This window comes from Choristoneura fumiferana, chromosome 13 (assembly GCF_025370935.1).
Source record: "Choristoneura fumiferana chromosome 13, NRCan_CFum_1, whole genome shotgun sequence".
In the NCBI taxonomy this organism is placed as follows: domain Eukaryota; kingdom Metazoa; phylum Arthropoda; class Insecta; order Lepidoptera; family Tortricidae; genus Choristoneura; species Choristoneura fumiferana.
In genome coordinates, this window is record NC_133484.1 from 9,381,684 (window position 1) to 9,525,862 (window position 144,179).

Consider the following 144,179-nt stretch of genomic DNA (forward strand, 5'->3'; position numbering starts at 1 on the left):
TTGAAATAATTACACACCTTATAAATAAATATTAATAGATAAACAATCAAAAATGAGGTAAAGTTTGCACGGCTTTTAAACAGTTTTTGGTCCATTTTTCAAATTCTAGTCCGTAATCAGGCACAGATCCGCGTTGTGAACATGTGTGAGCGATTTAAACACTGAGTCGCGTCAAGTGGCTTTATCGTCTTTGCGGAAGAAACGTAATAGTATTTTTTTACTCCCTTTGGATTATACAATGCGTTCTATTCTCGCTTTACGAGACTATATTGGCGTACTTTTAGAGCATGAGAATTGAAAAAAAAAATTGTATTTGTTACTAATGACAGTACTTGTCTTCAAACATAATAATGAAATATGTATTTAATGTTCAGTTTTGGTTTCCTAAGGTAGGATCAATTTAATAGGTTACATTGACCATATCATTCTTAGCGTCATAACTTCTTTTGTCGTTACTACGAAGTGTTTTAACTGAAAAATAATAAGAAATTATGTTTAGTTCTAAGTTAGAAAATTTTAATAATGCTCGTAATGTGTGCCCTTCTTTAAAAAGTTATGTTGTTGAATTTTGATAAAGTTTCAATGTGACCTATGAAACCCTTGGCCATGCTTAAAGTATGATAAACTTAAAGTTATATTTTTTTTTTAGTAATTTTCCTTCAAAATATGTGTATATGTTTATTTGGGCAAAAAACGGTACAACATATAAGAAAATAAAACTTAAATTTAACCTTAACCAGCAAATATGCCACTATTAATATCCCGATTACCGATCATCGACCTTTTTACTATCCCGATACACATTAAATTTTATTTTAAGCGAATGAATACCTTTACAAATAAGAACGGAATATCCTTGTAAAGCGGCCGATTTGCCTTGGAATCCGGTCTATTCTGCTAAAGGTTAGTCCGTAATCACGCTCCTCAAGATCCAACACAACCTATATTGTAACCGTATCTACTTCGTATGCGATCGAGATGTACGGAACTCAAACTGCAGAAACAGTTAAGCTCCCAACCCCCGAGACTAACGCAAATGCCTCGGGACATCGGAATAAAAGATTAAACAAGGAAATAAATGAAAACAACTACTATTGAGTAATTATTTTTATAAATCTTTTTGTATTTCATTCTATTTTAAATTCAAATATTTTACTACTTTTTCGTATGGTCATTACACCGTTTTTAAAACTGCACTAAATTCGAAAATTCGTAATACTGTTAAATTAGTATGCATATTGTTGGATGAAAGATTGGACTCCGGTCCGAGTAAAAATTATAAGACTCTTTTATCGGACATGATTGGACATCCAGACGTCCGGGTTTATTTCCAACCGCTGTCCTATTACACCACTGCATGTTGATGCCACCGTAGTTGTATCATTACTCTTGTGTTTAGTTTTTTAAATATTTGTGTTAATTATTAACTAAATTTACTGTTATATTACTGACTTATTTAAATTAAATGTAACTTTATTTGTGTGATCCGGTGTGCGATTTCTTTTTTTCGCGATTTTTTTTCTATTGGTATGAGAAGCCCTTTCTCTTTCTATTTCCCTTTTTGCATAATGCACAATTATTTCATATCTAATCTTTTTGAAGTAATGTGACGTAATAATTTCGTATAATGCGCAATAATCCGAGATATTTGTTGTTACAGAGAGTTATGTATAGCGCCCGTAGCCGTGTGAGGCTATTTATTACTGTTACCACTGCACCCATCTGATTTAAAGCCTTCTCCCCGAGATTTGTTGTTTGGGTAATTTTAACTGATATTACCCAGCCATAAATGTCTTATTCACGTTAGTAAGGTATGTTTTGTCTTATCCTGGTCTTAAATTGCAGTCTTCGTAAACTGAAGCACAAAGTAAAATAAACTATAAACTGGCGTTTAACTTTTGAAAAATGAGTAGATTTTTCTGTTCTGTGATGTCGCTGATTGCGTTGGTATGGCTATTGGAAACGGCAACTAGAAAGGAAGATTCTACGTAAAGTATATAAAACGCGTTTACCCGAGACGTTTATATCCACCAGAGCCGCATGTTAGGATCGATAATTAAGTCGATAGTAAAATGGGTTATAGTAATGAATTTTTCGTTTCGGTTGCGAAGAAATGACATAGCAACATTGCAAAAATATGCTTTTGCTTTACATGCATTGTAAATTATTTATGTATTAGATAATTACTTTTGCCTAGTTTTTTTTTAAAAGTAATGGAAAATAAGTATTATAAAAAAAACTTAAAAAATATATATTTCTATTGTTCGTTGCTGTTAGCGCCTGATTGTCATAGTCTGGCTTACATTTAACTTTATGCACTATGGTCAACGGCCGTTATGAAGTAAATCCTGACACATCGCAAAACTATGAAGTTTCTGAATATAAACAATATGAATCGTTGTCAAAAATGCAATGCTTACTTATTGCGTGCGACAGAGTAGTAAGTAGGTATAGCATTTTTTTTTAATGGTTGACAATTAACATTAATCAGGAACTTCATAGTTGTGCAATGTGTCAGGATTGACTTCTTAGCGGCCGGGCACAATAGAACTATAAAAAAACCCCGACTTAAATGGCGGTTAGGACGCGTCTGCTGTCTACATCCTGGCAAAGACGGAGTCAACAGGGTGGCTGATGTAACGACTTCAAAAGGCGTTATTCGAAGGGCTGTTAACAAGATGTGCCTTTTACCTACTGATGAACCCCAGGACGATGACCAGGAGAATTAAGAAAGCCGCTAGCAGGCTTGCTACTCACATGAAAGCTATGCTTTCAACGCCCCCGAGGGTGTTTACGTTTTTGCAAGAAACGAGCCGGCCGCCGCCGCCCTTCACTTACCAACAGACGCCGAGGACGTAGGACGTTTCTCTTGTGCTTGATCTGTTCCTTTTAGTAATTGTTCAAAGCAAGTTGCATTTTATTTTACTGAAGCATATCTTCAACACTAAGAACCGTGTTTACTTTAGAATTCAAATGGTCTTACAGCCAGATTATTGCAACATGGTAAAAAAATATTTACTAAAATTATTGCAAAAAAAAACGATATAAATTTAAAATATAAAAATAACAAAGTTTAATGAAGCGTGGCAAATTCTTACGGTGTAAAGTTAGTTTAAGTCTAAGTTTTAAAGATGTAAATAAAACGTTGGCTGACTTGAAACCTCTTTAGTCTGAAATGACGTACCTACTAACTTTTTAAAACTAAAGTCATAACTCCCTTGGGGAGAAAAAACTATACGTAAATCCATAATTCCCGCGGGAGCAATTGAGGCCATTGTCTTTGAGTATACAGGCATGGAATAACGTCATTGACGAGCAAGTGTAATGAAAAAGTTTTTATCTACACCCTATGTACTCGTAGTAAATCCTCCATTATGAGTTCAAAAACCATAGATAATGACCAGCATTACGACATTGGATTCTATTATATTGTGTTGTGTACTGGATTGTAGTCCATTCTGGCTAATAGATAAATGCTCTGTTGTAAAATAATTTTACAGCAGGTAATAATTATGAATTCATCCACTGCAAGCTTTTTTCATCCGGGAAGATTTCAATCTCACATAGAATTTTTAATTTAGTCTCCCTTTTTGTAACAAAATCTAATCGTAGTACTTCAACTAAGTTTAAGCTTTCTTTATTTTGTTTGGTACAAAATTACATTTCAATAGTTTACATCTAGAGATTAACAACGCATGGATACAATAAGTAGTACTCAACTTTTATATATACTTTTTTATATACTGTTTGCAGATTTGCATAATTACAAATATTAAAAAATAATATTATTGGAAAGCAATTAATTTGAGGCTTGGCCGGCCCATGAGCGGGGCGGCAACGTGCGTGAAATTCCCGACAAATGGCCCACGTCATTTAATTCTGCTGATCTCATGTTTGTGCTCTGTGCCATTTTTAAATTGAATTTTGGAGTTACGTTGACTTGCAAACGTAGCGGTTAATTACACAGACAATTCGACCCTTGCCTCGGTCCCGTTGGGCTAAAGGGACAATCTAGCTGTGGCTGGCCCATGAACTGTTTTTATTTACTAAATATTTTCTTTTTATTAAATATTTTTGTGTACAAAAAAATAAGCATGATTCATTATTTCATACTCTCCTAACCTACTTCAGCTTTAAGTTTTGTAACGGTCATCCAATGTGCAATGAAATTCTAATTACCTACTACCTACTTCTACATACTTCTGAAATCGATCTTGGTAAATTTTCTAAGTCCCGAACAAAAAAAAGTTATTGTAATTGGTTCATAGTATACGAAGACATAGACAAAAATGTACGCAAATAATCTCCACCTTCTTTGAAGTAAGTAAAAAATTATATAGGTATGTAGATTTATTAACTTTATGCTTAGTATCTATATTATTATTCATTCAATATATTTAATTTCAAGTTTCAAAAAATTGTCTTCACTTCATACTCAGCTTTTTTCACTTGTTTCATCTAACATCCTTAAACTACGAGTAGAACAAGGTAAGTTTTCAGTCATTTACTTGATTATAAATGAAGCCTTAGTTAGTATTCGTATTTTAGAATTGATAAATTTACTGTTTTTTTACACATTGTGATTCCATTGTACTGTAATGTAATTATATTCATAATAAACTTATTGTAGTAGGTATACGTAGTTATTCGTATAACACGGGTGGCTCTTCACCGAAGCACATCCTACATCCTGTTTGTCATTAAATTGAATTTCAAATGTTACAATACGCCGTATATTAGGTACGTAAATTATTAACGTACTCTCGTGACAACACAAGTAGGGAAATTAAATTTGTAGTTTACTTCGTAGAATTATTAACACAAATTACTTAAGTACATTACTAGCGATTCCTTCCATCGAAATCGCATGTTTTGTGATCTTTTGAAGCCTGATCTTTTGTCATGTTGAAATAGTGTGTACCTACCTACCTATTTTCTTGGTTTTGCTAATGCTTTATGTTGAGATTTATTAAAAAAATAAAAATAAAAATGCTTTGTGTTTTTAAAGATATTACTTTGTTTATTTATACTTTTATATATAGTTTATTTATTTTTTTATTCGACTGGATGGCAAACGAGCAAGTGGTTCTCCTGATGGTAAGAGATCACCACCACCCCAGGGGTGGGGGTGGTGGTTAAGTACATAAATTAAATTTCTTACAAATATTTATACAGAGTGTATTTTTGATACTACCTCAAACTTTAAAGGTAGTTAGTGAAGGCCCTAATAATCACATTTTATTATGTTTTAGTAAAAAATGTGACTTATTATATTCCTTACAAAATTAATTAGCACGCAATGTATCACTACGTGATACTGCTTTGTTTTTATTCAAAACGTCGCACTTGTTGACGTGACAGCTGTCACAGAACGCTTCTCTCTCGTATCAAATTTTTGTACGCATTACATTGCTGCTCGAAAATATTTCAAAAATTAATTTATTACGCTCTGGTAGTTAATTTAAAATTATCAATTTGTTTTGATATCGGTTCACAGCACTTAAATCTTCGTCTGGTTACAGTTTGAGGTAGTATCAAAAATACACGCTGTATAAAAAACCCGGGAAAGTGCGAGTCGGGGGTATTGCAGATACGTTGCCAACCTAGAGGCCTAAGATAGGATACCTGAAGTGCCAGTAATTTCACCGGCTGTCTTACTTTCCACGCCGAAACACAACAGTGCAAGCATTGCTGCTTCACGGCAGGATTAGCGAGCAAGATAAACGGGAATCGTGTCTTGAAGATATTTCTCGCTCCATTGTAGCGTAGGTATTTATCTCAAAAAATATGCCTAGCTTCCATACTGCTTTAGCTTATTTATACACTGTGGCGCAGCCTTGACTTAACAAAACTTACTCCTCCTTAAATTATCAGTGCGTGCGTGCGGCGGGTGCGTGTGTACCGGCACAGAATAAGTAATAGTACAAGTACAGAAGGTACTCTCTTTTGATGTTGTCGAAAGCCGCCATTTTATAATGCCTACGTAATTTTTATTAGCAAAATCACCGCGCACCACCAAGCAACATTGAACTTTAGTGCTGCGCGCGAAGGTCGTTATTATTCTGCACCTACGTTTTGGTTTAGGATAGGGTTGTAAATCAATAAAAAATAATACTCACATAATATAACTTAAGAGTTAATTCGGACAAATACTTAGTTTTCTAGCATTTTTAAATTGACGTGCCTACGATCTCCGACGGTCACAAAATTGATAATTGTATACAAGGTCGCGTGCCGAATGCGTCGTCGGCTGCCTCAAAGGTTTTGTACACCCGCATTGGTAAATCGCAAATTACCATCTTTTCTTTTGTCGCACTCGCACTTAATATGGTTTCAAACAGAATTGGGTTAGTTAGCGTAATGTTATGTACAGTGCCTCTAGTGTGGCGTTTTCACAAAACATTCGTTAACTATTCGAAGACATAAATCGAGCGTTCGATCGTCGATACGTAGCCGCCACATGTCCACGGTGCGGCGTCATCACCCGTTTTCGTTACGATACGCGGACGAAATAGTTTAGGTACGTAGCAAACCTACACTCACAAAAGTTGATGTGCAAAGTTTCCGCTAGATCGAGACGTATTTTGTGAACGGGAAAATACACTAAGCGTACAGAATAGAGAGTAGTAAGAATTTTAGTGTTGCAATGAATGAAATTTTCATGAATTTCCAAAAAAAAAAAAAACATGTTCAGATAACATTATGTAGTTTCCATACTGTTTAGTAAGGCTATACATATACTGTTTCAGCGCTCAAACTGTACAATTTAAATATATACGAGTACCTACTCATTCCAAAAATCAAAACACCACGCTATTTCATGATAGATATTCTAATATCCTCACGAAAATCACACAGCTACACGTAGCGATACGCGGCGCGACTAGTTCCAGCGAGACCGCGAGCGTGCATGCCGGGCGGTGCTCATAGCCCTAGTGAGTTAACCCACGCCGGCGTGGGGTGTATTGATACTTACAGAATCGTACCTATATTGCGGAGTGCGCCGCGCCTGGTACCGGCGCCAACCGGCGCGCACACATTTAAGCCGCGCGATGTACTTTTGTTCGTAGTGAGCTTACTTAACTGTGATTGTACCCATGACGTTGCCCCGCTGCACTGCAAGGCTCAGTCTTTCTCTTCTCAGGCGAAGAAAAAGCCTGCTTTATGTTGGTCTTCTTAGTTGTATACCTACTACTCTAGATGGAGTAGAACTTACGTATGTGCGGGGGGTCAATGGGAGTGTTTGACCCCCTTGACTCATGATCATGAAAGAAGCATCTTTATTTAGACCATTTTTTTTACCTTATATTCACGCCTCGAGTGACGACATTGATTTTGCGACGTAAAGTTTGAAAGAAAATATTTATACCTACACGACAACATTGCCCATTTCTCTTATTATTAGTAGGCAATGTGCGTATAAAAAAAATACATATGTAAATGCAGAGCTTCGCACATTTTATTCTATGATTTGATATTTATGAATTACCAGGCGTCACATTACCTGCAGCATGTCGTCCCGTTAACGAGCTACAAGCAAATAACTCCTCATATGCTGAGGCTGGGCAGACCATAATATTATAAAGGTCTGTTTGCAGTCGGAATAGTACTGTCGCGAGTCTGTAATTTTAAAGTCACTTTGAAACTAATAAATAGCCAATAAATTGGCAAATAAATATCTAAGCGGAGTCACAACTCACTATTGTCATATAAAAGAATATGTCAAATTAGTTGATGGTATTCAAATTAAATGTTTTTGGATCAAAAAAATTTGGTAAATTTTGCCTAGTCTGGGCCCACACACAACACTTTCATTCATTTTGGTGCCTAAATATTGAATAATACCTGTAATAGTTTTATGGGCAGTTTAACGAGTGTTATATCTTTTCGAATTACCTCTTCAATAAAGTCAAAATTGATTTGATAAATATTGGCATGTTTATTACGAGTAGGTACAATGTGTGCAATTCCAGTCACTTTTAGTAACATAATAAAAACCACATGTTTGTTCTTGGCTGTATTCATGTTGCGTAAGTTACTCTAAGTAGGTAAATTTAACAAAATGATTTTTCTTCCGTTACATCTACGTTAGAATGCTCTCAAACTATTCCAAGTACTCTAAATGGCGGATGAATGAGCTTTCAAAGACGTGTAAATTCAATATTTAACACGTTATAGTTGTCCGAGAAACGACCTACCAGCGAAAGCTTTAAATTTTACGTCATACTGGCAAAATTAAATAGGTACTAGTTTATTTTATTATTGTGTAGGGCTGCTGACGCGGTCTAGAGACAACTAAGTTATACCTATTCGTAGTTAACCATCTGATAATTTAGGATTAATTTAGTGTTGAAATGTATGGAACTATATTGACACTTGACAGTTACTACTAAGGTGGTTATTATTACATTTTAACCCATTCTCGTCCGCTGTCCCTATATGAGGACAATTACTTCAATACCCTCATCATCATCATCCCAGCCTATATACGTCCCACTGCTGGGCACAGGCCTCCTCTCAGAACAAGAGGGCTTGGACCGTAGTTCCCACGCGGGCCCAGTGCGGATTGGGAACTTCACACGCACCATTGAATTGCTTCGCAGGTTAGTACAGGTTTCCTCACGATGTTTTCCTTCACCGCAAAGCTCGTGGTAAATTTCAAATGTAATTCCGCACATGAATTTCGAAAAACTCAGAGGTGCGAGCCGGGGTGAACCACGACCTTCTGTTTGAGAGGCGATAGGTCAAACCACTAGGCCACCACGCCCATACCCTCATTCAAAAAAATATTTTAGCTACTTGATGGTCGGACGTATATTACTACTTCTAAAGTGTGGGGCTTTGCAATATTGATTGTAGTTTTGTTTGTTATTGGCTACTTTTACATAACCTAACATTGTGTAGGTACGTTATTGGCCGAAAGAGTGATCAGAAAACGGTAAGTGATATTTGTTTATGTTTGCGCCTGAATTTATTGCATTATTTTATGTTTTTTACTTGGTTCTGGTTATTAGTATTTATTTATGCCATAATATCAACTAGGTATATTACAAGATCTTATCATAAATGGATGTGTTCACACATGATGACCCCAAATAGGCACAATGGGCTGATGGCTATTTTATGGTGTCCCTGAATGGGTCCAATGGGCACATGCTAACATATTTTTTTGTTTTATATTTGCAGGCCTATTCTTGGTGTAAACAATGTCTAGATGATCATTAAATATTACAAATAAGTATCGAGGACTTGAGGAAGCCATCGAAAGTATTTAATACGAAGAGGATGATCTTGACATTAGTTACGATATAGTGGCTATTCCTCCAGAGCCGAGTGTTCTCACGGATAATGAAGAAGGCGATGAAAATGATATACAGCAAAACATTCTTCCACGTGATATTCCAGGCAGAGTTGAAATATTTGAGTCCAGACACGACGATGAGTGGAATAGCAGTGACGATGAGCCGTTACAGAGATATAAGAGAGTTGAAGTTCAGGAACCACGTTGGCGTAAATGTGACGGTTTATGTCGAAATGCCTCCTGTGGTAAGTAATGTTCAGCAAAGAAAAGATTTTTAGTAAATGAGCTCAAAAATGAAATGCCAGTCAGCATTTTTGAAAAAATATTTGATGCGGAGGTTTTTGAAATGATCGTCACGAACACGAAGTTATACGCAGCTCAACATAACAACCATGACTTTCAAATAACTACTGACGATCTCAATACATGTGGGTTCTATTTACCTATATGCTTGATTTAGCTTTAGCTAACGCTTGGCGTCTCCATGTCTTGGCCGCAGAAAACCAACTAGACCAGTTTCAGTTTCGGAGAAGTGTTACCCGACTGTATTTGAGGACTGTAGGCACTGAAAGGCCCGATGGAAGGCGTTGTAAACCCTCTTCAGTAGTGCCAATTAAGAGCTAAGATGGTACTGGCCACTTCCCTCAAAAGCTTCCGAGCCAGTTAAGATGCTTCGAATGCCACTAAGGCCATTCTTCCCATCCAAAAGCTTCCGTTAAGATGCTTCGAATGCCACAATAAGGCACGTTGGCGTTGTAAAAAATGTCTCAAAACATTATGCATCGAGTAGGGTTGCTTTGAAAAACACCACGAATAGGCCCATTGGCCCCAATTGAGGACGGTTTTTTTTTCAGGCATATGAAAGTTTTTTTCAGCATTTGTATAATAAAGTTTTTTGTTGATCTCTAATAGTTACGTTAATAAAGTTTTTTTCAGAATATAACTGCTAGTTTGTATTTGGGTCCAAATGGGTTAAGACAGCGCACAAGTGGTCCGTAAAAACTTAAGAGACCAATTAGATTGAGACTCAAATAAAGTCTAGTCGAGAAATAGTTAAGTCAACGACAGCTCAACTTTTCAATTTCTAAGACCTAAAGAACCCAGAGAACTTACTTTTATGATAACACTCCCACGAACACACACACACACACACACACACACACACACACACACACACACACACACACACACACACACACACACACACACACACACACACACACACACACACACACACTCACTCACTCACTCACTCACTCACAAACCTTTGCATTAGAATATTGTAATTAAGTAGTTAGCATAGCTTTTCATGATTTTCTTTAACATTTAAATAGTTTAATAGGTAATCTTTGTAAAGGTGTCATCCTACGGGACAGCCCTAGCCTAGTGTAGGTGACACGGGTAACCTCTATCTGCAAAAACAAGTACGGTGAAACTTTCCTGTGCAAAACTTAATTTTATGTAATCTGTAATGTCACTGTTTCCAATAAAATATTATTATTTATTATTATTATTAAAGAAATTGTTTTCACCTCAACATGTTCGAGATTTTACCTACCTACTTTAAAAATAAAAACTGAAAACATGTATATTGCCTGTAAAGTTTTCATTTACACAATTACTTCGAATTTGTATACATGCAAAGGAATTTAGGTAATTATTTTAACTCCTTCTATTAACTGGAAGATGTAAAGAGGTCTTCGCTGTCATAGCATGCGGCTTCCGCGCATATTTGCCAGGAGCTCGGTGCTTCTGTTATTAATAAAGCTACTTAGATTAAAAACTACTTTCATGTACGTTAGTTAATGGGCGACGCTGTAATCATGGTAATTTGAAGCTTTAATGAACATTGCGGTTTGCTTTAAAACATAAATTCTGTGCAAACGCGTTAAAAGAACCATTAAGAATTTAAAACAGATCGATGTAGATTGCTTTAGCTAAGTATAACTTGCTTAAAACACCAACAGTCTTAACAAACATCGTGCAATGAAATTAAATTAACATCGAACTGAACGATTCAAATGCTGACTTGTCTGGGAGTGATAATTGACAAACGTACGGTCTGCGAGAGTTCGTCATTGTTTAAGTGCTTTTAAATTAAACTGAAGAGTAGGCAATTATTATGCATAACTGTACCGTGTCTTCAGTCGTTCCCACTGAGTTAATAATGCATCCATTAATTGACTTCCATTGGTTTTGCTTTGTTCGGTTTTATTGTAATTAACTAACGACTCACTCCAACTTGAGCTGTCCGTGGCATGGCGCTTTTGGATGTTATATTTTCTTATAGTTCATTATTGAATATTTAGGAATGGTTTGCTCATCATCATCATCATCATCGTCTTAGCCTATATAGGTACGTCCCACTGCTGGGCACAAGCCTTAGGCGTGATTTATGGGAATAGTTTGTTGATAAGTTGCTATTGCAGCCTACCCAATATATAAGATCAGGGTGTAAGCATGTATTTTTAGACCAGAAGAGTTAGTGTGGTATTTTTTTTTACCTTTTATTGCACGATCGGCGTATCATACAATGTCCAAAAGGTGCAGACAATTTTTTTATCAATATCGTGCGTAACACTAGCAGCATTTTTTCAGCAGACAGTTTTCAGAGCAATAGATGAAACAGGTTTGGAGACGAACACTTACTATATTTAAGCGACAGACCAATCTCCGCGAAATGATTTATGGCCGTTCCAAGCTTACAAAAAACTGGTCAAGCTTTTCTGCAGATGGTGCCTTTATACAAATACTACATGCTTGAGTTCAGTAGTATGCGAGTCTTAATAAGATTTACGTCCATAAAATTTTAAATTTGCCATTAAAGCTGCACACAACTGCGAAGCAATTCCATGATGTCTGTGAAGTCTCAATCTCCAATGGGCCCGCATGGGAACTACAGCCCAAGTCTTCTCATTTTGAGAGGAAACCTTATCCAACAGGACGTATACGAGTATAAGCTAGATATTTGATGACTTTAATACAAGTACTATGAAGAAATCAAGTTTAGTTTCAAGCACAAAGTACTCATATCCTGTCTCGAAGCACCCCGTTCATATTTTAATATTTATAAAGCCCCGGTGAAGCTCAAAGTTGTGCAACTGTCTACACTTTTTGTGTAAGTGAACCCCTAACTTAGCGTTTTCTTAACTCTTTTTTCGTCGTAGATACTTCACAAGTTTCATGCTGACGTAAATAAACCTGACGGGTATAAACGATTTATAATAACCGTCGTTTAATATAAAAGTTAGTGTAAGTCGTGTTGGGTGTCTCGTGAGTTAAATGGTACTAATTTATTACTTACTTTACAAACAAGGTTACTATTACGACCAGATGGCCTAGTGGTTAGAGAACCTGACTACGAAGCTTGAGATCCCGGGTTCGATTCTCGTGTCGGGGCAGATATTTGTATGAAAAATACGAATGTTTGTTCTCGGGTCTTCAGTGTTTAATATGTATTTAAGTATGTATCTATACCTATATAATTATATTTATCCGTTGCTTAGTACCCTTAACACAAGCTTTGCTAAGCTTAATTTAGGACTAGGTCAATTGGTGTGAATTGTCCCGTGATATTTATTTATTATTATTTATCAAATACAGCCGCTTTGAGTCTGAGTATATTTAGATTTACTAAGATTGTTTCAGAAATTGTGTCCAATATTTCCTTTAATATGTTAATTAAACATTAATAAGAGCAAAGACATAAATATACATCATATAGGTACCTATAAGAGGTACTTATAAAAAAACACAAAAGGGCCAATATAAAACAATCCTCGGTCTTTTATGAAACCAGACGTTGTTGTGTAAAAGTTTATCACAATGACAGGCGAAATGCTGTAAAGAAAGAAACGTTTCAAAGGAATACTGCCAAGTAAATAGGTCTAGCATTGTAAAACCTTGTCGGTGACAGTCGACAAACAAAATTATATTAAGATCCGAGTATGAAGTCGTTATCTGGGGTTGAACTTGTGAGTGTGACAAAGTGACATCTATAAAGGCGGTTCAAGCGGCAAAACACTTGATGTCGGCCGCGAGGAGCCACGAAAGTCATTAAACTGGAATTCCATCAAGTACCTAACACAAACTGTGGACGCCCTCACATGAGAAACTGGGGTCCCTGTGTCTCTTTAATTAATTGTGGCATATTAAATCTGTACTAACAAAACAGATTTATGTTTTAATTATTCGTTCATCAAAACGACACCCATACCATACCGCAAACAAAGATCTTAACAGATAATTACAGCGTGATTAGCTGTGCGTGCATTGTTTTTTATTCGATTCTCCTCTCAGATTTTGTTTCTTTAAGCTGTATCAAAAATATATATTGATTTAGTTTCAGCCAGTGCCAATGTTCCAAAAGGATTGTGCCGTCTCCAAGCGAGTCTCTCTTCCCACATCGGCGAGAGGGGTGTATTGTTCGTGAGTTTGGGTACTTCGAAACAAACTTCCACGCTCAAGTGTTTGCGCTCCCGGCTCTTTGGTAAATTGTTATTCATAGCTTTGTATAAACGACGCTCGCTCCGAAAGAGTGCTTCACTCATACTCTTTATCTCGCTTTTAATATCATCTCTAGTCGTAAGGTTATTATTTTCCTTCCCTTATTCGTCTTTAGCTAGTTGGAGCCGGAAAACATTTTCTTGTATTAAAGGAGCAATTTGATTTGTTCGGACTTCTAAATTTGTTTGTAAATATAATATTAAGTATACTTTTACCAGTAGTTAAAAAACAAAGCTACAAGCATAATGTATTGTGCATTGTTTTCCTTCTTGAAACAGTAAAAAACAATTACAAGAACAAATTGTACCGACTCCAAAATAAATTGGAAATTATTTTCTACCAGTTTGAAGTCGGTACCTCAGCACAAGTCAGCAGAAGTGATAAAAGCCCAATAAAGAGTAACTATATAGGTAAGAACTGTGGTGGCCGAGTGGTTTGACCTATGGCCTCTCAAGCAGAGGATCGTGGATTCAAACCCCGGCTCGCACCTCTGAGTTTTTCAAAATTCATGTGCGGAATTACATTTGAAATTTACCACGAGCTTTACGGTGAAGGAAAACATCGTGAGGAAACCTGCACAACAAACCTGCGAAGCAATTCAACGGTGCGCGTGAAGTTCCCAATCCGCACTGGGCCCGCGTGGGAACTACTGACTGCCCAAGCCCTTTCATTCCGAGAGGAGGCCTGTAGCCAGCAGTGGGACGTATATAGGCTGGGATGATGATGATGATGATATAGATAAAGTAGGTAAACTAGGTCCACTCCTGCGGGCTCGTGCTGCGGCGCAACTTCAAATTGGTAGAATTTTCGGAAATAGTTATTTTGTTTTTTAGGTAAAATTCTTTGTTATAATTTTTTTGCTCGCTTTTTAGTGTATTATCATGCCAACTGCTCGTCACCTTTTATAAAAGATTGCTTTTTCGATACAAAGATATTGATTGTTGAGGAGTCTTCGTTGTGCTTCCTAACCTAACCTAACCAACCGAACCTCACCCGTGAAATACTCTTCTTTATCAACTCTATTTTACCAAATAATCATTTACAAGAGCAAATGCGCGAATTATTACTACCTACTTAGATATATTCAAATCATCATAATATACAATATTAGCAGAGTTTAATTATAAGAGTTAACTCACGTCATTATTTAAAAAAAACTGAAGGAAGTTTTTAAAAAGGTCAAATAAAATTCAATGGATTATGTCCCTTGAGCTACTGTTTGCAACTTCATCTGTGTCGCTTGAAAGTTAATAGGGGTTAACCTGGGATGAAATATAGCATAAATTACTAGCTGATGATACACAGCTGACTACTTACTTATCGTGGAAGCTCAGAATTTTTTAAATCGGTTAGTACTTTTTATCTGTTTGTAATGAATAAAAATAAATTATTTGTCTTCAATGAACTAAAAGAATTTCCTTGCTCACCCGCGACCTTACGATAGCTAAGCTTATGCAAAATATGCGTGTTCATGCATGAATTCTTTTAGTTCATTGATATGGACCTCCGCAAAGTAACGCCTGATTCAATAAATTATTTGTCTTCATTTAAAATATTACTACACTTTATATCCTTATCTATGCGATAAATGGAAAGAAAAAGATAAAACTATAGTAGCTACTACAGAGACATCACTGAAGACACAACTAGCAAAGACAAGTTAAACAAAAATGTTGGCAATATTACTTATGATATGAAACACGAAATATAACAACAAAACTCAAAGAATAATAAGGACAGCAATAGTTTTCGTAGTTCCAGAAGTGTAAGACTGATAACAGTCATGCGCAATGCGGTCCTTGCGCTGTCTCTGAATGAACTTAAGTTTTCAAACTGTGTTGAATCAAAATCAACCTTGTAGTGTTACAGTACGTTACAAAATAAGTTTATTCAGGCTCTACGGTGTGCAGCAGAGGCATCACTTACCATGAAGATGCGTCTGATTTTCCACCACTCACACAACCGCAATTTATGGACACACAAGCACAAAATACAGAATTACATCTACTCCAAGTGCCGTTCATATGTGTACGTACGGTTTTCTATGTATATAAATTTTCGTTAAAGCAAGAAAAGCGTTGGTAGTAAAGCGAGCAAAATGCCGGCCGGGTGCTGGGTGACAGTTGTCAGTATATTGTGGAGCACGGGGAGGGATGGTTGTCTCAGGGGAGGCCGGTTTTGGCGGTAAATTTTCCGATATCCCGCTCTCGCAACTTCCACGTGGTCCGGCTTAAAAACAAATAAACTGTGACTTTTATAAATGAACAAGACTTGATGCCGTAATTGGACGTTGTCTGTGTACAAGTTAGACATCTGTGACAGAATGAAAGCGTGCAATTTCAAGATAAAAGTAACTTTGAACTAATGATTGTGTCGTGTTACCGTCTTCGTTTTTATGGTAAAGTAAGTGGCTGCTCCATTAAGTATTAGTTTTAGCTGAACAATTTATGTGAATGGTCGCTTCTTAAGTACTATCTGGGGAATTGAGGCGGTGCTATTTTATCAGATTGAATTTGGGCGAAAGTCAGCAAGTTGGAAACGTTCGGAATTTCGCAGTCAGTTGCCCGTTTAAGATAGCTACGCTGATCTTTTGTGTCGATAACTTGACACTTCTCCGGAACATTCATTAGTTAAGGAGAATTGAAAACTTCTAGACTTTAAGGCATCAAATTTAAATAAATATCTTCTAACTTTTTTTAATTCTTTTGGCATTATACTTGGAGGAAAGGCAGGTAATATTAAAAAGTTTGACATTATGAACATGTAGGTAATGATCCGATTTTGCTAAACGAAGAATTATAATAAGCTAAAACAATGTCTTTTCTTGCTTTTTGTCACAATTAAGGACATTGTTTCATTTCCTCAAGTTCCGAATTAATAATTGATCAATGTTACAAAGTATATCTCGAAATTTGACATGTCACTCGTTATTTGTGTTATTTTCGTGGACTTTTGCTGGTACGTTACTTTGTCGAGTTAAAAAGCCTATTTGTTTTGGTACAAAGGATAATGAATCTAACGTACTTTAAAATTTTAATGAGGCACGAATAACGAGTTTGTGTTCAGTTGCGAAACTTCTCCCTTATTTACGCCTAAAGTGGGTAATACTTAACTCAGCATTATTATTGGCCAATTAAAGTATTCGATTAAGTATTAAGATTAAATTTTGCAACATGAGGGGCAAAAAATTGTAAAAGTTCCAGGGTTGGTTGCATTTCAATATTACTTAATTCTAATTATATTTGTGTTAAAAAACCTTTTTTGTGTTTATTTCGCTTATGTTTTTTAAGTGCCTAGTATAACAAGATTTTAGTAACCAAGATTTTCTGAAGAAGTACTTTAACATTTAATGCAGAATTTAACAATAATATAGCAATAATTATTGATGCTATAATCCTTTCTGGTCAGAAATGATATTTTTTTTACAAGCTTTTATTTAGCTTGCAATTATGTATGTCTGAATGTAGCTATTTATGTGCGGGTCAAATCTTGCAACCGAATTTTGACCCACATAAAGAGGTTAGATTGACTTCAAATTAAGCATGCAAGTCCGGTAACAATATATTAATCTGGTACTTACTGAAATTCTGGTGTTCAGGCCAAGACCGTCTCCGCAGGATGGAACTCTTCAATGGTTAATGGCATCGAATTGAAATTTGGTACGCAAATGTAATTGGAATAACAATGCAAGTACAGTCAACAAAAAATAGAGGAAGCAGAAAAAGCTTGCATTAAAAATGAAATTATTAACAAAAACTTATTTTCTCTGGTCTCTCAATAAATACAAAATACATACATTAAACTTAGAGGTATGTCAATAAAATATATATATACATATATCTGCTACAGCGCGGCGCGTGTAAACATATCTGGCACGTCCTAGGTACTGGCCCTAGAAATTGAGTCATATCAGATATTTATGCACGTTTTGTTTTGTCAGATATTGGTGCTGGTGACTGTACTCATTATCCCAAGACATGTTTTCCTGGCTGGGACGAGGAAGAAGGATTTTGACGTTTTCTTTTTTTATTTACAATATTATATAGGTATGTGCCGGGAGACCAGTCTGTAGGTAGGCCTCGTACAAGATGGAGTTACCTGGTCGACCTGGTTAAGATCGCGGGATCGCGGTGGATGCGGAAGGCACAAGACCGGCCTGAGTGGAAAGCTTTGGGGAAGGCCTATATCCTATATATATGATGTACGCACATCATCAGCTTCATCATGTCAGCCGAGAGACGTCCACTGCTGGATATAGGCCTCCCCCATATAGACACCAATAGATGTCATAATGTCTATTAGCACTAATTAACCTAATCCAAAACTAAGTATTATTTGTGAATTTCGATACCAAATTCACTAGTATTAATTTGCTTGTACTATATACTCGTATTCCGATTCAGCCCAGCTTCCTATAGGTACATCGTAAAATTCCGTGCAAGAAGGATGCGCTTTTCAATCGAGATGGGAATGAGATAACTGAACAAAATACCGGCATAAAAGTATTCTATCGTAGCCGGGTGTTCATAGGTGGTGGTGTTCCCTTACCACCAAGTGGCTAAGTCCCACCAGCTTGTTAGCCACACGGTGTCATAAAAAAATTGATTGGACCGCTCCCTCTGTCTCAATGAAAGCGTAGTATAAACCAACCACGGCAATAGTAAAAACGTGCGGGGTTCCGTACTAATATGCGGCAAATATTCAATATTAAGGTCTGATCGACTGTTATTCGTCACATCGAAGAGCTTACTTGATGATTTTCCTTTTAAATTCGTTTTATAACCTACGATCATGTTTTTTTTGTGGGTGTTTTATTATAAAATAAATAAAAAATAGTCAAATACCATTTTGGGTATCGTGTTACTCTACGAGTACATTTACTGCCTTTGAGTTTATTGAGTTACAGTCATCGTCGTAGCACAGTGCGCTATGCTACAGATCACCGTAGCAACGGCTACGACCGGTGCGCGGCGTAACGTTGCCGAACAATAGCGTAGAGATTTGCAGGCTACGGAGATACAGGCTTCGCCTAGTTCGGAGTCTGAAGGACAATACCTATAACTATGTAAAAAGTGTTTCGAGAAATAAATCATTATTATTATTATTATAAGATATTAAGTATTTTAATTTTGTTAAAAATAAAGAAATATTCCAAGACTTTTTTCCTGGCTATACGTTTTGTTTATTATACTCGGATTAAATTGTATTATTACAAAAATGATTGCTAAGATTACTTCGATGTTTGACACACTGCAGCGGCGTGGTCACAAATAGAAGCATCACGCCGGGTACTGCAATATGATGGAAAAGTCGACATAATTTTAGTAATAATTTCGCTCATTTTAGTCCTAGCTGTAATAATAACTATGATTGTAAATCACAAAAATATAATACAATACATTGTACTTGCATTGTCGTCCAAATCATATCTGCACCAAGTTTCAAGTCAATGCCATTAGCTGTTGAAGAGTTCCGTCCTACGGAGACGACCTTGCATAGCCAGACTAGAATTCAACTACGGGCCTATTGCATAATTAGACTAATAATATAAGAAAATAGTACAAGTTACTAATTACCAATTTACAAGTTGTGTTATTTAGTGTTGCATAATTATTTTCTGTTTTCACTAATTAAATTAGAAAATTGTGTTGCATAAATTACTAATAATATTTTGAAAGTTACAAGCGAATTCATCAATATTTAAATTTTTTTTGATAACTTGTAATAAGCATACTAATAACTTCAACTTCAACTTTTTTGTTTAGTGGCAATCGGTCATACTAATATTATTAGCAAACACACAAAATTAAAGTTGGCTGAGTGAGGGAAACCTTTGGTCATCTGTGGACTTTGCAATCCCTACTAATATTATAAATGCGAAAGTAACTCTGTCTGTCTGTCTGTCTGTCTGTTACGCTTTCACGTCGAAACTACTGAACTCATTTTGATGAAATTTGGTATATAGGTATTTTGAACCCCAAGGATCAACATAGGATACCTTTTATCCCGGTAGAGGGCGCCACCGCGCGATAACCTAGATCCGCGCAGACGAAGTCGCGGGCTTAAGCTAGTGAAAATATAAATCTTGGTGGGAACAGTAACGTCAACGTAAAACTATTTTCGTAATTTCTAACTGCGAAAATGGTTTGGGAAGTAATTTGGATCAATTTACACTAGCTGTGTTTGTTCCAGAAACTACATCCGATAATCAAAATAATACGGATACCGCGTATGCAGATCAGGAATAATCAGAATGTTGATGATTCTAATAATTGATTTAAATTTACATTAGTAGTAACCACAAAGAATTTCATGAAATTGTTAAAATTTCTGTATTAATAAAAGTAAAAAAAAAAAAAGTTTTTTCCGAAAGTTGATACTGTCCTTTAAACCTTTTGGTGACGGGTTATTCGGCCTTAACCAAATCACTTGTAATTCAAAACTACCATGGTCCTTGGATACGTAGTAATAAATAGAAGTTACAACTAATAATTTGAATTTTTAGACTCGTATTGCAACAAAAACTAATAAAATGCACTTATAATATTAGTTATTAGGACTCATATTTTTTCACTTGTATGTTATAACTCGTATTTTATCATGCAACAATAATTTACAAGTTACAACCAAAATCACTAATATTATTAGCTTGTACTTATTCACCTGTATTTTTATCACTCATATTTTGTTATGCAACAGAAAAGTACAAGTTACAACCAAAATCACTAATAGTATTAGCTTGTACTTTATTATACAATAGGCCCCTAGTGTTATACATAGGCTTAGGTACACGATAAATTTTGCTAACGCCAAACTGTTACCAGTTTGTTGGTAATGAAGAATTTTAAATTAATTTATTTATATTACGCGCTTGCGCATTTTGTCACAGGGAATATTATGTAAAAATCTATAAATTCTATTCTTTTTAAATAGACCATTTCATGAAGCCTTGGTGATGATCCGTTTTATTTTGAACTCGGTCAAAAATCGAACTAGCATTATAAAATATTTGAATCCTTTCCATCTATCCCTACTAGGCTGACTGTCCTGGAATGTTTCAATCTCACTTTTAAATTATTCATGAAATACATTAGTATGATACCTACCGAAGGCTTTGTGCACGTTCCTTAACTTCCCGCTAACTTAGTTTACGTATTAATAAAGTCTATCAATTATCTGCGGCAAAGTTTTAGTTTAGCGGACGCTTATTAAAGCAATTAACAAGTTAATTCTCCCTCAAGTAATATTTCAGTAGGACAGCTTCATATAATTAAGTGAGCGACACGCAGTTGAAATATTAAACTGTTGAGAAATATTTCAGTATACTGACTTCTAAGTCGTGAAAAACAAGACCTTTTTTCAAAGCAAATTGCAATAGGCACATACATCATTTTTTAAACAATATTTTAATTGTACTATAAAAAGCGGAAATGAGCAATAATGGATATAATTGACAGTATGTATAAACTTTTTTACATATTTTTTTAGCAATTTCCAGCCAGTATGTAGTGAGACGTTGTATTATAAATCCTAATCTAATCACATTTGAATGACAGCTTAATTTTATTTAACATAAATAAAGGAAAGGTATGATTTTTGTTTAACTTTTAAAATCAGACAAGTACGAGTCGGACTCTTACGTGAATGGTTTCGCACCTTTATACATTAATGTTCTAAAAACAGTTTGCTAAAAAGTTTATGTTAAAAATTCTATAACAAGCATTTTTTTGGCTATACTTTTTGTCCCTAGTTACCAAAGTTCTCGTCAAGACGAATCAACCTTGCTGTCATCTTGCCCGCCTAGCAATCAAAAAACGCTACAAAAACAATATTCTGGCATGACGACACCTAGTGTCTAGCTGTTACGGCTCAAGAGATAGAGCCCTGTGACGGACGGATACGCAGACAGACAGACAGACAGCGCAGTCTCAGTAAGTGGGTCCCGTTGGCACCCTTTGGATATGGAACCCTAAAAACGAATTGAGTTAACTAAAACAAATAAAGTTTTTATAGCACTTATTTACGTCTCTACCCACATTTTTTTATTAAACATTCTGAACTAGGGATTTCACTGGGCGTGTGTAAAATGTGTGTGTTAGCGTGATAAATACCGTACACACCGTATTGTACCGTTTTGACTGTGTGTATCGTGGTTAGTAAAACCTGTAATTAATTACTTTATTTATATGCATTTTATTTTGACAGCGATGTCGCCAAAGAAAACAATTATAACTTGTCTACCAAAATTTCTTGAACGTTGAAAACTTTTTAACGCTTGTCTCTAAATCGAAGCGTTATTTGATTTTTCATCATCAGATAAAGAATTTAGTACCTTAATATGAAGATATTGCTTTCCCCGGTAGCTAAATTCCACAGCGAGAGGTTTATTTTTAAAAAAAAAAAACTTAAACCTTATCCAGTACGCAGGTAGTCATCATAAAAAGTTATAGCTCGTAGTGCGCGGTCACGGCAAATATTACTATGTTCAGTGCATTACGGACCATGAGTAATTAACAATTTAATTATTTGTTCATTTTGATGGACTAAGTGCAATAAAAGTGAATAAAACACTTAAATGAAAATATACTCGTAATTTATAGTCAATTTTTAAATGCGACACAATATATAATTAAATCACAAATAAAACTTTAAATAAAAATGAACTAAATGCCTACTTGAAAACCTAATACTAGATCTAAAATTATCGACCAGTTGACAAGATTAATATTATGATATATGCCTTGATACAACAATATGATAGAAAACAAAACAAATAAAAACTACATAAATATACCTAACTATAAAAAGAAAAATCTAAGAGACCCTCCTGCGGCATACACCCCAACACACTGGCTGCATTACCACTCTCTACCTACAGTCAGAGAAATTCGCTGTGAGAGGTAAGCGCCAGCTATGGGGTCCTCCTGAGGTCTCTATCAGCCGGGACGACAAAGTTTATAGTACAATTTATAAAACCGTATTTTATTTTATTTTAATTAAAAGTGAATATTTGTTCAATAAGGTAATAAAAGCACTTAAGTACTAGAAATGTAACAAAATCTAATAATTGGTTAGGTAAAACCTCTGTTCAAAAGAATTCGGCAAGAAATTCAACAAGGTATATTTTTGAAAACATCTGCAATGTTTTTTATTTAGTTATATCAAAAGTATGTATTTACTTTAATACAAGTAGGTATATTTTTTAAAGGTTTTAAATAATTTGAGCAACTTAATAAAGTTAAAAAACGACGACTCTGTAATTTCAAAGTTTAATATCTCAGAAACGTCTTAATCAATTTGATTTACACTTAGCTAAAATACTGTGAGGAAACTTGCTGTTATGTTAAAAAAAACCGCATCGAAACCGGTTCATCCGTTTGACAGTTACGATGCCACTACAGACAGACAACTTTAGCGTAGAACTTATAAAAAGCCCTTTTTTGCACCGGCGGTCCTCTTGAAGCTGAAAGTAGTATTTGTTTAAACTATGTTTTACTTTAAAGTCTACCAACTTACATACTATACTGCACCAACTTCATCTCAAGGCTCATATAGATATTGGGTGACTATGGATTACAATTTAGCTATACATCTTTGCTATAATGTTCCACGATGCAGATTGCCATATATCGTGGGCCACGTCAACACGGCAGCGCATAGCGGGCGCGTGTCATATAAATAACCTTTATCGTTCATCTTAATAACTTCCGACTTCAAAGTCGGTTAACAAGTAAGCTGATGCATTTTAATACTAACAATAAATTACGTATGTCGTTTAATTCAACACATTTCTTTAAAATTAGAGCTTCATCGATGATTCCGCCAATGTTTAAATTGAAAAGATACTATTACTTTTCATTTATATCCATCGTTCGGTGCCGTTATATATACTTTATTCGACACTGATCTTATGAATAACTATATCCAACTGCAGGGCACAGTCCTACTGTTAAAATAAGAGGGCTTGGGCCAGTTCCCAGCGCAGGCCCAGTACGGATTGGGAACTCGACACTCATCATTGAATTTCTTCGAAGAAATTTCGTCACGATGTTACCAATAAGTTCAAAATTATTATAATTTACTAGCTCGAATCCACCATTTCACTTGCGAGTGAATAGTTAGACCTGCCAGTCCAAATGAAATTCCGAAACTAAATTTTGAATATCTATATAAATTACATGATAAAAAATCATCATCATCATCATCCCAGCCTTTATACGTCCCACTGCTGGGCGCAGGCCTCCTCTCAGAACAAGAGGGCTTGGGCCATAGTTCCCACGCGGGCCCAGTGCGGAATGGGAACTTCACACGCACCATTGAATTGCTTCGCAGATTTGTGCAGGTTTCCTCACGATGTTTTCCTTCACCGCAAAGCTCGTGGTAAATTTCAAATGTAATTCCGCACATGAATTTCGAAAAACTCAGAGGTGCGAGCCGGGGTTTGAACCCACGACCGTCTGCCTGAGAGGCGATAGGTCAAACCACTAGGCCACCACGGCTTTTACTAGGCCACCACGGCTTTTTAAAAAATATCAGTGCCAAATTTACTTTTTATGGTCTACCCGAATATGATTCACGAACAAAAAAAAATCGACTACCTGTAAGCAATTGACTAACTGTAAGCAATATACATAAAGAACAAAAGTGTAGAAAGCTAAAGTTAGAAACCGGGCAACTCATGGTGGTTGTCTGGCTCATTTAATACAATTCACTATTCACTACCGTACCTGTCTATTACGACGTACGTTGAATTCTCTTGACTGTTGAAATGGCAATGTAAGCGTTTACCGTAACGTTTGTACATTTGTTTCATTTTCAGACGCCTGGGTAACTAAAATGCCAAACGCATTTCAGTGAATTACTGCAGTCACGAGGCTTTTGTTGTACCCGAGCAGTTGAACAAAGAAAATAACACATTGCGCTACCTAGTTATGCGAGTACCTACTACGTTTTGTTTGTTAAAGGTACTAAAGCCAAACTAGGAACTCTCAGGTCTCCAACATTTACCGGAAAAGAAACTCAACATCAAATCTTATTTGAAATTTAAGATCTACTGAATTACGCCAGAGATAAGTTAGTTCCTGGAATAAAGTAAAGAAGATGTAACGATATCTACTTTCTGAAGAAGAAATCGCAATCAGCTGTGAGATAAAGTTCGGCCGGAGACGTAGCACCCAATCTAAAATTGTAGAACTGTTTGGAAACTGACTTCAGCTTCAAAAGCACTTCAGCAGACAGATGATGCGTATTTCTGCATGGGGCAAACCAGTCCACAAGTCCACCAAGTGCTTTTAAGCTTTATTTAGTTTTATTTATAGCGAGTTTTTTTTTAACATAAAGTGCTCGCTTAATCCATTAGATCTGACCTGACAGTCGTCAAAAATTATCATTGTATCAAAAACACTTATGCATAATTTCGTGTTTCTAGACTAAGCGGTTTATGTTTTAGGAATATACTTGATGAATACCAGGATAAAAAAGTCTTATCCACATACTAAATTACATCCAAATCTGTAAAGCCGTTTTAGCGTGAAGGAGTAATAAACACACGGATGCATTCATGAACTTTTACATTTATGATATTACTAGCTGTTGCCCGCGGCTCCGTCCGTGTAGAATTTTTTTATCGCTATATATATATATTCCGGGATAAAACTATTCTATGTCCTTCACTAAGACTCTAACTATCTGTATACCGAATTTCATCTAAATCAGTTCAGCGGTTTAAAACAGATGAGGTAGCAACCAAGCAGACTTACAAACTTTTAAATTTATAATAATTAGTTAGAGGGATTCGAAAAATTTCGTTAAATTAATGTGGGTATAATTACTATTGTTGTATTTTCTTCAACTATAATGAAGACTTCACGTGATCATTAAATCTACATAATTTTAACAAAGATTTTATTTATTCCTTGAATAATTTAATCCGATCCAATTTCAATCGCAATTAATGTACCCGAATACTTCAGCCGCGAGTCAAATTTACTTGACTGCATTTTATCCAGAAACTCATTATCTAACGCCATTTTATTAGTGGTAAAAGTTGATCAGGATTGAGAGAGTTGCTAAACTCGCTTCGTTTGTTTTAGGACTGATTTCACGGCGGGCTCTCAGCATGATTTGATCGTTGACACGCTGTTCAAGTTACTTTATTATGACCCCGGATTTAGTCGTAAACGTAAAACTCTTTTGACGAAACAATTTTACTGTCTCTTCAACTTTGGAGTGGAAAACTTCAAAGTATTAAATTGTTCTAAACAACGTAATGGCAATTAATATAGGAAGTATCTGACCATGACCATGGGGCTTTAAACGAAAGGTTCGATGCTACTCGCGTAACTAAGCGACTTTGATTTCGTTATATTTTCAAATAACATGAACATAGGTAATTTATTGATTCAGGAATTAATTGCATGCGTTAAAAATTACATTTAATGTCTATGAATAAAATGAAATTAAAGGCGGTCATATTTTTAGTAGTGTCCGACCGAAACACGATTTTTAGCCGAAACCGAAACTGAAACCGAATATTCGTTTTTTTCTGATTTCGGCCGAAACCGAAACCGAAATTTTTGAAGACGTATACAAATATTCAAAATTACTGTACAAATCGCAAGGAAAAGGTTATTGCAAGGATTTCTTATATGAGAACAGTTACTTATTTTGTTAAACAAAATAAACAACCTTTATTTTTAATGAAAATAGATATAATTAGAGGTAAATTATGACATTTTGAACCAAATAAAATCAAATCTTTAAACTTTTAAATAAAGTTTCCTAATTAATATAATACCTGGACAAAGTCAATTGCAAGATAAATCACAGCTTAAACATAAATCAACTTTTACATAAATTATAGAATTATCACTGTATTTTGAGATCTTTAAACAAAGTTTTAGAATAATACCTCGTGTGACAAAGTTAAACATTGCAAGAGAAATCACAGCATTCATGCTACTTTTACATAAATCACTAATGCACTAATTCGCGGCATAGGTATTATATTATTTGAAACAAACAACCTATTCTTATCACGTCTAAACTATATTCACAATCCTAATATCAAACTTATTGTTCATTAATCACAGCATAAAATGCAGTAACAGATTCTAAAAAGTAAATAATAATTTAATAAATAAACAACACATCATATTTTGTCGCGCGCCACGTGGTTCACAAACAAACGTCACAAACTGCATGTATACTACTGTCCAATATATTCAATGTACTCTGTGCTACTGTCGCTGGTCCCGGCATTACCTATACCTACCCGGCCGAGCGCGCTCGAATTAAGCCGAGCGCTCATGATGCGAGAGCCGCGAGAGGCCGCGAAGTAATTTCGGCCCAGCCGAAGGTTTCGGCCGGATTCTGGCCGAAACCGAAACCGAAACCGAAACTTCGGTCGGACACTAATTTTTAGAAAGTTGCAGAACATAACTAGCTCAGTTATGCCAAGTTGGATTTAAAGCAAATTTGAAGCCAAAATAATGCTGTAGTCGTTATTCATTTGTATTTACTAACGGGCGTCAACCTATTCACGGTTAATTTATACGGTGCTTAATACGTCTATGGGCCTAGCTTGGGCTGCAGCAGCACAGAATAACTAATATTACTACCGTACCAGCAGTCAATAATTATGTCCAAATTAGTTATGGGCGTGAATTTCGCGCGAGCCGTGACGGGATGAGACTGAACTTTGAAGCTGCTAACTTTGTTTTGACTCGGTCCCACAAGCAACATCCCGAAGGAAGCTTACTGTGCCGGATTTCGTGTGTATTCGAATGCAATCCTATTTATCTAGAGCGATACTGATGAGATTCTATGTGTGTGTGTCCTAAATAAAAATAAATTGGAACTATTCGATTGGTGTGGGAGGTAAAATGGAAAACATATATTATCTACTGGCTGTGCTACTGTTATGACTTATGAAGGTTCTTAATTGGTCAATTACAGTAATCTGATGATCTGAAATGATGTTATCGTATCGTAAAATAAGCGTAACGAGCCAAGTTATTGTAAGCGCGGTAGTCTACGAATAATAATTATTATTCTTAGGCGGTAGTATTTGAATTGAAAAGACTAAACTTGTTCAATTATGCGCAGATTGTTTCAAATTATTTAAAAAGTCTTTGGCTAACTTTGTCTCTACATAACATAACTGAGTTAACATTAAAGTCTCGCAAAAGAAGATAAGTGGTATAATGATGCTTAAATGAAATGCTTTTAGCCTTTATTTCGCAAAAAATATATTATTGCGCAAAATTTTTTATTTCGCTTTAGAGCTCTTTCTAGGCCAGTGGTGGATTTTTATCGTGTATTATATTTTTTATAGTGCATAATAAAGCCTTCATTAGATAACGATAAACTTAGACATTTTTAGAAATAACCCAACTTATTAGAACAGAATGAAATAATATATTTTTTGGGTTCAGGGGTCCTAATCCTACTAATATTATAATAGGAATGTTTGTGACTGTACTTGTATGTGTATGTCACTTCTTTACGCTAAAAGGGCTGGACGAATTTAGATGAAATTTGGTATGTAGATAGGGGAATGTCTGGAACAAAACATAGGCTACTTTTGTTTCGACATTCCCACGGGATTGGGATAAAATGGACATCAAATTTGGCATTGTGCATCAAACTTGGTGCATCAAACTTGGTGTCTTATATTCAAAGTTTTCTTACGAGAAATTTTGCAAAATCCTGGAATTTCATCTAGACCTTCAATAATTTACACGAAGCCGTGGGTAAAGACTAGTTTAATATGTAAATTTACATACATATTATAAAAAAGTTTAGTTGTCAGTTGGATTGGCGTCCATAATTGAAGCCATTTTGAGCCCAAACCGAGCTCAGAGCTATCACTGTTTGCACAGAAATATTGACTTATTTTAATTGGTTCCGGCCATGAATAATAATTATGCCGAACAATATTACCCTCGCTAACTATTCATAAAAAAGCCTGATTCAATGAATACATTATAAGTACGTTTTCATCTTTAGCTTCAAGGGCTGACAAACCATTGTACTGAAGTCTTATCTCCCGATCCCGAGCAGAATTTTTCTATTTTAAAGATTATTGAATAAAGAATTGAAATGGTTTCATTAAATAAGTTATTCTTCTGACAGTTCGCTTTGTTATTTCTGTTTGATGAAATTTCTATGAAAGATTTGTTTGCGCATCTCAATGAATCAAGAAAATAGATTAAAATATTGTCTTTATTTGATTAAAAAACAATAAACATTTAATAACTACGAGGGTTTACATTCTAGATTCGACGTGGTCCCGCTATCGCGTGATAAATCATTTTTATGACTATTTCATGCGCTTTCAATGCGTCGCAACCAAAAGCAATATGTTAAGGATCCTCTAAAATAGATTTTGGACGTAAAAATACTGCATGGTTGGTTGGCGGGTGATAAACGACTATCTGTGTTAAATGTTACTACTTATATTACAAACCAGCAACTCGCCTCAGCTTCGTTAGGCTAGCGTTAGCTTCGATAGGTAGGTACAATTTTCAAAAAAGGTAAGTACTTCATGTTTTTCAGCTCCATTTCATAAAAAAAAAACTGTACCCGGCCGAAGCAGGAACTCGTTCCTAGTATATACTACCATATACCAAATATCTTCAGTGAAAAACTATTTAGGTCACTGATGTTCAACACCGCATTTAAATCCGTCGACTAGTTTAAAATACCTAAGCGTACAGACGGCGGAAAGTGATTTTATTTTATATTATATAAAGATTTGAAAGTTTGTAAACATTTTTTTTTCGATAATTCCAATTAGAATTAAATTAAAAACTTGAATTTTAATTCAATTGCCAGATCTGAGGGCCGCTATAGACGGACTGCACTCCAACTGCAACCAATCGTTTATAAATTTCCTATAACAGTTCCGTTACAATCCGCAAAACTGCACGCAACTGTACACTAACAGCGGCAGTGGCGGTTACGCTGCGGTCGAAATGCAGTCCGTCTCCAACGGCCCTAATGGCTTACACGTTCGAAACCACGAGTGAAAGCTAGTTCTATGTAACATTCCTCTGCAATATCACCTACCTACTATGCAATTATTCGAACAAACGTGGGAACCTTGTCACTGCTAAATCGGGTGACAAGCAAAAAAGTGGATAAAGTTCACTTTGGAATACGGGTTTAATTAATTTTCAGTTAGATTTAGCTTTTGATAGGCGGAGCAAAACTATTTGACGGGTCTCCTACTGTTCGTCGGCTATTGAAAACTCCTCTTCGCTTCTGACTTGTGAGTAAATATTATAGTAGGCATCGAATCAATCGAATGCCATACTTTCGTTTCCCATAACAATCCTGAACAGAATCATCATAAATCACCGAATTACTTTTTGCATATATTTTTTCGCATTCATTTTTCATTTCATTTCTCGTAATTTTGTAAAGCACAATATTTACACGACATAATATCGATGAGAATAATATTTAAATGATCGAAATAGTTATTACATATAAAGATTATATCTCATAGTATTTGAGCGTTAAAAACACCACAGTAATAATAATAATATAGTATTTGTAGTTCTGTATATACTTAACATTTATTGGCAGCAGTAAGATTCTGGCGCTGTTGTGGCCGCAGTTCTAACCTAACCCAACCTACTTATGTAGCTGCTATTCTGTTCTGCTCCAGCACTTCGCCTGCTGCTGTCATAGCATGCTTACTTTGCTGGCCTTAATTTAACCTTAACCCATTCTTATGGTAGCTGCTCGTTCCTTTAACTATGGCATTATGCCATGTTAAGGTTATCACAAGTTAAAGTTCCGTGAAAAAACAATAGTCTAAACTAGTATTTTGCTATGCCATTATGCTATATAAAAATCGGCGATACTAATTTTCTGCTATTTAATATTCTGGGAAATGAAATAACTATTATTCAAACTAATAATTATGCAAAGTATATGATTATGCAAAGTATCATTCGGCTATAAAAAAATATGTAATACCGGTTATGCGAAGTGTATTTCGGAGAATCGATATTATGCAAGATAAAGGGAACCCATTATGATATTATGTATTTGGTATTTGTTTTTAGTTTGGTAGAGAAACTGTGTACCTAATGTAACTAAATATTAAATACTGAGATTAAATTAGTCTTTACAATTGCCAACAAAAGAAAATTACGTAAATTTTCGGTCATGCTTGGCACATGCCTCCTCTCAAAAAGGAAGGGTTTGGACCATCAAATTACTTAACAAGTGTATGCAGCTTCCCTTACGATGTTTTCTTTTGCCGTTATTATCATCTTTATCATATCAGCCGGAGGCCGTAGGACGTTCACTGTTGGACTTAGGCTTCCCCTCTTTTACATAGGCCTCCCCCATTTGCGTCAAGCTCATGATAAATTTCAAATTTAATTTCAGGATTAAATTCCGAAAAGCTCGGAAGTTCTGGGCTCGAAGCACGATCCTCTGCTTGAGAGGCAATCAAACTTATCCGTTATAATTATATAATAAATAAATATCATGGGACAATTTACACCAATTGAATTGACCTAATCCCAAACTAAGCAAAGCTTGTTTGTACTATGGTTACTAGACAACGGGTGAACATACTTATACACATAAATACAGTCATTATATACTTTCTAATATATAAAATTCTCGTGTCAGAGTGTTTGTGACCAAACTCCTCCGAAACGGCTTAACCGATTTTTATGATATTTTTTGTGTACATTCGGTAGATCTGAGAATAGGACGTAAACTATTTTTCATACTTCGACGCGCACGGAGTCGCATGTAACATCTATTAAATACCTATCAATATAATAGAATGAAATAAAATATTTAGTAGGTACTAAAATGTCTGCCCTTTTGCAACAATATCTACCTTTCCACAGCCTAAACTCGTCCGTTGCAGAGGAGCAATCACGCGCCGTGTAATGTCGCAATCAGCGCAGCCCACATTGTTGCACCTCGAACGCACATTGTTGCACCTGCGACTGGCTCCCATTTCTGTTGTCCGCAACTGCGACGGCACACAGCCGTCTTTTCACTGCAATTGTACTGCGCCCCATTGTCTAGTTTCATTTATTCTCCCCATACAGACACGCGACAGCTTTCTCTTCTAACTTTATTTGTAAACAAGTTTGCTTTCGTTCTTTCTGCGTTGCTCCAATTAAGTTGCTATAGGAATCAGAGCAAATACTCTGACTATTGACAAGTTCGTATCAAACACTTGGTAGAACCTTGTCGCTGGGAGCTTCTGCTGCCCTTATCTAGTTTTTTTGATAAGTGCGGCAAATGTTGACTGCAACAGGGTTCCGCCGACTGTCACGCACAAACTTGTCAAGGCATAATTACATAAGTGGTTAAAATATTTAACATGAAAAAGTTAATTTACCTACCTAGTGGCTTGACCAATGGTCTCTCAATCAAAAGTGCCATGGGTTTGGGCCCTGGCTCCGAATGTTGAAAACCTTTTTTCAGAATTTATGTGCGAACTTTAAAATTTACTATGATCTTTACGATGAAAGACATGGTGAGGTCCTGGACACACTATATAATCCGTATAATGTGTATAAGAACATAACACTTCAGGTATTTTGGGTATACAAAAGTAACTCTTTATTTACCATCTAGTGAATATGTAGTAAGTATCACAAAAAATATAAAATTGTGTTAAAAATGTAGTTGTGTAAAGTAATTGTGATGTAGGTACCTAAGTCATTAAATAGCGATAATATAGATATAGCAGATTTACAATACTATATATATATATATATATCCGAATCCGAATCCGGCAAGAAACTCTAAGATATAAAATATATATATATATATCTTAGAGTTTCTTGCCGGATTCACAACACAGGTTTTTCCGAACCGGTGGTAAATTTTATGCTGACATTATGTGCTTGTTATTGCCTAGATTGAAATTTTGATATTGACTTTGGCAATATATTACAGCACAGTACGCAAGTAATAGGTACCTGATAGATCTGCATCAATGAAACCTTACAAAAACACGTCATCAGTGACCAATTTTTTTCCGTCATGCATTCCACGGGAAATTGTTTGAAATGTTGATGTTCATGCTGTCATACGGTAGGTACTGGCGGTCATCTATCACGCCGATACTGCGTGACATATCTGATCCACCATTTGGTTTTAGCCGTCACACATGTTCGGAATTACGGGGCGAATTAGGACAAAAATGGAAAAATATTAAGAGAGTTACGGATTTAATAAGGATTGTGTGAAAAAATGTGCGTGCTTTTAACCTCCATCACGTGAAACGTTAACATATACTACGCAGAACGTTATTTTTTTTCGTTATTATCATTTGTAATTATTTTTTATTGTTATTTTCCTTTGTGTTTATTATACTTACAGAGCATTGATATAAACAGTAATGCTGTAAATTTTCATTAGTTAAAAAAATAATCATGTACTTAACATCTGTTTGTATTTGTAGCATCATTTACTAAATCTATCGAACGCGGTTTTTCTTTTTAAAAAAAGCTAGTTTCATAGTGACATCTTTTGGTAAAATTTCGTTAAAATTGTTTCATTTTCATTCGTTTTTACGATGTTGGATTGTGGTCAGGGTTTTAATTTTTTCTAAGTTGTACTAATAGTTATACGCACACATATTTGGTTAGCTACACTAATGTTAGCATAAGCAACAAATGTGCCTATTGCCAGCAATAAAATGCTCATAAAATTTTAGTACTGTAGGTAGGTTTCAGTAGCGTGGAGCGAATATTTGGTTAGGCAATACAGAGAGTGAAAGAAGCGCACTCGAATTAGATATGTCTTCGAATGTAACACCTCGCAATCCATTTAACTTCCTTTGCAATAGTTTGTCGATACTGACATCACGTTTATTGTATTGTGTTGTAACTATGTATTGTACATAAAACATATGAAAATTACAATTAACAAGAGAAGAGATGTACAAAGGCGAACTTATCCCTTAAAGGGAATTGTTACGGCGCCACGCCACTCTAGTAGGCTAGGCTATAATATTTCAATTACTGGTTATGAGGGTATTTTTCAGCAGTTTTTTATCTTATAATAACCTAGCTTTGTATGTAAATCCCTGCTGAGTTTGTTTTCTTGGAATTTTACTTGGACACTTAAAGTTGAATTTAAAATAAGAAACAGGCGAACGCTGCTTTATCTTAATGAGTTATGTGAAATCCGGCCTGCTAGAAACTTTACCCTTTTATGGTAAATGAATATCTTTGACTTAGCTTTGATTTCATATTACTGTCTTTTACTTTTTTACGGTTAATTTAAAGAAAATAATGATCGCAAGCCGTGGTGGCCGAGTGGTTTGACCTATGGCCTCTCAAGCAGAGGATCGTGGGTTCAAACTCCGGCTTGCACCTCTGAGTTTTTCGAAATTCATGTTCGGAATTACATTTGAAATTTACCACGAGCTTTACGGTGAAGGAAAACATCGTGAGGAAACCTGCACATACCAGCGAAGCAATTCAATGGTGTGTGTGAAATTCCCAATCCACACTGGGCCCGCGTGGGAACTAATGCCCAAGCTCTCACATCTGAGAGGAGGCCTGTGCCCAGCAGTGGGACCTATATAGGCTGCGATGATGATGATGAAAAATCGCAACGGACTGCTGAAATATATATTTGTGCATGTTTTATTTATAAGTTACAATACTGTCCCTACTGTCATGACATATTGTAAATGCTTAAATCAATTCTATAAAGTCGTCAATGAAGACACAAATTCTTGCAATTTCAGTAGCTTTTTGACGAACTGTGTAACGTTGAAAAGTTTGGGAAACATAGCCTAACTATTATTTCATTTTGTCTGTTTCTACGGGTAAAGAAAAGAAAGAAGAAGAAGTGGGTATGTCTCCCACTTTCGCGAGCAGCTTCGCTGGCTGCCGATTAGACGGCGGAGACATTCACATTCTGTGTCTCCTTTTTAATGTATTGTTTAATCCTTCCTCTCCCTCGTACCTATCTGAAAGGTTTAGCTACTTGGCCGCTGGAAGCGGGCACCGCTTGCGGTCCAGCTCCTAGCTTGAATAGATCCCTTTTAGGGATTAGTTCGCTTTTGTACTCTTTTGTTTTGTTGTTTTCTTTTTGTGTTTTATGTACAATAAAGTATTTACATACATACATACATAAAGCAACACGCTAAGAAAATACAAAAAATTAGCTTTGATAAAAGTGGCACTAGAATAGAATATAGCTTTGAAATTCATATGAAATCAATATTGCAGCTACGAGGCGAGCTTTTGACACGTAGATGAAAAGAGAATCGATGAAGACATAAATTAACTAGCGTTGCAAACGTGAAGAAAAACGGGTGAGCTCATGGACAAACTAATTTTTAGTTTCTTCGGCAGCATTTGGTACTAAAAAAAAATCTCATCAATGCATTAACGATCATCTTATGTGCGTAATTAGAGATGTAGTTGAAAGAAAGGAAGAAAGAAAAAACAATTATTGCCCTACATATTCGTAGGGCGATGCGATTTTTAAAGGGGTCCTTAATAATAATATCTCATAGGGTTCATGTCGGAAAACGTTAGGAAAGGCCGTTTTAAACCCACGAATGCCCTAAGTAAAGATTCATCGTCACTGCACGCCCTAAAGCACTTATGAGAGGAGATGACAAGCGGCAATTTTCCCTGTTAACTTTTTTTTGTTGTTAATTACCTGAAAGTAAGTGCAGATGAGACCGAAGATGTAGCTTACTAGTTAAAAAATAACCTAATGTTTTGGCGTTGAATATTTTTTATTATACTTACTATCTGGATAAATAAACGATAGAGCCAAATTCAAATTCGTGTTTTGCATTTATGGGAGAGTTTTGGTTTGCATTTGCAGAAATGAAATAAAGTTTGACATGAGTGTCAAGTATGCTATTCCTCGCCCACTTCAAAAAGCGAAGCAGAAAAAACTATAGTAAACATAAGCTTAAGGTAACTCCCGTCACAGTGCTTTGTGCACGCACAAAGTTGTGGTCATCTGTGAACGTAGGACATCAATCACTGTGATATTGCGTGACACATCAACTTGCGACGACGGACACTTCTGTTTATGCTTATCGGGATTACGGGCAGTGTAAGTAAAGTTTGTAAAGACCTTAATTCATAAACGCACAGCATAATATGTTAGTTATAAAATGTTTTAACATTTGCTTTTACAAGAAACAGAGACGCAGTTAAAAACGTTGTCACATTATCATTTGTGTCTAATAATGTAATAATAATGCACTAAACACACAGCAACTGTCGCTGTTTTTTGTTTTTCATCACACGCCAGGTGATGTTGTGTGTAATTTATGTTTTTGAAGTTTCTCTGTACAAGTAAGTACTTGTTCAAAGAGTTCGTGGAATTGCCCTTAATCAATCCTTCTGTTAATCCATTTTCAATATTCATGGAACAACCTGTGTGGGTAGAATAATTATTAAACGAATTCCGTTCAATATTGCATTTATCTAAGATATAAACTATCTATAAGCGTGTGACATCAGAACAACTCGATTCCCTTCGGCTTGCCTATTTTTTTTGCATTGACATTTTTTGAAATTGACAAGTGGCAAAGTTTATGTGGAATTTCATTGGAGAACATACTTAACTCACACTTCTCTCGCTCTTCGGGTTGACTTACAACAATGTTTACTCCATGCTACCTGTTATTTACACAAAGTAGGATCTATCCATATCGATATAAAAGATGTTTGACTAAGATTAAAATCGCTTCCCAGAATAAATAATGAGTCGATTGATGTTTTAAAAGTGTTATTCAATTTAGGCTATAAAAAGCACAAATGTCAAAAAATCTACCTATCACCGGTTTGGAAAAACTTCTGTGAGATAATCATTAGTGATAAGATTATCCCATTCTTTTTATTCTAGACGGAGTTACACATATGACGCGGTACCAACGTAGCTACGTAGATGACATTTTATCTATACGAATTTATTTATCTCAAATAAAGATTTTTGAAACACTCTCATATTTGCTTGCCGTATGATTTTTGTTACTTCTTTTATTTACATAATAATTACTGCACTTTGACCAAACCAATCGGGTCGTACGAGCTTTACCAAAAAAATTACCCGACCATCTATGAAAATATTTCGGGTAATTTTTATAACACTAAAACGATATCATTACTCAATTTCATTGCGCACATTCCCTCTAATAAATACTTTATTACTCAGATACAATGTTACATTAGTACCTAAGTAATCTATTCATTACGTACTCCTACTGTGTAACGCAAGGAATAAAATTGTACAAATAATTATTTTTTTACGTAGTTACCGTACCAGGACAGTTTAAATTGCAATGTTCTTTTCCGTTGCTGTCTAAACTAAGAGCCAACGATGGCCCATCCAGTACTGTCGGAGACGTAGACGGTCAATATTTGCTTCACTACAAATAGAATATCAAGCGGAGAACTCCGAGGAAACGTTTTAAGGACTTCGTTGGGATTGAAATACACTAAACTTATTTATAAACTAAAGAAAAAGCTTTGATAGTAGTTCCAGAAAATAGCATTTTCATCTCTCCTGTTCGAAAAGTTTAATTTTCATGGGTAGATAGCCGGGTGGAAAATTGCGTTTTCATCTCTAGGGTGGAAAATATATATTTTTTTTAATTTTTCGATTAGCCACGGAGTGAAAGATAATTGAGTTACGTCAAAGATACTCTCTACTCTCGTGATCTACATGCACGTCGTGACCAATAAGCTTAGGCATATACAACACTGTAAGTTGAACGCCGAACATCCGTTTGAAACAAGAAATTTGATCTTTATTACGTCACGAACATATTCCACCTATTTCTTTAGTTAGGTTAAGAAAGAGATGGAAGTCATTCGTGAAATGTGAAAGAAAGAGATGGAATATATAAATAAGTAATCAAGATTAAACTTCTTATTTCGGCGTTCAACCTTCAGTTTTGTATATAAGCTAAAGTGACCATCTGGATTTTTTTTATAGTCGGCCGTGGCAAGTGGCCAGGTCGAAAAGGTACCGTTGGAGGTTGGATATAAGTAAATTCAATTTATTATTTTTCTCATTTTTTGTAGTATTTTACTTTCCTCACAGTCGAAATGAAAAGTAGAGTGTCTAACTCGGGTGAAATGGGTCACTTTCCACCCTTGGTTATCAATCTACTATTCATGTTATTAAATTTCGTTTTCCAAACTTAACACTCAACTTTCAGTGTTCTGAGTTCTTTCAAGACAGTTATTTCATTCTATTTCACTCTAGAAAAAACTAATATTTTTTACTTGAACCTAAAATATTTATTACAAGAAATTCAGCTTCACTGTTTTCAAAGACACTTTTTATCTATAAGTTATATACGTTTTTAAATATGGACGTAGGTATGCGAAAATGTTCCAAAGCATTTTTCATGTTATTCTTTAAATTCGCTTTTGATGTTACTGAAACTAGTTGCAAAATAAATAAATAAAATTGTTGAGGTTTGGCACATTTTCGCATAACTACGTCCTACGTCGTATAGCTCTTTAATAATTTATTATTTATATAGTTTTTTTTTAACTTATTTTTTACTAATCTAGCTTAAAGTAGGTAAACCAAACAACCCTCCTACAAGGCAAAATTTTAAATTGTTTTAAAACCTAGGAGCCACTCCGGCTTCGTGTGGGTGCAATTTATTCAAAAAAAGGTTGGTTAGCATCAAAGGATCCTTAGCTTTATTTCTATAATACTACACCCACGCGATGGCAGGACGCCTTGCTAGTATATACCTACCTATATCACAATAAAAATATAACTGATAATGAATACCGCATTTTAACCCGTTATTTATTTATTAATTATTATTATTACTGTAATGAGCTAAAACTATTACTTTGCAAAGTAATTGTTTCAGTTCATTGATATGGACCTCCGCAAAGTAACACCTAATTCAATTAATTATTTAAACTACTTAGGTACTTTTGTATATGCAAGAAAAATCGTAAAGGAAGCAGTGCATTGCGGGGCTTCCAAATTTAATAATATGGTTTTAGTCTTCGATTGATTCCTCCAATTTTAACTAAAATTGTTTTTTTCCGTTTGTAAGAATGGCTAAATAGCAATGATTTTACGCGAGTATCATCAAGCCTTAGATCAAATATTGACCCAGATACTAACCCGTTCCACATAAATCTACAATTATAGAAAGCATTAGCAGCACCAGCTACACAATAAAGCTGCACTTGACATTAAGTGCCCGTACTTATATTTTTACCTCTGACAAAATCGCGAGTAAAAGGCGAACATAAAAGGGGGAAAGTGAACAGAGATTCAATATTTGCTTCTCGTCAGGAGAAATTGTGGGCGAATGGTTGACGGACGGACTAGTGAAATTCAAATAAACCGTATTTACCCACGGCCGGGGAAAAACTTAGCTGGTTACAGCTCGCCGGGAACCTTATTAGCCGTTGCTTCCGGACCCGTTGATTACATTAATTATTTACAAAATTTTACATTTCTAAGCAGCTACTGCACTTTCATTGTTAATAGATATAGTTTACTTTAATGTCAAAGTCAAAGTCAAAATATCTTTATTCAATTTAGGCTATAACAAGCACTTATGAATGTCAAAAAAATCTACCACCGGTTCAGATTTAGAGAGAGACCACATATTCAATACACATAAAAATACATTAGATGGAGAGAGAAAAATAATAATAATAACATCTAATAGTATAAAATGGACCCCACAGCATACTGTTACGGCAAGCCGCAACGCTGTTTATGGTTATGTTGATTTACAATATTATGTCAAAATTCTTTATTCAATTTAGGCAATTTTAACGACATTTAGTATATTAATAATAAACATCCTAATAAATATAAATAATAAAAATTATAAACATCATTTTGTATCCATTTCATTTGTAATATTATTAAATGATATCTATACATCACAAGTATTTAACACAACTTTATTTTTAAACAGTAGGTTCGCTATTTGAAGGGATCTCTAATGCGGATCGAAATTATTTCCAAATATCCCTGTCCATGATATAATCATTAACTTTATAATACGCCTTAGATATTAATGTCTTCTTGACAATAGATCTGAATTTTGTATCCGTTTCATTTGTAATATTTTTTGGAATTTCATCATAAAAACGTATGCAATTTCCCAGAAACGACTTTTTGGTTTTAGCCAGTCTGTAAGATGGAACTTTAAGCATCCCTGTGTTTCTAGTAGCCTATGGCTTATCGACGTTAGTGGGAAAATCACATATGTTGTTCCTAACTTATACATGATTATTTCAAAAACATAAAGCGACGGCAGGGTTAGGAGACCTGTTTCCTTAAAAAATGATCTTAAAGATTCACGCGTCTTCAAATTATAAATTGCTCTAATTGCTCTCTTTTCTAAAATAAAAATTGACTCAATGTCGAAAAATTGACTCAATCTCAATGGCGATTGCTGTGACGTAAGGTACCACTATAGTTTAGAATCGAGCGTTATTCCTAAAAATATTGTTGATTTTACAAATTCAATAGTTTGACCATTTAATGTGTCGTAATTTGACTAATTATTTCATTTAAAAAATCTTACTTTAACAAATAATTTACATTAGTAGTTTCAGGAATAGACATTTTCTTAACAAGGATTCGTTTGCAAAATAATAATTATAATATGTCATAAATGATAGCTTTCAGTCATTGAGTTCAGAAGCTATAATTCTTAAAATCTTATTTGCACATACTGCAATCACAGTGAACACAAACAAAATGTATTATAAAAATGGATTATTCGTTTTAAAACTAATTAATTATTCGCTTTATACCGTAATGAACATAGTTGGCAACGCAATTCGATTAATAAAATTTAAAAGACGGGTTTTAATGCATACAACTATAATGAATGATGATGATAAATCCCCTTTCGCGCGTCAGCCAATTATCCGATTTTGTTTATAGAGTACACATCATTTCCGGAAGCCGGATAGTCTGCTCAAAATTGTAATGGTGTTTTTTTAATTCTAGCACAGTGTATTAATTATCGTTTAAATACATAATAGTCGGATATATTATTGATTCCTTTAATCCACTTATGCCGCAGCTCTAGACAAGACTCTAGTGAAAACGCTACACGCAGTGAGCAAAATTCTAGGCCCCTAGCGGTTTTTTTTTTGACAATTGGTAATATATCTAGTGGCACGTATTGACAACTTACTGTTCTTATAATATTTGACACACGAACGTGCGTTCGAGAACTCTGTTACAACAACTTATAAATATAGGCTCTGAGCCGTTATAAGCACTGTCAATTTACCCACTTGGCGCAGTCATTTTACGATGATCCTTGCATAGACAGCTTTTATAAATTATGTAGTCAAAAAGTCAGCAGTTTTTTTTTATCAAGAGAGTGCTAATCACGAGCGAAGCGTTTCTGTTTCGGCTTGAGTAAAAATTCTTTCGACCGGCTTCACGTCCGGCTGTCTGTTTTCATCAACAGATCCCATTTCTCAACCGATTCTGGTGAAATTTTGCCTCATTTTTTTTTCTGCCACATATTTCGTCGGGTGACACGCAAAAGTCACGAAGTACCAAATATCTACTTACAACAATGCTCGTATCTCAGTATAAAATTACTAACTAGATACGACTTTTTGAACATCAGTAACAGAAATTTTAGTGAGTTTTGCTTTTCATCCGGCGATTTGCTAGTTTTATTAAAAATAAAATGACAATGTTTCTATAGACATATTTCAGATAGCCGATTGAAATCATTTGATAAATAAAACAGGTCAAGAGCGTGTCGGACACGCCCGAAATAGGGTTCCGTAGCCATTGCGAAAAAATAAGTAATATTTTTCTAAGGATTTCGTATTTTGTATGAAATATTCCAAGTTTGGGTATATTTTATACCTTAGGCTGCTATTTACTCTTAAACTACTAATAATTTTCAAGAAAACTTAACCGTTAAAGTTTTCCTTTTAAGTTTGATTACTTACTACCATCCTGAATTTTTTCAAAATTTTCACCCACCGGTTTAGATTTTAGAGGGGGGACGGGGGACGCTCAATTTGTTGAACATTTTGCAAACGAATCACTGAATCGAAAAATCGTTAAAAAACCTATCCAACGATACCCCACACTACAAGGTTGGATGAGAAAAAAAAATCACTTTCACTTTACGTCTATGGAAGGCACTCTAAAAAAAATGTTGTTTGAATTTTTTAATGTACCATTTTGTCGGCATAGTTTACATATTTGTTTCTCCTACCATCAGGAGACCCACTTGCTCGTTTGCCATCCAGTCGAATAAAAAAAAAATTACAGCTTTCTAGCATTGATAGTCTCTGAGCAAAACCGCGGACGGACAGACAGACAGACAGAAATGGCGAAACTATAAGGGTTCCGTTTTTGCCAGGCTATCTATCTTAGGTAACACATTTATTATAGTTCCATAGTCGCCGTGGAACCAAATATATCTAGTGTAAATGTGAGGCATACGAGTGGCCTTAACGCGGCATGACAGACGGGATGGCTGCCGTAAAGCGACACGATACGGCACGGCCATGCGGGGCGACGGCCGGATCCGTTACAAGCGAAGATATAAACCGGAGGAAATTCAAATAAACGCTGCAGAAACGAATTGCAAAAGGATTTAGATTTAGATTTGTTCTGAACAAAAATTGTTTAGTATTCCAAAGAAATGCAAATGCGATTTGATTTATTAATAGCAATAGTTTCCATGGCGAGTTAGAATAATGTCGTGGTTTGATAATATTTTATATTGCGCTGACAAGTTTATGGCAGTTTGTGATACCCGTTGAGTTGTTAGCGAGGCCTGATGATGGAGTGTTATGGTGAATAGCTCTTGTGCGGCTTTTCGCGTAGAGCTATGAAATTATAGGTACTTGCTCTTACCTGCGGCTTTTGTTCGTGTGTACCATTAAGTTTTGCAGTTCAAATATTTTGGGACTTTACTAAATTCTCACGGGAAATTCTGAAAGTTGCAGTGAATATCATTTTTTACGTGCGTAAATCTCAGTATAATATAACTACATCTCGATCCCTTAGGGTCCCACACACGCACGAATATAAATATAATATTAGTTTTGTGTATACAAGTATTGTATTGTATAACTCTTTATTTTACATAAAACATATAAAATAACAGTTTACAAAAGAAAGAGATGAACAAAGGCGAACTTCTTCCTTAAAAGGATCTCTTCCAGTTAACCTTTGAACAATTAAAAGGACATCAGCAACAAGAGTACACTACAATGGAAAGATAAAAGAACTGAAAATATTAAATTTACCGAATCAATACATCTAGTATGTAAAGTCAGCAGCGTATCTACAAAGACAATAACTAAATATCAGCATTTTGCATGTCAATAGACGCAACTGTATTACTCGAGATATCATAGTTATTTTTTTAATACATACATAGATGTATAGCGGCGTTATTGATTTGATCACGATGCGGTAACATCATCTCGAAGTGCCACAGGCAGACACCGCCATTTCATTTTACTATTCAGTTATTGGAGCATGTACCAACGCCACGATAAATCTATATAATTATGTCATAGAATTGAAATTTTCTTGCGGTGCACAGAAATTAAAACCATGTAACTTTATACCAATACAATCAATTTTTTAAGTACATTATGGGCATCACTAAAATCAGTTCATTTGTGTATTATTCAATTATTATTATACTTAACTATAATTATTTGTTATGGTTATTACTTATTATTATTTGTTATAAGAAATTGAAGTGGCTAACAAGATGTCTTTATTTAAAAAGAAAGTAGGTGTTTTTATTCTTGTAAGCGTGCTTACTTTTACGCAAAAGTTTCAATATGGTTCGAGATTACCTACTTCAAAACTTTTTGATACTTTATAAAGAAATCCTGAACTGAATATAAAAGTTCATTCTTTGTCTACTTAAAAAGATTTCGACGTTGTTCTAACTTCAGTTTTATTTGTTATAAACGAAATTGGCTAAAATGCTAGTAAACAATTGACTGGAGCACAAAATTATGTGATAATAAGTAGTTCCTTTTAATAAAAGTTAGATTATAAGGCAGGTTATTACTGGAAGTCCGTATAAAATGTTTCAGTGCTATTTTACGTCATAATTGTCATTATTCATAACTAGTATTAGATAGTTACCTACTATAAAGAGTCATTGTATTGTATTGTATTGTTACTAACGATCGCAAAACAGAATTATTTAAATTCATACTTAACTTCAATAATCATACATCTTTGTTTTGTGTATTTTATTAATAAGTAATGGGTGTTGTTCGTGCAACCGAACTAATTGTCTGGCGATGAAAATAAAAACAGGTAAACTTTCAGCTTAAATGAAATACCTAATATATATTAAAACCAGATTTATTACGTGATTGCTTGAACATATTATATGAGTTGGAATTTGAAAAAGTATTATTATAACTTGGGTAAAACATACGAAGTTACTACTAAAGTCATAAATTCCTTGAAAACATTACATCCAATATGATCTACGATTGTATGCAGTGAGTCAGCTGCCCCTGTAACAGAGGTATCCATACTTACCGCTGTTACAGGAGGGTACCCTTTCTCTGCAGCTGACTAACTAATAGACCAAATTGGACACAAAAATAGCAATTCACGAAAAATAAATGTTTGTAAGTGGACATTTACAAGTTGCTGTTTGATTTCCTTGCAATGAAGTTGAAAAACTCATTCACAAAACCCATTTTACCTTCGACTTTAACCCTTGCCTCCGGCTTAGATATAATCGTCTCGGCAAAAACGGCTCGTTTCATGCACTTGTAAATTGTAACGTTTGTATCACTTACATTTTAGGTGACGATAGTTTCAGAGCTCACTGCTACTAATAATCCAGAACAAGTGAACACCAATGAATGGAAAAAAAAATTATGATACCACAATCGCGTAATTAGGTACTGACGGTGCGGTGTGGTTGAGTTGCGGTCACAAGCGCCCACAATGTAATCAACTCTCGTTATTCCAAATTGCTTTCCAAATGCTAAATACTGATAATAGTTTTCCATAAATTAGGTAACACGAGGTTATTCTGAATATAGGAATATCTAATTTATAAATTTGGATATGGAACAAGATAAATATTTAACGACACTGAAATAATGTATGTATAATATAAAAGTTTCTGATTTTATTCGATTTTATTCGCATTAAAATCTTAATTTGTATGGAAACACGAACATCGCAAACGTTCCGCTAGAGGCGCTGTTCGTGTAAATTGAGATTTTAACGCGAACGCGATAGAGACGTATTTTGTAACCGAAAACTTACACTAAGGGTACTGGTGTTGCTTTGCAATGGATGCTAATTTTTTTTAACCAATTTTCGGTTATGAAACTACATAATAAAAATACAATCATAATAAAATACCTCTATAGAGCGTCTGTGAGTTTTAGCTTTATGTATTTCACTGTGCCTAAATTACTTTGAACAGCATTTTTTGATAATCTTCACTCGTTTCCAACTTCTTGGGGGAGTCGGGGAAAATTTCTTATCCAAGTACCAGAAGTAGTTTTATATGGGAGGTATTTTTCTGTCAAAAAGGAAAATTCAACAAAATTAATAAAACACTTCCAAAATACCTCAATCGGAAGTAGATTCGAAAAATGCTAGCTTTGTGAAAAGACAATGTAATAAGCTATAAAGTAGAATGTCCAATTTAAGAAATATATATATTTTTTACATAAACACCTAGCAAAGACCGTCAGAAGACGTTGTTCAACATAATTAAGGCACAGTGAAATACATAAAGCTAAAACGCACAGACGCTCTAACATTTTAATATGATTGTATTTGTATTATGTAGGTAGTTTTATAACCTGTAATTACTAAAAAAAACCGGCCAAGAGCGTGTCGGACATGCCCAAAATAGGGTTTCGTAGCCATTACAAAAAAATTAAGTTATAATTTTCTAAGGATTTCGTATTTTATACGGAATCTTCCAAGTTTAGGTATATTTTCTACCTTAGGCTGCTATATTCATTCATAAACAACTAATAACTCTCAAGCAAACTTAGCCGTTATAGTTTTCCTTAAAAGTTTGATATACTTACTACCATCCTGAATTTTTTCAAATTTTTCTACCCACCGGTTTTTGATTTTAGAAAGGGGGGGGACGCTCGATTTTAATGAAAATTTGCACTTTAAAGTTGAATATTTCGCAAACAAATCACTGAATCGAAAAATATCCAATCCAAAAGACCTATCCAACAATACTCCACTCTATAGGGTTGGATGAGAAAAAAAAATCACCCCCACTTTACGTCTATGGGAGGTACCCTAAAAAAATTGTTTTTTTATTTTATTTTTAACTGTACCATTTTGTCGGCATAGTTTACTTATATATCCGTGCAAAATTACAGCTTTCTAGCATTGATAGTCTCTGAGCAAAGCCGCGGACGGACAGACCATTTTTGCCATTTAGGCTCCGGTACCCTAAAAAAGCGGTGCTTGAAAATTTGCATTCATTGCGAAGTAACGCCAGATCATGCATGGCCAGATTTTATCGTGTACACACTTTAAGTATATACCTAAAATTTCACACACTTAAAAATACTATTTACTACGTGCTAGCTACATCTATTAATTCATCATCATCAATAACCAGGGAGCAAAACTTTGATGCCGGTGACAGCCGTATGACGTCAAGCTTTATACAGTGTTTTTATCTCTAGATTATAGATAATCACTAACAACTTATGGGCCTCTTTAGTTTACGGATATTTTATTGACACTTGAGACGGCCAGTACTTATAAATGTCACTATTTTAATATGTGGTGTGGGAATCACGAAAGTTTAAAACGTTATGTTGTGTATATTTTATAAATTCATCCTATATGACAATTTGCGTCGTAATGACGTCACCGGCATCAAAGTTTCGCTGCCTGTCAATAACCCTTAGCTTAGATCTAAAACAATGTCACCAAAGTGAAAATAAGTCATTTTATATTCGTCGTCATTTGAACTGCACTTCGTAATACTGCGTGTTCGTAAGGAAAATGCATTCAAACGTACATCTTTTAGGTGTAATCTGAAAAAAGCTTTATCCTATTTCGTTTGAAGATGTATTTCAAATGCAACATTTTTATAGCGCAACATCGGCTTCCGCTCTTTCGTTCGTATTTATTATAGTTTGAGCTGCACCCTGAATTAAAGTTGGATTAAGTATAATTACAGAGTTTTTTTTTAATACTCGCCTTTTGGTATTAAATTACGTTGGTATACTTGCCCACGATTTTGTCAATTTTCAATCTGTGGATTTAGTTTGTAAGAGTAAGAGTTAAAAGTATCCATGCAAGGTTTTGAATCTTGCTTATTTATACAAAATAACTGACTAATTATATTTGATTTTGCTACATTCATAAATGCTAATCTGAGATCAGAGAGGCACATGGGATAAAGAAGAAGAATAAGTTTTTGAACATGATGATATTTAAACCAGAAAAGTATTTGATTGCGTCTCAAGTGAGTAAATAGTATTCGCATTAGCTATCGGTGTACATACTTTACAACTACTAAGTTTTGCATTTCGTCAAATGAAATTGGCACGAGGCTGTTGATATGCGGCAAAATACTAGTTTACGTCGTAGAAATAACAAGTCCTGATTATTAAATTCAAATCAAATTTTGAAAAAAATAATAGATGTGCCATCTATTTTTAGAGACCACAGAAATAATAAACCGATTTGCTAAATCGATTAACCTTACGCCTACTAAAAACTTTTTGTCTAAACATAGGTCCGTAAACTATGTTTATTAATGAAAAACCATTTATTTTGATTTGTCACTGCCGTCTAAAATCACACAAATTTACAAGCGAAAATTTGTTTATGATTTATAGTAAACTGCCTACGACACGTGGAAGATTGCCATGAATAATGGTGGCTGGTGACAGGTTGTCAGTGGCCGCGGGCGGGCCGTGGGGACGCGGTGTGAACTTTATTTTCAACGGTCAGTACGCTGTTTGTACAATGTGTACTTATTTACAACACAACTGTACCTAGACCTTGGAGAATTAAGAGGTTACAAAACAAAAATAGATGTATAAAAGCGAAATTAGTAAAAGGATCTCTATTAAGAAAGAAAGAAAGAGAGAAAATACATTTATTTAACGCCCTAAAAACAAACATAGAACAAATACAAGACATACATGATTTGACTTTTTAAGTAACTGCTTGACGGTCCATGAAAACAAAATTAGACGTAACTACAAGATTGTAAGGTGAGTTAGTTTTGCCTGCCAATAAAAGTATTTGGTAGGTATTTTAATCATGACTCATGACATAAACAAAAAAAAAACATTTCAAAATTCAGTGTGTTCAATTTTTATAGGTAACCCCGACTTGCAGTAGAACCTTTTCACGATAAATCTTCCAGTGACTTCCCTAATTTAAACAACAATGACTTACTGAGACAAGGTTGTACTGCAGGTCATGCTTACAGCGGTTTACCTATAGGTATGTATACAGATTTAAAACTCTTAATACGGTTATTAATTCTTGAGTGATAGTTGTTAGGAATGAACTAAGTAAGTACTTATAAACAGTTACGCACATAGATCCAATTCATTTACGAATGTGGGATAAAAAAAACATCACGATAAAACAATTAAGTACAGATAACTCAATTAAGTATTTTTCGGACGAACGAAATAATTCACTCACGACCAACATTTAAAGATATACAGAGAAAACAATTAAAACTTTGTCATTCCGCTTTCCCAGCGAAAGAAATTAATCTAATTAATTGTTTACAAATTGAAGAACGAGTACATACACGCGACGAGAGGTATACTGTTTTCGACCGATTTATTTAACAATTTATGGAGGCTTTCGAATTTGAGCTCGAAAGGATTTATTAGGGCAGATCAACTTCAGAGAAATTTATTGGAGCCACTCTTTGTGCAGGCGCTGAAAGAAACCGGCATCTGTTACTCGTTAAGAGATATTATAAATTTGTGAATGAGTGTCTCACTTACCGATCTTCTCTGTTGGTTGACAAAATTGGAACGAGCTATAAATAGAGAACATTAAATTTTCTACAATAACTTATTACGACCTGGTACCAATTGCATAATACAGTATAGGGAACAGCACAGTACAGTTTACTCATCATCATTATCATCACCAGCCGGAAGACGTCCAAAGTTGAACAAAGGCCTCCTCCTTAGAACCCCACAATGAACAATAACTCGCCACTTGCATCCACCGGTTTCCCGCAACTCTCACGATGTCATCGTCGTCGTTCCATCGTATTTTATCGGTAAAGTTCGTATTTACCATGCTTTCTCAATTAGATTCAGTACCCATCGTACTAACAGCCGTTTTGACATTTGGCACAAATAATAAACTTACATATTAATTTTAATATAAACAATTGATTGAGAATTCGGTTGGCGTGTGTCATATTCCGAAATCCGACTTTTTCCGGTGGATATACATCACACATCTGTAGTAGATAGTACCTGGCAATTTCGTGTTGAAATCCTTGCTTATTCTTTATTTTGTATCAGCCATGATCACATGATTTAGACGTTATACGTTGGGAATACCAACTATAGAATTTATAAAGCTGGTTTAGCTAGGATAAGCTCTTTAGTCCATCACAGATTTAAGGCAGTATGAATTATGGGGTGACAAAACTTTAAACTATGATATGATAACTATTTAAAAAAGACATACTTACATTTTAAACTACTTACTTGAAAGGTTATTCAAAATTATGTTCTCATCATAAGAATGGTCATTCATGATCCTTTATAGTTCGTCGCACTTAAGTAGGTATGTATTCGCCCTTCCCAAAAACAACAAATGAAAAAATAATTTATTAGTGTACACTTAAGCCCTGTTGATTAATTACACTTCATTAAATAAGTAAACCTTAGTCAATATTAATATCTCGAATACTTCTAATATTGTTTATGAGTTTCTACTACAAATTGTACTAGACTATTGTCAAAATTAAAGGGTTTATATTAAATAGTGATTGGCAACTATTTAAATTAATTAGAATAAGTTTCGGCTACGGAACGTTTCAAACCCTATTAAAACTAAACTATGTGAAAACAACTTAAAGTTCACTACTTTTAGTTTTCATACTGTTATAAAAAATCTGACGTTTATTCATTCGTGGTTGTAGTTTTGGGTAAGAGATTCATATAGTAAGTCGGAAGCACCTGATAAAATAAACACAAAATTCTATCAAATTACACGCAAACGCAAGTGATATACGATAATCGCGTTCCGTGGATTGGGATGGGATAATTTACATTGATCCCGGTGTTGGTAGTGTGCCATCAATACAGCTAGGGCAGCAATTAGTTCCCGAGATGCCCTCTCACAGGATATTTATCCCTTACCCATGTTTACTGATTGCGTTGAAATCAAATAAAACTATAGTTAAGCACCACGATTTGCGGTCGCCATAATCGGTTTAGACAGTGCAGTTAAATTGATGCTGACAACCGCAGACATTGGTTTTAAGGTCTGCGTAGTTAATTAATAACTTATATAGTTATTTTTTATAAAGATAAGTCGGAGATACAATATTTTAATTGTAACGTAGTGTAGTATAACATTGAAGAAGAAGAAGCATAACGTTGAAATCTCGTTAGTGGTTACAGATGTACTGAATAATGTTTTGCCATCGTATTTTGTCGAAAAAGTGCACATCTATCTTGCTATCTCAACTAGCTTACTGAAGATTACTGAAGATAATTGAGAAAGCAAGATAAATGCGAACTTATCCGACAAAATACAATGTTAAAACATTATTCGCTAAACATGGTTTGGATAGGTATTTAACTAAATGTAAACAAACTTCAGCTGCCAGATTTGGTACATTCAAGGATTTTAAATATTTTAACTTATCTATCATTGTAATACAAACTAGACTAGTGTATTTCAATTCAAAATGTAAATGTTTAGATAGTTTAAAGGGGGAATTCCAATATTTAAGACACCAATTGACGTTGTTTTGTTTACATTTAGTTAAATACCTATCCAAGCCAAGTATAGATCTGTAATTGTTATGAACCGTCGCAAAGTAAAACCTGAACCATTATGAATTCTTTGAAACAGCCTTTGAAATATAAAGTCGATAAAATTATAAAAAATATTTAATCTATTAAACCCTTTTACAATCATTTGAATACATAACAAAATCTATGAATTCTGACCTTATTTCAAGCAGCATAAATTACCCAATTATGATGTTTTATGATTTGAATTTAAATAAATGTGCCATAAATTCTCGTTAATGTAACAAGACTAGCTATCTAATGAAAATCTAGAGAACCGGCTTTCGAGAATATTCGACTCCATTGCCAATTTAATCACTTTGGTAACGTTTAATTAGCATAATACCGGATAAATCGCGGCTGCTGGCAACGTCAGATGGAGTGCATGAATTTAAAAAATCAGACCAAAACATTTGCATCCTTGGACTTTTAAATAAATGTGGTTAGGAGTGCGGCAACGCCACCGTCAAAACATAATTATATTAAGACTTGTTAGCTAGGTATTCTGAATAATTACAAAGCTCTCCCAGTTGGTTTCTCGTAAAATGTTCCGGCGACATGAAATTATTTTGTGCCAGTGTAGAGGTACTTGTGCATATTTAATTTTCCTATTAGGTACACGTACGTATTACCTCCATGCGTTATGCTGTATTATGGCATGGAAGATTTTTTCTGCCAATGAGCACGTAAATAACTTGGCTGTTTCATAACAACGTTGACAATCAGTAACTTACCTACCTACTCCCACCGCTTTAATATCTTTATCATAAGTCCACGGGAGTGTCTGTGCTACGACCTGTGAAAAACACCAAAAAAAGAAAACAAAAAGAGTGTCTTGTTTTTAAATAGAATATTTGTAATGATCGCGTTTTTTTTTGCCAGCAGACTTTTGGAAGATTTCAGAATCTGTTTTGTCTCTTTATTTCCGTAACAACATTTACCTAATATTCTTTGTCCGCCAGCGCATTGAAATCTTAAGTACAGTATTGTTTGGTATTTATTTTACATAGCATTTTTCACGAGCTTATTCAAGTTTATCCTTACTAATATTATGAGTTATTATGTGCGTTACTCTTTCACTTAAACTACTCAACTGATAATGATGTAATTTGGCGTGGAGATAGTTTGAGATCCTGATAAGAACATAGGATAGTTTTTACGCCGGAAAATTGTATTCCGCGTCGTGAGGTACGGCTACTTTTATTTACTTCCTTATTAACATTTGCATTTACAATATTAGTTAGGATAACATTAAATGAAATATTATAATGAAGTCGATTTTAACAGCTTTCGTAATTGCGACAGCATCGTATTAAATAAAATCAGCTTTTTGTTGCGTTCATTGCAAGCGGTTAAGATTTTTGCTGTTGTTTTTCCAATTATATTTTACGATTTATACCAAAAAATTCTAGCGCGCCTTTTATTATATCCACATAAATATACTTTTTTAGTACCTAATCACTGCTTCTTATTTTTGAATTATCTGAAAAATGTACACACTTGTTTTAAATTTCAGCGTCGAAATAAATGTGGTTAGGAGTGCGATAACACCACTGTCAAAACATTATTATACCTATTAAGGATCGTTAGCTTCATATTCTAAATAATTACACGGCAAAGCTCTCCCAGTTTGTTTCTCGTAAAATGTTGTGGCGACATAAAATAATCATGTGACAGTGTAGTTATTTCATTTTCTTTTCACGCTTATTTCCTATACATATACGCCATAAAGTAACTATTACACATGTAACAAATTTTATGCCAATGGGCATCTTGAGAGAATAATTTTATTGAGCTCATGACATACAAAGTATTAATCAATATACTGAAAACTTTACACAACTAACTTTCTTTATTACCTATATGAGTTATAAGTAGGGAGCGGATTTGAAGTATCGATTACAAGTTTACCTAATGTGGATATGACTAGTGCGATTGGTTAGATAGATAGATAGATTTATTCATCAGATATCATGTTGTTTATTGGTCTTACAGTTATCTTATTACTTACTTACTTACTTACCGCAATGCAGTCTTATAGATAATTAAATGCAATAAATGTTATTCTTGCAACAAACTTTATATAAAGAAAAATATTCTATTCTAATTAAAGGAGTTTTATACAGCTCAAACATAAGAGATCCTATTCATTACGCACCTTTTTGACAAAAATAAATACTAACTTGTACTAGTCTTATCCATATTAAAATTGTAATCGCTACTACAAATCCGCTCTCTAGTTATAAATCAACGCCCGTTATGAAGTAAATCCTGACACATTGCAAAACTATGAAGTTTCTGAATATACACAATATGAATCATAGACAAAAATGCAATGCTTACTTGTTGCGTGCGACAGAGTAGTAAGTATAGCATTTTTTTTTCAATGGTTGATACTAACAATAATCAGGAACTTCATAGTTGTGCAATGTGTCAGGATTGACTTTTTAGCGGCCGGGCACTATAGTTTACTATAGTTTGTAATGCTTACCTACGAGTATAGTGAAATGAAATAAAAAAAGCAATAATTATCTTACTTGAAAAATATTTAACGACTCCTTTTTTATAACCAAAGACATAATTTCAATAAAAGCCTTCGGATTCTCCTTTTTTCGCAAAACTTCTATCAATACTTTCACGCGGGAGCGGGTTCCTCGTTAAATAGTTTTGTGTCCGAATAACCAGGTCTACAATCACATTTAACCTTAAGTTTAACCGTTTTCCATCCGTCTTGGCACATCTTTCAAATAAGTCTTCGATCCACACGTAATTTTAACAACCAACGAACGGGCGCTGGCTAAAGTTCTGACGCGTCAGCGGGCAGTAATTGAATCTCGTGGGTCTGGCACTCGGGCTGCTCCGCGATTGCTTATGAGCAGTGCTCGCTTGGGCTTCATTCACAAAATAGATGATTGGGAATAGAGCTAAGATATCGAAATATTTTTCTTCCAACTATGGTTTAATTTCATCATAACCGCACTAAATACCAAGCACAAAGCGGGACTGTATGAAAATCCTTTATTGCATTGTTTTATATATTTTTTTAATTGCACCACCAAAGAGGTAACACAAGTATTTTTGCTATAAAATTAGCCTGCATAGTGTAAAAAATCTAGTGTTTGGTTGGCCAACCTGGCGGCCATCCGAAATTTGACAGATCGCAGGTAAAAATATCTGCTACTGGCTACTAACTCTGGCCAAAAAAAGTAAAAAATACAAAATACAAATTGGCGGGAACCTTGCGAATTTTCCGTGGTCATTATTTGAGATTGCGAATGTAGACTTACAAAAATGTAATCATCGAGTGCTAGTGACATTTCTTTCCTATTAATTGTTTAGCATGAGTTTTTTTTCGTCTACTATTCCAGTAATAGTTGAAAGAAAAGCAGATTATGCACCTCGCATTACGTAATTTATCCTCGCTGACGCTCGGACTCCAAATCGTCACTCGGTGCAATAATAAATAACTTTCTGCTTGGTGCAACAATCTACTTTTACTGCACTTTAATAAAACTATGGTATATTTTGAAATTAAAGAATGAAAAAACGTTGCATATTACAAGCTTTTAATTTCGAAGAAGGTGCGTCAGAACTACACGGTCTTATTCCATCAGCTCCTTTCTTTCACAGGTCGACCAGTGCCCTGTTTATCAAAACTCACAAGCGTTGTATTACAAGCAATTTTCCTGTAAAAAAAAATCATTATTACAAATATGTGTCCATCAAAACTACACGTGTAAATTATGAGTTACAAGTGTCATTATTTATTTCACAAGTATATTTTTACACTTGAATTCGTGATTTCGTTCATCAAAAAATCCCTTGTAAGTTACAATTTGTAGAAAATCATAGCAAATTCTGAGAGTGTTCAGCGACTCTCCATTCAGTCTTACAAGTTTACAAGTGTCGTGCTTAGTACTACAATAAAAAAACCGGCCAAGAGCGTGTCAGACACGCCCAAAATAGGGTTCCGTAGCCATTACGAAAAAATTAAGTAATATTTTTCTAAGGATTTCGTATTTTATACGGAATCTTCCAAGTTTAGGTATATTTTATACCTTAGGCTGCTATTTACTCATAAACTACTAATAATTCTCAAGTAAACTTAGTCGTTATAGTTTTCCTTGAAAGTTAGATATACTTACTACCATCCTGATTTTTTTTCAAATTTTTCCACTCACCGGTTTAGATTTTAGAGGGCTGGGGGGGCGCTCGATTTTTATGAAAATTTGCACTTTAAAGTTGAATATTTCGCAAACATATCACTGAATCGAAAAATCGTCTGAGCAACCCCCTAATAGATTTAAAAGACGTATCCAACGATACCCCACACTATAGGGTTGGATGAGAAAAAAAATCACCCCCACTTTACGTCTATGAGAGAGGTACCCTAAAAAAATTGATACAAAAATAAATATATTTTAACCAAACAAAACGGCTTGAATGAAGTTTTTTTGGGTATTATTTTTTCTTACACACACTTTCTACACTTCGAATTTCGAATAATGTATGACCAGTCAATCACGGTTAAAAAGTCCTGAAAAACATTTACAGAGGTTTTCAGTCAAATGAATCTGACCACCAGTTGGAATATTCCAAATTATTTACGACTCAAGTACAATTTCCTACTTCTACTACCCTTGCACTAAAAAACCGTTACGATTATTCAAAAACAGACAATACATTTAAACCGTTCCGTTCCAATAAAATTCAAATTATGAACATTGCGATCAAGCCTCATTTCCTCCGAGGAAACTCCTTTGTCGATCTGTTTCTTTTTATTTTGGGGAAGGCAGATAATATTATGGGTGACTGTTAAGAGTTTTAGGAAATTTATAACGAGCCTTCGTTTCTTTTTCTTTGAGGTTTGTACATTTTATTTCCTTTTTGTGGATTATTTTTGATATAGTTGGGTGGCCAGCTTAATCAGGCAAATCGTTTAGCACTGGGCTAACATTATTATAAGGCTAAGTAAATTGATTTTCAAAGATGTTTTTAATATTGTTACAGAGTCATCACGGAGAGACACATGTTTTCACCGTCGACAAGAGCGGCCTGGTGGCTGGGAACATTTCTCAGTGTTTTCGTAACAGGTAATAAAAAAATAACGAATAGTGATATTGTCGTTTCTCTGAAAGCTATTTTGATAGTGTTCCAAAATGAGTTCATAATGCAAAAAAAATAATAAGCTAGTCTATTTATATATTGCTTTTTGACTAATTGACTATCTCTGTTCTAAATGAGTACTGTACGAGTACTTATGTATAGTTGGTTTTACATATATATTTTTGTTATTGATCTGTCATAAATTGCACCACCTGCTGAGATCTATTCCTTGCTTCTTTCTATTGTCAATGTATTCTGAAAGAGATAGCTTTGCGGCAATAAGGCCACCAATTGCTTATTTTGTATTTTTTGTCTATTTACCTCAATTTTATTTTCCGCTTACTATTTTGTGGTGTTCAAAGAAGAGTCATTATATTGTATTAAGTATATTGCAAAAAATACCACATAATAGTTTAATTACTTTGTTTTAATGTGAGTTAGCCATGTACATTATGGATTTTAAGCTTTTATGTATGAGAGTACCTTATTGTATATGAAAAAGATAGAAACAACAAGGTACCTGTATAAAGGTAAATAATAATTTATAATAACTGTACTTATAATCATGCTAATATCAAGACATAATTGTTTGCCCAAAATATTAAACGAAAACACGAAGTTTCGATATTAACTTGCTTTCAGTAAATACCCTTCGCGAGGTGAAATTTAAATATTGATGGTACTCAATTCACAAATTGACAACTTAACATCTAACTCTATCGAAGAGAACGTATATTAACATTCAAATCATTATAAAATAGCTCGAAGTGGATTTTGTTGTTGCAGAGTTTGCTTTAAAATTATTTAATTGACAGTTATGTTGGGTTCGCGAGGGCACGAAATGCTGTACCGGCCAGTGTCATCCTCGAGGCATATTCTATTTGCAAAACTATGGCAAAACTGAAACTTCATTACATCTTCTACTTAGCGTCTCACTTTTAAATGGATGAAATCGTCTTGGCTGCAAAAACTGCGCGCAATAGTATCGTTAATGAACTGGTGAGAAGACGGAATCAGGATTGTAGATTTATTTCCATCATTTAATTTTCGCTCAGACTTGAGCAATGCTTTAAATAGTCTGTTGACGAACATTATAGAAGCAGTAATTTAATGTTCTCATTAGTACCTGACGAGAGCATTATCATACAACTACTTGACCTGAAATGTATATTTCAGAATCAAATTATTATTATTTTTTTAATATATGATGGTGGAAGCATTCTACACTTCCACTGAACGCAGATATAGTTAGTGTTTAGTTTTGTAACTAAGGGACCCCATACATCCCTGTTTTTTTTTGTAAATTTTTTCTTTAATTTAATACTGTAGTTTTTAAGTAGGTATTTTATTTGTAATTATTTTATTTTGAAACAATGAATTTCTGCCAAGTTTCTTGCGGCGCATTTTTCTTGGCAATGATGGTCTTCCCGAAAGCGCTGTAGTTCAAAAAATGACGCGTAAAAGTGCCCATTGCGGCCTATTTATTTACTGAATAAATGATTTGAATTTTGAATACGTTCAATACTAGGTACTTAGTAAATACGAGAGTAGTAAGTTCCAAAAACGGACAGATAAATTGAAAACGGTGTTCCAGATAAAAGAAAAAAGTTTGTTAGGTAGACATACGTATTATATTTATTGTCTGCTGAAAAATAAATTATAAACACTAACAAAATATCACTAAAGTAATCACTATAGTTCCGTCATGGCACCATCAATGATGAAGTTTTTTATAAAGGCCCTGTCGTCCCTGTTGGTCGACACTTCTGGGGACCCAAGAGCTGGCGCGTACTTATCCCAGCGGATCTCACTTGCGGTCCAAAGGGGTAATGCGGCCAGCGTCACGGGAACCCTGCCACAGGCAGATCTTTTAGACGGGGTATTCTTTTTTATAATAATTTTTATTGTTATAATTAGTTAGATATCTTAGGTTAGTTCTTTTTATGTAAGTATTTTTTGTCCTTCATAGGTGAAATACCAATTCAAGCAGAGGTGGAGCCGGAGTTCCTGGCCCCTTTGGAGAACCACACGGTCACACAGGGCAGGGACGTACACTTCACGTGTGTTGTGAATCACCTCTCTAATTACAGGGTAAGTACGTTTATAGATGTAGTAAAAAAAGTTTTTACACATGTCAAGTTAAAAGTCAGTTTGCACTATTGTGTTTCGGCGTGGAGAGTAAGACAGCCGGTGAAATTACTGGCACTTGAGGTATCCCATCTTAGGTCTCTAGGTTGGCAACGCATCTGCAATACCCCTGGTGTTGCAGATGTTTATGGGCGGTGGTGATCTCTGACCATCAGGAGACCCATTTTTTGTTTTGAGACACGTACGAAAGCCTAGATTGTTTTTTTTTGTGCTGACCACTGTCGCCTAGTTTGACACAAAAAAAAACAATTTTTTATTCCTTACAATTTTATTTTTTGTATATAGAAACAACATGGTGTACGCTATTTGGCCAGCCAAGTCATGCAATAATAGTTTGTAATTAAAATGGAATTAAAAATTGTTTGCAAACTTTTTTTTTATCGTGTTCATTTTTTTATTCAAATGTACTTCGAAGACAAACATTACTTTGCTGAATTTTTCTCCAGTCTTTTTTTTAAATTTCTAGCTTCTTTCCCCGCTATCGGCGTTTTATGTTTAGGTTAGCAAAACCTTACCTTTAAATTTGACCAATATAATAAAGTGGACGCTATAAGGACATCATCATCATCATCATCATACATACATCATCATCATCATGGGTCATCTTTTATACATAAAATATAGTGCAAGGATGTCTGCCACCAACATCCGATTTCAGTTAAGAATAGAAAAATAATAGCTAGGTGTAATATTCGGAAAGACTCAAGCCTTTTAGACTGAAATATAAAGCTGTGAAGTCCTTTTTAGAGGCAGTAAGCAGCTGGGCTGATGGAAATGGAGTCATGTAAATATCACTGAAAAAAAAAGAATAGCTTGACGTTAAGCCAAAAATTACTAATTAGTAACCAAAAGCCAATATTACAAAACTGATTTTGGAAGACATCACGTAACTTTGTGTGTGTGTGTGTGTGTGTGTGTGTGTGTGTGTGTGTGTGTGTGTGCGTGTGCGTGTTTGTGTGTCGAATTTATAATACTACAGTTTACCCGTGGCTTCGCACGCTTAAACTATTTGATCTGGTAGTTACAATTGAAATTCCGGGGTTTTAAAAAATTCCTCTGGGAATTCCCAAACTGTAGAGATCGTAGTCTTCATTGAGGTTGTGTTAAGAACAACTGTCCAAAATTTTGTTACTCTAAACCCAGTAGTTGAAATTTCAAGATTTTATCCCTATCCCGTGCGAATATCGGGATAAAATGTACCCTATGTGTTATTCCAGACGTCCAGCTATCTACGTACCAAATTTCATCCAAATGCGTCCAGCCGTTTTAGCGTGAAGAAGTAACAAACATATACACACACACACACACACACACACACACAAACTTTCGCATTTATAATTATAACGTAGGATAAGTAGGATTTACAAAAATATTAAACCTGTCTCTAAAATAGTTTCCATAATTATGAGGGTTATACCGGATATGTTCAAATTCAAATTCAAAATTCAAATAATTTATTCAGTAAATAGGCCGCAATGGGCACTTTTACACGTCATTTTTTAAACTACCAGCGCTTTCGGAAAGACCATCATTGCCAAGAAGAATGCGCCGCAAGAAACGAGGGTTCATACCTACCGACTGAAATTGGTTTCTTGCTGGTATCAGATGGGTATATTTAGGGTTTCTGATGGTCACCTTTGAGAGCGTCTGCCAAGCACTTCCGGCAAAAAAAATACTGACATATTTCGCTTTTCTGTATCTACAGTAAATTTCTAACTGATGCCATGACTTTTATTTTAGTATCAGATGGGTTAAATATTAAATAACACCCCTTTTTTAGCATGGGAAATGTTTTTTTTATACATTCGGCAAGTTCCGTGGTGGCTGACATAGCTGACAATCAAATTCGGACTTAGCATCACTTTTATGGGAAACCATTGTGCATTTCATCGCGGTATCAAGTAGATATGAAATTTTGCAGTCCGCTCTCCAACTAATTGCTATTAAATCTTGTCCATGGATTATTACAAACATAATAAACAGAGTGGTTTAGAAAAAAATGTTGTAACCTTCTAAATAGAAACTACTAGCTTTTGCCGGCGACTTGGTCCGCGTGGAATAGTAACTTTAGGAAGTATTTAATTTATTTAGCATACCTATTCTGCCAATAATAGCACAAAGAAACTGCTACGGTTTACTGAAAATAACCTATTTCTTTATACATTACTATAAATATAAACTATTTTTTTGTTCTTCCATTCTTTGGTAAAACATACATATTTTGCGGGTAGCCACATTTTAGCAATACGACGTGTATTCTACCCCGCCTACACAAAAGGTTTTCTCAATTTCAATTTTTGGGATTATAATGGCTCCATCGAACGATGCGATGATTCCGCCAGTGTCGAGGTTGGATAAGACACTGCCAGACGACTTCAGGTCGAGTACGGTAGAGCTGAAAAGGTTTTCTCATTCTTCATAGTGAACTCTTGACACCTTACGTCCATTATTGTAAGTTAGGAGGGTAGGATTATAATAAAGATGGCATTTTTATTAAGCATAGCTACACACACATATTTTCGATAAATATACTTACAGTAAATTTGTTTGGAATTCCTTACGAACTTCCTTCCCCACATTTGAAAGGCGCCGGATCAAATGTTTTTTAGGGTTCCGTACCTCAAAAGGAAAAAATGGAACTCTTATAGGATCACTTTTCTGTCCGTCCATCCGTCTGTCTGCCAAGACCCTTTATCTCATAAAAGCGCGGATAATATCGGTATCGAGTTGAAACTAAAACCCTAAACAGGTCAATAGTCCCGAAAGCTGTGAAAAATCAAACTTCTAAGTCAAGGCATAGGAAGTCAAGGCAGTTCCATATAAACTTTCATCCCCTATTTTATCCCCTCGCGAGTAAAATTTTCAAAGATGCTTGAACAAATATCTATTTATTTCTAATAAGTGCCCAAATGCCAAGTTTCATAAAGAACCATCGATTTGTCTTCGACAATGACGATCTTCCATATAAACTTTCATCCCCTATTTCACCCCCTCACAGGAAGACTTTTTAAAAACGCGCGAACAAATATCTATTTATCTCTTATCACTTGCCCAAATGCCAAGTTTCATAAAGAAACATCGATTTATCTTCGAAAATAACGATCTTCCATATAAAATTTCATCCCCTATTTCACCCCCTCACAGGCAGAATTTTAAAAAACGCGTGAACAAATGTCGATTTAGTTCTTAAGTGCATAAATGCCAAGTTTCATGGTTTTATCATCGACAGCAGCGAACTTCCACCATATAAACTTTCATCCGCTATTTCAACCCCTTAAAGCCCCTTTTTCGCAATAAAATATAGCCTATGTTCTTTCCCAAGGTCTATTCTATCTCTGTACCAAATTTCATCAAAATCGGTTAAGCGGTTTAGGCGTGAAAGCGTAACAGACAGACAGACAGACAGTTACTTTCGCATTTATAATATTAAATAGTAAAAAGTAAATAGTAATAGTAATTAATAGTAATAATAATATAGTTTATAAATAGTATATAATAGTATATAATATGGAAGTATGGATGGATTTACGACTACATACGTTATAAGTAAGTGAAAAATCTTGACAATATTACTTGCACTGACTGTTCACAGAAATTAATTGGATGAAACGAAAATATGTGAAACGTTGTTATCAAACTGATATCCGATTAAACGTTTATCTCGATTCAATGGTAAACCGAAGAAAAACAACCAACATTATTTTTTACATACCTACATATTTTATTAATTTCTGCAAAGCTCAAATTAGCTGTAGGACTACTTCAGATTTCATTAATTAGACTAATATCTATTAAACTAAAAAGGCACACTCTATAAACTTTTTGCATAATCATCGAGTTTTACAAGTTCTTGCCCTTTCTCTGAATTATCCTTAAAACAATTCTCTATTTCTTGAAGAGTTTTGTCTTTAGTTTCAGGAAGGAACGCGTAAAACAAGTAAATACAAATGGAAAACGAAATTCCAAAGAAAAGAAAAGTTCCATGCATGTCACAGGTTTTAAATATAAATGGCGATATTTTTAAAATAGTCGAGTGAACTATTCCAGCGCTCAGTACCGTTATTATAATAGATAAAGTTTTGAACCTTAAAGGTATCAACTCGGCGTATACGGAACCACACATAATCAAAGGACCACAAGTTACGGATACCGAAAAAAATACAAGAAGGATTAACGACATAATTACATTTTCCTTGATTACAGAAAGCTTTATAAGGTACAAGTAAAAACTTAAAGCGTACAAAAATAAAGCAGCTAATATTGACGCATTCAAAAGCAAAGTCCGTCTATTTAAGATTTTTGAAAGAAAACAGCCAAAGTACATTGCGAAAATAGTAATAACATCTAGGATAAGCATCCCAACATAGGCTGCTGTTTCACTGTTAGAAATTTTCTTGATCATCTGATTGGCATAAACAATACATACCATTTTACCAGAAGAAAAATAAACTGACACCATGAGCATGGAAAGGAGTGTGGGTTTGTAAAACTTTTTGTTGGTAATATATTTAAAAAATCTTTTAAACAAAATACTTTTTAAGAGTACGTGTTGGTTTGTATGGCTTTCTTGATATTCTATTTGTGCTTGAATGAGATCTTTAAGTTCTTTCTCGGCCTCATCACCCGTCCCCTTCAACCAGCGATGTGATGCCATGCATTCAGCAAACCTTCCCTTTGAAGCCAGCCAGTATGGTGACTCAGGCCAAAATATGGCACTAAAGGAATAAACCGCACAAACTGTTCCTAAAATAGGAATCTTTTTCCAATGAAAGAAAGTTCCTATTGCATTTGCGATACATATTGCAATGTTCATCGAAGCTGCTTTTAGAGTTAAGAACAGTCCTCTATGGCGTGGAGAGGTATATTCTGTTATAACCAACATTGAAACAGTAGAGTTGCTTGCAAAAATGACACCTTCAATAATTTCGGCCGCTAAGATTTGAATCGCAGTACTGCTGCTGCAGTATACAATGAAACTTGTTAAGGCACAGGCACTGGCGAAAATAAATGGAAATTTTCTACCGTAGCGTCGCATGCAGAGAGGAAAGATCACAGCCCAAGGTAAACCAGCGTAGCCGACCACCGATGCTGTGGAAATACGATTTAAATCAAAATTATTATAATCATGGGTACTTTATTTCTTTATTTTTAATCTTACACAGCCATGATTCCATTTCGTCGCTCACTACGGCGGTCGTGTTTGCCTCTCTCCTCAATTGCGGTATGACCACTGTTGGTGATCCAAGCCAAAGACCGAATGTAAAGAAATTCACCCACACGCTAGTAGCGATGAACAACTGAAATTTTATTGACAACACTGACATTAAGTCGTTAAGTTTTCATATTTCAGCATAAGTTTTTGCTTTTGACAAGGAATATGCTTACCTGTCTGAAAAATGGTCTCGCTGTAAAATTCATCGAATGTGTGCATGTTTCAGAGTTAACTGGCTCATATTGACATGTATCCATATTTAGCCGACGTAACGTACCCCACTAAGGGTACCGGTTCAATAGATTTTATATTTTATATTTCTTCTGCATGTCAATTTTGCGAAGCAACTGCAAGTGGGCTAAGCAATTAAATTTAATATCTATGAAATCACTATTTAGGTTGAGTAACTTTATGGAACTAAAGTTATAAAATATTGAAATGTATTTATGTATTATTACGTGGGTACCTACATCGTGAACTCACATTGAGCGTGCTGGACATAAACCAAAACAAAATAAATAATCTTACTAATATTACAAACGCGAGTTTGTATGGATGGATGTATCATGTTCGTTACTCTTTCACGTAAAAACTACTGAACAGATTTAAATGAAATTTGGCACACAGGTAATATATACCCTGAATTAACATATGGGTTACTTTTTATCCGGGATAGGGACAAACTCTCGAAATTATATCCGCTGGGCTTTGAGTCATGACATTTGGGATGTAGGTAGCTAGACGTCTGGAATAACACATAAGCTACTTTTTATCCCCATATTCCTACGGAATAGGGATAAAATCTTGAAATTTCAACCGCTGAATTTAGAGTAAGTATTGAAATTTTGGATAGTTGTTCTTGACACAACCTCAATGAAGACCACGATCTAAATTTTAAGGATTCCCAGAAGAATTTTGTAAAATCCCGGAATTTCAATTGTAATTACTAATCGAATAGTTTAGGCGTGCGAAGCCGCGGGTAAACTATGAATAATATTTGTTTCGAAGCTTACGTGGCAAGGGGCCTAATATTTGCTATGTCATTAACAGCAGTCTTACCCTTTCTCTTCATGAAATTGCACTTTCTGTAGCTAAATGTATGCGTATCTGAAAAAGAAGAATGCCAAATAAAGAAGTAAGTTAATAGTCTTACGAAATTTTAATTGAATAAGGCAGGGCCGGATTTAGAGGTCTGGACGCCTTGGGGGAACAAGGGAGTGAATGATCATAATTTCAATGTTTTACTGTTAATAACTGCTTTGAACTGCGATATTTTAAAAATGGCCATAACTACGATTAAATAATAGTTATCATTCAAAACACGAAGATTGTCGATAACTTGTGATGTGGCTATTGTAGATGTAAATACATGATAATTGCTTTTAATAATTCAATTTGTATCGTAATATTTACGTCAAACGTCAACAGTTTAGTAGTACCTGTACTGTTATCAGTAATATCTTATCAAATTCGTGACACTAAAATAGGTACTAAAATAAATATATAAAAAATATGGAAGTAATTACTTCCTAGAATTGAATACAAATAGTACTTATTTTTTATATACTTGAACATATGTTTGCATGTACATAAAAACATGCCTAATAATTGAAGAGATTTATTTTAGTGAACAAATCATTGAGGACTGTGTCAAGCAATAAAATTAATAATTACCAATCAATTTACTCGCCTATGTTTCCTTTTTTTAGCGTTTCCTTCAATATAATGGTTTTACTACCGTTTCTTATCCGCAATTCAGTATAAGAAGTTTCACCGCCATTCGTAGAGAATAAATTCTCGCAAAACAGTAGAATTGTTACTAATTTGTTTCCCAACCGCAACAAAGCGAGATGTCACATGAAAAATGCGCCGGAGCGGCGCGCGCGAGACACCCTGCATTCCTCGAATGAAACTCTACAATTTTATGTGTCGTTCTCTCAGTTTTACATTCGCTACAGCGTTTAAGTCACATTAAGTTTCGTCTCCGTGGTGAACAATACAAGCGATTTAAAACTTGGAGGAACGCCGGCAAATGGGAGCGATTTATGACATTAATCCTAGATATAAAATGAAATTTCACGCTCGTATGCAATGCCGCCGGAGGGAAGCGTTTTGTTTTGTACACACGCTGATTGCATTGTTAAAGTTCCGTAATTTATTGTCTTACTTCACAGGCATGTTTATTGTGTCATTATTTAGTACCCTTTCATTTATTAGTGTAAGTGTTAAGCACCCGATGAATAAGTGATGATTAGTAACATTTTCTATGTGGTATAGACCTCGATTACCTATAACAATGAGCTGCGTATATCTTATAATAAATAAATTATAATATAATCCTTCCTACTTATAGTATTATAAATGCGAAAGTTTGTAGTCTAAGTCTGTTTGTTTGTTTGTTACTTCATCACGTCTAAACCACTGAACCGATTTAGATGAAATTCGGTATACAGTGAAGGACATGGGATAGTTTTTATCCCGAAAAATTGCATAGTGCCCGCGTAAACTATTTTTGCGCAGACGGAGTCGCGGGTAACGGCTAGTAAAAGATAAATTCTTAAAGCGATAAAAATCGTAAGTAAATATATAATATTGCTGCATTTCGAAAACCATGATGATTTTGATGTTCATAAGGACATTTTATTCTTAAAACGTTTCAAAATGCAATAATATTTAGACACTTACGACTCTTATCGCATTAGGAATTTTTGACCGATATTCGTCACTTAGGCGAAGACGCTTGTTCGCGATGGACGTCTAAGGGCCTGATGCTGATCTTGCATCATCATCTCAGCCGTAGGACGTCCACTATTGGTCATATGCCTTTAACCAGGATCTTGCATGATTTCATTAAAACAATTAAGAGATTTTTTTCCGCCGTGGTGGCCTAGTGGTTTGACCTATCGCCTCTCAAACAGAGGGTCGTGGGTTCAAACCCCGGCTCGCACCTCTGAGTTTTTCGAAATTCATGTGCGGAATTAAATTTACCACGAGCTTTGCGGTGAAGGAAAACATCGTGAGGAAACCTGCACAAACCTGCGAAGCAATTCAACGGTGCGTGTGAAGTTCCCAATCCGCACTGGGCCCGCGTGGGAACTATGGCCCAAGCCCTCTTGTTCTGAGAGGAGGCCTGTGCCCAGCAGTGGGACGTATATAGGCTGGGATGATGATGATGAATTAAGAGATTTTTTTCCAGATAAGGTTACCATTAAAAAATAAGGAGAGTCCTCGTTTGGATTTTAAAACATTATTTACTTCAATTGTTTCAGGTCGCGTGGATAAAGTCAGACTCGAAGGCGATCCTAGCGATCCACAAAAATATGGTGGCACTAAACTCGCGGTTGTCCGTCACCTACAACAACCACAACACATGGAAGCTGCACGTCAGTAACGTGCAAGCTAACGACTCCGGCACTTACATGTGCCAAGTCAACACAGATCCCATGAAGAGTCAGGTGAGTGTATGTCATCTGTATACAGAATAACCCGCTCGGAGACGTAATTTCACTTCAAACCCTCGTAAGCGGGAACTAAAAAAATACTAGATTCAAATCTCATGTATTTTAATAAGCACAAATTCTGATGATTTAAATAAAAAAGAAAGTCTTTAATTTGGCACGGATCCGCGTCCTAGGGTTAATGGAACTCACTCCAATTAAAAGGTTTATCCACACCTAGTTACACTATTAGTTGTTAGTATCTAAAGAATCCTGCGAACGGCAAAGTAAGGCTGGTGAAATACGGTTGCGCGCACACAGGTGCAACCAAATCATATAGAGATTTTGGATCCCTGTCATTCAAAAACGGTGTGCGCTCTAAAAAGTCCCAAAGTTAAAAAAAAACCGTGTCGCATACCGGATAGCCTAATAGTTAGATAACCTAACTATGAAGCTTTGAGGACCCAGGAGGGTTCGATCCCCGTGTTTATTTTTTATTTAGATTGTATTGTGTCCATCTGCTGGGCAAAAGCCTCACCTTTTTTCCACTTGCCTCTACTTTTGGCCAAATCTCGCCAGTCTGACTGGAATTGGTCCAAATCGTCAGGCTCTTTAGAAGGAGGGGTCTTAGGGGTTTGCCTCTGCTCCGGAGCCCATCGCATGGAACCCAATCGGTGATAGATAGCTTTGGCCCAGCGATCCAGATGTACGCCTGTGATATTTGTTTATTTTTATTTATTTAATCAATATTTGTTTACAGATGGGTCACTTAGCTGTAGTGATCCCCCCGGACATCGTGGACACGGTGTCAGAAGGCAGCTCGGCTCGGGAAGGCGGCAGCGTCCGGCTGGCCTGCAGTGCGACCGGCGTGCCGCCCCCGACCGTGATGTGGCGCCGGGAACACAACCGGCCCATCGTGTTCCGGCACGATGGTGGGAGGGAGAAGAAAGGTATTTCATTATAAGCCTTAATTTTCAAGAAACCCCCTGACAGCCGACTTTTTTCGTACAGCGGCCCGTGGCAATGAACTAACGCCAATCAGCTACTGACTATCAAACTGCATGAAATATCATCTCTATTCAAAATAGTTGCACAAAATCATCATCATCATCATCATCAGCCGGAAGACGTCCACTGCTGAACAAAGGCCTCCCCCTTAGACCGCTACAATGAACGACAACTCGCCACTTGCATCCACCGGTTTCCCGCAACTCTCACGATGTGGTCAGTCCACCTGGTAGGAGGCCTGCCAACGCCTCGTCTTCCGGTTCGTGGTTGACCCAAATTGCATTAGGCTAAATCAAAAAACCAGCCAAGAGCGTGTCGGATACGCCCAGGTTAGGGTTCCGTAGCCATTACGAAAAAAAACAAATAATATTTTTCTAAGGATTTCGTATTGTGTAACTTTCAACTTTAGGTATGTTTTATACCTTAGGCTGCTATTTACTGTTAAACTACTAATAATCCTTAAGCAATCATAGCCGTTATAAATTTCCTTGTAAATTTGATATACACTACCCTTCTGAATATTTCTCAAAATTTTCCACCCAACAGTTTAGATTTTAGAAGGCAGGGGACGCTCGATTTTATTGAAAATTTGCACTTTAATGTTGAATACTCGTATTACGCAAACAGGCCACTAAATCGAAAAATCATCTTGGCACCTCCCCAATGGTTTTTAAAGACCTATACAACGATATCCTACACTATATGTTGGGTTCGTCGAGAAAAAAAATCTTCCCCACTTTACGTCTATGGGAGAAAACCTAAAAAAAAAATTATGTTACCACTTTGTCAGCGTAACTGATATGTTTATTCATGCCAAATTTCAGCTTTCTAGTATTAACGGTCTCTAAGCTTAGCCGCGGACAGACAGACAGACAGACGGATAGACATGGCGAAAATAATAAGGGTTCCAAGTTGACTACGGAACCCTAAAAATTAAAGGAATAATTTTAACTGCATACTGTTCGAAGATATATATCACCCAAAAAATCGCTAATATTTAGTTCGATAGAAATAATTTACTTGCAAATTATAAACACAGTAAGTATACTTGTGCAAGCCCAAATTTACGCAACTAAAATGCTACATCTATGCCTGCCATAATCTAAGTTCACACGGCCTAAACCGCGGGTATAGGCAAAATAGTCCTACCAATATTATAGATGCGATACTTTGTGAATGTGTATATGCGTGTGTTGTGTTTATTACTTTGTTGAAAAAAATTGTATTATTGTTCTTAATTTTTTTTATTATTTCACTGGATGGCAAACGAGCAAGTGGGTCTCCTGATGGTAAGAGATGACCACCGCCCATAGACACCTGCAACACCAGGGGGATTGCAGATGCGTTGCCAACCTAGACGCCTAAGATGGGATACCTCAAGTGCCAGTAATTTCACCGGCTGTCTTACTCTCCACACCGAAACACAACAGTGCAAGCACTGCTGCTTCACGGCAGGATTAGCGAGCAAGATGGTGGTAGCAATCCGGGCGGACGAGGTCCTACCACCGGCAAAACTTAATTACTCCTTCACGCTAAATTGACAGAACAAATGTGGTTGAAATTTGGTATGTAGGTAGTTCCCATGAGATCTATGTAAAATTCCAAAATCTTAGCCTTAGGCTTAACTTTAAAAAAGCTGTGTTTTAATTATAAACAAATGATCAATCAGCCGCCATCGTCAATAACAAACTTTCTCTCATTCAATACCAATACTTTTTTACAGAATTTTAAACAATAGTACCATGAAAGCAATAACGAAAGAATAAAGTTCCATCTTTAGTCCTCCAGAGATATTTTTAAAGCCGAAGTTTCAATAATGACGGCAATGACGTCAAGTTTAACTTTCCCGAAAATCGCTCAGTAAGTAAATGTACTTATTTCACTTGTAATGTGCAATTTGTAATTTTTTTCTACTTCACATGATAAAGTTTAAACATGAACATCGAATCAATATTACCTACCTTCGTCAGCCGGAACGTAAATCATCCCCTGCTTGACATGTGACTAGTTCATAAGTTCCTTTTACTCCGAGGTTCTCAAGCAGAGGATCGTGTGTTCTAGTTCAGGTTCTCATCTTCGAGTTTTTCCAAATTTATGCGCGATTCATTAGAAATTTTATTATGATGTTTTCGGCGAAGAAAACATCGTGAAGGCAACCTGCGAAGCGTGCGTGCGTGATGGTGTGTGCGAAGTTTCCAATCAACACTGAGCCCGCGTGGGAACTACATCTCAAGTCTCAAGTAATTCTGGGAGGAGGCCTGTGCCTAATAGTGCGGCGTGTATAGACTGGAGATGATGATGATGATTATTATTATTCTGGGGTTGTAAAAGTGTCAAAGCTTCGCTTTCTACTAAACACGTAGCTCTGTCTTAATTTTTCGTTCAAATTCTTCGGGCTGCTCCTATGCCACGTAAATAACCAGTTAAAAATTAATAAAAACTTACTATTTCCTACTCGCCTGGACGTGCATTACCGGTGCCTTTTCTCCAAGACGTTGGGAGTTCATCCTGTTAGCAGGAGCAGGTAATGGTTCGGAAAATGCATAGTAGGTAAACGATGCTTGCCTGCAAGATCGATAAGAACGATGCTCTTGTGTCCACACTCGTTATTTATGTTATTCAATAGTTAAGCTAAGTTTCGGGGACTATATACTTAGTTCAATGGGGTTTTTTCGCTCTTGTGTCACCTAAGTTTACAATTTTGCCTGAAAAAAACACGAGCGAAAAAGCTCGCTGAGCTTAAAGCATACTGAAGCCCGGTTTAGATCTGCAATCAAAACCGTGCAAGTTGCATTACATTGAACATCATCCTCATCATCATTTCAGCCGTAGGACGTCCACTGTTGGACATTTAATAATAATAATAATTTATTTCACATTTCTCAGATCCATAGATTGTTAGTTACAAAGCACTTATAAGACTAAAACAAAATTAAATTAAGTAAAAATTAAAACAAAATAAAATACCTACATCAAAATGACCATTATAAAATTTAATTTAATTAACCTATGAATGCTGCCCCTAGATTCCATATGCACAGAGTTCCAATGCCTACTCATTGCACAGGCCGGGTCAGTCCAGACGAGCTGTAGGAGACTGTTGGGACTGTCGCGCACCCGATACATCAGGCAGTATATCCTCTTGCGAAGTATCGCGCTAAAACTGTCAACCCTAGCCTCCGCGAGTATTCCTGAAGCAGTACACCAGCGCGGCAGTCCCATCAGCATCCTAAAACCATTGTTATATTGGACCCGCAAGGCACTTAGCGCCCTTTTAGTACATTTTGCCCACAAGCTGCACATGTAAAAAATCTGACAGAACGCCCTAAATAAGAGAGAGAGAAAGAGAGAGAGAGAAACATTTGCATCTACCGTGAACCTGCGGCTATCTAGCAATTTCGGACCGTTACAGACGGTCTGCATTCTAACCGGAACATTACTGCAACTGCTGACTTTACATACATCAATCGCAGCTAGCGTGCAGTTTGCGTGGAGTTTTTCTGACTGCTTTTAAACTGCAATGGGAAATGTTTTGAATAATTAATTATGTTTGGAATGCTGTCTGAATGGCCATTATGAGTAAAATACAAGCGCGCAAGGCAACTAAACGCGATTAATTTTTCAAACTGTTTAGAAAGTAGTTGAAACTCTGAATTACAATACAATACAAAGACTTTTTATTGTACACCAGACATAAGCGATACAGAAAACAGATACACAGAGAAAAAATTACAAGGTGAGCAATAGGCGGCCTTATCGCTTAAGAGCGATCTCTTCCAGGCAACCTTTTTTACAGAAAGAAGGAAGGACTACTTTACAACAGGTACAGGTAATTACATTTTTTTTAACTTTTTCCTAGTCAAAGTGAATTGCAAAAGGCTAGAGGAGTAAATATATAATTATATGCTCCACCTTAAGCCTCATAATTGTTCTTTAAAGTCAAAATGAACACGCGTGGACTAAAAGTGGTTTTAATTACTAACCAACCTTCTTAAGTCTGTTCAAGTCATAATTCTCGACATGTAAAGATATAACTGCTCAACTTTGTTATTTTTATGATATAATCATACTTTTGAAACAGCGTAGCGAGCGTAGGTAACTAAGATTTAACAACGTTTTGCATTGTTTTATAGAAATTACCCACAATGTTGCGATTCATGGCCATTTAAATCAAGATTAAGCCACGTAAGAATGTATTTCTTATATCAGGAATTCTCAAACTTATGGCTCCACGTACCCCTGTTAAAGTTTCTAGACGATAGCGAACCCCCCCCCCCCCCCCCAAAGAAAGTAATAAAATTGACTGTTGGGGAAACTAAAAATAATAAAAAAAAAGACTCCAAAAACAAATCTTAATCATCTTGCTAGTCTTGCAGCCTGGTGGTTTTTGGAGTCACGTAAACCTTGTCGCGAACCCCCTACCGTCGAATAGCGACCCCCTAGGGGTTCGCGTGCCCCACTTTGAGTAGGTAATCCTGTCTTATATCATTATTTCTTCAACAATAAAGGAGGCAATTTGCTTTAAATATCTATCTATCTGTCTATCTGTCTGTGGCACCGTAGCTCTTAAACGGGTGGACCGATTTGAATGAGGGTTTTTTATTTGAAAGAAGGTTTTCTAGCTATGGTTCTTAAACATGTTTTATCAAAATTGGTTTAGCCGTTTTTGAGATATTGAACTTTGAAGTGACAAAGTCAGGGGTGTTCCCACTTTTTGTTGTAAAGATTTAGAGGCGCTGTTGTTTTTAGTGCAACGTTAATGAAAGGCCGCGACAATTTACTTAAATCCCAAATTATAATTTCAACTGCTGGATCTATGGTTAACGCACGTCGTAATTAAAAAAAAACTATGGAAATTGCTGCTTTTATTCACGATACCACAACAAAATCAATCGACACAAATGAATTGAATAACAACATTGCATTCTACCCGGCCTCCCTTTTAAACATAAACCGTCTGTATTGAAACAAAATAAAACCTCGTACAATGCTACAGATTCGTTTGGTTCTGTGGACAGTGTTCATTGTTACCCTTATGAGTCGAGTCTCCCTCCCTGGGCGCCGAAAGCTGCCATTCCGCTCAAGTCTTTTTTTCCAATTCAATCTACTTTACATTGTCCCCGACACTCGCATGAGGCATTACACCTAGGACCCATCGCCCCCACGGGCCCCTTGCACTTGCTTCCAAGCACTTCTCTCTCCAATGGATTTTATTTACGCAAGAGAAAGCAAGGTTTAATACATATACCGCTGAAGACAATAAGGCGCCTCGCTACGAGATATAAAAGCTTTGAGTTAGTCTCGCCTCCCTTTTAGTAGGATTCCTTTGAAATGAATCGAATAATTTGCGGACTTTATTCTCACGGATTTTTATGTATGAATACTTTGTTTAGAGCTTGTTTTAATAATGAGAAGAGCTTCCGGCTCCATATTTCATTTTAACAAAGTCTTTACTCTTCGACGGCAAAATGCATTGCGATATCTATGCACTTGGAATCTCATGTTTAGAATCTGCATCATGAATAAAACACCAGCTAACTGACTATTCATTTTTATACGACAGCTTTGAAGTGGCACTTTGAGAACCATTAAACATTTTCAGAATTAGCCAAGTCCATTAGGGCTGCCTTAAATGGAAGCTAAAATTTTCTTTACAGCAATGGATACTGAGCAATCCAGACTCCATCCTGTTTAACAGTGCACGGATGCGGTAATAAGATTCGATAGATGAATAAAAACTCGATGAACCTTTAACGAAATTGGTTTATGATTGTGGTTTAACAAGGTACTTATCCTCTTTTCGTAACTTAAATCGACTTCTTTGAACAACTTTCCGTGAATGCGACTCTCTTACGTCGGCCCGTTGGCGGCGGCAACCAAAAAAGGACAACCGTCGCTTTCCACGGAATTTTTATGAACTTTTTTGTTCGCCTTTTTAAGACGAAATGTAAAGTTAGAAAAAACTGTCTAGCCCTACTCGTTTTTAAATTTGCATTCTTTTGACATCGTTGTAGTTCAAATAATAGTTTGCTCGAAACGTTGATGCTATTTTCTTTTCAGATTTAAAAAAAATGTATTTAAAAACTTTGTAACAAAAATATTGTAACCAATATGCGTGCTTCAATTTATTTTACACACCTTAGCAGCATCAGGCAGGCGCGGACTCACGTTTTCAATGTGACATAATTTCATTTACCCTTTACACCAAAGCCCCCACCTTACGTTTGTGACGTCATGGTGTAATCCTTAAACTAGGAGAAACCGCACCCTCTGGTTTCTCGACCATTTTGTGCCTCGACTAACAAACATATGCGAGACTTGTCATCAAAGCGCTTAGGTAAAACGAAAATGGAAACGTATGTTATTTTAAGATCAGTGTGGTACCTTGTATGTAGAAGACTAAAATATTCAGTGATATTGCTTCGCATTTTTCTGTCGCTTTTTAAATTATTACTAAAAATATATACTTGGTATTTTAATTTGGCGCTTTACCTTCATGTAAAACTAAACAAAAGACTGGCTCCCTATGTCGTGGGAGTATTAAAATTTCCTTCCGAATACACCTCTGTGATCCACATGGCAGTCTGCGAAATTTGAAGTTTCTATAGTCCGTCATTCAGTCAATCTCGTAACTCTTTTAAGACACGTAATATAGGTTTTATAGGTTAAAAAGGCCATGTGGCCTACATCATCGGTTAGGCCTCACCTCTCATAAATCTCATTATAGTGCATACAAACTGCGTTGTTTAGATAATAGTATGTTAACCAAACATCAACTAATTTTGCTGAGCAAACTGGCACATACTAAATGGAAATTTCGCGTAACACTAACTCCGAAGCTATTGGCTCTCTTAATGTGAATGTGGTGTTTTGCGATGTATATGTTCGAGCTACGTAGGTGCACGCATATGTAAATTGTATATCTTCCTTTCGATTGCCGTGGAACATTATGGCTCTACTAGAATATCGAATGGCAACAGGCAAGTAGGGTTAAATGTTCATTGCCAAATTCCATTTTGGCCAAGCAACCTACAAAACATGTCATATACTATTATTATTTTCACTATATTGCATTGAAATGCATAACCAACGTAGTGTAACCCTATACAGTAACATTTCATCTTGTCCCGTTTTTAACCAGCAAAGGGAAAACGTTTAGACTTTGTAAATAATAATCAAAAATACCTAATACGTTTCTTGTGTGGAGAACCACCTAAATATATTTTTCTTATTTATTATTGTGTTAATTCCTTATGTCTATATCTAATACGGTTCTATACAGCTTTGTGACAGACAGATAGAGAGACAGCGATGCGATACTAATAGGGTTCCGTTTATCACCTTTCGGATACGGAACCATGAATGGAACAAAGAGTCCAAAAGACGCGAAATAATCCTTAATCTGTTGTAATATTTTATTGAATATCCCGCGTAGGGATGATATTTGCGAGGAGGATTAGGTACCAATTTTATAAGTTAGGTATCCGTGCGAATGTCACCGCAGTAACCATAACCTTTTAGTGGCCGTTTGCCCCTCGTCGGAACACTCCGTATTTTTAATAAAAAACGCAATATAGTTTTTCATGGGCTAGACGCAGAGAGAAAGCGGGAAGACTTGGAATTTTCAATTTTAAAATATTAAATTGCTCTAAACAATTGTTGTTAACGGTTGTTTCTAAAGATTCAGTAGCTGGTAGAAGTTGCTTCTAAGTACGAAATAAGAAAAGTTGTGCGAGAAAGGATATTATTACACGGATATTATCATACGAAATTCTTGCTGATCTTGCATAATTTAAAAAAATACTGTCCAATATCAGTCTGCAATGTTGACATTTGTTATAACTAAACAAAACCAATACCTATTTACATACATGATTCATCTTAGCAATACGTATCATTTCTTTTTTATGAGGCTTTAATGAGAAAAATAATTACTCAGGAATTTGAATTCAACTTTCTTGGGTACCTACTTATCTTTTTAATTAAAGTTTTAGTTATTTTAATTTAATAGTAGTTTTAATCCTATGAATATTTTGTATTTTATTATATGTAATTAAACTATATATACTTATCTTGATGTTTACTACCTATTTAATTTAAAATAGAATTTAACAATTTGTGGGCATATTGTAGGTGCCAAGCGTCTAATGTATAATCTATTATGAGGCGTGTCACATACCGTGATTGTAACTACTGCGAACGAGGAGTGTAAAACGAGACATAAACTGGCTCATATAACAATAAAAATAAATTAGAGAAAAGCTCGCAATGAAACTTTACCCATTACTTTGCAGCCGTAAAACACACAATTTCATGAGTTTGTAGGATTTAATTATTACAAAATACTTGCACAAATCGTCGACCGTTTTAATTTTGAGACTAACTTCCGTATATTAACTGTTTTAATTAAGAATTTGTTGTACATTTAGATTCAAACAAAATAACCTTTTTTTACTAGAATCGAATTCGGACGACAAATTGTTCATCTATAAAATATTGTTAGTACAGTCACCAGCACCAATATGTGACACAACAAGCGTGCATAATATATATCTGATACGACTCTATTTCTAGGGCCGAAAGGACGTGTCAGATATTTTTGCACGCTCCGCTGAGGCTGATATTAATGCTGGTGACTGTACCATAAACATCATAATAGCCTTGTTGTTTTCAAACTGTAATCGAAAAATAATGCACTTTCAGAAAAAAAAACGAGTGGCTGTCCAAATAAATAGCTTGGTGCACGTTGAAAGTTTTAAACGTAAAGCGCTATTCATTACTGGGGGTAGTTTCGCTCGCGCGACCGCCGCCGCCGTTTCCAAATTACCCCAATAATGGTAATTGCAATTTGCACTGAAAATACCCACTGTCTTCATTCAGCCACACTCTAATGTTGATAAACTATCATTGCTATGATGTTTCGGAGTAGTTTTATATGAAAAATTCACACGCTGTGTTTTTAATAGGTTAACATAAACCAAACTGAATTTTAGAGATGGTAGCAATATATTATACCAAATGATACATATTGTTACTCCTTTTTCTGCGGTAACGAATAACTATTACACTCTTTCCAGTAATGTAATAATACAGAAAATAATACACGTAATAGAGAAAAATACTCTGTATAAATAGGGCGAAGTCTCCTACAATAATAGGTAACAATATAGTCCAGACAGCTCACATGTCTCGTCATATCGCGTAATGAAAAAAGACTGGCCGAGTATCGCAATAATTGCGGGAACATCGTGTAAGCTAACTGACACAGGTTTCTATTAAGAACAACAGAAATTATTGCTGGTCATTAAAGTAAAGACTGCTGAAGCGAGCTCTCACAGAGGACAGTGAAAGTCGATGATATTTATCGGTAGCACGTTGTTATAAGAAAACAAAAATTTACTTTGACTTTGATGCGAATACATATTCAACCAGTACAAGCAAAACTACACAAACGTATCATACCCTGCTTTACAGATAAAAAGGATGTATTGTTGTATTGACCATCGCCATTTAAGCCGGAATACGTTAACTTCTTTAAATAATCCTCAGATTTCCAGTATAATCGGTGTTGTGCTACTCGTAGCAACTATCCTCTCGCGATCTTTATCAAATCGTTTATTCTGTTATCCTGAGGCTTACCAACACTTTGTCTTCCAAAACCTACGCGGTCACTTCTCTAAATTGCATTTTTAATTACATATATAGGATAATTGGTAATTTTTGGTTAACATTTAGCAAGTCTCGGTTGTAGTGAACTGAACAGACATCGTAGTTCAGCACATATTCGAAGCATCGATAACTCTTTCGTCAAAAAGTTTACTCTATCTCCCTTTAATAGTGATTTTATAAATAAACTATTTTAAACCAAAAGTTATTTGGTCTTCTTTAACATTATCATCGCACCGACTTGTAACCACATCATATGTAGGTCGTATCCCGTCATATACATAGGGGGTGGACATTTTATTTTATTTAAGCGTATCAGATATAACGGTATCAAATATCAAAGTAACCTTTCACAGATTTCCGTGTCTTTAATAGGTAATACAAGCTAAGAAACTGTGCAGATGTATCAAACCTTCTAAAAATGCATCCTATCTTTGTTGTTAATACTTCTCAATTTTAAATATAAATTTCATCGTGAAATTTCAAAACGTTGGCCACGAGCACTGCACTATTAAGTTTGACCGGGCCCATAAGCTTCAACAAGTACAAATAGAGAGTAGTGGCTGCAATAATGGCGAGAAGGTAACTACACTCCAGCAGAGCGATAAATTTATATTAAAAACGACCACAAAGAGACAGGGTAAGCAATGCATCGCTGCTTACTTAAACACTGGTATACACATGCAAGTACGTTTACTTTGTCGTATTTGTGAAACATACGTGTGTTGCATTTTACAACAAACGACTGAAATAAATATTCTGAATTATCTTTTGAATTTGAAAAAGGACATGAACAAATCAACAAACCATAAAAAAGACACATACTAGTAAATACCCCCATGTGAACGCTTGTTAAATTTATGTTAATATTACTTTTCATTAATAAGTCATATTTTAATGCAAAAAACGAAGTTTTTCAAGTTAAAAAAAAAACCTTAAAGTCTGTTTAACAACACATGGGAAATCGTTTTCATTTTAGAGGCCATTACAATTATATATTTATTGTGATAGGGTTATTTTGATCTTTGATTGAGCCATTAACTTGATTGCTGTACTTTAGAAATTGAGTACTAAAAGTTGGGCAAAGTGTTTTAATTAACGTCTTAACTCGGTGCCAGCGAGCGAATACTATGAAGTTTACGAATTAACTAAAGTACCCGTTTCAAACGCTACACTGCTGATTTTATAATAATTTTATGCTTTTATAATCCAATTTTTAATACCTTACTGGCCTTCTTTGAAGTAATGTAAAAACGCTACACTCCCTAAATATGGAAGTTGCAGGCGAAGAGTCCAAAAACCCAATAAAATGGAATTAATTTACTTAATATATAAAAATTACATTAAAAAAACATGCCTTGACAGTAAATAAATAAAAAATCAAGGTAGTTTTGAAGGACGGTTAAAAAAATTATTAATAAATTGTGGGTAGTTTTGTTTTGTTTCATAAAATATATGTGGGTACTTGGGGAGTTACAGTGACAAATTAAAACGGTGGTTGTGGTTCTTTAGTCTAACAACTGGTAGCATGGTGTATGGTTGTGTCACTCTGAAGATGAGCTCTGGTTGAGTTTGAAACGCGTCAGTGTAGTGTGGTGGTGGTGATAGATGGGCTTGTGTGATTTGTGTGTGTTCTTACAGTGTGGAGGTGGAGGAACTGCATGAATACGCATATTTTGCAAAAGCTTAGCTATCGTAAGTTCGCGGGTGAGCAAGGAAATTATTTTAGTTCATTGATATGGACCTCCGCAAAGTAACGCCTGATTCAATAAATTATAGTCACCTTGTTCATTGTAAATTCACAGAATATGGCCTTTTGTGACGCTTATGCTTGCAAGCTCAAAAGCAAAGGGAATAATTAATTAAAACCCCTGATGACGTCATAATATTAAGGTATTAATAGTAGATTATTGTCGTGGCCTGAAGTAGGCAATTGCTGGCTGAGTATGAGTATTAAACGGACGAGCTTGCGAGTCCGTTTAACTAATACGAAGCCAGCAATTGCTATTCCAGCCGAGACTAATATAAAGCTTTTCTCAAAAATGGTGAATAATTCTGAAATAGAATAAACTTTTCTCAAAATATATTGTAAAATTAATTTTATTCCAATATTTTTCTTATGCTTTCCCGCCTTTTTTCATTAAAAAATAAACTGCAGGTGTATTTTTCCACCGAAAACACCACAAGCTATTTCAGACCCAATAGAAAAAGTCCGGAGTTCCAACAAATATCTGATACCGGCCATTAGACTTGGCTGTATGTATACGACTTGTGCCAATATTGCCATGGCCTTTAAACTTTAAAAAAAATGTGACTGATTGCAGGCGCGCTAATTCATTATTGTCGAGCTAGCGCGCCTGCAATCGTTTTAACTTTTAATTTTCGCTGACCATAAACTATGCACTTCACCTTCTGATATGTAAAGAATAATGTCAACTTACGGTCATTTTTGAGAAAAAACTTTTACCTAGGTAAGGAAAGATAAAATGGCTCTGTTACGTAGGCTTAAAGTTTCTAAATATTTAAAAGTTTGTGTCTTTGTACTAAGCATCCTTGAAATAACCTAGTCTTGCCAAACACAGAAATTCAATGAATTCACGTGTCAAGAAACTGTGTAGTACTCATATTATTTGCGAAGCATGTAATGTGACAGGAATGTAATAACGTTAAATGCGCGTCAATCATGGCTACACGTTTAATATGTAAGCTGCGATTGTAACCCGCGTGTCACATACGATATCCATACTAATATTATAAATGCGAAAGTTTGTATGTTTGTCCGTCTTTCACGTCGAAAGGGAGCGACGGATTGACGTGATTTTTGGCATAGTTTATGGGCCAGAGAGTGACATGGGCTACTTTTTATCCCGGAAAAATGCACAGTTCCCGAGATTAACAGCGCGCGATAACCGAATTCCACGCGGGCGAAGCTACGTGCAAAAGCTGGTACTAATATACCATCACATTATTTTTGAAAACATTAAAACATTTTTATGACTTATCAGTTTTATTTTGTACTTAATTGCTGTTGCTGGCAATTAATCTGCGTCACGCAGAAACTTAGCACTTTTGCGGAATAAAAGAAATGTAAAGTTTATCTGGAAAATTTTACTTTCTATTGATAAAAGATTCCCAGTGTTGGTCTTATTTTTCTGGTTTTTCTGTGCATCTATATTTCAGTTTGTATTTTCAATTTAGGTAAAAATTTGGAATTGAAATAAAAAATACAAAAATATTCCAAAAAAACAATCTTAATTTTACAATCGTTTTAGTAGTTCCAAAGATTGCCTGTATATACAAATATATTACAGTTCAGGCATGCGTGCTCCGTAAAAAAAGGCTCGACAGTCACAAAGTTTGATGTTATCATTAATTTGTTTATTATTAGGAGGAGGACTGAGGTCAAATGGAAACCGATTGCCACTAAGTAGAGTACAAACGTAAACGTATCGAGCTGTATTCGAAAACCCTCATCAGATATATAGTTATAAAAATATTTTAACTGTAGGTACCTACAATTTCTGTTTAAGTTTCATACGTAGGATATTAAATAACTCAATTATTTTGAATAATATTTTTTGCAACTAACAACCTGTGGTGGTTTTCATCTCTGCCAAGTGTATGTAATGCCGCACTTGAACTACAGTAATGTAGGAGCTATAATTGTATTGCTGCATTATTTCAAATAATGATATCCTTGTTACATAGATTTGCTGTAGTCTTTTGTTTCGAGTGCACCAAGAGGATAAACAGCGCTCTACTTGGCCGCACCTTGCGCAAACGTGTTCATTTCATCTTATTAATTTTCATGATAACAGCGTAAGGCTTTCAGAAAGCCTCAGGAAAGGTGAATCGCGCGTTCCTACCAGCCACTATGTGGTAGTAAACTCATGGTGTATCTTCGTACTTAGTTATAGGTTATTACCTATGGTAATTTTCAAGGAAGCGCTTGAACACGATCGGGTGAATAAACGAATGCGCTTCCAAACTGTTCATTAACATAATTTATTCACGCCTGTCAGTACCGGCCCTAAATTTGTGGCGGGTGGTTTTTCAACGCGGAAAAATAATTGTGTAAAGCGGTCACGTCTTTTTTAGCGGCAGTGGAATCGTACGGTCTAGTTTAATCATGTCATAACCAGCGCTCGGAGAGCTGATAAGATCGCAGATACATCGCCCACGCTCGGATTTACCAAATAATTTATTTTATGCGTAAAGCTTCGGTTACGGTGAAATGTTTTATGCAGAGGCTTCGAATGAATATGAAAATTTTACCGACGCCCTTACTACACTACTTGAACCCCGGGCATGCCCCGCGTGAAGAGGTTCGAAAGGTTTGAATAAAAATAACACTACAATATTAGCAAATCACGCAGTTCTAAGATTTTTTTTATACGGCAAGCTTATAAACTTAGTTGATAAGTTTTAATGCCTATTTGTTCACATGTACATATTGGTACGTACCTTTTAGGCAATTTTGGACACAGTAGGTACAATCAGTGCCCAAACAGAGGCAACCACTTTGCTATGCAACTAGTAGGTATGAAAAAGTAAGTATATAAGTTAGTGAACCGACTGGTACCCAATAGTTTACATATACCAATAGCGCTGCCACCAATTATCATAATCATAAACATGAAAATGAATGAGGAAACATTAGTTTTCTGGCCAAAAGTACAAAATTAAACAATTATGGACGACGGATTGTGAAGTAATCTAAACATAATATTATTAGGTATCCAAAGTTAATGATGATGTAAGCAGTCACTTATGTATTTAACTTTGACGCTTGCAAAGCTTCTGTCAACATAAAGTTCGTTAGTCTTTATCTTCTTTTTGATATTTTAGAGCTAGTAACTTTTAAGAATGAAAATGAAATCTTAATTTACTTATAGGTCGAAAACATAAGTTGATGTTTATAAATAAAACAAAGCAATATTATTATCCTCTCCGCATGTATACATTTAAAACCAACCACCAACAAAAAAAGTTTTAAAGGGAACGATAAAAATGGAAAAGCATTTAACCTTTTTCAAAGGAAAGGAAATTTTGTGTTGAAATAAACAATATCAGCGTACCAATATAGATTCATGCTTGTAAGACAATTTTCTTATTTACTAATCAAATTACTCTTGGAAAACTGAAAACAGGTATAAATCAAATAGGTACATTGTCTATAAATACTGAAGGATCATCATCATCATCATCCCAGCCTATATACGTCCCACTGCTGGGCACAGGCCTCCTCTCAGAACAAGAGGGCTTGGGCCATAGTTCCCACGCAGGCCCAGTGCGGATTGGGAACTTCACACGCACCATTGAATTGCTTCGCAGGTTTGTGCAGGTTTCCTCACGATGTTTTCCTTCACCGCATAGGTCGTGGTAAATTTCAAATGTAATTCCGCACATGAATTTCGAAAAACTCAGAGGTGCGAGCCGGGGTTTGAACCCACGACCCTCTGCTTGAGAGGCGATAGGTCAAACCATTAGGCCACCACGGCGATTACTGAAGGATGTTCCTACTTAAAACCAACGCTAAAACTGAGAGGAACAACTTGAAACTGCAAGAGCTCGGATCAGGCGCTTAAAAGAGATACAAAAACAAGAGTGTCATACATCTCAGATTATGATGTCTTGGGACTAATCCCCTGGGTTGCGCGTGTCGGCGTGAGTCACGGAGTCTCGCATTTGTTCTGCACGGTTACAGTAAGATGCCTGTCTTGTATGACGTTATCTTCGCTAGGACTTCCCTCTGTAGGTAAGCTCGTGATGTTATCTTACTTACCTGCTGCTGAGTTACGCACCTTATTTTTTACGTGAGCTAGCTTAATGTTTTTATTAAAACAGCCTTCGAATAGTCAATGATTTTCATTGTTTTAACACAGACTGCACATTGTGTTATTTCGGTGATTTGTTTTTAAAATTAGCATAAAAATCGAAAGTTTGTAAAGAAAGAAATTATAGCTAATTCTAGATTATAAAAATTTAATTTTTATTTGCGTGTCTACTCAGATGAGTTTGCCACTGTACATCTGTTTTTAGTTATCTGTTAATTTCATGTGTTTATGTGTACAATAAAAGTTTACACATACAAACATACACTATACAATGGAAAAAAGTTAACTTCTTCCCCACTTACTTTTTTTTGCAGTCTTTTTGTTAACTTTAGCTCGTACATTTATGTAACCTATGTGCTCGTTTCAAATCATGCAAGTTAATTTTGATCCTTAGTTTTGATCCATTCAAGTGCTTTTATTGACGTAAAATTTGATATATATTTTTTAGCTTGGATGACAATGCAAGTCAACAAAAAGTACAGGCAGCAAAAAGCCTGTATGAAAAATTAAATTAACTTATTTCTTTAGTTCGGCTCGCGAGTCTGACTTGCAATAGCCTTGTTTGAATAAGACTGTTTGTGTTTACTTTCTTCGTCTTGAATTTATTAATTTACGTTACCGCATAGTCTGAATACATGTGTCGTAGCCATTGAATGCTGCGAGCAATTAATTTTACAGTTTTCCGGGATAAAACCTGTCCTGTGCCCTTTTCAGGGTCTCAAGCTATAGATATAAAAAATAATTAATTACTCTATCGAAAATAAATAAAACTAATTAAACATCACTTTCAACATTTTATCAGCTAAGTTTTCTTACTTTTTTAAGCTGACAGCTTAACTTTCCGCTTAAAATTTTGACTGTGCAGCCATTTCGAGTCATTTAATGTAACAGGAAGAGACCTTGATTACGTTTTTGTTTGAACTTCAGAAGAAGTACGAGGGTCTTATTAAAAAACGAGACAAGAAAGTAAATTGAAAGAGTGCCCTCCGTTTGTTTAATAGAATTGATTTAAGAGCCACTGGCAGAAATCTCTTTACTAAAAATTGTAAAGTTTTCTTTAAACCCATCAAAACTCGTTGCCGAAGAATAATTCTGGGAGTAGTCCAATGACTTGTAACAACACTTTTTCTGTGTCTTGGTTTTTACGTTTTGGAAATTCGAAATGAAAAGCTCTAATCCGTACTTTTTTATTTCAATATTTTCATTTCAGTCACGTACGGCTTTATAGTCGGCAAAGCCGGCCTCCTTTTTCGGATTAAAATGTCAGTAACAGAAAAATATCAAGAAAGACTGAACTCCAAAGTAGAAGACGCTGTAATATGCAAATTTGGTGTAGCTAAAGATAAGCGCGTAATTATTTTGTATAAACTTTCCCAATTACTGCTTGATCATTCGATCCTTGTCGAAGAAGAAGATAATTATAATTTTACAAATACTTTCCTTCGCAACATCTTAGAGAACTGTCCTAAATTTTAAGGTTGCCCTAGAGCAAAATTGCTCCCGTTGAAAATTATATAAATTCCGAGGTAAGTATTTATATAATTTTCGAAGCCGAATAAGACAGAGGTCGAATTTGGTGAACGTATTACACGAGCCTATACATAGTATACATCTTATATACAAAATAGTAATGATAACATGACCGCGACATTGAATAAAACAGAGTTCATAAATATTGGGGGCAATGAGGTTTGAGACTGCATTAGCTAGCTAAAAATTTAAAATAATGTCTTGAGTAAGCTTCATGTAAATAGGCAGTTAATATCTCGTCTCATCATCAGCCGGAAGATATTTACTGTTAAACAAAGGCTGTTCTAACAGAATAATGAACGACAGCTTGCCAAATAAACAAATGTGATACCCTCTACACTTCACCCTAGAGGCTCGTGACCACGGCCACTGTAATGTGGCTGAAACGTCGAGGTAAATTTTACTCGTTTGTTAGCGTGATAAGTCCCGGGTGTTGAAATAGTTATGAGCTTGCCACCTGCATCCAATTTACCCAGTACTCTTACGATGACATCGGTACCTATAAATGCCAAAAGACTAATAGTAAAACCAAATTAATATTAATTAACTGTAAAATTAAATAGATTTTTAGTTACTTGAATTAAGTAGGTAACACTTACAAATTATTTCCATACAAAATCTAGAAATTTTGTTTTGTCAGCTCTAGAAAACGTACGTTAATAGACTGGTGATATCAAATGCTCAATTTATGGTATCGCTAAGTCACAACATTTTGTAGGTAGAATAGTAAAAGCTAAGCTTGAGGTTTTTTTACCAAACAACAACATGTTCCAAATGAATACTGTTAACATTAGTATCGACGGGGCTGTTAAAACGCCATTCCGTTCCACGCTCCAACCGTGACTAATTTACACAACCCGATTGCTGTCTCGTTAAACAAAGCGCACTGTCTATTTAGGACCGCTTTTCCAGATAAATCCTTTGATTATGCAATCGATGCGCTACGCGTATACGATTAGTACCTACTACGGTTACAATGACTCATTGCAACGGCCGTCTAAGTACACGTGCTAGTAAAATTGGGTCTTAAGGGTAGTAAGTAAGGAATTATGAAAGACTTTTAGAAACTTGATATCGAAAAGCGATTTTTTCGAGAGATCCCATACCTCCCGTGAAATATTATTATAAACTTACGTCACTTCTTAAAGCGGGGATGAATAAAATAGCTCATCTGAAATACCTTTGAAGCAGTGAAAAAATCAAACTTCTTAGTTCACGCATTCTAAAAGTTACAGTCATTAAAAAAGGTGTTTCGACACGTTTCACATAGGCGTAGCTGTCTTGTATGTAAGGCCGCGGAGAGCAAGGTAATTTGATTTTTTAATTTCATGCTCCTTATTAATATGCATAATATACTTACCATATTGCTATTTCGCTAGTTATTGCTATTATGTTTTCCGATAGAGAAGCTATAGCAATGACCAATGTTTGTTCGTCTAGGGAATAAAGCCCGGGGCCGGCAATGACTGACGTATGACAGAAAATCACTGCCGCATGGTCAGCATTCATTCACAGAAATATATGATTCCAGTAAACTGTATGTAGGTAGTATGTAGACGTCTAGTGTTAAGTTCAATAAATAGCAAAAAAGTTTGAATATAATTTACATAACTGTACATAACACATTTGAAGATTTTGACTACTGAAAACGGGTGAAATCGTCAGGGTTAATGCAAACCCGCTTATCTACCTTATGCCATAACGCGTATTTATTTGCACTAACATGTAGTTTTACAGGTGATGCATTTACAGGTTAAAACTTCATAAATAAGTATTTGATTTATCTCGTCAAATTTGAAGTAGGTAAACATTAAAAATCGTTCAAATTTGTCAGATTTAAAATTTGATTAAAACGGACACTTGTCTTAATTTATTTACACATGAACATTATAGTGAAAAATTTATGTCACATACAAATTTGTAACAATATCGTATTCAGTTTAGGCTAGATTTTATGAACAGTACCTATATAAAGTTGACATTTGGAGCGCCCTATGATTGTCGTTGCGATAATTGTTTTCTTCTAAAATATTCTGGGACACGGCAGCGAGCGTAAGGCAAGCTGCCGTATCATCTATTCTCGAGCGGCATTGCGGCATATTTTCATCGTGCAGCACCGGGCTTTATGCTTCTGCCCATTTGATAAGCTGACGGTACTTCTTACAAGAAGCGTACAATTCAAGATGATAGCTTCATTTGTTTAGAAGTTATAGGGTTGCAAATTCACACAAGTTTGATATTGACTGACTGACTGATTGAATCATCCAAAGTGAACTAGTACTTGGAAGTACTAGAACTAAAGAGCTGAAAATTTAGCACAAAGATAGTGCTCAGTACTAACTATTCACGTAAAAGATCTGAAGTACCTCCCTGGTGACCTCGATGTGAAACCCAAGAACCCAGCAGTATAGAGATATTCATGTGCCTGTCTTGTGTTTTCTTACACATGTCTAAAAAAAAAGTTGCTTTAATGCCGTGTTAGTATAAATTATTTTATTTAATAAATCATTTCTTATGGGCTATGGCACTTAAAAATATTTATTTTTAGTTATGTTATTTTAGGTATTTATTTATTATTTGCGTCCCATGTCCATAATAGGCGTTATGATTCTGTGCACTGTCAGCCTGTTATTGTACCAATTATTTTGAATAAACAAATAAATAAGGTCTGAAGTACCTGATATTGAGCCTTGGTATACTATAAGAGCTATCGAGATTCCGCTTTGATCAAAGTTATTCAATCTAATGCGAGCTTTCTAATGGAATCAAAGATAAAAATTAGAAAGATAATTGTGTACCCAAAACCGTTGTTCAAGAAATAAGAATTAATGTAACATCTTTGGTCAACGACAAATATCAGTAACTTACTACTGGTTTTATAGGCATTTGTAGTTGACCACAAGATTGTAATTTAACAATGCGAGTAGTTCCGCCGCGCGCCGAGCACATGTGTAATCAAAATACAATTTGAGCGTCGGATAAATATGTATCGTACTAAGAAAGAGTGGGTGGGAGTACCTTAGCTTTTGTTATGTACCGTATCCAATTTGTCATTAAATTGTTATTAAGTTACGCTCGTTAAGTTCGGCTAAACGGAACTAAAGTGAACCTCCCACTGCATCATTTCCCCCCTCACTTGTCTTTACGTATTTCACAGCTCTTTTACCCGTTCATTTTTAAAATACGTTGTTCGACAAATTCACTTAATGCCGCGTTAAATGAACCGTGTTCGCATAATAAAAGATTTTATACTCAAAAGCGATTTCAGAATGGACGATATTTCCGTGAAACGAGAAAATGCCGTACTCCACGACGCTTCATCTCGACTCAGGCAGCGTCGGAATATTTTTTCACGCTCGAATGACTCAGAATTCTCTAAAAACAGTAAAAAAACCTTCCTGCCTATAAACAACCGTGAGGTTTCTCAACTAGCATCGTACTTAACCCTTATATTTATATAGCGCTACGGAAAAAGGGTGCCCACTTTAGAGTTTTGTTAAACTTTTTTCGAAGTCCTCTCTATATACCTAATAATATGATGATAAATAGAAAAATAATCATCATCATCATCATCAGCCTACAGCAGTCCACTGCTGGACATAGGCCTCTTCCATGGCGCGCCACAACACACTGTCTTCAGCCCCTCGCATCCATCCGCCGCCAGCGATCCTCTTAAGGTCATCCGTCCACCGTGCCTCAGGACGCCCTATACTACGTTTTCCCATCCGTGGTCTCCATTCGAGAACTCGTCTGCTCCACAGTTCATCGGTCCTGCGATAGACGTGGCCAGTCCAACGCCACTTCAACGAACTAATTCTCTGAGCAACGTCGGTGACTTTCGTTCTTTGTCGAATAATGTGATTTCGGATTTTATCCTTCAAAGAAACCCCTAGCGACCTTGAATTTGTGGATTAGTCCCGCAGTCAAGGTCGGTCCACGTTTCGGCTCTGTAGGTTAAAACTGGTAAGACGCACTGGTTGAAGACTTTCGTTTTTAGGCACTGAGAAAAATAATAAACTATTTTAAATATTTTTTTATGCAGAATAAATCAAGAATCAGTAATAATATTTGGTAAAAAACTAAAATACTATAAATACTAAAAATACTACAAGTAAATAATAATACTATAAATAATTCAATCTTTTTTTAGTGTAACAAACCTTAAATTTGGGGTAAAACACCTCGGATTGACTTAATTCATCCCTCTCTACACTGATTTAAAAATAAAACATTTTAAGTGGATTCACCTGTTTCCCGAATGTTCGTAACCCTTTTACCACATTAAATATGCTGGCGCTAAACAGGTGCTACTTTTTTCAGCCACACAGTAAACGTTTTAAAACAGCTAACGTATATATTGTCTTGTCTGATAAATTTAAACAGGTAACTAATATAATAACGTAATATATTTGGTGCCTTAATATGTACCTCGATACACTTGGCTGGTAGGTAGGTACGCAGTTTTCAAAACATAATATTTTTCTTACTATATAGAAATAAGATATATTTGGAGTCTGCAACCAATCTTACCCTTTTGCATGATCAAATCAGGCTCGTGAATATACTAGCAACGTGACAATAACCATGAACCATACGTATGTATGTGCTCTATATATAAGAGTGAGTGGCTATATCGTATAGACATGCTTTTCACATAACTAGATGGCGTATGGTGACAAAAGATTCGAAAATCCAAGTATCAACCTGTCACTAGAACATATCGATGACAAAAAGCGGACCGCCTGGTAATTTTTTTTATTGCATATTCGGAATCAGCAAATTTTTCTGCGTCGTGTCATAGCTCTGCGACACTTAGAAAAACTGAACACCAATTCAAAACAAATGTATTTTTTTGACCATTGCTGCATCTATTAATCTTTTAATCAAGTAAGCTTACGCTAATTTCGATTTTGCATATTTCAACGAGTACGGTGGTTGCAGCGTTGCCGAAATTCTGTTCAGTGGAGGATACAGCGTTTATGCATGTAGTGAAAAAATGAATCAGGACACTTAGGTACTGCATTCTACCGTACCTATAATATATTTCCATGATCGATGCTTACTGCATTTAACGTAAAAGTGATTTAATAAACAAGTCATTGTAACAGCATTTGAAACACGTGATCGTGAAGTAGGCACGACTTCACTTTACCGCAATTAAAATATGCGCTCGCGGGGGTTTAGTGGTCGCTTACTGCCTACGAATCGGTCCGTTAGTGATCGCCGAGCAATAGGTCGTGCGTGAGTGCATTTGGTGCTAATGTGTTGTTGTTTAGTGTTGTTTTTAGTGTTTGTGTGTGTGTGTGGTGTGTGTGTGTGTGTGTGTGTGTGTGTGTGTGTGTGTGTGTGTGTGTGTGTGTGTGTGTGTGTGTGTGGGTGTGTGTGTGTGTGTGTGTGTGTGTGTGTGTGTGTGTGTGTGTGTGGTTATATTCCATTGAGGCTGAACTCTGGTTGAGTCCGAAACGCGTAAGGTAAGCAACATTGGTCTAATCGGATCACCTGCTGATACGTATTATTCTAACTAAAACCTTATTTCAAGCGTAACGCCAAAAAATATTCTTACACGGTTTAACGTAGAATAAACGTTATGTTTTCGTTGTACCACACTAAACCGTCCGTAGTGTTTCGTTATGTGTCGTATTTACGACCGGGGCTGTAAATTATTCACGCCGTAGTATGCACGTCCCTCACTCTGCCATTTACCAAAGATCACATTGAGAGTATTTTTGTTTTAGTGGTCGAGATACACAAGGGGGAGAGTTTGGAAATGTCGCACGTCCAGCGGAGTGACATGGGGGCCTACTATTGTATCGCGAGCAACGGGATTCCACCCACTGTGAGCCGGCGCTACCACGTGCAAGTGCATTGTAAGTGCATATAGCGTTGTTAGAAACATTTTGGTGTTTTATACTGTGTTAAAAAAATCATGTACGATAATTTACTCCATATCAAGGCTACTGATTACTAATACGATACAAGTGAACAAATATTTTAATTCGAAAAAAAAGTTTTGTATAGTAGTCGAGCCACAAAAAGACCTCCATACAAAACATTTTTTATTTTATGTTCGAATTTCAATGTTTTTCCACTTGTAGATATCGTATTAGTAATCAGTACCCTTAATGTGGGTTAAGTTATCGTACAGGATTTTTTAACACCATGTATATTTATTAATAATAAGCAACGTGCTATTCGTTACTTTCGCATAAGTAATTATAAGCTTTTTTGTTGACGGTGCTTGATTATTGCATTGTCGTTGGGGTTGGATACATATACCACATTTAGGGGCTGTTTCACCACCCATTGATTAGTGTTAACTGAAGGTTAAATATGATGCCGTCTCCGTCTATTCGAACGAAACAAATAGAGACGGCATCACATTTAACCATCAGTTAACACTAATCAATGGGTGGTGAAACAGCCCCTTAATGTTAATTTTACAACTAGATACAACTGGATATACTAGTTATAATCTCTCTGTATTTATTTTTGTGAATGTAAATACTCTTCTGTGGCCCGGCGGAAGACCAGCGCTGGTTTTCAACCAGCGACATGCTGAGCCGGGACCTTTTTATAGCGGCAACACTTCTTATTGTTATTTTTCCTAACCTTAATGTGTCATTGCTGATATAAATTATTTTCTTTCTTTCTTTAAATCGTAGGTAATTAGACATTGTGTATTTATTTTAGTTGCAATTATATTTTTTCTTTACCCTGACAGGGTTTATATTTTGGACTTTTAATATACTTTATTATTTAGCAAAATACCATAATATGCAATTAATTATTTTTGATTTCATTTGGTTATGATCAAAATTCACTTGCAAGATTTGAAACGAAAATCTTATTTAAGCATATACTTGTTTATTTATACGTGCTATTTTTGATTGCTGATAACTTTAATGGAACATATAACAGGTTAAAAGAAGTTAATTTAACCAAGACACTAAAGGGCTAACTCTTACTGTTTAAAAAATCATCAAGAATGAAGATAATTAAGTATGCGCCGTAAAATTAATAGATAATTAATGACTTTTAATTTGTTAAAAGTCGGTTAAGTACTAAAGTGTATTGTGTGGATTATTTATTAAAAGTAAATTCCGAAAACTCAGAGGGCTCGAACCCACGACCCTCTACTTGAGAAACCATAGGGTAAACCGCTAGGTTACTGCGACTTAATAACATTACATAACATTGTTATGTATTTTTATAATAAATATAACAATAACTAGTCTTTCACGTCACTAGAATGAACTAGGATCACCGATCGTCAGCTTTAAAGAAAAGTAGCTCTTACAGTACAGAAAACGATTTTCATTTTCAACTCGCTACTTCACTAAGATCCAAAAGTTTTCTCGCCAGCAATATTATATTTTTAATTTAAACGTCATCACTCAAGAAGAAAAACTGGGTGTGCCGCAAATCGGTTTCTATTGTGAAACTTTGCGTTGGAACTCATTTTCTGGTACAATAAGTTTATTATTTCAAATCAACTGAAATATTAAAAATTATACGTTCTCGTCCCTGTGCAATAAAAAAAAATAACTGTTTGATTATGTTCATGTGTATTATCGTCTAATAAGTTAAGTCATAAAAAACAAAACCCTTAAATGAGTATCTTAATAGTTATTATTCGTTTATCTTTACATGTATGTCACTTCACCAGACATATAAAAAGTATATTTTTCTGTAATAGTTTGTAAGTTTTTATTGAATCTACCGACTTATTTATAAAGGCATAAGATGGTTTATTGTGAAATTTCATAAGTTACCTCTGGTTTATTTTACAAGCTTTTGTTTAACTTGCACTGTATGAATGTCCGAATTAAATCCTGCAAGTCAAATTTCACCCATTTCTTGGATGTCAATGCAAGTACAGTCAGCAAAAAAGCTTGTTTTAATAAAAAAAACTTATTAATTTCTACTATGACTAATTTTTCTTTATTTTGTAACAGTTATACCACAAGTCAAAGTGACAAACCAGCTAGTAGGAGCACCTCTAGGCAGTGAAGTAGCCTTGCAGTGCTACATTGAAGCCTCTCCCAAAGCTATGAACTCCTGGTACCGGGAAGATGGTAAATTTGTGATATGGTTCTAGTTTCTTAAACGATATTGTGATAACAATTTTATTTATTACCATAAACATATCCTTATACATTACATAAAAAAATAAGTTGAGTTTGTTATGCAGGTAGTACTAAGTACTTGTCAAGAGTTGAAGGATCACTCATACTCGAACCAAAAAAAAAGATTGTGTTGCTAAAATTCTGTGTAATATTTCTAGTTGTAGAAAACTACATTGATTCCCAAAGTTTACTAATTATTCTGTATAGAAAAGTTTTGCCAGCTTTTCAACTGCTAATGAGCCTGGGAACCTTTAATAACAACAAAATTATAAGTCTAATCTGTACTAATATTCTTACTCATATTATATTATAAAGGCGAAGGTAAAGTCTGTCTTTCTGTTATCTCTTCACGCTTTTTTTTTTATTCCACTGGATGGCAAACGAGCAAGTGGGTCTCCTGATGGTAAGAGATCACCACCACCCATAAACATCTGCAATACCTAGGTATTGCAGATGCGTTGCCAACCTAGGGGCCTAAGATGGGATACCTCAAGTGCCAGTAATTTCACCGGCTGTCTTACTCTCCACGCCGAAACACAATAGTGCAAGCACTGCTGCTTCACGCCAGGATTAGCGAGCAAGATGGTGGTAGCAATCCGGGCGGACCTTGCTCAAGGTCCTATCACCTGCAAAACGCTTAAACCACTGAACTGATTTCTATGAAATTTGGTATGGAGATAGTTTGAGACCCTTGGAAGGACATAGGTTTTTATTACGGAAAATTTCATAGTTCCTTCGGGATAGCAGTATACAAATTCTTTCCAGACGGTGTCGCGGGCAATAGCCAGTATCGTATATTTTATGATCTCGTCAAACATTACTGAATAAATTTCTAAGAGTTAATAATAAGAACTAATTTTTAGTAGGACGCTAATCCTAATTTATAACATTACCTAAAACCTAAAACACCTAAATTTGCTAAAAGTGGCTCCGAAACGGTAACGTTTCGTGTGCTCTGCCTACCCCATTACGGAATACAGGCGTGATGTTTGTGTGTTTGTAGGTAGGTGTGTGTGTAACATTACCCGAACAGACTTAATAGGTAATTTCAATCTTTTCCTCAGCTTTGGTGAGCGACAAACTTCTCGAGAATCCAAAATTCCGTGTAACAGAAACCAGAGTGAACGAGTATTCTTTATGGATGAATTTAACAATAAAGTCATTGGCGCCAAGCGATTTTGGAACGTACGTGTGTGCGTCCGTGAACGCTTTGGGAAAGATGGAGAGCCAAGTCAGCTTACATAGTAAGTGCGGCATTAAACCTTTTTAATCGTGAAATAAAACTTTTATATTGGGTATTTTCAGCTCGGACCTACGTCATCATTCTTTAGCAACCCTTTTTTACTAAAGTCTCCAAGTTTCGTAAAAGCAAAACGTTTTTCACTCGTGAATATTTTAATTATGCGTGCGACAAATGAAAGAAAAAGAAAATAAGTAAAAACAAATATATATGTTACAAATTTTACCCAAACAAAAAATTCAGATACATCGTATATTCAACTCCAACACGGCTAGCATAAGTGCTACGTCCCGTTTTGTCGCAAGTTAACTCATTAACACAGTTAAAGACACCGCGCGCTAAATTATGATAGCGCGTGAGACAGAAATAGGGTTTCACGAGCAGCGGTAAATTAAATGGACGATCTCAATGGAGTAGTAGTTTCCAAAATAAAAAAGGGTACTTACCATTTTTATCTTTATCGATCAAACAAAAAATCACAAGGATGAAACGCGTCAAAGTTCAGGAGTGAAGACACGTGACGCCACGCCATGTCATGACGTGACAGGTAACTATAACTGGCTAATTTTTGTCTTTTTACCCGACTTGCGAAGAAGGAGGGTTATGTGTTTGACGCGTATGTATGTATGTATGTCTATTCCTATGTCCTCTCGTAACTACTCAACGACTGAACCGATTTTGATAAATGATACGTCATTGTATTCCTCTTAATGACGCGAGTGACACTGGGTACATAAAATTCTTAAAAAATCAAAATGGCGGATTTTTGGCGCCAAATTGTAAGTTTTCAAAAAATGTTTTTAATTCAAACCTAGCGAGTGGGGTTTTAAATGAAAGCTAATAATTAGCCCATTCTAAAAATACAACAGTCGGGGCCCATTTAAATCGTGACGCTCAAAAATTCTTACCTAATGGGTCCCGACTGTTGAACTTTAAGTTAGCTACTTAACAAAGTTCTAGCCCACTAGACTTGTTTTCTTCCTTTTAGTATTTTATAAGGCAGTCGGGTTTTTTGATTCTTTTAATTTATTGTTTTATTTTTTTCTTTAATTGAATAAAGAAGAAATGCGTGTCCAATATTTTCTGATAATCTCACTGACGAAATTGTAGTACCTAGTACAATTTTATTTTTTTAAGACACGACCCTATTAGCTTGTATCGACCCTAGTATCTGGGTGATCACAATAGTTCAGCTACTGGCCGAAAGATGGCACTGCATATTAGCCTAGTGTAGAGTCTTTATAACCCACCGTTATGACATTCCATATATGAACTTAACTCATTATTCACTCTTTTTTCTAGGGCTAGAACTTAACGGCTACCCCGACGAGCCGCTAGTGTCTGGCGCGGCGTGGCAGCGCGCACGCAACTTGCCGACGCGCGCGCACCCAGCTTCCTCCCACGCGCAGTACTCGCTCGCGCAGCGCCTTCCGCCACAACTATACGCAATACTACTCACTGCGCTGAGATATGTAAATACTTTCTAAGTGGTCAAGTTGCTTGACATGATCGGTATTTGCTACGAGATGTAGACCGCGATTACTTTTAATGGCATCTGATTTTTGACACATCTACACTAGCGTCACGACCACGGGTAGACTGAAAAAGTTACAAGTACCTATTGGTGTTAAGTAGACGGTGCTCGGTCTACCTTCATTTTTGCGCGTTATCATAAAGGAGACATTTAAAAAAACGTCAATTACGAAATGAAATGACTATGATTATGTATTGATTGATAGTGATTTTAATTTTTAACTTAAATTGTATGGGTTCAAAAATGCCTAAATAAAGAAATTTATTATATTATTATTGTAAATTACATATTTATTATAGAAGTATAAATAAGGGTTTCTGTGACAACTAATAAAATTGGCGCTAGTAGGTATTGTGACATTCGTTTCACAACTTTGACAAAACTTGTGTCATGTTTGCGATGATTAGTTAACTATCTAAATTGACAAGATTAAATTTTTAAAACACCTATAAAGTACTACAGGAATCGAAAGAGTTTTGCCTCGTGAACATGGGATAATATTTATTATCATTTGTTTCCCCATATTTAAAAAAATACAAAAAAATTAAAAATATAGCTGAATTTGCCAACACTTACCACAGAATGAGTAGATATGATTCCTTTGCCTTTTTCACCAGAAAAAGGAGTTCTCATAATTTTGCCAACTTCTACGTCAGATCTATCTACGTGATCTTTTTTTTACTAGAGACTAGACAAAATCTAAAGTCTATTGTGTGGTAGTTTTGGAGTTATGCCCTTTTAGAATAAGTGAATCTTAAAAAAAAAAAAAAAAAAAAATATTAGCAAAATTTTTAAAATATCAGCGTCTTTCTCTTTCCAGCCAGAATACAGAGAACGAATACAAATTATAGGTAGTCTTAGAAATATGAAATCTTGTCAATTACTCAATCTCAAGTATGACTGTAACTAACGCCCTCTAGAATTTTTTCTCCTGAATTCTTGCGTGCTTGAGATTCTTGTTTCTACCCTCATTAGCTCATGACTCAGGTAGATTCTTCGAAATATTGGGAGAACGTTGAAGGTAATCGCGGTCTTCCTCCAGTAGCAAATATCTGATGTAAAATAGAATTCGATGCAATTAAACAATCGTGTAAACAAAGCAATTTTTCACTATTACTCCATAGCTACTTACATTTGAACGCCAATCCCGACCATATTCACATCTCAATGAACCCATCATTGTTTTTAACAATCATTGCACCATTAAATAATTGTCTAAATATTTTTATTTTATAGAATTCATTGGAAGACGAAAATTCGTTAATTTTTTTAAATTGAAATGATCATTTTTCCTTACCGAAGTCTGTCTAGTCTCTGGAAATTTACCTACCGATAATTATGGCTGGCTCTGAAAATTGGGAAATTTTATTGGCTCAGGTCGTAGAATTATGCATACCTATTAATTTGTATTGTATTGTAAAACTCGTTATCTATATTAATTTATATCTATACTAATATTATAAAGAGGAAAGCTTTGGATTTTTGGATGTTTGTTACGAATTAACTCAAAACTACTGGGCCGATTTTAAAAATTCTTTCACTATTAGAATGCTAAATTATTTCAAAGTGCCATAGGCTATATTTATTAACAGAAAAAAAATAGGGTTCCGTACTAAAACTACAATAATGTAACTCAAAGTGTGTCCGACACGCTCTTGGCCGGTTTTTGAAAATTCTACCCTTAAAGGGGTATAAAGAGGAGTGAAAGTTTGTATGAAAAAAAAACGTTAGGTATATTTGAAGATATAATTCTAAAACTTCGTGAAAAATGCTATTAAACATTTTAAGTTAAAAGGGACATGTGAACAGAACTTTTAAAAATTTCAACCTAAAGGAGGCTATAAGTTTGGTGGAAATTCGTATAAGAAAAACGTAAGTTAGGATTGTGAAACTTAGGGAAAACATTAAGTAATGAAATATGAATAAATTCAAAATAATTATTTACTGCTGATTGAAGTATCGTAAAGAGCATTCACATCACTAGAGCCAAAGTCAGTCATCAGTCAGCCAGTCGTCAGTCAAGTGTCAATGTCAGTCGCCACATTTGTTTACCAGATTGCTTGATTCCATTGAATTCGAATATAGTTTACGGTGAATCGTTAAAAACTCTTTGACATGATGTTGCACGTCATTTTGCTTGTGCTTGCCTGAAACCACTTTCTAGGCAGGCAAGCGACCGTGTTTTGATTTTTCAGATAGATATTCCATCTTTTCTAAAGATTTTGTATTGGTACTCAGGATAAAGACGAATAAAGATGATTGTTGCCGTGTATTTGCATTTCTAGTAAACTATAGTCCCAATTAAATGTAGGGTTTAGTAAAAGTTTTTAATGAATGAATGCCGAAATTATCAATCTACGAGAATTACTGTAGATATTGTCACCTTTGATCACTCTTATCTAGGGTCAACAAGTATGAGTACCTACCATGTTTTTACACGAGACATCGTTCGAAAATGCCCTTTTGTTTGGTTATTTCTCAGAAAAAGGCGTGCAATATTTTGAATTGTAAAAAAAGTTGATAATGGAATGGAAAGTTGTAAAGACGAAAAGTACAGGAATGTAATTTGAAACATTATAAGTAAGGCGGACTTCTAAAATCTCCGAAATAAAATGCTTCAGCATGAAAACCCCGCTAATCTAATTTTGGTATTTCGGAGAGAAACGTAAATATATTTCAGACGATAAAAAATTCGTGAAACAAAGTTGCAAAGAAACCTTGTCATTGCTTTACATATTCAAAATTTCATTCCTATGCTCTACCAGTTACCACTATCTTTGAAATGAAATGATTAATCTGTAAAATATTTGAAAGGTTTTAAATATTAAACATTACAAATATATATCAACTGGATTTTTGGCGTTTGGTGAAAAAATCTAACTGATGTTATATTTAATTTCAGTTTTATTGCTAGGTACTAACTGAAACATGATTCTAAACCACAATTATCATTTATTAATGGGTTGGATCCTTTACTTAACTATGCCCTAACGTAAATATCTACCGATAGCGTATGCTATTTAATAGTATCTTTTATTTTAAATGCATTTTGAAGTTGTATTTTCTCAAGATCCTCAAAATCCAGGACTTGGAATTATCTACAGAATATTTTAATAAATAATACGGGTGTTTCAAATATTTAACGAAAATATTTGTCCTTATTTTAGTTCGTTGCCTATTTCTATCAGATACTCATAACATATTTCCCATTAAATATTTTAATAATACCAATAAATATCTTTTTATTTTATTTTTTAAGTACCTACAACTGTACTGTGTTTGAGATTAAAATTACAGTTTCCTACGATTTCACTACAATGTTAAAGTTATAGATATTACTACGATACGAGTAAGGACACTTACAAAATAATCAATGACGTAGAAGTTACTCCAACTGTAAATGATTATAGATACCAACTTATGAAATATCAAATGTGATTTAAGTACGTAAGAAATGTTATAATATTTGACAGTTTCATTTATTTATTAGGCGTGTATCTGAAAAGAAAATCATTTTAGGCTTCAGTTTTTTTCATGGTCGCTTATTTTATTAACCTTTGTTAGCAAAATATTTTTTATAAACTTAATAGTTTTAATTAAAAATACTTAATTCATTAACTGAACGCAAATTGAAATGGCAAGTTTGCTCAATAATTGAAAGCAGAATACTGTTATATCGTATAAATAACAAAAGTTTTAATTTTCCACTGTGCTGTAAAACGGTTCAAAGTTATCAGATACACGTCTAAGGCCTAAAAGTGTAAAATACTGAATAACCTATTATATGTAAGTCATAGTGTGTACCTAATACCTACTTATAGTTGAACTTTCACATATGTATGTATTCATTATTGTTTGAAATCTTTAAACTCAGAATCTAATGCTAAAGTTACGTTGACTTTGACAATAAATGTGTAATTTTCGAAATATATTTGAAATAAATGTCCTTATGAAACCTCTCCTCCATTTATTTACAGACAATAAGTTACTGAAACCCTAAGGATCAGAGGATTTATAGATATAAAAAGAGTACTGAGAACTTAATATATATCTCAGAGTGATTTTTTTTTTATCTGACCTTCCCTAATCGACAGCACATTAAACAACTTATCAAGAAAATGTAACCTTTGCATCGTACTGTATCACAAAATATCGTTCTTTATTTCTTTAAAAATGAGCACCTTTCTTGTTATATTATTGTTGACGTAAGTTCTTACGTAACTTTACTTTCAGTCCCTCTGAAGCGTAATATAAATGTAGCTCTTTTATTAAATACCTCCAAGTAAAGCATAAAGGTCACAAAATATTACGACTACTTTGAGGCAAAATCAAATGATAAATTGTGATTTAGTCCAACGCACTTGCCATTACAGCTACATTATGCTACGAGTATAAAATACAGCTCTTTCACAAAGGGACATTGCAGGACAATGACGAATGGACGCCTCGGGCGCTAATGCATTTTTCGTGTTGCAATTGAATTAATGCGCTTCCAGTTTTTTTGCCGTGACCGCGCTCCCTATTCACTGTTTTCCGATAGCGACTCAATCGTACGACTTAAACGCCATCCTTTACTAATGCTGTACGTGGCGTGCGTGGGATAACGTCAGGATCGATCCAATTGTAGAGGAATGAGTTTGAATCAGGCTGCCGCTCTGATTATAGCGAACCCGATCAGTCTGGCGGCATGAAAGGCTGTCTAATAACCGGTAAAGGTCACTTCAAATTTAATTACTTTTGGCTGACATTTACCTTACTGACGTCATTTTTCAATCTTGTCATTATTGATTACTTTTTATTAATTATTAACCTTTAACCGTTATTTAAAAAATGTGGCCATCAGAGTACAATTTCTGCCAGTGTTGAGTGAGTTTTGCCGTTGTTCTATAAAAAATCAAGAAACTAAGCATGAGAGATTATTATATAGCGAAAGAATGGTGATAGCGCAAATCCTAAATCTCAAATGATTGTTATAATAATATTTACTTCATGAAACAGGATTTGTTAACTAGATATGTAAACAACATCTCGTTTCTTCTTTCTCTACGAAGGCGTAGTGTAGCTTATCTGCATTACCGCCGCAAATCAATCCGTCTCAATCAGAAAAAAAAATAAACAATAGGGAATAAAAATTAAGGAGCAGCCGTTCCTCACTGTATAGGACAGGACTATCGAAAAAAAATAACTTGTATGTGAACAAAAAACTTAATTAGCCAATTATGGTTGACAAATGGATACATCGCCCGATGTTCAAAACCTGATAAAGAATCTTAAAATATTTTTAAATAATCTAATTCGAGATATTTTCGAGTATTCGAGATATTTTTTTAAAACACATTTTATTGTTTCTTATTTGAAACAGGTAAGTACTATATCATTTCAATAACCAAGTATATTGGCTTATATTCTAGGAAAACACCCCCACGTATTTCCTGATCGAACAATAATAAATACCTCACGAATAGTTTCGTGGGAAGTACAATAACTTAATTAAGACAACTAATTTATTAATAGATGTTTACCATGCCGATAGGGAATACGCCATTATTGATTTACATTATCATATATAAGTCGTTACTATGATGGTTAGTATGAACTATGAAAATTGTAATGTAATTGCTTTTTAACCCCCGACGCAAAAAGAGGGGTGTTATAAGTTTGACCGCTATGTGTGTCTGTCTGTCTGTGGCACCGTAGCTCTCGGTGGACCGATTTGATTGCAGTTTTTTTTATTTATTTGAAATCAGGGTTTCTAGCGATGGTTATTAGATATGTTTAATCAAAATCGGTTCAGCCGTTTTTAAGATATTGAATTCAAATTCAAATCATTTATTCAGTAAATAGGCCGCAATGGGCACTTACACGTCATTTTTTAAACTACCAACGCTTTCGGAAAGACCACCATTGCCAAGAAGAATGCGCCGCATGAAACTTGGCAGAATGTCATTTCTTAAAATTCAAATAATCTATATATATAAAATTCAAAGTCCTGACTGCCTGACTGACTGATATATCAACGCTCAGCCCAAACCGCTGAAGCTATACGATTGAAATTTGGCATACATATATCTAAAGTGACAAGGAGGTATGTATGTACACTAAGAAGGGATTTTTCGAAATTCCCACGCGATATGGAATAAATGGGATTTACTTTTTTACTTTTGACGACCAGATGGCCTAGTGGTTAGAGAACCTGACTACGAAGCTTGAGGTCCCGGGTTCGATTCCCGTGTCGGGGCAGATATTTGTATGAAAAATACGAATGTTTGTTCTCGGGTCTTGGTGTTTACTATGTATTTAAGTATGTATCTATCTATATAATTATATTTATCCGTTGCTTAGTATCCATAACACAAGCTTTGCTAAGCTTACTTTGGGACTAGGTCAATTGGTGTGAATTGTCCCGTGATATTTTATTTATTTATTTATTTAACTTACTGAATAATAAAATGCACAAGCTAAACTAATTAACCTAAGGACTGTAGATTTGGCATACTTATGTAAATCTGGTGACAATACAATAATCTGGCAGTGACATCCGTTTAGTCCGGCCAGTCTTCGCAAGGACGAACTCCTCAAACGTTAATGGCACATACAAGAAACTTTGCAGGATTATTTCAATGAAAATTTATATGATAGACACCACCTGATGCTATAGCCAAGGTCGTCTGCTTATGAGGGAACCTGGTACGTAATTTTACAGTCATGTACGTTCAGTTTAGATGATACACACGACTTAATGAAAGACTGAAATAGCTATAAAGATAAAAAAAAATAAAAGCAGTGTAGCTTTCTATACTATTTACTTATTCTTATCTCGCAGGATTTATCTAATAACTATCGTGTACGAAGTTGCGGTCAAAAGAAACATGTAGGCACTTTAACGTTTTTCGAAATTCTACTCCTGAATATCTGAAACAGATGGAGTTCAAAGTTGGTATGAATTATGATTATGTAGGTTGATTTTTAATTCCAAAATTTGCACCATCCGTCTGAAACGCCAGTCTGTATTTGTATTTCCATATAGGTAATCTTACGAAAAATCAATCAAAATACGAAAAAAATATTCGTAGAAATGAAATCTATGTTACCCCAAATTTAACGCGAGCGAAGCCGCGGGCAAAAGCTAGTTACAAATAAAATACTTAAAAACTAGAGTATACAATTAAAGAAAAAAATACAAAATAATAATAATAATACAGTTTTGAACTTTGATTGAACTTTGAAGTGACAAAGTCGGGGGGGGGGTTCCAACTTTTTGTTGGTTAGTTGATAATTTATAACGAAGAAAATTTCAAACTGATCAGAGAACTACAAAATATGTCGGATAGGTATACGAGGCTGGCATGTTCTTTCACGCCGAGGCTTGTACAGTGCTTTTCTCAAACATGCACTAAAATAAATAAAAACTCCTAGAAATCAATGTTTTCTTCGTAAGACAACTAAAATTGTACCAGACTCAAATTATAACTACCATCTATATAAGTATTTATTTCATTCTAACATGAATTTTTAAAACGTTTAAGATAATCCCAAAAAATTCTAATTGCTTTAAAACATGTAGATATAACGGACTGCAAAAATAAAAAAAAATCACGTATCACGTTTTTAAACGAAACATGAAATGACAATGGCACTTATGTACTTGCAAAATGGCTAAAGCCCAAGTCCCAATATTCTCGCCTAAACTTTTTTTTATAGTGTGCTGTTCGGCTTTTACACGAACTGCAGCCCATTTAATCAGCTACATTAATACTTTTTTATGTAAATTAAATTGTAATTTGACGTTAAACGCGTCGACAATATTTATATATTTAGGTACATATAGGTACATAATGAACCATAGAAATTCAGATTATTAATTTCAAGTCATGTATAATGGCCTTTATATATGGATATTTGACGTTTTGCATTGAAACAAAATACTTGCAACAGTATATTTTGAAGCCTGTTTTAAGGAACACAACATAAACATTACATAGCATGTTTGGAAAAATACAATGTAAGACATATTTCAAGAATGATTTTCCGACAGATGGTAAAAGCTTTGAATTTTATCGTATCCGATAAAGCGAGTGGCCGCCGCTCACCGTATAACACTCAAACTAAAAGTTTCTATCAAGATAATTTATTCGGGACACTCGCTGAAGTGGCCCGCGCAAATTTCGCCGTTATTTTTTCCTCCATTCGTTCAGGATCTCCTCTGAATTTGGGGACAAGCGATTTTTCATAGAAACTTCAATTGTGCACCGCGGTCACGTAGTTTTTTAGCGTCAGTGGAGCAAAGATGCGCTAGAGTTTAATAATGTCATAGGCAGCCGACACCCTTATGTGCGGCCGAATGGGGATCTGGCCAACAACGTGACTCGCTGCCCACTTAACTTTCTTGCGAACCGAACCTACTCGATGAATATTTTATAGACAGTTTCAGATGGCGATGCTGGTGTTTGAATTACAAAAAGGGTTTATGCACGATTTCCGCTTTATAAAGCAAATGCGTCTTTTGGAGTCAACGTAGTCGTCAATTTTATAATGCTCTACAAATAAAATATCTAGGCAACTCGGCACTTGCGGATTATGAAAGATCCTTCTCGAGGTACTATTCTTCAAAATAACGTATCAGATGTATTTATACCAATAAAACTATCAGGGTAGGTAAATAAAACAACGACATTAATGGCCTTTCAAAAATACGTACAATCCTATCAGCATAAATAGAGTGAGTAAAACAAACTCGGGCGTAGTGATTTGCGACATTTGATAGCATGTGTCTGTGCAGGCAATGCTGTCATGCGACAATAATTCTTTAAAAACGTCCCTGACAGTTCTGCCAGCGTCGCCTAGGCAAGTATGCACTGCTATGGGATTTACTATGTCATACGTAACGTCAGCGGTTGGAAATTTTCACAAAGTCAATTGAAACGAAACGAATTCTGCTTAGCGGAATTTTTTATATTTCGATGTGCCTACAATCTGACCACTATTGTTTGGAAAACAAGAGGATTTTTAGCTGAATTTTTTCCTCCCCAATTCAGAGCAAACAATAAACATCAGAAATAATCTGGGAATCCAGATAAATGGCGAGCGCAGTGTCAAGACAAGGTAAGACTAAATAAAGAAGTTTTTGTGCCTTTAAAAATATACTTACTTTGTCGAAAGTATCTATCTACCGACTTTGGTACATGTATGAATATAATCCTTACGAGATTAACTACTGATTAGGGCTAGAAGTAAGCAGGTATTTTTGATTTGAAAGTTAATTTATAGTTTATTTGGTAATTTATTTACATAACAAACCACAATCCCGATCATCATACAATCATAATATATTCCCGTCGAAATTTAACATCATATCAGAATTTCAATTCATAACAGAATTAACAATGTAGTAAGATTATTTTTCAAAATATTTAAAAATTAAATACCCAGGTCGGTAAAAACATTTTTATTTAAATCCATTTTTATATTTACAACCTTTTTGCTGGCTGAGGCTCAAAAGACGCGTATTCATGAGAGCTGTAAGATGAAAAAATAATTATTCTAGAAAGTCAAAAACGAAATAGTGAAAAAAAACGATATTTTGGAAACGAAGAATCCTCTGGACAATTTAGTCAGCTACAACTTGAGCCCTGTAGCCTAACCTTTTTGAAAAAAATCAAAAAGTCAGAACGACAATAAAATAATTATCATTCAACGTTGTAGTTTTATTTTGTAACCTTTTCCTTATTCCGATTTTTTTCGAATTCCGTAGATTCATTTTCAATGTGTTCCGGTTCGTGGTCGCCACTCGAGGACTTTTCTCCCCGGAAGACGAAGCGTTGGCAGGCCTCCCACCAGGTGGACTGACGACATCGTGAGAGTAGCGGGAAACCGGTGGATGCAAGTGGCGAGTTGTCGTTCATTGTGGCGTTCTAAGGGGGAGGCCTTTGTCCAGCAGTGGACATCTTCGGGGTGATGATGATGATGATGATGTTTTTCAATGTGCTCGATAGTCGTGTGAGGCACAAAATCTGTGAATTTTTTGATAAGTGCATCAATTGACTGACTGCAACAGGGTTCTAACGAGTGTCACATACGAAGTTATCAAGGAAACACTGCTATACTGCTGCTGCTGCTGAAGATTTATTGTATTATCCGATAACAACATCTGATGACTTAAGTAATTACGTAATCAAATGCAAATTTTGAAACCATAACGCTAGCTAAATAAAAGCTTACGGGGAGGCCTATAATAATTGACACCAATAGACCTAGTCCCAAACTAAGCAAAGCTTGTACTATGGGTAGGTACTAGGCAACGGATAAACATATTATGTAAAATGCATATTAAACGTCCAAGAATCCAGAACTAACATTCGTATTATTCATACAAATATCTACCCTTACCGGGGATCGAACCCGGGACCTCAAGCTTCATAGTCAGGTTCTCTAACTACTTGGATATCTGGTTGTCAAAAAGTGTCTTACGGCTGATATGATGATGATGGTGATGAGTAAAAGCTTGTAAACAAAGCCTTACTGGTTGGCTGCATGTGAATAGATCCAGCTGATCAATCTGCCGCAGTGGTCAACCCGACGCTGTCACGGTCCAAATATCGATGGCAGTACCTATCTTGTGCTAAGTGACTTGGCGGTAACACTAAATATATCAGACTAGCGACCCGCCCAGGCATCGCACGGGCGTATTTTTGAAAAAAAAAAGTTCGAGTATTCGCGCACCGTGAGTTCCGTATACATTTTTGAAACATTAAAATGCATCTAATTTATTAATTTTAATCATAAGCACAACCCGTATTAACCTTTTTTTGTCTGGTTTTAAGAAAATTATGTTCATATGTGGTTTCTTCGTATTCCTACTCTGGGTTACCTACTGCAAAAGTGGGGGTGAATTTTTTTTCTCTACTAACCCTATAGAGTGGGGTATTGTTTTAGAGATCTTTTAAAACCACGGCGGAGTTATCAAGACGATTTTTCGATTCAATGATCTGTTTGCGAAATATTCAACTTTAAAGTGCACATTTTCATTACAATCGTGCGTCCCAAATAAAATCTAAACTGTTGGGTGGATAAGTTTGAAAAAATTCAGGATGGTAGTAATTTTATCAAATCGACGGGAAAAATTATAACGGGTAAGATTGCTTGAGAATTATTAGTAGTTTAAGAGTAAATAGCAGGTACAAAATATACCTAAACTTGGAAGATTCCGTACACAATACTTATCCTTAGTAAAATATTACTTGATTTTTTCGTAAAAGCTACGGAACCCTATTTTGGATGTGTCCGACACGCTCTTAGCCGGTTTTTTGGTTAATATTTTCACATTTTTTACAAGAAAACACTGCTAGTTTCATGGGTATTCTGCCAAATGAAACCTCAGCTTGAGAATCCATAGGTCAAACCATTAGCCAACCACTTCTTTAAAAGTAATGATTAAATACTTAAGGATAAGCTATTTACTAACGACCGAACCCCCTGAAATGCATATAATTATAATTAATTTAAACGCGCCACATTCTTTTCACATGGGCCGTTATTCAACGTTTGAAAGCGATCGCCGGCAAAAGACTCAATGGAAGGCAGCGTGTCCCGTTCGTAAACAGAACTGCCAGTCATTAGACTGAGCGGAGGAAAACATTTGGTCCAATTATCTCGGCGGTCGAGGGAAAAACGCCGGCCCGGGGTCCAACCTAATGACGATGTCAAGCGGACTCATCAATCTACCCTAAACTGAACACCTCGGGTTGTAGTTTCATGAAATTCATTTCCAAATAAATATTACCTAATTGGAATTAATGTTGCGGCTATTTGTTAAACGGAAGTAATTTAGCGTCTTATCTTGGGATGAGAAACAAAGTCGACCGACCATGTTGGCTTTTAGATTGGACGCTTACATTACAATCTTTATTTAAGCAATAATTTAGTAAAGTCGGTGTCCTTGGGAAAAAGCACCAATCGATTAACCTTTATCAGCGAAAATAATTAGAGTTTTTTTTTATTATATTTAATGCAAGCTTTTTTTGCTAACTGTACTTTTTGTTGATTCCAAATCACTTATAATAGGTATTATTTAAAGTCTGTACATTCTCGTATTCGTAAAAAAACAGACTGCAAATAGGCATTTCAGAAATAACGTTATCAAAACGTCATACCATCGCGGCATCGTCTTCTATTTTCCACATCCAGCCACTACCTACCACCAACCTCCAACACTATTAAAATTGTACGTCCACAGAACGGTGTGACGCCCCACGTCAGTAAAAGGTCATCAATATATATCATACCTACTTAATTTGTACAAACCCTGTGTTGGTACTCGTTGATACATAATATACACTACATTTACAGCAAAGAGCAGCACCAGAACGAAGAAAATACAATTATTGGTTATTTATAAAGCCGACATCACAATCTTAAAGCAACCTTAGTAATTAAGAGTATCTGCAGTGTGTTTCTTTCTTTTAGGTTAAGTATAAGCGTTCGGTCTTAATTGTGTGTGTCTCAAGCCCAATTGGCTTTCCGATATCTTTCGTTTATTCCATGGTGTAACCCAACAGCCATTTGTTTAACGACAAACAGTCCATAGATTGCCGATTCTTTCAGCTACATCCCGGACCTTGGTTAACTTCACAGTATTAGTTCTTCATAGTAAGTTGTTGAAAATCACGAAATCATAAATTGAACTTGCATTTAACTTTATTTACTGATATATTGTTTGTTTGTTTATACTCTTTATTGTACAAAAAGGAAATATAAAAATAAAAAACATATACGCAATATATATATATATATATATATATATATATATATATATATATATATATATAGTACGTATATTCATATCACGTACGTTGTTTCATAGAATTACTAGCTACTGCTCGCAAGTCCGTCTTTGAAAAATCATTTATCGCTATTGCGCAAGAATTATGCAATTTTCTGGGATAAAAACTCTCCTATATCCATCTCAGTGTCTCAAACTATCATCATAATAGATTTCATTTAAATCAGTTCAGCGATTTAAGTGTGAAGAGGTAACAGACGGACACACTTTCGCATTTATAATATTAGTAAGGATTAGTAATGAATTTCTTTTTGAGCCATAATATAATGTTCTCACAGTAGGTATTTTGGGATTCTCTAGTCAATTAATACGATGTTACTATGATTATTAAACCTCTACGTATAAATATTTCAACATAATCTCAAATGCAGAAGATAATTAAATATTTAGCTCGATACAAAATAGTGAAGATTTTTTTTTATACATTATCTGCGAGCATTACGCTACCGTCTAAGTGGGACAACGCTGCCGGGAAAATTATTTTTCATTAACGCTCAGTTGCGTTTCAAAGTAGTGTCAGCAAAATTAAAATCGATTACTTCGGGTACAACATAACAAAATAAACTCTAAGAATTCTAGGGCAATTAGTTTCGAATTTTCTTGGACTTATTTAATGGGGTGTTTGAAAGTATTTTATTTAAACGCTTCTAGAAAAATCTTGAACCAACGTTAATTTTTTTTTATATTTTCCCGGTTCTTCAATCTAGCACCACTATCCCCATACAACTCAAGAACCATGTAATGAGGAAAGTCAAAATTTACACGCATGAACCCTTTTCGAGGCGGAATTCAATAAGTAGCAGTGACGACCTTTTTTGATGGTCTCAGCAACCGGGTTATGATATTGTTAAGGAAGCAGCCTTCGCAAAGCCACTGACACTAAGAAATACGTGACTGTTTTATACGATCGAACCCTCCTTGTGAAAAATCGGTAGGCTTGGATAGTGTCACGACATAAAGATATTCCAATAGGCATTCATTCGATCACGGCGCTTACGGAACGGATATGCGGCTACTTCTAACTGAGTCATTCAATCAGAGAACACCGTACATCCATTACGTTCAGAGGGGCGTTAAAGGCCAAATTTTATTTCTTGCCACATTTTTACAAATCATACCTAACTTCAGCCTAACCGTCGCAAAATGAATAAACGCAATGAACTTAATGAATACAAGAATTTAAAAAATGATGATTCACTTAAGTTTATTAAGTTAAGGTTGAGTTACCTATAATAAATGAAATTAAAGGAAAAGTAAAACCGTACAGTCTATTAATCTACAACTACATATGTACTTACTGCAGTTCTCAGTCTACATACAAGTATACCTAATGCGATCCACGAAGATGCGTGATTTTGTCAAAGTTAGACATTAATGACATTGTAATAAGAACCACGGACGGCACGCGTCATCGTGAATGACTCTACCTATATAGGCTGCCCCTGCTGTTTTACTTTCCCTTAGCTTTTCCTAAATCTATCATCTTTTTATCAAATAAAAAGCTTTAGCACTTGTCAGATAGAATACATTTCAATTTCCCTTTTTCTTCTGAAATTTGATTAGTCTATATCTGCTGTTTAAAATCCAAATGTACTTACTATATTTGAACAAACTAGCTGTGAATAGAATTACATTAACTGGCGAAATGGATATCTACTATTTCTATGATTCATTTACGAAATGCAGTTTCTCGTTCTTTATGAAAAAACCAGAAGAGCGTTTGCAACCTACGCTATATACATAAGTACAGCGTGGATAAAAACGCGTTTGAGAAGAACCGCTGCCGATGGCACCCTGTGGTTTATTGACACGAAACGGCCGGTTGCTAGCACCTGTGTCGGTGCTATTATAAAACACACAAACGGCCGCGTGTCAACGGTTCTATTATCACTTTCATAGATTTATTGCTCGTTTTGTTTTATTGCGACGGTTGGATTGTAAATGACATTTGATATGATTTAACATTCTACTGTATTGAGTCACGTAAATGTTAGTCAATATCAACTATCAAATTTACAAATTGTCTTTTGACGCTTCATCCATTAATTATGTGCCTATGTGGGTTGCATGTCATTGAGGGAGGAGTGAAGGGAAGTACAATTTCCTACAGCGTACCGAAGAGAGGATTATGGGTTTGAATTTGGGCTTATACCTAGGAGTTTTTTGAAATGTTTATGTATGCCAGTTACATTGAAAACTTACCATGAGTTATCAGTAAAGGTAACCTGCACGTACCTGCTAAGCAGTTTTAGGTAAGTCCGCGTGAGAACTATTACAGCCTTGGTTATTTAAAAACAAGAAGAGAAACTAGGATAATAAGCTTTAGAAAATCCAACCGATACGAAATGGGTGCGACTAAAATCCTTCGCGACTAAAATACATATTAGTGCTAGCTAGGAAATTCAGTTTGATAAAAAGGGAACATTTTGTATGGAAATAACATTAATCGATGTTGCATGTACCTACCCGTCGAAAAATAATGATGATAACTTAATATAATTAAGTTATAAGTGAAGGTCGTTCTCCAAATAGGTACAATATTTCTGTAGTAGATTACACATCACTTACCGTATAAAGCTCTCTTGGTGACATTAAATTGTGGAGCAGAAGGCTAGACCACTTTAATCTCGACTTCTTCAGATATTTTTCTTCACACTCGAGTAGATTTAACTGTCCTGTAAAATTAAAGACTTTCCTCGCTCGTAAATATTATCCAACTTTTTTAATAAATACCTCGTAATCGTACCTAATGTTAGTCCAAAACATGTGATTTGTACTCTACTTGCCATGTACTCAGTATGTTGGAGCTTCGTCGTATCGTGTGTCGTATCTTAGTATGTTGTGAGATAATCCATACAATATTTTATAAATATTAGGTCCCATCTGTATTTAGAGACTGAAACTGTTATAAGAAACAATTTATTACATACTTTATCGCGTAGAAAACCATTGTATCTCGTGACTAAAAGCGCTCAAGGAATGAGTTCTTTACAAAACACAATGTAACAGAATAGGCTCCAGCGACAATCTTATTAGCGCATGAATCCAACGCTCCGCGTTTTTGTTTTCATAGAAAGCCTCGTTCAATCACAGCGCTTTATTCAAAACTGCAGGGTATTTTTTATTTCAAATTACGTAAAAAGCTAGCTGAACGGGATAGTTTGACTGCGCTTGTTCGCAGAACGCGAAATAATATTCCCTCTGTCGACGCATTGAGCAGTAAGCGTTTAAATTATTGGAATTTTATTTAAATAAAAAACTATTGGCACGGTCGGGTTCGGCCGTTGAATCCTACCCGTTGCTTGCGATGTGTCGTTTGTATGGCTGCGATGTACTCGCGAGGCTGTTATTTCGCATTTATTAAATTCTTTTCGTCAAGGCTGGTGATAGCGATCGTCTTATTCAATTACACGCCAACGAAGGCATGAGAATGGCTGACAATAAGCAGGAAACGTCGCTATTGAAATGTGATGCTTATTTCCTTTAGGTGAGTTATTTTCTAAGATGTGATGGTGTTATATTAAAATTACAGGGAAATTTGTGCCTCGCATACCACCACCTGGTCGTTATATAATATGTGGTCCTATTAAATACATCTTCACAATTCCGTGAATTTCACAAAGTTGGGATTGTCTGTTTTTTTTTAATGCATGCTGATTTAATAAATCAGGAGGAATAGGTTTTCTGCAAATTTCTAGCCAATTTCCCAATAGGTAATGGTTTTATTACAAAAATATAATTTTGTTCAAGAGTTGTATATGTTGCCTAATTGATAAAAAAACACGAATGTAGGACTTTTCTGGTGATCCCCAAGTAGTAAGTATACAAATAGTTCTTGTTTCAGGGTATTTTTAGAAACTGCTGTTATGTTTTATTTCAAAGGTATACTATAGATATAGCTTAGACATAGTACCTATACAAAAATAAGCCTTAATATTTTAAACAAGATATCGTTTCATATTTTTTTGTATTCAGAGGACATAGTAAAAATGGCCAAATGTCACGTACTCGTTAACTTGTCAGAAACTTTGATCAAATTTCGAGATTATTCGTCCGTAATATTTTCAAATACGAAGACGCGTTTGAAATCTAAATCAAAACGTGTTTATGGTCGAGCTAAAGACTTATAAAAGAAAATTGTAGAAATTCTTCGAGTTCGTGCATTGCATATTAAACGACAGTAAAGTATAATTATCTCTCGGCAAAAATTCAGACCATGTGTATTTTACTGTGCCGTAGCTGTTTTAAATATAAGCCAAGTGCGAGTCGGACTTTTTCACTGATGATCTGTACTTTAAAAACAAGCAAAAAGTTAGTTCTTTTGTTTTTCATAGCAAAAATTTTAATGAAAGCTGTTATTATTACGGATCAATGATTTTTGGACTATCCTCTTTTACTTGTGCAGCACCTAATGCTTTAACATCTTTCAAAATTTCATGCAGGATAACATTAAGTTTTGATCGACTATTACAGGTACAGTCACTAGCACCAATATCCGGCACAACAAAGCGAGCATAAATATCTCTATCTATTTCTAGGGCTAGTAGGACTGTTAATAATAATAATAATAAATTCATTTATTTCGGGCACCTTGGCCCAAATGTAAGTAGACTGTACTTGTGAACTTGTAAGGCATATTACTACGCTTATGATTGTTTTCCTTTTAAATTCGATAAATATTGTATTCGACTAACAAAACTTTGCACTTTAAAGCTTAATATTTTGAAAATGGATCGGTAAATAATGTGACTTTTCCAAAGATACTCCACGCTGTTTTAAACGAGAAAAAATATCCTCACTTTACGTGTACCTATGCCAAGTTACAGCTAATTAACAAAGAGACGCGTAGAAAAACGCATAGACAGACTGACGGAAATGACGAAACTATAAAGGGTTTCTTGAAGGACTACGAAACCCTAAAAATTCCTTAATATATGCGCCTGTAGAATACGAGTGAGCTCGTATACAAATAAATTATATTTTATTATAGTATGACATGATGTACTATTATGAAACGCAAAAGCTATAAACATTATAGCGCCAATCATCAATCATGGACACGAATATTGTATTTATTGGACAGCAGGGACCTCAGGCCGCATAATACTGGTGGCGACCCATATATCAAGTTATCTCCAATCACAATGTAACATATCTGAGGACCCGAGACCCGATCGGAGGAATTAAACAAAACGATGGTATTGCTATACATTATAGGGGTTAAATCGAATCTGAAAAATTAGAGATTGATGTCCTTTGAACAGTATTAAAGCACTTTATGTAACACCGTAATTTCGAGATAAGTGCATTTGCCAATCAGATTTATGGTTTAGATTTCACCTGTCGACTTTGAAAGGATCGAATAAAAGTGATAGCGTGTTGTGGGTACTGAATACTTTAATCCGCTTCGCGATCTCTTTTTGCATTAGTGACTTCAAAATATGTGTCAATATATCTTTGAAAAGGAAAAACGCGGGCTTTTTTATAATAATGGGGATGGATAATATCTCTTCTGCAAACCACAGGTTGCAGGTGGTAGGACCTTGTGCAAGGTCTGCCCGGATTGCTACCACCATCTTGCTCGCTAATCCTGCCGTGAAACAGCTGTGCTTGCACTGTTGTGTTTCGGCGTGGAGAGTAAGACAGCTGGTGAAATTACTGGCACTTGAGGTATCCCATCTTAGGCCTCTAGGTTGGCAACGCATCTGCAATACCAAGGGTATTGTAGATGTTTATGGGCGGTGGTGATCTCGTACCATCAGGATACCCACTTGCTCGTTTGCCAACCAGTCGAATAAAAAATAAATAAAAAAAAACAAATAGATGTGCGAAAATAACAAACACCTATTTATAAGTTCCGTTTATCTGTGTAGCCTGTAATGATATGATAATTCGATTGCCTATTGTGTATTATTGCGGTCGGTTTCGAGCTTGAACCCTCGGGGAATATAAATTTTGAAAGGTAAATACGTAAAAGGTATTGCCATGAATCTTTTTATGACGCTATTGTATAGAAAAATAATATCGTAAAGTTTAAGAAACTCGTCTCCGATATTGAAGAGGGTGGGAAATGTAACTTACACTGGCACAGCCCAAATATTCATGACCGTCACATTTTATGTAGAAGTTATTATTTGTCATAATCCGTTCTGGCTGAATTCCACTCGTGCAGCGTTGAAATATGTCGTACGTAGGGGGACAATTTTTAAGTTTAACTAAGCTGTAAGTAATCCTCAGACCCTTTGGCTTAACTGACAACACGGCGGGGTAATGAAGATCCATCCCTCGTGAGCCACCCATCACTTTTTGGAACGAAGCGTTTTTGCTAAAGAGGGATTAGTGTACCCTCCTCGGGCTCGATTTTCCTAAGATGCTTTATCATTGGGGTTTCGGACTAACATGAGGTTAACTTGTAATCTTAGCTTTATTTGGTCATTGTAGCAACTTAATGCCCTCAATCTCCGAAATGAAGACGTTTTTATGAAAACCCCTTTTCATTACATTTACGTTTTTTGTCCTCGGTTTTTGTAATTCATGGCAATTTTGATTGCTTTTGGAACGTGCTCGTATTTTTACAAACGAGAATATGGCTCAGGTCTTAGCGAATTTTAATTAGGAGTATAATTACGAATAGGAGCGGCTTACATTGAAGCCGCAAATTGAAAAAAGGTATATAATTAATTAGAAGCAGTAAAAGAACCTACTGCGAGAATGGTAAGGCAACTCGCTAAATAGGCCTGCTCTTATGTAAAAAATATGGAATACGGTGAAAAACGTCGAGTCAATTTGCGAGTATTTGTCTGGTCGCCTTTATTTGCCGGTCGAGCGGCCACGAGAGGCCCCTGGCCAGCCACGGTAAATCAGCTTACATTTTTTCAAAGGTTTTCTGTGTTTGGCGGACCTCGCATCAGTGGAACACTTACTTCGTAAAAAACCTTTTCATTTGTACGCTAACTTGCACACTAATGTTAGATAAGTAGATAAGTGACAGCAAGTTGGTCGTTACATAACTTTATAGACAAGGCAACGGCATCGAAATACGAGTTCAAATATAAAACGTCAAAGCTGTTAAAAGATTGCGGTAAAAAATGTGCTTCGCTTTCGAATGTGTCGGTATTTTTCAATACGACGTAGTTTAGCTTGATTCGGTGATTTAGCTCGATCTGAAACGTATAAGAGTGGTCGAATTGTAAATGTGACGACACTACGTGAGATAGAGTGTATTCAGACGTGACGACAATCTAGCACTGGGTCCGGGCCGGGAGTAACTTCGGCGACATTCTCAATATAATACGTATAAAATCGGTGCACCTATTTCTAAATAGGAATGTAATAACCCATTCCAGGCACGTCTAGTCGGAGTCTATCGTAGTTTTCAATCCGGTCTCGAAACTAGAAGATTTGTCACGTACATTGCTACTTCTACAAAAGGAACAGAAGCTATCATTTACCTTCTATTGAAACTTTATTCTACGTTACCGAATTCCATGTTACTTGCATGAAAATAAACGTTTCTAATGATAAAATATTGCCAATAATACTCGTTTTCTTTACGATAAGTATATAACGTTGTTCGAATAAATACCAACCTCATATTTCAATCTTCTGACCAGACGTTGTAAAGAAAGATTAAATGACCAAAGTAAATATAATATGATCAACGAGGCATTCGATCACAATCCATCAAACCGAGTCCTTACTTGCGCTGCAGCCTAGGTTCAGCGCAATCCGACGAAAAGCTTGCCCTTTAAGTAGCTGGATTTTACATTATCCCACGACAATGGAGGCAAACCTGACGGAAAAAATAAGAAGTTCGGAGCACCCCACTCCAGACAAAGGTTCTTTTTCTGTAAGCCACTCAAGGTGACACTTTACCCGGATTAAAGTTATCGTAGTCTGCCAAACTGAATACAAATGTGGGCGCCCCTGCATGCTTGCTGCGCGAACTCTTTGACGACGGGCGCGCGCCTTGTTACGCTGATTGTCCTGCTTTTGATAATACTACAATGGTAGTTCAGGAATACAATTTTATGACAACCCACCTAAACACAAATAATATCAGTAGATCCTTTTAAACTAAAGACTCTTTAATGATCTACAACTTTTAACTTGCTACTACTTTAACAAAGTTTCCGCGAGGTAGCACCGTGAGTAGCAAGACAAAAAGTTCCGTATATGTACCTTCGTAAAGTAATCAATTATTTAAATACGCCTTAAAGTAGAAACAGTAGCCTTTGTGCTTGATTAATTTGCACAAATATAAATGAATTGCCGAAATGTATGTACAAGCATAAATTCCGAACGACGGTATCAAGGTGGTCAACTTTTAGGGTTCCGTACACAAAGGGTAAAAACGGAAACCCTATTACTAAGACTTCGCTGTCCGTCCGTCTGTCGCCAGGCTGTATCTCATGAACCGTGATGGTTAGACAGTTGAAATTTTCACAGATTAGGTATGTATAACTGTGGACGCTATAATAATATAACAACAAATACTAAAAACAGAATAAAATAAATATTTTAGGGGGGTTTTACACAACAAACGTGATTTTTTGCCTTTTATTGCTAATGTCTAATGAATGTTGTACCTATAGATGGCACGGAAACCTTCGTGCGAGAGTCCGACTCGCACTTGGTCGGTTTTTTTGTTCTGTTCGTTGTTGTCAGGACAAGTATTTATTTACTATCTATTATTAAAGTGCACTTTAATTATTTTACGACGACTATATTTGAGAGAAAATCTCCCTCACTTTACTACCTATTACGTAATAAGATACCAGCGCCAACTTTCAGTTACTTAAAGCAAGAAAAGCTTAGCTTAAAGTTAATTATTAAAAGAGGAAGTCGTAAAATCCTTTCACTGTAGCAAAACGAAACGCACAAAAACGAATGCGGATGTCTCCCGTTGCGAGTGCTCCCTCAGGAATTACATTATTAACTTCGTCCGCCGGCTTTTTAGCGTTCGCGTTTGGTTTGCAACGATCATCTTGTCTGTCATTTAAAAAGTGCGCGTCACATTTGGAGCGTCGAGCCTGTCCATTGTGGCTGGGCTCGTTATGACAACAACCGGTGAGAGCGGCGGTTTAATATAACGAACTCACTGACTCGATATTTCTCCATCGTCTGTCAAATAGACGAGCACAATAAATGTTTATTGTCATCGAATTACTCAAGTGAGAAACGGTATAAAGAGAAAAGAATAGAGCGCGTGGAAGGGGCCACGACAAAGGCGATCCTTCTTCGGGATTCGGACCACCAGCCGTGACGGCGCTTACATTAAGGTTATCGTCATCCGCCAAACTGAATACAAAGACTCGCCGGGAAGAGCCCTGTGATTCATGTGACCGACTTGCTCTATTATCATACCGTAATTCTGTATTGAGAGAATACGACACGGAAACTCGTCGACTGACGAATTTGTACAATACACCGGGCCCCCTGAATAAATGTCGTTCAGCCCCTACATGCGTCTGCTTGAAGCCGTATTTATCTATAAAGTCTTTATTAAGTATTTTACCACTAACTGCTTAAATTAACTGACGATATTCTCCGCAACCTCATTTTACAATAGAATGAGTAAGATCCAAACAAAGAAATAATAAATAGTGGTCTCTGAAGACTAGCGAAAAGAAAAACACGACGCGTTTTATTCGCGTTAATAATTAAGATGACGTTGATCTAGTTACTTTACTCCCCTACCAGATAGTGTATCAGTACTTCCGAGCTCCGAAGATTCTTTCCGGTGACCCGCCGGGAGTTAACGGATACGCAGTGAATAAATCTCAGTAGATACCTAATGCAATAACCATTGATCTGGGCATAAGTTAATAATGACAACAATTTACTCATAATTGAATAGCTTCAGATTGTAATAGCTATTTATGCAACTGTATCGTAATAGGGGCCCTTAAAACACGAGTATAAAAGGGTCACATGAGTATTTTAAGGCATAATTACGTACAGTTGCATACAATATTTTATCTACTTACATCCATATATTAAATTATCTATCATGTGTTAAGCAAACCATTGAGAATGACCTGCATTGCAATGAGAACTAGGTATGTCTGCCCCACGAGCTGCGCCCGGTGCACGCCCGACGACCTGCGCCTGCTGCTCAACGCCTACTGCACCGGTACTAAAAATCTCTTACGATACAGCCGTGTTCATAATAGAATCCAATGTCGTAATATGAGTTCTCTATGGTTTTTGAATGCATAATGGAGGATTTACTATATGGGTGTAGATAATAGTAATTTAAGGCACATAATAAGCACTCGTAATGTGCTCTCTGGGTTGGTTGCAACAACTGGAACTATGATGATGTTTTCGTACCCAACTCCTTAGTCTGTATACGAAAAATTTGCTGTAATTGTTGTCACTAACGTCGGACATCGAAATGATACGACGCCACGCCACTGCTCCACTAGGAATCATCAGAATAAAATGCGATTTAAATAAACCTTACACAACAAAATTCGTTCATTATAAGTAGGTACATATAGGTTCGTGTGTTTCGTCTATCACAAAGTAACAAGCAATCCCCAATATAAGTGCCTGTTATAAGAAGAAAGATTATCACGAACTTAATATTATAACCTATACTTAACTCACAATCATCCATTTACTTTTATCTGACTGGCCGACACTTAAATTACACTCGTGATATGACCTGAACCAACATTTAAATAGCCCAAAACAAACGTAGAGACAAAGGGTTAAGAGACCGTCGTAACGTCATAACACTGAGCGCCCGAGACAATCCGAGGTCGCAGGCACCTTGCCCCGAATCCCACTGGAAACATTATCAACCCCCGGTGTTACCGTCCTATCTGATTTTCCCTCACATCACATTACAGCATTCGCAACACATTGAGTTTCCTTTTGTCTTAAGACACGGTTTCATAGCTGTTTAAATATTAAGATATTGGCTTAATTAATCGCGATAGCATGGTTGGTAATTAATTTTAATTGGTATGTGATATTGATAGCACAGTTGTTCGGTAATGTTTTTCGTACGAAAACAGTATAATACAATATATAAGGTATCTACTGTACTCTTTTATTTATGAAAATGAAGATTATTTGCCCTGGCTTTGCACGAGGCAATTTGAAAAATCGGCCAGGTAGGGTCCTAAATACTTATAGTTGCGGCAAATATTCAATATTACAAATTTCTGGACTATTTCTCTTAAATTCTTTGTATTTATGTACTACATTTACGTACGATTTTTTTTTCCAGATTTTTCCAGCAACGGTTTAGTTTGTAGAGGAGGAAGAACATGACTATAACAAACGGATCGAATTACAGTCTTAATTATTATATGGCTACACCAATTTGTACTTAACTAAAAATTTATTTTAGCTTCGTAATTGTGGGTAAAAGAAAATAAATAACTGGAATTTGCTGCTTTAGAAAACTAGTGCAAAGAAGCGAACGAATAAAGAGTCGGAGATCGCGCAATCGTGAAGTTAACCCCCGCTGTCGTTCAGCGATCCAGCCAATGTAGTGGGAAGCAATTTAGAAGAAACCGACGATTGTTGAACGGACATACAACGTCTAGCCGTGGTAAAAACACTTACGTGAGTTTTTAGAGACAAGCAAATTAAAAAAAAAAGGTAGTGCCTGTTAAATAAAAGTTTCATTTTAAACCGCGACGCAAAAAGTGTTACGAATATAAGTTTGACATCTATGGCTGTGTGTCTGTTTCTCTGTGGCATCGTAGCTCTCAAATGAATGGACCAATTTTATTTTTTTACGTTAAAGCGAGTGTCCCATAAGTAGCTATGTTTGATAAACATCGGTTTAGTGAGTGATACTCTTTACCGGCCCGGATAATACCGACATGGAAATACCGACCCTGTTTTTCGTGCACACGCCCATAGAAGCTCATGTGAGTTTCTACGGGCGTGTACACGAAAAACAGGGTCGGTATTTCCATGTCGGTACTCGGGTCGGTAAAGAGTGTCACCCGGTTTAGTCGTTTTTGAGATATTAAGCTTTGAAATTACAATGTTGGGGGTTTTCATTATTTCTAATTTGGTTAGGTTATTCAAACTAATACCAGAAAACTAAAGTCAGTCAGTTCAGCTCATTCGATGCTTGTGGACGCAACCCTTAATTTTGCCGAAGCCATGATCAACTGTCATTATAAATCTCATCAAGAATGAAGATGCATCTGATATATCTGCAACTAGTTAAATTGTCTATCTAATGCATTACAATTTGAATTATCTATGCAGGAATCGTAGAAGCTCAAATAACAGAATGTTCCTTCCTTTGTTAAATTTCAGTGGTGGGTGAGGTATAGTTATATAATATTCAATTGTTTTTCAATAAATAATGCTTAGCCCGAACATTATGTTAGTTGAAATGGCAATGGAAAGGCCATGTCGCTGGAAGAACTTTAGTGGTGACCACGAACCGGGAGACAGCGTTGGCAGCCCTCCCACTAGATCAGGGGTCGCCAAACTACGGCCCGCGGGCCAAGTCCGTCCCGCGAGCCCCTCTAATCCGGCCCGCGGAAAGAAAGCGTTATGCGTTACTTGTATCTAGGTACCCCCTGAATCCTAAGTCTACTTAACTAATGGATTACCCCCATGACCAGCCAAAGTCTTGACCCGCACGAATTTACATTAAGTGCAGTGTGGCTCTTGAGTCAAAAAGTTTGAAGACCCCTGCACTAGATAAATCTACGGCATCGCGAGAATTGCAGGCAACTGGTTGTTGCAGGTGGCAAGTTGTCGTCGAGCCTTTATTCAACAGTAAGTAGACTTCTTCAGTTTGTTTATAACCCAGATCTAACAACTCATCATCATAAACACTAAACTGTGAAGTTTTGTGTATCATAATATCTGAATTATTTATGGGAGACAGGTTGATTTGTTCGTTGAAATATCCCTTGGAACTTTTAATGAGTGTACCTACTAATTATGATTAATATCTGCGCTGATTAAAAAATTTAGCTTACCCAGTACTTATATATGTATCCTTCCATGATATTCGTTCATTTCGCAACTTTACATTTCGCAAACTTTAAAACTGTAAATATTTTAGGATTTATTTCAGGGCCATCGTGTAGAACCCTTTTAGGTTAGGTTAGTTTTATAAAAATCCAGATATATTTACAGAGTTTCAGAAATATTAAGCAGTTGCGAAATGAATCAGGTTGCAAAACATTAGTGACCCATCCTTTCATCCTATCTCACATATTAGATCTGTTAAAAAATGGAACGAGTAAGGTTTTCTAAAATTCATAGGCGTCAGTAAAAAAAGTTAATAAGGCAGGTACCTATGAATGATTACACTGCTCTGAAGACAATATCTCAGTTGATACGCGGAATAACTGTATTATCAAGTAGGCAGCGGTGTTGCCGCAGACATGAAATATGACACACTTACTGTACCTCGTAATATTGCGTTCTCTTGCAATATGAAAATTTATCGTTATGGTGCGTATAGGTCGTAGAAAAATGGGCCTAGGCAAATTCTAAATTCTGGTTGCGTGCCTTCGAGCATCGACGTAAATTTCCTTGTGCATTTCCTCATTTTTATACTTCCGGGGTCATAATTTCGGATGTCGCATGGATTTGTAACTGTTCAGTATAACAATCAAAGACAATTAAAAACGTCCTATATTGAAAATACAAACTGAAACATAGATCCACAGAAAAACCAGAAAAATAGACCAGCGCGGAGAATCGAACCCAGGTCCTTGGCATTCCGTGCCACGTGCTATACCGCTACACCACCACTGGACAGGGGTACAGACACGAATTTCTCCTATGCACCACATATCTCAGCATGTTTGTTTCTTATTTAGTCACTTAAGCAGCGACACTATTCCATCCTATTTCTATGTTTCACTTTGTATTTTGGGATGACCGTAAAAGTAATAAAATTTGGAGTTGAAATTAAAAATATAAAAAGACTCCAAAGACCAATCTTAAAATCGTCCTGCTAATCGTACCCCTATTAAAAATGTGAAAGTCATGGATTTTAAATTTTCTATAAAGGTTACTGGATTTTTGGAATAATAGGTAGGTACTTACCTAGTAGGTTGATGTTAGTTTGGTTTCGTTGATCAACATTTACCCCTAACTCTAAAAGTAAGATGAAATGTAGTATCATCCGCATTAAGCCTGACCATGCTTTTTGGCTTACCATTTTGTATTTTAAGTATAGAAAGTCATGAAAAAATCCCTTCATGCCACGTAGTTACAAACTTTTATGAGGATAGAATAATATTAAAAAATTGTATCTCGAAATCTAGTGTTATGTATACGCAAAATACGGCTTCCTTTGATGATACCAATAGTTATAATTTAGATCAATAAAATATTCTTGTTCTGATTTTTATTTAACGTTTACTGTTACCTACTAATATTTTAAGAATTATTGTCAACAGTAACCGCCTTTAGTAAAATAGTTTTTTTATAGTTAAACAAATTTTTTGTCCTTTACGATAATTTGCAATATAAGCATAATTAATGTAATAACTTGATTTGAGACGTGAGTTATTCGTTACAATATCGTTAAGTATCGATAAAAAATAATTATCTTAAAAATTGAAGTTGCCTTTGCCTGACAACGTCAATTGAGGAACAATAACCAAATGATTGCTGAAACGTCCCGAGAAAAATAAATGAAAGAATAATAGGAAGATGAAGAACATTGACAACTTGTGATTTATCCTCTGAAATGATGTTCTTTTGTTTCCTGTTCCAGCCGATATTACTCTAAAAAAGTATTTTCTACATCTGTTGATATTTAGGGTTCCGTACCTCGAAAGGAAAAAACGGAACCGTTATAGGATCACTTTGTTGTCCGTCTGTCCGTCTGTCAAGACCCTTTTTCTCAGGAACGCGTGAACGTATCAAGCTGGAATTGATATCGAATACTCAAATCTGCGGTCCCTTGAAGCCCTGAAAAAATCAAAATTCTAAGTCAACGCAATCAAAAGTTACAGTCATTAAACAACGTGTTTCCATACAAATAGCAGTGCACTGAAAACCTATAGGGCACTTCCAGTTGTCCTAGAAACTTGAAATTTGGTATGAATGTAGCAATAAGACTCATTTAATAAATTTGTGATCGACCTATTTATTTAAGTACCTACATCCATGTATTTTATTACAATACCATAAGTTCTACTGATAGTTAATTTTATTTGCACTTACCTATATAAAAGTTGGTATTATAACACAACTAGAAAATTCTGTTTTTTTTTATGTCTGTCTGTAAATATTAATTACCAATTTAATATGACTCCACACTGCGTACATTTTGCTTAAGAGTACGGCTCTGCATACACTGGAAGTATTAAATCACCCGGAAAAATCGAGAAATATCTTCAAGACACGATTCCCGTTTACGTACCTATAAATGTGCACGGAACCCTCGGTGCGCGAGTCTGACTCCCACTTGCCCGGGGCTACCAACAATTAAATTGAAAACAAAAGAAGGATTGAAAAGTATTTGTATATAAAATGCAAGGATCTTATCGTTTAAAAGCGATTTTACACACACACACACACACACACATATATATACTATAATATTTTTGTGTCTGTATAAATTTTGTGTATTGATTTGTTACTTAGGTATAAGTTTCTAGAAACGATGCACTTCTGTTCTTACTTTCTTAGTCACCCAAAGGGGTAGATGTACAGTCGAGGGCATACATTTATATGCAGCCGTAGCGTCAAATACACGTTATTGGCATAAAGGTGTTTAGATATTTTTGTCGTCTTGGTAACGTACATATATTTATGCCCTTGACTTTACGTACGTGGATAATAAAGCGCAGCGATATAAATTGAATGAAATTACGAAGTTTATTGTGTTACGAAACACATTGCTTGGAAGTTATTTTCGGTTATGATTACCTATTCTCACTCGTCTTTTACCCGCGGGCATATAACATCTGTAACAAGTTGAGCAGATTTATCTGAAAGTAATTTTCTGAGCGCATCTGGCACTGCGGTATGAGAGATTCAGCTGATCAATATTCCGGAAGTTGCCTCCAAGAACTGTGAAATATGTCAGTCTCTCACTCAATCCCCGGAGTTATTTATAAGAACAGTATTATGAAAACGCACGGCTGCCAATTTTAGGGGCGTGAGAATTGTCCTTCAAACTCTGATTGGTATCAAGCTTACATTAACGGCCTAACTTTATCAAGTAACTGTTATTTTCACTTTAATTGATCAGTAAGATAATAAATTATGTTCATAAAGAGTACAATAGATGCAAGTTTATCGACGACGACTAACTAGCCTTTAAAATCATTTTTTAGCAGACAAGAATATCTTCAACGAAATTTGTTATGAAGGTCTGTTAGTTTGTTTGTTACCTTTTCACGTCTAATCCGCTGAACTGATTTCGATGAAATTTGGTACCTACACAGACAGTTTGAGTCCCGAGGAAGGAGTAGAATAGTATTTATCCCAAAAAATTGCGTAGTTCCCGCGAAATAGTGATGAACGAGTTCTACGTGGACGCAGGTCCCAGCAACAGCTAGTGATATAATTCGGTATGGACATCTGAAATAACACATAAAGCTACTTTTGTCCCGATATTCCTACGAGATGGAGATAACATTTCGAAACCTCAACCGCTGGATATAGAGACACAAAATTTGGCACAGGAGTTATATATGCAAAACGTTAGTCAAATCTGAGATGTATATTTTCAGAATTAATTCCTATGGGTAATTAGTAAAATTCCACAATTTCCATTAAATCTCATGGCCATGCTCAGCTCATGACAGATAACGTGTTAAGATATAACTTGAGTTATGTTGACACCTCTAGGTCGTTTTTAGATCTTCGCTCGAAATCCAGACTTATTCTTACGCTCCAAAAAAGTGTAATAGGTACCTACCCATAACACAAGTTTTGCTACTTTTAACTTGGTCAATTGGTTTCAATTGTTCCGCGATAGTTATTTTAAGGTATTTTCAATACTCTTTGGCCTTAAGGCTTCTTACTAGCCCAATAATAATTGACTTGAAATCTCCTGTGAATGACTACTGCCACGACCGTAGCTGCATGATTTATGACCGTAATACAATCGCCACTTTTATATCCGACATGATATTTATTACTGTTTATGGTAAGCACGCGTGATTGTAGGAGATTTCGTTGTCTAGCACAGATATTTTGAAGTAATATTGCTGCTTTTCGAGGATTTAAACAAATAGACACTATCGACTGCAAGAAGCCGTGGAAATCGAAGTTCGTATCGTACCGTCTCTCTCACTCTCATTTTAAATAATATATAAGCTTCAGCGGGACGGCTATACACGAAGTTCGAATTTTGTTCTCCGTAGTAAAGGGCTAGCACACACCGGCAAAGAAACTTAATTGTAAGTTTGAAGTTCCCAATCTGCAGTGGGATGTATATAGGCTGAGGTAATGATGATAATGCAACAAAAGGCAAGTACTTATCCGAATTTTAAGCGTAAATTTTAAGTTATTTTCCTTCCTCGCGCACGTCCCCCTCCCCTAGTAGTTTTTAATTTAATCCACTTCACATCACTCAAATCATTCTCAAATCACAGAGGGCCGAGGCAAAAGTGCAAAACGTGCATAATAGGGAATATTACTGCACTTTTCTGCCGTCAGAGTTCAGCACTAGCATAAACCGTTAGTTTTTTTGAGTATCTTAAATGTCCGTTGGATTCCGTAATATCATATTATTTCAATATTTTTTTGGAAATATAGCTTTATCGTTACTATCGATGTAAAGTAAATAGGTAAGTATCATGTTAATTTGTTACTAATTAATTTATCATGATTTCTATAGGTACTCTTTGGTCATGATCCGTCATGGCGACAAAATACCTCACCTACCGAGCACCTACCTAAAGAGAACTGACGTTGTCAAGGCGGTTTGCGCTAGTGTCGCCCCCTGCGCAGATCTTTGCCTAATATGCCCTCTTCCATTAAAGTTTTGATCAAAATACTGACGTCTCCGCTCCGCTTTAAAACGAGCGCACCGCATCCTTATTCGCCAATGCTTTCCACTTCATTGAAGCTATTGTCTTTGCATCTGATATCACGTAAAAACGACAGTTTGCCTCTTTTTCCATTACTTGAACACAACAAACATACGAAACGTCAAGTTGCATTTAACATTCACAAGGAATCGAACCCTGCACTAAATTATGAATACGTAAATAATAAATATGCAACCGGAAGTATATGTGGTATGCCCATAATATGTGTGGGTAACCGTGGTAGCCTGGATAGTCGTGCGTGGGTTAAAAACCTCTGAGTTCAAAAGATCTGAGTTCAAGTCATTCGTAATTTATGTACGAAATACCATGACCATTACGTAAAAGAAAACATCGTAAAGAAACAGGAAACATCAGCGAAGAAATCCAATGATTTGTGGAAAGTTCCCAATCCGCACTGGATCCATATAGGAACTACGGCCCGAGCTCTTTGAAGATTTGACTCCGAAGCCTTTTGCTTCATAGTCAGCAGGGCTACTACGAAACTCGAAGTTCGTGTCGTGTAGAGGTGGGTAAATCCGGATCTGAAGATTCAAAAGAGTCAGATCCTCAAGCGGATCCGAATCCCTTAATGACATCTTTCAAATCTTATTGACTCCGGAGTTACTAACTCCGACTGGATCGAGCGGCTCGCCTCGCTCGTGATCGCCGTCACGCTCACTCACACTGACTCGCTCCGTCCGCTTGCTTTCGCTCTCGCTCGGCTCGGATCGGATCGGCAGGGCTACTACGAAACTCGAAGTTCGTATCGTACCGTCCCTCTCGCTCTCGTATTAAATAGTATAAGTGTCAGAGGGACCGCACGACACTAACTTCGATTTTGGAGTTTCGTAGTAGCCCTGCGGATCGGATCTTGGACTTGGATCTTATTATCTATGTTTGGTTGGTCGGTTCGGTTCGGTTCGGTTCGTAGTAGCTCTGCGGATCGGATCTTGGACTTGGATCTTATTATCTATGTTTGGTTGGTGGTTCGGTTCGGTACTCGGACTTGGACTAACGAACGAATCTTTCTCTCTCTCACGAATCTGTACTTCAGTTCAGTCAGCGGGTGGGGCACCGCAGTACCGTACCGACACCGACCGACCGAACCGAGCCGGGGCGGATCGGCCATAGATAAATTAATAATCGCTCGAAAGAACCGGAGTCAATAAAGGAGTCGGATTCAATAAGCGGATTCGGTACCGACACCGGAGCTGGATCTAGTGAGACAGATCACTTCGCGGAGTTGAGATTACCCATGTCTAGTGTCGTGCGATCCCTCTGACACTTATATTATTTAATACGAGAGCGAGAGGGACCGCACGACACGAACTTCGAGTTTCGAGTTTCATAGTAGCCCTGCTGCTTCACTGACCACTAGCCAGTGGCGTGACGTGAACATTTTCATTCGAAAACCCCGAACAAAAAAAAATACACTTACCTCAAGCGGCGAGTACAGAAAGAACGTGTTGAGAGAAACCGAACGTGAGTAAGATTTTGTATGCAAACCTTGACGTTACTTGCAATACGTGACATCGCTGATGTCATTGAAACAGTTATGGAGTATAATTAGAAAAATTAGCAACCCGGTTGGAACCGTGTTGTTACAGGGCCACGCCACGGCTATCCATTGGCCTAAATACGGTGGTCGTCTATTCGAAGTATCGTCGTGCAAGCAAGTATGTATTCATCAGAGAAGGATTATCGTTTTCCGAATGAACAAAGCTAGATTAGGTATATTTTTATTTTAAAATGTCATAAAATGATATCAACATCTTAAAGTTAACACTGATAAATAGAGTTGCATTCATAATGTCATTAGTTTAACATGATATTCGTATATTACGTACAAATACAATAATGATTGTCAAAGTTTATTGTCATTAATATAATAAAAGTAATCGTTACGTTATAGTTTACAAGCAATGAATATTTTAAGGATAGTTTAATATTATATTGTCAAAGGTGCATTAGAGTATTATTGCCACTGTCCACAAACATAAAATGTACTATTATTGTCACAAATAAACATGTTTGCGATTAAAGTAAGACTTTCGATTCAAGCTTGAGGCGGTTTCATTGTTTGCACGACAGAGCGGTAGATAAATGTACTATGCAAATGTATGGAACGCCTTGCGAGCGCAGCGCCAGAGCGCCACCGACGCCGGGACGTCATAATTTATTGCCGCTCTGTTGCAGTGCCACTGTTGTCATTGTCACTGTAGATTGTTAAAGCTACAAAACCGGTAGTGTCTTTTTCAACATCGACATTGGCGAAATCATTAAAAAAATAATTTAGGGGCTGTTTCACCATCCATTGATTAGTGTTAACTGACGGTTAAATGTGATGCCGTCTCCGTCTATTCGAACAAAACAAATAGAGACGGCATCCAATTTAACCGTCAGTTAACACTAATCAATGGATGGTGAAATAAACCCTTAATATTATTTCGAAAGTCTACCAAGTGCTTTTGAAAATTAAGCATATCGGTTCGATCGAGACTATACATTTAGTGACAGATCAATATCTGGAATATGAAATATCCATCAATACTAATATAAATGCGAAAGTTGGCCTCTGTCTGTCAGTCTATAATGGTCTGTAACCTGTTCACGCTTAAACCGCTGAACCAATTTTGATTAAATTTAGCATGGAGATAGTTTAAAACCTTAAAAAAGAATAGGATAGTTTTATCCTGGAAAATTACATAAATTCTAAGCAGACAAAATCGCACAGCCAATGTGAAATAAAACGTATTTGAACGGTATCAGCCCTTTGATTATTTTGATAATCGGCTTACTTAATATAAATTCCATATAATATGCATTTCAATATTATCTAGGTAGGTACTCAGCAAATGACTGACCATTATTTTACTCAACAAATTTTGGTACACTTTTAAGTTGTGTTTGTATAAGTTACATATTTATTCACGATGTGAGTAAAATATTTCTTCGTGATTAATAATAATTAAAACAGTTTGGATTCCTTGATATTTTCAAAATCTGATCCGTTATTATATTGCTCTTTAGTGTATAAACACAGTATATAATGTTAATATGTAAGCATGTGTCATATGAGCGTAGTTTTTGTTCACGCATGTCTAATGATATCAAATTAACATCTAACTAATATTACCCTTATCAAAATGCATGTACACGCCCACTATTCCTACAATAAATTCATTCTTGTTACTTATTTCTACAAATTTTTAGGAAGTCCAAAAGGAACTTCTATCTCTACGATTTATTAACTTAAGTATGTATATTTGAATGAGCCGAATACTTTATTTTAAATACACTATTCGGAAGACGTAAATTTATTATTACATTAATTTCAAATACTTTTAGCTAAGACGTTTTTGTTTCACAGCAAGTAAAGAATTCGTACAATTATCTTTTCAAATTTACAATTAAAAATATCCAAATCTATACATATGTTTAAAACAAAATTAGCTAATAAATTGAATTAACATGTTCATTATTACAGGAATATTTTTTAAATTAAAACATGACTTAATATTTTTAAAGTATATATTTTACGTACGTATACCTAGTTATGTTACATTCTACATCATATTACAAAAAATATTTTGAGTGGTGCGATCGAACCTTGCGTCCGTTCAGTCGTTCGTACAAAACAAAGTATGGACTACTTTATTTCGACTAACCACTATGCTATTGTCTATACATGCAAGTTACACATCGGTCTAAACATAGGTGTATTGGTCTCTATACATCCTTATACTACGGCTATAATTGTTTTTATTATCGTATTGTCATTATTATGAAAATAGGCCTAGTATTTAAGACAACTTATGCAATACAAACATGATCAATGTGCAGCACTTTTTCATTATTGTTTTTGTTTCATTCTCAATAAGGATTGAAACATTAATATCTACAGGCTTTTTTATATTGTCAATATCATAAGTTACCTTTTCAGGTAATAAAAAGTTTAACATACTACAAAATTACTTTAAATCGTGTACAAAATCTCTCGTAATGACAATTGATATGTCATTAAATGATATAAATGTTAAAATTGCCCACTCAAAGGTCTAACAAAAAACAAACCCCAAGAAGGTGGAACCAACCTCGTACATTTTATTGTCTCGACTTACAATCTTAAGGCATTCTAACTGATCTATAATGCTTATCAACAACAACGATGTTAATGGGCAAACATTCTAACAACTTCAAATGTAAATACAAAATTCAACAGCCATGTTTATCACTATGCTGCTAAGTAGAAATAAATGCGATTTATGTAGAAACTTTTATTAGAACCGCGAGCATCACGAATGAGTTAGTTAAGCGAATGGTTCCACTGTAAACTACATAGTGCGTGGGAGGGCCAGAGGGTCGAATTTTTTTCCGTTCGGTCCTCTGTGCATATTCATTGTACGTGTTGTTAGATGCGTAAGCGTTAACGCTGTAGGTGTTAATCGCGTTATTTTCGTGACGTGATTCGTCGACGATGGCATTCTCGCTCTTGTGATGACGCTTGGGAGCATGCGTCGTCGCTTGCGTCGTTGTCGTCGGCGCTGGAGTCGTCGTCGTCGTTGTTGTCGTTGTTGTTGTGGTTGTTGTGCGTTGCGGCGTTTCTGGTGATAAAAGAGAAGGCTGGTTTAAGTTGGCTTAGTTTTGACTGAAAAATTAATTTGTTTTTTTTTGCATGTTTAAGATTTTAAGGGTTCCATATTTCAAAAGGAAAAAAATTGAAGGTATCAAGCTTTCCATACTTTTACGGTACTTCCGGTTGTCCTAGAAACTTGAAATATTGAGCTAAAAATAGCTCTTATAGTACAACCAAAAATAAAGTCCCAAAAATATTCTATATGTCTGTCTGTTTATGTCAATAATCTTCTAAAATGATCACATTTTGCTTAGGAAATGGACTGTGCTAACACTAAATATTTACAATAGCTACAAATTTTAACGGAACTCTCGGTGCGCGAGCCCGGCAAGTGCACTTGCCGGTTCTTTAAAACCGAAAAAAAATTGCTGATGCGCCGGACGAGATTCGAGACCGCGTTTCCTACACGAATCCACACCTTTCGGCGCACTCGAAAAACTTTTTAATTAAAAAAAATCTTTAGTTTCGTTGAGCAAACAAAAGTATTTTTTAAATTTTAATTTGACCCCTCGTAGAGGGATTTAAAAAAATAGTCAAGTGCGAGTCGGACTCGTACATGAAGGGTTCCGTAAACAGTTCAGTAAAAGATTTTCTTAAAATTCTTCTGATATAAGTTTTTTTGCTGACTGTACTTTATGCCCCTGGTTAATAAAGTACTCGTCAAGACGAATCAAACAAGTCCAAACTCGATGCGGTCGTATCGCTTATCACAGAGTTCCTATGGTCACCCGCTAGTTTTATCATCAGATCAACTCCATGTCATAATAATATTTATACATGTGTGTAAAATTTCAGCTCAATCGGTTGAAGATATCCACTTCAAATTTGAGTTGAAAGATTCCACCCGAGCAAACATAGTTACATTACACTGCAAACAAGTATAATGCTTGTAATAAGTTTTTGTTAAAAATTTAATTTTTAATACAAGTTGTTTTTGCCGAATGTACTTTTTGTTGACTGTTTGCCATTGCATTTTCATCTAAACTACATATCTGTACTTGACTTGCATTGTCATCTAAACTACATATCTGTACCAAATTTTAACTATTGAGGAGTTCCCTCCTGCAGAGACGACCCTGGCAAGACCCCCAAGATGTCACTACCAGATTATTGTATTGTCACCAAATTTACATGAGTATGCCAAATTTCAAGTCCTTCGGACTTCTGGAAGTGGGTCAAATTTAGCTTTCAAGATTTGACCCAAACAAACAATAAATAAATAAATAAATAAACAAACAGGGCAAGCTAAAGAAAAGCTTCTAAAAATATCACCAAAATGTAAGCACTTGTGCAAGTATTTCGAATAAAAAACAAATTGAATTCTCATCCTCTTTGGTTCTGGCTGTTTGCTTCTGAAACCACTGCCCGCGCCGCGCGCGGCTCAAAAGAAAATGGCTGTCAGCGCGGTTTATTCCCGAGAAATTCGGCGGACTTTGTATATTAAAATATTAAAATAATAAGAAGCTCGACTAGTGTGAATAAATTTTAAACTGTATTATAAACCTTGTAAATAATGTTAAACATTTGGTATGATTTTTAGTGTAAAAAACAATAGGTAAACTTAGTGATTAGTATGGTGTGGATTTGGCGAGCGCTTTATCAAAGTTGGCTTCATTGAGGTTTGTGGTTTATAAATTGCTTTATTAATTTTGCACAAAAACGAATAAACCACACAATCAGACAGTCACTATATTATATTATCGAAGCGTTTATAAAACATCATTAAAATCGCAAACTTAAAGGTAAATATTCAAACGACATAGCCAGCCGTTGCTAGGCGACTCGGTCGCCTTAGCAACGGCTAATAACGCCTATCAACCAAAAAACGCTGAAAAAACACGTTTCTTGTATGACAACCCCCTTTAATTTGTAACTTTATTTTATTTTTAGTATTTTTTGTTATACTGGCCACAGTAATACATAATCTGTGAAAATTTTAAGTGTTTAACTTTTACGGCTTAATAAATAGAGCCCTGTGACAGATAGACAGCCAGACAGACAGACAGCGGAGTCTCAGTAATAGGGTCCCGTTGGCACCCTTTGGGTACGGAACCCTAAAAAGTACTGAATCTAGTCTCATATGTTTTAATAAGCACAAATTCTGCTGATTTCAAACAAAATAAATCATGATTGAACGTTCATTTATTACCTAGATATTTACCTTTCATCGTGACGACGCCGTCGGCGCGGCCATATGCATTAGCGGCTGCGCATGAGTACTCTCCAAAGTCAATTTTCTTCAGTCGTGTAATTGTTAAGTTCATCCTCAACGCGTACTCATTTATTGTCTCTTCCGATATGATGTACTTCGAACTGTTCATTAACTTGGCACCTAGAAAAAAATATCAATTTCCTAAGTTGAATTATGAACCAGCTGAAATAAATACGCTAAGACGCTAATGCTTCCACTGTGTACATCTTTAGGTACCTACTTTAAGTTTTTTTTCTTAAATATTAATGCTTTCGGTTTTTAAAGAAATTCAATACAAAATCAGCAGGAATTTTATAGATATTACAACCTAAGGTATGCAACGAATAAGGAGGAAATAGGAGGAGGAAAAAGGAGGAATACTAGATCGACTAATGAAATAGATAATACAGGGTATATGATTTTCATACTAGCGCTTCGAATGTTTTTTTAAAGTAAGTCATGTATTTGCTTAGACTTGGCAATCGCACACAATGCTTTACTCGTACAGTAATATAATAATTAAAACAGTAATATAACAATACTAATTAAAACATAGATTATACTCGTCAAACTGAACAACAAAGTTCAGCGACTTTTAAAAATATATTTTTTTTTTATTACACTTTTAAGTTTATGCGAAGAAGCAATGTAATGCAAAATGCTTGTTGTTTGTAGGGTGACAGGCGATGTCAGTTGTATTCCAGGATGGTCTGAAGTATTTAATTTGTATGAAAAAGGGAAAATCCAACGACTCCCTTATTTTTAAAAATCGCTGAACTAATGTTGTTCAGTTTGACGAGTACGATCTATGTTTTATTTTTTTGCTCGTATTACAGGCCACACCCGGTATAAGTGATCACTTTTGTACCTCGTCGCTTTCACTCGGTACACAATTTCGTATGGCTTTTCAAACATGACGTTAAAATGACAAGGTACAAAAGTGATCACTTATTTATGACGTTGACTGTACTCGTATATGCACCTATTGCTCAAACTGCATGGCTAGCGCTATTTATGCTCAATTAGGATAATTTAAAATATATTATTATCATTATGTAGCCATCCGTTGGCCATGTGTATTACAAAATGAAGATGTTTAATATTGATCCGGTCATTATAACACGTTCCCAAGGATAGGTTAATGGTGAAGCATCAAACCTAATCAGCTTAGTAATCTGGAGTTAATTTGACGTACTTATTATTTGAGAATTATAAAATGTGTTCCTCTACGGTTTTAAAATAAATAAGTCGGTGGAAATCAAGTTCTATGGACACCCCCGGTACTGGCTAAAATAACTAACTAGGTAACATTTCATCTCGAAACTTTTTTGGAGTATAAGGGCTGCGTTGCGAGACTTGCATGTTTTTTATGTTTGTGATGGGATATTGTATTGTCCGTTAGTTAACAATTTATAAAGAGTTAACCAAATTATTTTTTAAACACATAATGACTTGGCCATCGCACTCAACGCTTTACCCACTCATACTCGTATTATGTGTATCGCTCAAACTGCAAGGCTGGGCAAGCGTTACCTTCTATTAGAATTACTTTCAATAGCTAACGTTGACGACTATCCTTATGTTATTATGTAGCCTTGCGTTGGCCAAGTTATTTAGGTGTTTAAAAAATAATTCGGTTAATTCTTTATTTGAGAACTATAAACTGTATATTTCCACGGTTTTAAAATAAGCAAGTAGGTGAAAATCGAGTTCTCCCGCCGGTACTGACAAAAATAACCAACTTGGTATAACATTGCATCTCAAACCTTTTTAGCAATATAAGAATTTCGTTGCGTTGCGAGACTTGCGGCTTTTTACAGGTAATGTTTTTGATGGGACAGTATTATCCATAAGTAGTTTTCCCGTTTAATACATTTTCAAATGTGTAGATATTCATGTTCATGAATGCTTCATACATTTTACTAGAGAAACTTTTGTAGAGCGGGGGTCAACACTGCAGCACGAATTCCACGTTTTTTGTTAAAGTTTCTCGTTTCACATTAAATAGCAACTAACTGGAGACTGGAACTGGAAAGGACTGTTGCAAAAATGCTCCCTTTGAAGTTGAATTACTTGATTTTAAATGAACAACACGTGCTGTACTGTAGCTAAAATGAATGTTTGCTATGTTGCAATTTTGAACCATTTTTTTTTACATTATTTATAGTGCTTCTATTTCACCAATAAATATCCATCGATAAACCATAGCTACACATATTGATTGTCTTTGACGTTTCAGGGCGAGGTAAATATTTTTATTAAATAGTATTCTTAATGGGATAAATATCAAGTTTAAAGGCACTGTTACACATGCTCGTTACTAGCATGCTTATAAGAATGCTTATGAGCATGCCATTAATCAGCATGCTTACTAATGAGCATGCTCATGGACTGAAGCAAAAACGTTCACACTTGTTTTTTACCTTTCTCCCTTCCACTCCCGTCTCGAGCATACCACTAATAAGCATGCTCGATAGTAGCATGTCCTGTTCACACATGCTACTACGAGCCCCAATGCAAAAGAGTTCGTCTACTAGTAAAACTGAAAGTAACGTTTGTTTAAAATTGAAATATAGATTAGTAATACTAGCTTAAGAGTCTAATAAAAAATACTAGGTACATTATTACTTTATAATCTTTATTTCCAATACAGTATTAAATAATTAAAAAAACACTTATTTTATTATTATAAAAATAATTCTTCCACTGATGTCCACGCATAAAAGTTCGGCTACCGTAGTAAGTCCCGCAAAATAGTTCGTCTACCACTTAGTTGAATCTTCTTTACTACCAAAACTGCCTTAATTCTCAGCGGCATAGTAGCTATCAATTCTTCACATTCTTCTGGAGTTGTTGAAACCCAAACTGGCAAAATTTTCTCTTTTAAATCGGCTTTTGATCTTGATAGAAACTTGAGTCACTTTTTCTTCATTTTCCACCACACAAGTCTGAACTGTTCCGTCGAATTGCCGTCGCTACTCCATCGTAGGGATTGTTTTAGAGCTAAGCCAGGCCATCGTCGCCTTTGCTGTGAGACAAGAAGCACCATCTTGTTAAAAAGTGAAAGCATTTTGATGTTTCAAATTCGAAATGGATGGTAGACTCGTTTCCAACATGTTTTGGTATTTCATCTCATTAACAGTCCCTCCTACAAAATGCAGGCGACCCACACCTTGTGCTGACATGCAATCCCAAATCATTACCGAGCCAGGAAACTTCATCTTTGTCTTAATTCAAGTTGTATGAAATACTTCGTCTTTAGTTCGAATGATTTTTTTCCGTTCATGACCGATAATTATATCAAATTTGGATTCGTCACGTCATATTATTTGCCGCCACTGATCAGCAGTCCAGTTTAAGTGATCGAGAGCGAATTTCAATATATTTTTTTCTGTACTGCTGTGAGTAATGGGTTTTCTTTAGCTGTATAAAAATCATAACCCATTCTATTCAGAACTCTTTTGCAGGTGTCGACCGATACATCTTTCTTAATCATATCACGCCACTTCACTAGAAGTTTTGCTGCCTGGGCATGACGGTTTTTCTTCATAATTTTCTTCAAGACCCTATTTTTAGCTGCACTCTTAATACGAGGGCGGCCCGGTCTCTTCAATAAAGAAGCTGTGCCATTCTTTCCATAATTCTGAGTGATTGACTGGATAGTAGACCTATTCAGGTGTAAGTCTTTGGTGATTTGGTAAATGAATTTTCCACTATTAGGTACTACCAGAAATTTTAAGTTTTCGCATTTTTTCAGCAATGGGTTTTTCATGACCCATATTGATCAAAATAATTAATAAAACTAACGAATACTTACTTGGAACATGTCTTGTTATGCCATGTTACATCTTTACTGTCAAATAATATAGATTTTTAATTTGAACCATATTTATTTTGCTATATAAAAACTTAACAAATAGTTAACGCTAGCCGTAGACGAACTATTTTGCATCAAATAAGAACTAGACGAACTGATCCAGAATATTTATAATTTTAAAATAGTGATTATTTTCTTAGTGCCCAATTAACGTCGTTTTGATGGAGTATTATACAATATAAATTGTTTATAGCTAATGGACTTCTGTAAAACAACAAATTGATATTCTATTTAGATAGGCTTCAAAATGTATGACTAGACGAATTCTTTTGCATTGGGGCTCGTAGGTAGCCTTTGCTCGATAGTAGCATGCTCTCTTGCTACTAACGAGCATGTGTAACAGTGGCCTTATTTCAATTATTGTAGGTACTTACGTAATTCGTTCTTAGATACCTATCACGCTTTTTTTAGGTCAATCTGCATCTAACTAAGTTTGTAATAGCATCTTACGTATCATCAACATCATATCAACCGCATGACGTCCACTGTCAGATACAGGCCGATATATACCTGCAGTTGTTTCAGTTGAAAGCGGCCTGCATCCATCGTGAACCCGCGGCTTTAACTAGATCATCCATCCATCTCGTTGGTGGACGTCCTACACTGCGCTTGCCTATCCACAAATGTCTGTAAATAATAGAAGGATATTTACCTAGTGGCGACTTTCCCCGCTGCCAAGTGTTAAGGGATTTGGGTGAGGCCTCCACGAGGCACTGCAGAGTCACTTGCTTATCGGCAGCCTGCATCACCACTGGGTTTTCGACTTCCACACTGGGTTTGACTGTATAAAAAACACATTTTCTATAATACTGGACCCGGATCATCTTGCAACGTAATAGTAAATAGCCTTTAAACTAGCAATTACAGCGAAACGGCTGTGATGATATTTTCGGTTTGGTTTGGCTTTCGATTGCGCTATGTGGGGGTTTTCGGGGAGGGAAGAATCAATCTAGCTTGGTTGCACCTTTGGAAAACGCGTGCTTGCTGTGCATCTTTAGCCCGAGCGAATTTCAATGAAAACGCCATTTTTAATGAGAGTATCTTTTGAATACGTTGGTGAAGTTTGATGTTTCCGCTGCTCCTAAGAGTAGCTAGCAGATTTGAGTATTTGATATAAATTGAAAAAAAAATACTGATTTGTTGTGTGCAATAAAAATATTTGTATTGTATTTATTGTATTGTAATTTCAGCTTGATAGTTTCAAGTCTTTCTGTCTTGACAGACGAATAAACCGTTTTTTCCTTCTGAGATACATATGGAACCCTACGAACAGACTTCGAAAAATGGTGTTTTTTCTTCAAGTTTAAATGGAGCCAAACGGAAAGATTATAATTACCTATTTCTAAAAAAATAAATTCCAAATCAGTTCATTAATGACAATGTTCTGATCTGAGGTAACAAACATCACATCACATAAAATATTTCACTTTTTTTTAATCAATTTAAAAATAAATATAAAAGAGACTAGTGAAACATAAAACTATGGAAATTGGTCATATCATGATAATATGGTACTTACAAAGCACAGACACCTCATAGCGGCGGCTCTTCGTTGGTGGTACGGTGTTGGCCGCAATACAAAGGTACGAGCCCATATCTGTCCGCTGGAGTCCTTTCAGCGCCAACGTAGAACCCTTGTAGTGGTCCGTCACTGCATTGAAAATACCAAATCTTAATATATGAAAAGAAAAGTCTTGACTGAATGACTGACTTATCAGCGCCCAACCGGAACCCATGAATCTAAATATTTTGAATTTGTTATTTTTTAGGGTTTTATAATGTAAACAAAGAACAAAGACGAATTTTGCAAAATTCCAACAGGATGCAGAATTCTATAAAAGGGAGCAAACCCTCTGTTAAAGCATGTAAATAATAAATCTACATCTATTAAAAAGTTCTATGAAATTTATCTTGCAATTTGCTAACGACATAGTTTTTTTGTGCCTTTCTCATTATTATGATAATCAAAAGTATGCATTTGAAGCAAATTGCAGCTAGTTAGTGATACAGTTAAACTAATTAGTAAGTATTATATATAACTTTTACCAAAATGGGATACGTAATGTAATCTACTACGGTAGTCATTTAAAGATGATCCTTGTGAATAACACATAGGCTACTTTTTATCCCGATATTTCCACGGGATAGGGATAAAATCTCGAAATAACAACCGCTGGATTTAGAGTCATGAAATTTGGCATGGTTGTTGTAATATAATGTTAATGAAAACCACGATGTAATTTTAGGGAATTCCCACGAGAATTTAATAAAATCCCGGAATTTCAATTAAACTGCTGTATCTAATGATTATCGCGTGCGAATTGTATGTTTAGATTTAGTATGTGTGTAGATCATCCGGGGGCACGGTAGTGCCCCCGCCAAGTCGAGCAAAACAAAAACAAAGGCACGGCCGTACCATACTTTTCTCGAAGTCATTCAGGCTATTGTATTTACCTGAATATTATCATTACATAGCATTGATTGCTACATTGTATCATCAACCCTAAGTACGTAACTATCACGAGGATTATTTACACAAACCTAATACCACATTTGCCAGCTCAGTAAAGCATAAACTAGACATCGTGCGTCAATCTGCTCGTATCTGCGTCATAATCTTAATTAACTGCGCGTTACGCTAATCGTAATTGTACGCCAACAAAACGCTCCACAGTTCACCATTTAATATCAGCTGTCAAATTAAGTTTAAATGGAAATAATTTATAACTTTATTACTTATGGCTTACGACCCCCGCCCCTTAATCTTGAGCGTAAACATAAAATACAGCGACTAGAGTAACGCGGTACCGAACGCGGGCATTGTATGAAATTGTGTTTTATTAGGGGGTTATAAAGTTGGGCTGCGACATGTCGTTGGCAACTTGTTACTGGAGTCGACTGCGATTTGCCAAATTACGGGTTATATTGCTCAGACTAATTGTTTTCCGATTGTACCCGAGCGGAGTTTTCTGCGTTTAAACACATTTTAAGTTGGGCGGGCGATCGGCGACGCTCTACAAAAGCAATCGTTCGTACAAGCTGCCTTAATGAACTGCGGCGGTGAATGGAGGCCGAATGAATGCGAGGATCGTGTCCAATAATAAGGGCGACAAGCCGCGTCTTCAATTGCTAGTTATTCGATATATTGACAACCAATTAAAAATACATAGCAGTATATTTAATCCTCCAAAACACGCATAGCTGATGTGGGTGTCAAGACTGCCAGGCTGAAATGGGACTGGGCAGGCCACGTCAGCCGTATGGAACCCAATAGGTGGGCTAAAATAGCCACAAACTGGATACCACAAAATGGACTTCGGCGGCGTGGCAGACCCAGGCGTCGATGGCGGGACGATCTGGACGCCTTTCTTCGCAGCTGGTCAGAGATCGCCCAAGAAAGGGTAGAGTGGAGGACATGGGGGGAGGCCTTTGCCCAGCAGTGGGACACATCTACAGGCTTCTAAATAATAATATATAATAATAGTATATTTCATTATATTGGCCTGTGGAATATTATTATGTTTCTTATAATATATAACCTGTGGCAACTTTGTTGGTCAATATTAGATGTCATTGTTTATAATGTAAGTTTTAGTGTACCGTTTGTGCCCAAATACATAAATAAATAAATAAATAAATAATTTCCATGCATTACGCATAAATTCACAGAAGTTTTACAAATCATCGCTAAAAAGTTTTGGGCGAAAAAATAATTTTTAATAACTTTTTACGTTACATTACTTTATTGTTTGTCATCCAACTAACACACACATGTTGAAATTATAAGTCAATTCTGTAAAATTAACTTGATACATTTGTTAACATTGTTAGTTACAGCTGATATAAAATGGTACCTTATTAAAAATATAACGTAGTAAAAAGATACACTTTTATAATGAACTGAAATTATATATAATATTATATACTCAGCGGCAAAAAAATTTGGCCCACTCTACATACAAAACTGCGTATTTCTGCATACATTTGAGGGTTACATTTTTTGCAGCTCAGTATATATAAAGTAGCTACCAATAGACTTTACCAATACCAATAAATAAATATACCAGATAATTATTATATTTAGCCTTTCCCATCCAATTATTAGTAGTCAGATTGACTTTTAAGTTGGTGTAAGTAGGTACTTGTTCGATAGTTTGTTCAAAATACAAAACACAAAAATAATTAATAATACCAACAAAAATATCACATAGCATCCCTAACATTTGTGTTGTCATTTAAAATAAGTATAGGTAAAATTATACTAACTAAGTAGACGAAATAAATTGCCACTATCGTCGCAAACTGTCTTCAGGTTTGAGTAACGGATTTAATAATCCACTTGTTACGTTTTATAATTCAACGGTGCCTTAATTAAGTTGGCTTCAGCCTTCACATGGTCTTGCCGCGCGAAGACAACTAATTAACTAATCATACAACACACGCTACTAATTACAGTACAGCTGCTGTTTTGGGAATTATTTGGCAATAACATAAACTGTTTTTCATGCAAAAGGTTAGGCCTGATTATGCAATTAGAACAGTTAGTGAAGTGTACTTATATAGGCGATTGTACTAGTTGGTCACATGTTTTTTTTTTTGCAAATTGCACCCGTGCGAAAACGGGGCGGGTCTCTTGTTAGGTATAATTTGTAAAACCTAAATTGGCGCTAAAAAGCCGAGTGTTCATGAATATCTTTTATTACGAAAGAAGTAGGTATACCTACGAATCACTGTAAAAGTCTCCTATCTAATATATATTCCTATTCATATAATTATCATCCTTAAACGAGCCTAGAAGGTACTTATTTTGAAACATAATTATATAACCGGAGACTACAATGTACTACAATATAGCAATGAAATAACAACAATTGGGATGTCCCAATTTTTGACAACGTATAATAAATCGAAAACGGTTTGGAGAAATAGGCTTTGTGAAGCGTTTTCAGAAATCAGATTCTAAGAATATGATAAACTGAATTAAATAAACAAAATTTAAGTAATGACCTTCATTTGACCCCAGCAGTGTCCCGTGACAAAGGCAGTTATAAAGCAGGTCTACACTCTAAAGCAAATTGACAGTTTGAAATGTTGCTGTCCTGCTTATAATAGCAAAGAGTGACAAAGATGGAACTTTAATCACATGATGCGCATGGCTTTAAACAGTTATCATTTATCGTAAAGTCCGAAATGTATATGAGTAATTTCCAATGTATTTTTACAAATTAAATTACGACGTTACAAGTAAATATCAAAGAATTTAAATATTAGATTTTAATAAAAAATATGTATTTACTATCACACCATTAAATAAACAGGAATAATCGAAGTTAAAAGAAGAGAAATGAATAAAACTATTTGTCATGGTTCATTTAGGACCCTAAGCCGTGCTTGTATTATTGTCACATTGTAATGCCACAGATTATGTTATAGGTATGTACGACCTGAATTTTTCTATGCAATGGAACTTGGCTGTCTCACTGTGACGTCATCTAGCGTATTTTGTAAAAAAAATATAAAATATAAAATACTCATTCAAATTCGAAATCGATGAAAATGGTTATCTTAAAATATCCCATTCTTTCCAAAAATAAAATAAAAACTATAGGTTATTTTTTTTGGTGCATCCCAATTCGACACGATGTAGGTACAAATTTCAAGAATAATCTTGAGTTCTAATCAAAGAAAGGAATGTAGCTACCCACTCAAAAGGTTCAGGGCATTATTACAAGTTTAGAACAAAATAATCAAGAAAAGGGAGAAAGAAAGCGATAAAGGCCTCGGTTTAACCAAATCGGCAATATTTACTTAGCAGAGCGTGTATAACATGTCCAATTAATACGAAGGCAGAGCCAAATCCACCACTCTGTTAACTATTACAACCGCCCTCTGTTTACCGAGGGCTGCCAGTCTTTTGTTTACGCTTAATGGCTTAAATAAAACGGGTCAAATTCGTAAAACAACGCCTTCAAATGGGTTTAAATACCCCTCCGTGAACCCGCAATTCTGTACCTAGAGGCCCTAATTTTAAAGCATAAATTACACTGCCGGATTATTTGCGATTAAAAGGACAACAGCGTGCGTATGTGTTGGAATGAGTAGTCCTATAATTGCTTTAAACTCCTGTCTTTTCACCTACTGTGCTGGCTGGATCGTAAAGGGTAAGTCATTATAACTATAAGAGATAACAACCTTTTGTCAAGCCGACTCCAACTAGGTAATCCGTTCATTTAATTTCCTGACTGGAGCCCGAATTGCAACATTATTTTGTTTAAGTAGTAATTGAGTTCTTTGAACACGGTTTTTCCCCGGAAATGAATTTTGCTGGGACCTCGACCTCGAGTGCCACTTTTGTAACTGCAAAACATCGGACAACCTGTCAGAACGAATATTTTGTGAACAAAAGACGGGAAAGTCTTTATTGAGGTTTGCTTTTATAAACAACTCACCAGATCTTTTCTGATTAGGTACACAGAGCTACATTTCATGTTTTTCTACCATACTTCTACTTACTTACTAAGTGGCCAACTTTTCGTCGCACGATACCGATGTTTAAATGAATTTTCTTCCGATAGCTGTGGGTGATATCTTAATAAATCCCATAAAACTCCAATGTTTTAACCATGGCAGCACCTGCGCCCGCTCGAGGCGGGCTTTGAATGCAAAATAAGTCTTGTTTCTTTTTTACCACTTAGTTGGATCTCGCCGATGCGAATAAAATTCAAAGGAAAATTGACGTTTTATGTCTTTCTTTTATATGCTTTTAAGGCGGACGTCGATTATTGTTATTGTCATTAATTTACAGCAGGTGCACTGTCAGATGGAAGCGTATATAGTGCATTAATCATTTCGTGGTTGCTTTGTTCTGACGCAAATCTAACATGAGGAACAAATGGGATTTATGTAGTTACCCCATATTAGGGCCGAGTAGGTTTTGTGAG

At 35.6% G+C, this 144,179-nt stretch overlaps 3 protein-coding genes across 4 annotated transcripts in view; 1 reads left to right on the forward strand and 2 right to left on the reverse strand.

Moving 5' to 3' along the window:
• The first annotated feature begins 15,943 nt into the window (after window positions 1–15,943).
• Window positions 15,944–96,386, forward strand: LOC141434367 (lachesin-like). 2 transcript variants are annotated; one of them, XM_074096781.1, is made up of 9 exons: window positions 15,944–16,210; window positions 55,861–55,943; window positions 57,926–58,047; window positions 66,586–66,771; window positions 67,514–67,703; window positions 90,530–90,661; window positions 92,750–92,869; window positions 93,985–94,164; window positions 95,463–96,386. In XM_074096781.1, the coding sequence occupies exons 1-9, from the start codon at window positions 16,203–16,205 to the stop codon at window positions 95,645–95,647; spliced, it is 1,206 nt and encodes a 401-aa protein (XP_073952882.1). In that variant the 5' UTR covers window positions 15,944–16,202; the 3' UTR covers window positions 95,648–96,386. The 2 variants fall into 2 exon arrangements, with proteins under 2 accessions (XP_073952882.1, XP_073952883.1); XM_074096782.1 differs by having other exon boundaries at window positions 15,944–16,205.
• LOC141434431 (facilitated trehalose transporter Tret1-like) lies at window positions 58,784–63,428 on the reverse strand. Its single transcript, XM_074096850.1, has 4 exons — window positions 63,263–63,428; window positions 62,638–63,192; window positions 61,959–62,142; window positions 58,784–58,898 (listed from the first exon to the last, which is right to left on the reverse strand). The coding sequence occupies exons 1-4, from the start codon at window positions 63,426–63,428 to the stop codon at window positions 58,784–58,786; spliced, it is 1,020 nt and encodes a 339-aa protein (XP_073952951.1).
• A 31,891-nt stretch (window positions 96,387–128,277) lies between the features above and the next one.
• LOC141434010 (lachesin-like) overlaps window positions 128,278–144,179 on the reverse strand; it is a 78,809-nt gene continuing 62,907 nt past the window's right edge. Inside the window, exons 6-9 of the mRNA XM_074096214.1 lie at window positions 138,758–138,889; window positions 137,891–138,019; window positions 133,332–133,502; window positions 128,278–131,138 (exon numbers count right to left, since the gene is read on the reverse strand). Of these exons, the coding sequence (XP_073952315.1) occupies window positions 130,798–131,138; window positions 133,332–133,502; window positions 137,891–138,019; window positions 138,758–138,889 (773 nt within the window). The 3' untranslated portion in view covers window positions 128,278–130,797. The remainder of the gene's footprint in view (window positions 131,139–133,331; window positions 133,503–137,890; window positions 138,020–138,757; window positions 138,890–144,179) is intronic.

What these genes read in the sequence shown, in the direction of transcription:
- LOC141434367 (XM_074096781.1), top strand. An exon ending in CTACCACGTGCAAGTGCATT is followed by an intron (nt 90,662 to 92,749) that starts GTAAGTGCATAT and finishes ATTTTGTAACAG; the next exon opens with TTATACCACAAGTCAAAGTG. An exon ending in CTCCTGGTACCGGGAAGATG is followed by an intron (nt 92,870 to 93,984) that starts GTAAATTTGTGA and finishes TCTTTTCCTCAG; the next exon opens with CTTTGGTGAGCGACAAACTT.
- LOC141434431 (XM_074096850.1), bottom strand. Translation starts at nt 63,428, where the DNA reads ATGTCAGTGTTGTCAATAAAATTTCAGTTGTTCATCGCTACTAGCGTG. An exon ending in CGAAATGGAATCATGGCTGT is followed by an intron (nt 63,193 to 63,262) that starts GTAAGATTAAAA and finishes GTATTTCCACAG; the next exon opens with CATCGGTGGTCGGCTACGCT. An exon ending in CCAACACGTACTCTTAAAAA is followed by an intron (nt 62,143 to 62,637) that starts GTATTTTGTTTA and finishes GCGCTGGAATAG; the next exon opens with TTCACTCGACTATTTTAAAA.